This window comes from Gasterosteus aculeatus, chromosome 14, assembly GCF_964276395.1.
Source record: "Gasterosteus aculeatus chromosome 14, fGasAcu3.hap1.1, whole genome shotgun sequence".
Taxonomy (NCBI): domain Eukaryota; kingdom Metazoa; phylum Chordata; class Actinopteri; order Perciformes; family Gasterosteidae; genus Gasterosteus; species Gasterosteus aculeatus.
This window is the reverse complement of record NC_135702.1, coordinates 3,287,126-3,430,399: the sequence shown is the minus strand read 5'-3', so window position 1 is coordinate 3,430,399 and position 143,274 is coordinate 3,287,126. Positions and strand designations below refer to the sequence as shown.

General features: G+C 48.0%; 2 protein-coding genes and 2 long non-coding RNA genes across 10 annotated transcripts in view; 1 reads left to right on the top strand and 3 right to left on the bottom strand.

Annotated features, from left to right (window-relative positions):
• Positions 1–22,049: 22,049 nt before the first annotated feature.
• Positions 22,050–37,824, bottom strand: olfm1b (olfactomedin 1b). Of its 3 annotated transcripts, none has more exons than XM_040197698.2 (6): positions 37,197–37,792; positions 31,484–31,633; positions 30,718–30,873; positions 28,464–28,683; positions 25,366–25,472; positions 22,050–24,202 (listed from the first exon to the last, which is right to left on the bottom strand). In XM_040197698.2, the coding sequence occupies exons 1-6, from the start codon at positions 37,260–37,262 to the stop codon at positions 23,528–23,530; spliced, it is 1,374 nt and encodes a 457-aa protein (XP_040053632.2). In that variant the 5' UTR covers positions 37,263–37,792; the 3' UTR covers positions 22,050–23,527. The 3 variants fall into 3 exon arrangements, with proteins under 3 accessions (XP_040053632.2, XP_040053631.1, XP_077945078.1); XM_040197697.2 differs by lacking the exon at positions 37,197–37,792 and adding an exon at positions 32,825–33,578; XM_078088952.1 differs by lacking the exons at positions 22,050–24,202; positions 25,366–25,472; positions 28,464–28,683 and adding an exon at positions 29,046–29,492 and having other exon boundaries at positions 37,197–37,824.
• Positions 37,825–61,748: 23,924 nt separating this feature from the next.
• On the bottom strand, positions 61,749–117,195 carry col5a1 (procollagen, type V, alpha 1). Of its 5 annotated transcripts, none has more exons than XM_078088949.1 (67): positions 116,398–117,195; positions 105,300–105,467; positions 100,838–101,051; positions 99,523–99,685; positions 92,675–92,806; positions 91,877–91,984; positions 91,306–91,767; positions 90,985–91,171; positions 90,545–90,942; positions 90,396–90,452; positions 89,000–89,041; positions 88,445–88,507; positions 88,239–88,313; positions 86,776–86,868; positions 86,335–86,391; positions 86,144–86,197; positions 85,958–86,011; positions 85,787–85,840; positions 85,627–85,680; positions 85,493–85,546; positions 85,095–85,139; positions 84,468–84,521; positions 83,990–84,034; positions 83,208–83,261; positions 83,078–83,122; positions 82,485–82,538; positions 81,882–81,926; positions 81,639–81,692; positions 80,968–81,012; positions 80,615–80,668; positions 79,003–79,110; positions 78,748–78,801; positions 78,352–78,405; positions 77,719–77,763; positions 77,524–77,577; positions 77,394–77,438; positions 77,248–77,301; positions 77,090–77,143; positions 76,940–76,993; positions 76,334–76,441; positions 76,125–76,214; positions 75,562–75,615; positions 75,201–75,308; positions 74,974–75,081; positions 74,064–74,117; positions 73,862–73,915; positions 73,644–73,751; positions 73,508–73,561; positions 73,314–73,421; positions 71,489–71,542; positions 71,149–71,256; positions 70,960–71,013; positions 70,817–70,870; positions 70,649–70,702; positions 70,510–70,563; positions 70,305–70,412; positions 70,117–70,170; positions 69,980–70,033; positions 69,729–69,836; positions 69,587–69,640; positions 69,452–69,487; positions 69,281–69,334; positions 68,910–69,177; positions 68,246–68,358; positions 66,807–67,004; positions 64,439–64,672; positions 61,749–64,265 (listed from the first exon to the last, which is right to left on the bottom strand). In XM_078088949.1, exons 1-67 carry the CDS (start codon positions 116,495–116,497, stop codon positions 64,119–64,121), a joined length of 6,258 nt encoding a protein of 2,085 aa, XP_077945075.1. In that variant the 5' UTR covers positions 116,498–117,195; the 3' UTR covers positions 61,749–64,118. The 5 variants fall into 5 exon arrangements, with proteins under 5 accessions (XP_077945075.1, XP_077945074.1, XP_077945073.1 ...); XM_078088948.1 differs by having other exon boundaries at positions 90,545–91,171; positions 91,306–91,612; positions 91,649–91,767; XM_078088947.1 differs by having other exon boundaries at positions 90,545–91,171.
• Positions 117,196–130,451: 13,256 nt separating this feature from the next.
• LOC144388312 (uncharacterized) lies at positions 130,452–133,001 on the top strand. The gene is made up of 3 exons (XR_013452640.1): positions 130,452–131,053; positions 131,730–131,911; positions 132,329–133,001. It is a non-coding gene; the product is annotated as an uncharacterized LOC144388312 (long non-coding RNA).
• Positions 133,002–142,268: 9,267 nt separating this feature from the next.
• LOC120831989 (uncharacterized) overlaps positions 142,269–143,274 on the bottom strand; it is a 2,115-nt gene continuing 1,109 nt past the window's right edge. The window contains exon 2 of the long non-coding RNA XR_005714137.2: positions 142,269–142,585. This is a non-coding gene — a long non-coding RNA (uncharacterized LOC120831989). The remainder of the gene's footprint in view (positions 142,586–143,274) is intronic.

Genomic DNA, 143,274 nt, shown 5'->3' with positions numbered 1-143,274 from the left:
TGATTCGTTCCAGCTGCACCCAATCGATCCGTTCCAATAGTCTGTGTGCAATTGGCATCTGTAATTACTGAGTGAGGGGCCTTCCTGCTGCTGTGCTTTTCTATCCGCGTTGAGTCCGTTGGGCGGACGCTAACAGTCGAATGCGCGGACAAAGCAGAATGAAACAACGCTGGACAGCAGCGGGGAAAGAGAGAAAAAGAGACACAGAAGAGGTGGAGCACCGCAAGCAACAAGTGCAGCTCAGTACTGCAAAATATGCTCCAAAAAAAGGGACACAGACAGCAGGATGTAATAATATCAAACCACCTTCTCCTCGTCGTGACTAAAGTCAATGTTGGTGTTTTGGTTTTTAATATTAACTAATTAAAAAAGTTCTTCTGCATGCAGATTCAATTTGAGAAATTCTTTTCAGTCCGGCTGAATTACCTCCAGTTACTTGTGGTGATGCCGCTTAACGATGATCACGCAAAATGAAGGGCGCTAAAACCTGCACCAGGACCCTGGATTATGGTCACAGAACACACTGTTTGAGGTGAACGTGTTGAGGCTTTTCTGAAACCCCGGATGAAGCCGCGTTGAGCCACGTGTTTGTCTACGTCTCGCTACATGTGCACCAGCTCAAGTTCATGTTCCTTCAGAGCTGGTTGTGTTTTTCCTCGCGTCAGGACACCGACACGGCAGCACTGAGCACTGATGCACTGAGCGTAAGTGACAAGCAGCTGCAGTTGTAAACAGCGGCAGTGTAATTAATGTTCTGAGAACAACTACAATAAATCTAACTCTCTGATACACATAAAAAAGAGACTAATTCATAACAATTAAGTCTTATTTGTCATAATTACTATGGAGCCAGCTATGGGAGGAAAACGCGCATGAGGTAATTTACTAATTTAATTTAACATCTGAGAGAGTCTGGTGTGGTCTCACTCCTGGAGTTCATCTGAATTATCTTCATTTAATGTGTCTGTTTTACCCTCTGTGGCCATTCCAACGTACGCGCGTGCCCACCCACATCACACAAGGTGACTACCTACCGATTTATTTTCACACCTTTTAGTTTTAAGTGTTGTTTGGTTTCCCTGCAAATGATGTCTAGCTTGCTGAAGCACGATTAAACACAGTTTGACCTTCATGTACTGTGATTGTACTGCTATTGCAGGCGGATGGGGATGAGACCACTGTGCATCCTGTCGGACTAAAAAAAAAGTTATAGTAGCAATTTTATTTTCTTAAAATGTATTACATGGTCGACTTGTGTCAGATTTGCAACATGGTTTGTGTTCTTCAACATGTATTCTAAATGAATCCGTGCGCCTCTAACTCCCATTTCACATGGTGTTTTACATCAAGTTCATCCGTCATGGTTTTACACGTCATGCGTGCAGTAGATTCCCGCGGTTTTGAAAAATGGCAAAAATACTCAATGAGTAATTAAGGCTGAGTCATCAATCACCTGCATGCAGGTATTTCAGAATGTTGGTGTTGCTGTTGTGGGCTCATATTCTTTTGTCTCAGCTCACACGTTAAGCTTGCAAAGGGCCCATGTGCATGTCGGCGTGTTGGAGTGTTGCCGGTGCAGAGCTCACTCTTAAAATATTGAATGAGTGCTATTCTGCACACCTACATGGGAAGATAACAAGGCTTTAGGGGAGTATCAGGGAAACCGCTGATGCACGAGGTCTGCACAAGATATTCAGTTTCACATGTTGCATTTTGGCGTGCCTGCTTGCAAAAACCCATTTATCATATCCTGCATTTCTGTAGCATCAAACTAAAATACACAGGATTTACAGCCTGGTTTTGCAGTAAACCGGTTTTGTCAGATCAGCTTTTTTTTTGTCCAATCGGAGGAAAAGAAACTACAATCACGCACGCATCTCCTGAGCCCGGGATTTATGTCGATGACATCTTTTTGCTTATTTCACATCGCTTGACTTTAAAATCCACTGTAGAGTTATGGATAACGGCCCTGCTTAGCCTCTTGACCCATGTGCAGTCATCCAGCAGGAGAGAGTGCAGCCGAAAGCCAGATCGGGGGACTGGGGGGGGGGGATACAGGCGGATCATTGCATTGCCTGCAGCACTCGACTGCTTTATGAGCTGCAGGCCGGCTCCTGGCCGCGGAGAGAATGCACCTGCCCCGATTCTTTCAACATAGGCACCTGAATTATGTTGCAGAGGCTCTGGCTCGCCCCACTCTTTGAGTTATTTTATTGCTTTGGTTTCAAAGCGAAGGGAGAAACGCTAATAGTCTGCAAAATAAGCCAAATAAACAAATGCAGCAAAAGCTAAATACTAATAACTAATAACGAAACCAACATGACAACAGAACACAAGGTGGGAACAACAATAAGACAAGTGAATCCGAACGTAGTTCCGATGCTGTGGCTGATTTATAAGTCCATTACGAAAGGCTGTGTTTGGCATCCATCTTTGTTGCTCTGATATGCACGAGCGGATGCTCGGCTAGCCGTGCGCCCTCAATCAGAGCTCGCTGCTGTCGCTCCGTCCACGGAGAGACGTAAAACACTCGAAGGATGTTCGAGGAACAAAGAGGATTTGAACCAAATGCATCAAAGTGGTTGAAGATGGTGGTGCTGCATTAGTTTGTGGCCTGATAGAGCTTATAAATCAAGCGTTAAATAATTCAATTAGATGTGTTCGGCAGCTGTACTAAAGTTGTATCAAAAGAAAAAACGAAGGAAAGCTGAGGGAATATGAAGCGGGAAACACTGACATAAAACTGTTGGGAAGATTCCATGAGGACCCATTATTTTCCTGTAAGAGGAAACTAATGGCCAAGTGTTCATTTACTAATGGACCCTGCTCACACAAAAGCAGAGCGCAGTGGCCAGCCGGCCCCATCTGAAGATGAACCAGATCCCAACGGCGAGCCTCCACTCATAACCCGGGCCTGTTTGATTCCAACGCCACGAAGCAGAGCCTCCCTTGGTGGATCTAACTGCCGGTCCTGGTCCCGAGCTCGCACCAAACACAAGATGCATGCAAGACGCGCTTCCCTATTCACACCCAAATAGTTTGCCGCGTGATTGAACAGTAAGGCGATTGCACGCATGAACATGCCACCATATTGCATGTCGGCCAATGCTAAGGGAGCACTGACTGCACAAAATGACAGCGTATCCGTGTAAAATAACTGGAGGAGTGTGCGTCTCCTCCGAGGCACGAGTTGCCTTGTCAGCCAGGCAAGGTGGTCCGCTGGTACGGTGGGGGTCTCCCGAGGCCTGGTGAACACTGACGGGCCGGCACCTCCAGATGGAAGTGACATCCAACAGCCCTCGCTCCATTTGATTGCTCCCCCAGCTCATCTCTCTCTCTCCTCACGTGGTTTAGTCCACACAACGTGGATCGCCTTGGTGTTGCTTAATGGAGACGGTTTGGCGAGATTGTCAGCGCTTCCCTACACCTCCTCCTCTCATACAACTCCCTTTTATTCCAAAAAATACAGCATTTTACTTCCCTTCCAGTGGCATTGCTGCACTTCACACCCGGGGGAGCGCATATCAAGCCTCGCCTCCCGATCGATCTGTGATAAACACATTCTGTTTCTTCTCAAGCACAAAGTGCCACAATGACACCCTTCAGAGCAAAAATAATTAGAGTTAGAGTTTACCATCCACATACGAGATGTTATTAAAGTTGCTGTTTTGCTTGCAAGAGCATAACACACAAAAAAACGATGCTCATGTTGATGCCGGTCCCAGTTACTCATCTTTTATTCTTCATTTCAGCCGACACGAAGGGGCTCCGCGTTAATTACCAAGCATGTGTATTTAAAGGTTGGCCAAGAAGAGGGAGCCCTCCATCCTCAAAGCCGACTGGAACCTTGGAGTCAGATCAAACGCTCGCGGCTCGCAGACGGTGGAAACACGGCCGTCGCTCGCCAGCATGGCAGCGTTTTCAGATGCTCGCGTAGAATGCGCCCGCCATGTTTGTGTGCTCGCTCAGCCGGGTACGACTGTTTGACAGCTCGCTGAGTATCCTCGGCCGATCTTCCGAGATTTAAAAATGCACTTTCATCAGAGAGAGAGAGAGAGACTCTGGCGTGTTCTGTGCACACGATCCCCAACGTCCTGTCTGCGTGTTTGCAGACACGCTGTGCGCACGTAGCTTCGGTGGGTTTGGGGAGCAGGAGGGCTGCGGCCCTCTTCCAAAGTCTGCGTCCACAAAGCGTTTTGATCCCAGTCCACGGATGTGGGGCTTTGCGTGTTGGCCGTGAGCATCAACGTACACGTGTCCCCCTGACACTTTCAAATCAGGAACACGCACAAACCAGCGACACGCAAAACAGCTGCTGCTTTTAAATACGTGGTGACGGGATTACCGGCAACACTTCAAAAGCCACTTGCAATTAGTTTACAAGGTGCGTGACGCAAACAATACTATTTGCACACGGCGGATTAGCTGCTGTGGCTGTTTACACCCGGGTGTATTAGTGTGGCAGAGACAAGCAACCATGTTTGTGTAGCTAACAATGCGATTTGCACCCTGGTGCTGCGAGCGGTGCATATTGTTCCCAAACCACAGCAGGTCGTTTTCTAGCCAACCAAACTGAGAATAATGAATTATAAAAACTAATTCAAGTGTCTATAATTTAATCGGCCTCCGGCGGTAAAAGAGAGATGGAACCAGAGATGATAGACGTTGACGTACGAAGACGTATAAAACACATGAATATTTCCTCCAGCGGTGCAACAGCCGCTGTAGCTCTTCACATATAATAATACGCCTTGTTTGCCGCCGACTGATTCAACGCGGCCGCAGGGTGACCCTGCTGAGATTGCTTTTTACCTCCCTTTCACGTCTTCGGGGACTTCATGGTGGTAATGCCGCGCGGAAAGCGTAATGCGAGGACCAGAGCGAGGGAGAGAGAGAGAGAGAGAGAGAGAGGAGGAGTGGCGTCGCCTCCCTCGCGGCGCTGATTTCGAACCGAGGCCGGCTGTGAGAGGAAGAGTTCGCCCACCTGATGTGGATTGAAGACCTTTTTTGTTCCACTTCCGTCAGCCTCTCTTTTGTCCCTCTTTGCGTTATTGCTCTCTTTTTGTTCTGTTTTGTTCCGGCCGGCCTCTCCTGAAAGAACGCCCACCCCATGAGCTTGAATGATGTGTGCTCTCATCTACAGAAATAATTAGAAACACACTCCTAATTTGGAGAAATGCTGCAGCGTGAGCCAGGCGGATCTTTTGCTGTTGTCCACACGGGGAGGGGGGGGGGGGGAAGTGAATAAGAAATGTTTGAGATGACATCTTTAGCATTTCACTGGCTGGATTTAATCTTTAGCCCCAAACGTTGCTCTCCCCTTCACTGGCTGTGCGTCAGACGGAGGAAAGAAGAGCGTGAACAGCTGCGAGCGGCTTAAGTGACTGACACGGGGAGAGTGCTGCAGAGCACTAACACTTTGAGGGCGATATTGAGAATGTGGGATGTGTGTGATGAAAGCTAAATTGAAGGCGGCGGGAGTATTGTAGAAGGAAAAAACGACTGAGGAAGATAGAGCAAGAAATAATTAGGCCAACTCTTTTAAATGCACGCCTTTACTGTGTTGTCACTTGTCTCTGCTTGTGGATGTATTTATATGCTTGAGCTTGTGCCTCCTTGTTTTTGTGCTTGTATGCGCATGCATAGCCAAGTAAGCCTGCACATGATTAACGATGAATGCAATCTGTTTTTACCGGGTAAAGTCGCTTAAATATAATACTCTGGAAGATAAATGAGCTATTGTCTCATTTGTGTGCATGACAGGCAACTTAAAATATGGATTAAGGCTTTAAGAGGAATATACAGTCAGATTAGGCTTTATTGTCCACACACAAAGGCAAATGAGGTAATACAGATTATATTTCAAACAATATAAAATAAGAGTTTTATTTCATAAGCTTGTGCAAGATTTTGGTTCCCTTTTGTGCATAATTCATATTCTGTCCAGAAGAAATAAATGATTAGGTTCATGCGTCACCACTGCCAGACAGCACCCATCTGTGCTCCGACGGGTAGCGTTGCATTGGTGAGTGTCGTGTCCGTGTAGGCTGCTGTGTCTGTATTTGTGCAAGAGGGACAAAGCAAGGGACAGCAGGAGGGAACATACTGCCAGTGAGCATGCACAGCTTGAGCATATATATACATAAATATATATATATTTTTTTACAGGCTCCCCATAACAGGGACGACAGTGTGGATGCTGCTGGGTGTTAAGGCGTGTCATTAAAAGTTTCACAGGCGCACTGGATAGCTGTCAGAGCCCGTGCCAATTAGTGCCACTTTAGGTGTCAGTCTGGTAGGCAGAAGAAAGGCGAGGAAGCCGAGCGGGAGCTGAGAGGAGAACCCCGCCGGCTGAGCCTTCCTGCTCGGCTGAGCGTCCTACAAAGCGCCAGGCCCGGTTTCCCGCCGAGAGAAGCCGGAGCCTCTGTCTTTCGTCCGCATGACAAATTCCATTTTTCATTCACGCTGTCTTCCACCTGGTAAGCAACCGGTGTCATCGAAGCAACTTTCGCCGGATCGAAAACATTTTAATTCTCCAGAGCTGCCCTTTTGATGTAGTGTCCCATATTAGCTTTGACAACCTCTTTCAGTTTCCTTGCTCTTGTAAAGGCCCCCTGTGGAGTCGTTGACCTCTGGTTGTGCTGTCGAGTGAAGTTTCGATGGCGCCTCACTATTATGCGCACGCATGCACTTTACAAGTCTTGGGGCGACGTAAAACTACATTTTTACAACAGTGGAAACGGTGCAGAGCGCTAATAAAGGAAGAGGAAGAACGGTAACCTATGAAATGTCCAGGAAAAGGTTTTTTGTACCTTTTTATGGGAAACTAAATGTATTTTGGAGATCAAAAAAAGAAACTAGTGTGATGAAAACTTAAATGAAAACACATGGTACCTTTTTAATCCGTCTTAATCTTTTAAAAGGAAAGATGGGTCACATCACAGAGGGGATTAGTTATGAAGCGAGAGCATTAGTTAACTTTTACAGTAAGAAAATGTTCCTATAAAATCAATTCAGGACACCACAAAACCAAACCCTGAGCAAGGTCATTTAAGACCAATAAAAACATCTTCATCCCTTTTGTTGACATGAGGGCATTGACATTTAATGCAAAATCAATTCGCAGCCAAACACACAGAGGGATTCCCCAGCTATAAAAAGCTCGGCACAAATACACAAGTTCTTCTGCAAGATTAATTCACAGCGACGGAAGAAGATGGAAGAAGATGAAGCAGAATTAGCGCAGGCGAGAAAAGAGAAACGGTGGAGTTGACCGCCGGTCAGGGATTGGGATTGAGAGCCGCCCATCGTTGAACAAGAAGCACAAACACACACACCGAGCGCTGATTCTGCTGCCGTGCGAGATAATTCCACAGCGCTCATTAAACACAGCGTGTGCTGTTGAATGCACGAGTAGTAAACTTCCTCTGGACATGCTGCAGGACTGAAGCACCAGCGGGGTCACTCGCGCTTTGCAGGGCAAACATCAACCTGAGGGCGACCCTGAGTTTAGCAAGCGTACATTACCTTCTGTTAAACGTTTTGGTTATGAATAGTGAGAGTAAAGTCATAGACTCCCAGTCGCTGGTTTCAGGTTCACCAGGTTGTCCGGACATTGTGACTAATGGTCAAAAGTATCTTCTGCCTGTAGCAAACCGACAGTATATGGATCTAAAATATCACTGAATGTGACCTGCAGTCATTACAGATCATCTTGTACAGGATTCCCGTGGTCACACCGAGCAGCACCTGAGGAGAAATTCCATATTTTCATATAAATCAGGCTTGCGATGAATAATATATGTGCATCTCTCTATTTAGCCATCATCAATAGATGTGTTTTGTCTCTTTATTCTATATTGAATAAATCTTCGACTTTCTATGAGCTCAGTCAGTCACGTCACAACCCAGGACCTCTGTTAAATACCCGGATGACACTGAATAATGCATAAACACAAGCGCATTAGCATAAATACGGCTGAAAGTAATTAACTCTGGGCTGTTCAACTTGGAATCCTGCGTTTTGAAAAGGCAAGTGCCCTGTTCATTATTTGTCAATTTGAAAATTACCAGCGCATAAACATGAAATGGAAATGCTCAACATCCTTCATCCGGCTGTAATGGAGTTAGTTTGTCATTCGATGCCCTTGCATTAGACACAATGGGATCGAGCTACTGCCTGTAATAAGGCAGGCTGACCAGGGGACGGGAGGAATAGTTTGACATTTTAAGGGGAATATAACACTTGACCGGCGCTCGAATGAGGAGATCAAATCCACTCAAGACTGTAAATGTGAAGATGAAGACAGCAGGCGGCTTTGTGTAACTGTATAAAAAAGCACCACCAGCTTAATCGCTGATTAAAGTGTTTCTTTAATTAAATGGAACTGCAGGATGTCAGGTTTTGAAAGTTATTATTCTCGGCTGAGGGGCTTTATGTCACGGTGTGGTTTTATTTCCTGTCTTATTTTGTAGTTTTCTGCTTCTTGTCTCCCCGGGTAACTTCACTTCCTGCCTCGTCCTGTCATCCCCTGTAATTGTCTGATTGTTCCACCTGTGTCCAATCACCTGCACCTGGTGTATTTAAGCCGTGTGTCTCTTGTGTCACTTCATTGTCTATTGTCCCGGGTGTTCCTTGTCGTTTGTCCTGCATGTTTCTTGGTCCCTGCCTGTATTTTTGCCCCGGTTCCTTTTCTTTTGTTTTCTAAAAAGTCTGCGTTTGAGTCCTGCCTTCCCACGCATCCCCTGACACTTTAAGGACGTTCTTTGCTCCAGACCACGAAAAAGTCCAGAAGTCCTTTTAAATATTACTTAATTCCGGCCTTTTTCAAGCATATTTCACAAAATGTTCAACTATTCATTTAAATCCAGGACCGTCTGCGTCTCCACAGACTCGGAGAGGGAGGAATAATCTTCATAGTTGCATCGCAACGTAGAGATACATCGACACCAGGGACACGAACCAATTAAATGAAAACAGGTTGACGGTGTTATTGGAGAAGTTTTCCGAGGGCTTTTTTAGAGGGTCCCACTAAAGGAGGTCCCCCTCCTGCTGATGTGAAGCTTTGGTCCAGATCACGGACGGCGGTGTAAAAAAGGTTGAGTGCAATTAAAATGAATGTGTACATTCATTTTTTTTGTCCTTTTTCGATGTTTACTGAAGTATTGACATTCAAACCCATTTAAAAATATCCTCAGTTCATCGACAGCGGTTTTCTGAATATGTGCCTGTGACTCGGCCGGGGGGCGAATTCTGTCGCCCGACATCATTCTTCGAAATAAAGGAAAATCATGTTTTGTATGCACCGTGACATCGATGAAATGCGCACGGCGAGGAGGGATTAAGCGGATCCGCCCGCCAACGAGAAAATGAAATGATCACAGGCGTGGAAATCAAAATACAGAGCACAAATCCTCCAACCCCCCCGAGGCAAATCACACACACACACACCGCAAAGTACTGGCCTGTTGGCTCCCACTTTAATGGTCCACAACCTACCTGGAGCTTGATTTGCTGAGCTGTGAAAGGAACAACACGGGGCCAGAAGAGGCCTTTGTCTCCTGGTCGTCTGCCCCGTTTCAACCTCCTCCTCCCAGAGGCCCGGCAGCCTTCATGACCCTTCACATGCCACGAAACAGCTTCTCCCAAGAGGAATGGCTGCCTGATGTGTGTGTGTGTGGGGGGGTGCATTCAGAGCAGTGATGCCGACGTAAATCCAATCAACAAATGATAGTTATTGTGATCTTTTCCCATGTTTAGGTTCGCGTTAATCATAACAACATAGAGATACACCTAATGTGTGCGACTTCAGAGAGTGAAGCTTCACAGACCCTGGAATCCCTCAACAATGGACCAGGGCCTCTTAAGTGATCACTAATGGAAGCTCCTGTGGGAGGAGACGTTCATGTTCCACGTTTCATCCTGCAATACCACCACTACTGTAAATGGGTAAAACAAGAAAAAAAGGAAAAGAAATGGCATTCCACGCAGGCTTTGGACTCTCCAGGGAATTATGCCGAGGCTGCTGCTAATCCAGATTATATTAGGATTCCCCTCTACCCCCCCTTTCCTAAACGGCGTTAATCCAAAAGAAGCTACGTGTGACACAAGAACATAGCGGGGCAAACGCAATGGTGTCGACAAACCCAGTTTAACGCATCTGAGTAGTTTGACATTTGGAAAAATGCTGTTTCAATCGCATCCCGTGTTCATCCGCGACAGCCGGCGTGGCAACTTGAACCCAATCCGTCCGCGTGCATCAAGCACGCGCTTTCCTGGCAACATCCACTGTGACGACACTGTGAGGTCGGTGCGTCACTTAGAAGGAACTCGTTGTGGTGACGTGAGTGGAAGAGCGGAGGGAAGATGGAAGGTCCGCGTATCTAAAAAGGGCCTGGTAGCCGCATGGCCGCTAACATGAACACCAACGTCACCGGAAAACTAAATATCACAAAGCGCATCAAATATTGATGCTTTACAACAACATCGGCTGCGCGCCATTTCTGAAACATTCAGGGACACACGCACAGGGAGAAGGGCAGAGTCACGGCGGTTCGTCGTTGTCTCCACCTGCACTTTGATTGAGGACTCAAAGTTAACGACGTCCTGTAACCAATGAAACGCAGTGTTTGCGTGGCGTCACAGATCGCTCCGCCCCCTCGCGGCTGCTACAGTGGAGCACAGAGAGGATCGTTGGTTGGCGCGTCGTGATCTTCCACTGGAAAGCTTTTCTCAGCCGCCCGCACCGCCTGCACCCTCCCACCCACCCACCCATCCATCTCTCCCTCCACCAGAATTCTGTTCTGCCACAATCCCCGGTGCCTCCCTCCCTCCCTCCCTCCTCTCCTCTGGGACCAGGCGGCACCTCATATCTGCCTTCAGTCGGGTTTAGCCGAACTCCCACAGCCCGTCGACGCGTCCCGAGTTCAAAGAAGACAAAGGAAGTGCCCCCCCCTCCCTCCCCCTCCTCCCCCTCCACTTCGACTCTCCTAAATCTTTTAATCATGACACTGACAGAAAGTATTTTTTGCCCTTCTCGCTCCCTTGATGTGCCAGTATCAGTGCCCCCCCCCCCCCCCCCCGCCCCCCCTTCCTCTCCCTATTGTAGAGCCTTAATGAGCACGCAGGCGTGATCTGTAAATGATTCAATAACTGGGAGAAGACTCTTTGATTATTTCTCCCTCCCCTTTGTTTTATAATTGAAATAGACTTTTCATCGGCAGAGACTCATTCAAAGGCGTCACATCTTGAGGCTCGTTGCTCGTTGTTCCTGAGACCTGCGTTGTGGCCGGACAATTCTGTTAATTGGGTTTTGAGCTTTGGTCATTTGCTGCGGTCTGTTTTTTTAATCTATAATCCAACTCTACTCTGGAGCTGTAATCCTGTTTTCTTTTTCTAAAGCAGGAATCTAAAGTGTCCAGATGTGTGTCGCGAGGAGTAAAACACACCTGAAAAAGTGTTTAGTCCGAAAATAAAACATGAACGTGCACATGAATCAGTGCAGCCAAATCAACTACTGTTGTTTTTCTAAAGAAATCCGGCGATAATGAACCTTTTCCCGTCATTATGTGATCTGATTTAATGCCGCAGCATGAAGGACACAGTGAACAGAGGGGCGGCTGTGGGGCCTGTCGCCTCCAGCTCTTCATCTGCCTTTGGACCCCCCCACCCTTCTTCATCAGCTATCAAACAGTGCCCTAAATGACTGTTCTGTTTAGCAATCAGCGCTAACCTCCAACCATCAAACTCTGCATTCTAATGTGTTTTCACACCATGAAACATGCAACTTTTACTCTATTGTAATATTTCGGGTGGAAATCTCATAGTCAACTCCACCTGCATGAAGCAACACCCCCCCACCCACCCCCCGTGCTAAAGTTCACCAAATTAATTGACATCTGGAGAGGCTCAGCAGATTCATCCCAACCACCCAGCAGTAACTGTAGACACACACACACACACACACACACACCTCCCCGGAACAAACTACTCCATCATGAGAGGTGTCAGAAGAGGATCAAGAGATGATGAAACAGCTCCATGTGCCGTGTACGACGCTGTGCTTTTGATCAGATCCCCCCTCATCGCTTCCCTCCCTCCCGCTACTTCTCTTCTATTTCTCAGCTGATGTGGGGAGGAAATGTGCCTCCACGAAAATGAAACCAAACAAACAAATGAGATTGGGTGTGTTGACCTCGCTTTGTAATCCCCCCCCCGTGAAATGTGACTGGCGGTGCGGGCGGGCGCAGCGGCAGCGGGCGTTTGGTGTCGAAAAAGAGAGCGTTTTGTTTGCAAGGCAGAAAGAGAAGCGGACTTGACGATGCATCATTCTGGGACGGAGCGGGTGACCTGATTAATGAGCGGATGTGGTGCGATCTCAGAGGGTAAAAGAGATGAAGACGCAGATGTGGTGGGAGGGAGCCAGAGCGCGCTAACAAACGAACCTTTGGATGACGAGCGTCTTCGTTTTCTCTTCTTCTTTCACCTCGTTTCACGCGCATGTTTTCACACGTGTCGCCTCACATGAACATCCACGGCGGCTCACTAAACAACTACCTCGTATTAACATTTAAATAGACATGTCTGCTTCTCTCTTCTATGAATGCTTCCCTGCATTTCAAACGGATTGGTCGTGGACGGGGTGTGTAATGTCAAAGCGCTTTTCAGCCAATTTGCCATCATCACAATCCGTTGCTACGGTAACCAATTTAACATTTATTCATCCCGTTGATTATGAGTAACTAAAGTGCAGCGCCAGGTGTGCAACTCTTCAAGCCACACAAGAGGGAGAATCCCCTTTACCCAAAGAGACAGAGACGTCTTGTTTCCGGACAGAAAGCATGACCTTGTCTCGCCATCGCTCCGTGTTTGTCAGCTGCGCTGTGTATGTATCATTACGCCGTTTCAGGCCCTTGCCCTCAGAAATCTATTCCCCGACGCCGCAGCCGGCAGCAGAGAGAAGCGGCCTGGGGAGGAGGCCCGAGCGCCGCTCGTCTAAAGCGCGCCAGCTCAAGATACTTTGTCTTTCCCAACGTGCAGGGGACTTTTATCGCAACGCGCTGCTCCGCTTCACCATTTGCACAAGTCGATCCGCGTCACGCGAGAAAACCTCTAAATAAATGTCAGCTTAAAATGACCGGCGGCTCTTTGTTGGGCGCTTGCGTTCGGCAGTGCCAGAGATTTAATTGGAAGATGAGATGTAGATTCTGGGATTCACGCGTTTGCAGACAAAGAGGGGCAAAATGAAAGGGAGAAATTAGCCAAAAAAAGGATGGATGAGCCCGATGGTGGAGGAAGAGGTTAAAAAAAAAAGCGACTTTCCTGCTCATTCTGCTTTGTTAGCATCCGAATGGTGCTATTAACTATGCATGTTATAAAGGCAAGAATAATTTAGAATGCATATCCGTGGTCAACAAAGTCACCTGTGGTTTTACTGCAGAGTCGCCTTGCAGGTGTAATTTAGCTAAATCCTCTTGACAGGATGAAACCTGTTTCTCATTATCCTGCAACGGTTCGCAGCCTGATCCAGACGAGGCCATAAAAAGGTGCTGCCAATTTCCCGTTGAGGGTCATTGGAGGTTTTAGAGCAGACTTTGGCTCCCGGCACTGGTGTGCATTGATTCACTTCTTTTTGGGATCAAACCAGTCACTGACTCCAATCTGCCACAAAGCACAAGAGTAAATGTAACTCGCTGGTTATTACAGAACAATAAAAAGATTTAAAAAAAAAACCTTGACAAACAACACACCAAGTTTATTTCCCGTGCGGGTCCTTTGACGGTTCGCTCAGCTTTCACACACCTGGCGGCAGCTCTCTGCGCCCCCGGAGCTTTTCCTTCTTCCCAGAGTCACTGTCGCACTCACTGCAAACACGTTCCAAAAGTCTCCCAAATCATTTTAGATTCGATGCGCATTTCAATCTCCGCTCGGATTGACTGGGAACTCATTCTGTGGAGGAATATGAACCTACACACACACACACACACACACACACACATGGATGCAAAGCCCCTCACACCGCGTCAAACAGCTGTCTTAGCATTTTGTTTTGGCACGTAACGAGCCGTCGGTGTTGACGGTGCGGTTCCATGAGTCGGCGTCTCAGGTAAACCAGCACAGAGGCGGATTCAACCTTGAGTTTTGGATATTCCCAATTTTTTTTTTCGGGAGAGGAAATAACTGACTACCAAAGTGGTGCTAATTAAAAGCCCGTCGCCATGCGTTCCCTCCGTGTGCACAGAGGTCAGCAGCAGTGGCAGCTCTCGGCCCGGGGATCAGGGGGGCGTGTCTCTCAACATGCCTTAATTAAACAGGAATAAAACCTTTTTTGTCTTGTGGCGAATGCTTTTCGCTTTGCTTAGAGACGTTTACGGTTTCTGTGACTAAAAGTGCAATCGACGGCCCGCTTTGCAGCAGTGTTTGAATAGCTGGTGACACCGGCGCCGCTCTCCTCCGTGGAGAACGTAAGCCATCAGATGGCGAGGGAGCTGGAAATCCTCCCGCCGTAATCGCGGACCGAGAACCACAAACCGAAATCATTTCTCGCCAATGGGACATTTGGGATTAACTGAACACAAAGGAGCTTTTCTTTCTCTCCCCTCCACTGTCTCCCGGCCGCGTTTGGCTGGTGTCGCCCAGTTACTCGGGGGCTTTTTTTTGCAGGCCGACGGAGCCACAACTCAGAGACTGACTCTGCTCCGGCGAATTCTGGGGCAAGACGAGTCCCTCCTGGTGTTCTCTTGGAGTTCCGCCTTTCCAAAGAGTCCCGGCCCGGTCAGCCGTGTGGCGCTCGTAGCTCCTCAGCGGCCATTAAAGACGTGCTCTGTCTTCCACAGTTGGCAACGTGTTTGCTGTGCTCGCACTTTGCCATTTTAACAGATGACCACGCAGTGAAAACTTATTTAACCCGGAGCCTTTCTGCCTTGCGTATCCTCTGGAATGTAAAAAAACTCTCTTAACCAATCGACTAAAGGATAATTTATAGAAGAGCTTTTTTTAGAAATTGCCTTTGCTTTCCATTGGGCTGCTTTCGCCGCTATCACCACTGGATGACTCTTCAGGGAATGAAGTAAAGGCAAAGAGAGCAGAAGATCAGCACGCAGCTGCTGCTGTACACAAAACAAGAGGGACGGCTTTGTCGTGTGTATCACACAAGTCACACAGGGATGCACGACACCTGCGGGAGTGAAAATGGGTATTTGCATGGTATTGGATGTTTAGTTGAAGAGGTGACACGTTGTGCTAACTCCATTCATGCTGCAGAAACAAATCAACAATGAACCACCGTCTACCTGATTTATAACCTTTAATCAAATGATTTCAGGAACATTGCGCATGAATTGTGAGCGTCGCTCTCAATCGGAAACGCTCCTGTAATAGTGAACAAAGATGGAGAAGTTGCTTCCCTCTGTCATCATCATCTCGCTCCCGTAACGGTTGGAGTTCACGGGCGACGCTTCAGCAAGTCAGACCTGCTCGATTACTGAGAGGGGAAAAAAAGGTCCTTTCATCAATTAATATAAAAGTGTGATTGAACACTGATTTGGATCCAGCAGCCGGATTGTCGGGCACGACACGTCCGTTCTAATCAGGATAAGGAGACTCATAAAAAATTAAAATCCATACAGACAAAACAATGTTTGGGTTCGCTTCAACATCCAATATTGATAGAGCAAAGTGCAACCGTATCCGCTACAAAATGTGTTTCCCTGGAAACGAGTGCAGTTTAGTTGTATGAGAATGTAATTGTGCAGGAGACGGTTGAGATATGTTGCTTTCAGCAAAATGGCCACTAAAGGAAGAAGGCGGCAGTTAAGAAAATGTGTAAATTGTCTTGGATAATTGGGCACATCTACTAGATACATTAATATTTGATAAGCATTTTACCTGATGTATTTACCAGGGACTTATAGATATACGGAGGTTGGGGGTGAGGTTGTTAAAAATACACACGTGTATTTCTATTTAACGTCAGCTCTTCTTTAATCGAACGCTGCGTACAGCAGAAAACGTTTTGCACGAGGTAAATGTGATTGGATGCGTTTGCCATCACTAAACGAGAGCGTCGAGACGATTTAAGGATTTTTAATTATGCAGGGGTGCTGCTGCAGCCCCGCAGACTTCCCCACACAACACTAATTACAAGCAAGTCCATGGGAGACGGCGCTGCATCCGAGCGTTTGATTTCTCCACCAAAATAAACGGGCTGCTATTGAAATGTATTTACAGCAGCAGCCCACGTGACTGAGCTCTTTATTTAAGGAGCCCAAACCATAGATTTGTCCCAGTGCAAATGAAACGTATAACTGTTGAAGTCAGAGACTTAAGAGCCCTTGCTGACTTGGTGAGCTTCCCTCCCTTCGGCTGAGGCTAATGAAGCCTTTGCTTGCCTCCCCACATATTGCAAATCTTTCATTTTGGGAGACTGATCAGTCCAACTGGTTCGTCTATCTTTGGCCAATCCATATTCTCCTTTCTTTCTTATTGGTATTCATGCGCTTAGCGGTCGTCTCTCTCCTCATTTGTGGCTTCACTCGAACAAGCAGAGCCTTAAGAAAATGTTAGTGTGCTCCCCGTGAACACCTTGTTCGACAAAATGAGAACTAAAATGAAAACTGGCTGAACAGCTGAAGGGGAGGCGTGTTTATCGTCTTGCCGCGAGGCCACTTTAATCAAAATAGCATGTGTTTAACAGCACACGTCAACGGTCTCACATTAATTAATGACACTCTCCATATCAGAATGATCATTGAACACTTAAGTGACTTTCTGCTAAAATAAAGGATGATGGGGGGACTTTCTCATGCTTGATCAGCCTTTCAGACAAGAGATTGGAACTTAATGAAAGGGTGAGGTATGACATTTCATGTCATGTTGTCCGGTTGATGGCATCGGCACTGTCGTCACACACACCAGGGAACGGAGGGCTGTTCAACACTGTGAAGCTCTCTTTATTCCATACACCTCTATATACGATAGGCAGTGACAAAGAGCAATGATTACTTCTGCAGTACATAAATATTTGAACAGCTACACCCAAAAGGATCCCTATATGGGGTGTTTGTGCAGGATTTTGGATATGTTTGATACCACGGAGAGGAAATAGAAGGTGACATCGGAGCGTTTAGGGGGTCTGAAATGAAGGAAGCAGAAACAGCCGGTGCACAGTCGTCAAAATGTGAACCAAATGTAAAATTAACAAAGAAAAAAAGGGGATGGGGGATTGAGAATAAAGAGAGAAACTCTTTGGTAAAGTAAATTCGGTCTAAGAAACAACGTTCCTCTCTACAGGTTGTTCTTCAGATTGCATAATTGGACAACCCATTCCGTTACCACATGTCCTATAAAAGCCGGATGTCCTTTAAAAAGGCCACAGGTCGTCTTATTAGCTCCCTGGGAACCGTACCCCTGCATTTGAATGAGGAGCACCATGACGAGCCTGTCACAGAGGCCACGGTGGGGCGGAACGTGGCCACGGAGATGTAGAAGAAGAAAAGTACAGGGGACACGACGAGAGGACGCAGCGTCTAAGGTAATGTGTGTGTGTGTGTGGGGGGGGGGGAGAGAACAGGTGTGTGTGAGAGAGACAGAGAGAGACAGACAGAGAGAGAGGGAGTCACCGTGGAGGGGGCGATTGGAGCTGTGCTCCCCTGTTGTATGCACCAGATGGTCTTCATTGATTATTCATTGCATGCGATGGATGTCACCGCACACGGCTCTGCTCCATTCTGCTCCCCGCCTCGGTGCACCTGGGGGGCAGAGAGGTGGGGGCGAGGGGAGGGGGGGGCAGAGAGTGCGGATGTTGCAGTGGTTTTGGAAATTGCATCACGGCATCTCACACTGCGTAACACACACATGTGCCTTGCGCGCTCCCGCCGACGTGCAGGCGGTCCGGACTGGGGTGTGAAAGCGATGAATGCTGATTGGTCCGCAGGCATCAGTATTGACCTGCACTGGTTTACGTGTCTGATTTCAGGTTGATTTGAGCATGAATGATGTCGTCAGAAAAGAAAGAGTGACGTTCGTCGTGATTTCGAGGCCAATCCGAGATGTACGCACCAAGCTCATGGATGGCGTCCAACATCGCACGTGCACACAAACTGACAAAAAGGGTTCAGTCAGTAACATTCGGTCGATTTTCTCCCACACAGCCAGGTTCTCTCTCTCTCTCTCTCTCTCTCTCTCTCTCTCTCTCTCTCTCTGCGTGTGATGGGATTCAGCATTGCTCTGTCCCTCCCAATTTGCATTCTCGATGACTGATTCCGCCAGAGACGTTGGCAGAAGGAGCGCCGCGTGGTGTTGACCCGCGCGCCGCCACCCTCACAGCGCAGGTCAGAGACTGCACGTGTGATTGGGGTGGAGAGGTCGCGCGCGTAATTATGCGTCGATGGTGCAAACGGGGCACGTTGCCCGGAGGTATCGATCCGGTCGCGTCAAACGCTGTCCCCCCCCCCCGCGCAGTCTGTCGAGGCTTGAAAGTAATCAGACGGCAGCGCTGCAGAGCAGCGAGATGGATGGACAGCGCACAATGAGTTTCCAAATTGACGACATTTGACAAGAGTTCGGCCTAAGTGAGACATCTCACGTCGGCGTCGCCGGGAAAGTCAGACATCCGGAAAAGGCCCAAAAAGCGGCGCTGCTGGAACGAGCCTCTCCACGGGTCCGTTACCTGGCGGCAGGTGGTGCGTTTCACAAGCCGACGAGTCTCTTTGAGTCTGAAACAAGTTGGGAGTTAAGGTGGTTTGTCAGCGACACTCTTACGTTTCAATTTCCCACAACACGTAGGTCTCGTCCGCTTGGGTTGGCTCCAGGTGAACAGCCGATACTGAATAATTCATCGTTCTGAAGCAGCCTGTCCTCAAATCGTCTGGATTCAGGGATTAGAAATTCCTCTAGGCAATCAGAACCCACGAGTCCCCCACCTCCACCAAGGACTCATCTAAGGGTATTAAAAATCCTGGTCTGATTAGCGTCAGGCAGAGAGACTCTCTCTCAACGTGTTGGCCATGTATAGTATTGGAAACGAGGGTGGCGGCCATGTGACTGGCAGAGGCCTCGTTGCTCTTTCTTTCCCTGTGACGGTTGGCCAGCGCGCCCGATGAGAATACTGGCACGACTAGAACAAGAGTGTGAAATCCCCCGTGTGCACAGATGGCACGCGTTTTGTCACCGCAGCTTGTCGGCAATATACAACCACACATGCATGTGCACAAGAGACACACACTCGAAAAGGTTGACCCTCGGCCCCCCCCCGTTTGTTCCAGAAATGGGTTTTTCCCGAATATAGAACATTTTAATTTTAGGATGTCAATGTGAAAACAGGATTTTGGGATCTCAGTGAAAAAGATCATTGTACTTTTCTCTGTTCAGCATTCTCTCACCCCTGACCGTACAGGTGTGTGTGTGTGTGTGTGTTTCCATCAGTTTAAGTGGCCACAGTGGTGCACAAGAATGTGCCACATTTCAGGTAATCGAGGTAACGAGGAAGTCTCCTTGTACTGTGCTGTTCACCCCTCACAAACAATTATTAAATATGCACATGCATGCGCCGTTGAGATAACAGCACATTAAAGAAAATGCTTTTTGTTACAGAGCAGGTGGTGAATTGCAGCCAAGGACACAGTTGTGAACCAAACCGCACCGAGAAAATCTCCCTTTGCCTTTTTATTGCACCATAATTAAAACGAATAGTCTTTTCTGCTGTTGTTTTTCTCCCTCAGTTATATTCTTTATGGTTTCATTGATTTACCATTGGCTGTTATTCCAAACCACAAAGGGCTTGTAGCGGTTTTAGCTCAGAGATTGTTCCCACCTTCAATGATCATGTGAGTCCTTGGCTTTATTTCTGTTTTGTTCCCCCGACAGTGTGAGGAATCTGAATGCAAAAATTCTTAATGGAATATTAAAGAAGAAGCGTGTTTGAGAAGGCATGTGTCACATTGCATTAAATATAAAGGGCTTCACTTTAATTGCTTGAGTGCAGATCCTGGGAAATGGAAATTGTGTTATTGCTTTTGGTTCTCCTGAAATAAAGGCATTAATCACATTCTTATACAGTATCTTGGATGGAACTTTTGCTCTGTGGTGGATTGCAGAATGTTTCAGCAACTTATGGTCAAAAATGGAACTCAAATAAAACAGTACATTTATTGGAGTGATAATAATAATCCGGAGATGGATTTAATATTGCAGAATTGTCATCTAAATTCTCCGTTTTGCAGAGTGGTCTGACCTTTCAGGGTCAGGTGCTTGGGACCAGCATGGAGGTTGTGATCTGCGATGATTAAAGCTGCGTCTCTGAATAAACCATTCACGTCACACACAATTCTCATGAGCTGAATTTGTTACTGGCAAAACAAAAGCAGCCATTTGCGTGCATATTTGTGGCATAATATGCATGTTGGGAAGCTACCTATCTGTTAAAGCTCAAAAAAATGTCATATACCTGGTAGATCTTTGTAATCGTATAAAAATATGCAATTAATTGTGATTAATCGCATATTAATTGTGATCACTGTTCCCCTGTTCTAGCAACTTATTGTGCCTGGTTAGTGCAGAGCTAACCAGGCAGCTGCACCAACAAACATCATGTAAAGTTGAAGAGCTCTAACTGTCTGGCAGGCAGTCAGAGTTCTCAGGGTCCACAACGCCCAGAGAGAGAAGCGGCCTGAGAGTCATTTTCAAGAGTGAATTGTGTATCATGGTGCCAAACGCCGTGACAACAAACCATCCCATTTCTTATTGACTTTGCAGCAATATATAACGTGGAAACCGCAGCGCTATGCAGCATTCGTGAAACCCTCGTGTTGGCACATGCGCACTAAACTTGTATGAGTGGTTTTGCCCTTGCGGGAATAATGCACCTTACAGCTGGCCAAAGCAAGGTCGACGCTCTGACTGTGTCCTTCCCGACCCTCCGAGTAGTGCTACTGTGGCAGTCATGGCGTTTGGAGGGCGTGCACATCGGTGTAAACCCGATAATTAGCTAAGTGCACTTATTTAAGTCAGCAGTAAACAAGACGGTGGTGCAGGACGTTAAAAATGATGAAATGAAATGCAACGTAGGCGTGTGTGGTGGGGGTGGGTGATGGAGGGGGGGGGGGGGGGGGGGCTTGGGGACCAGAGGGACTGCTGTCAAGCGTCCTGATGCGCCAATCCCAGCTTAAAGATATGTTCAGCTCCCGCCTGACATCTCATCAGCGGCATTCGCTGCGAGACATTCCGCCGGGGCGTGTTTCTCCGTGTCTCCCAAATCTCGAAATTCTTTCTGGGGAGCGGGGAGCAGCCGGTGTTGGCCCGACCACTGGGAGTGAAAATAGAAGCAATCATTTATTCATCGATTGAAACATCAGAGGGCTAAGAGGCGGCGGCGGCGGAGAGGGAGCAACAAAGAGCGGGAAAAGAAGGCTGGCCTGATGAAAAAGATGGCGGAGGTCGGGGTGAAGCGAGATTGCGTGGAGAACAAAGAAGGGGAGGAAAATGTTGAGCGTCCAAAAAGTGCTCAGTTTTGCCTCGATAAAGAGACATCACAACACAGGAGGAAATGTCGATAGAGGGAAACACAAATAGGGTTTAGACAACAGACAACAAATAAGACGAAGGTATCAGCACAGCCGGCGTGTATCTGCAGTTCCTTTGCATTGGATTTCTAATGAACAACCACCATTTTGGCCCAAGTGGCAATAAAGCTAACATGTGCCTCCGTCAGCTACACCAGTAGGCTACGTAAGGCTAGCGGCTAAAGCCAGTGAGCTAAGGAACTGTGCATCTTACTCTGTATGAATTCAACTTGTAATTCACCAGAGGGAGAGGGTGTTATTTCTTCACTCAAGAGATCCGCAGCATCGCTTCAAGACCCCGTTAAACATGTGACACAGCGTCTAAGTGGTCTTAATCGTTTCCCACAACCGGCGAGACCTCGCCGTGCAATCTTAATGAAGGAGTTAACTCAAAAGGGAGGAATTAAGCGGATTAGTTTTGATATAAAATTGATGAACGGCCGTGCACTCGGCACCCGTGCTGTCGCATCTTTAAGGCAACAATCCCAGCGTTAGATTTCTCTGTTTTTATTGACACGAATCATTAACTATCTCATCTCAGATACAACACATGTCCAGCAAAGCGCAAAAAGGGTGAAAAGCTTTTGTCCCCTGCAAGGGAATACATTTAAACAGCATTATCCTCCACTAGCAGTGGGTGGGTGGGGGGGTAACACGGGACGAGGCAGGATTATCCTCTATAAAAAACCCTCTCTCTACTACAGGCGCATGATGTGAATTGAAAATAGGAGGACCAAGTTCCCGGAATACAATACTCAATACATTCTTTTTTTTTTTTTTGTTCCTTTTTTTCAGAGATATGTGAGCTAGATAGAATCATCCCCCGCAGTCCAAATAAACAAACACAGAGAGGCAAAACCGGTGCCAACAGTTACAGTGATACAAGAACATTTGAAAAAATAACATGTTTGCAAGGAAAATGAATTAAAGAGGAACCAAGTGGAGAGAAGCAGGAAAACATGTAAATACGTTTGCAAACCGCAAAGTTATTCTACCTTGTTCCCCACCGTCTCCCTCCCGCCATTCTTTTTTTACGGTATCATAAGCAAAAGACATTCAGAAGAGCGGACCGGAGTGAAAACACTCATGCAAAGAAAGCCTTGTTCACACATAGTCACTAACACGGGGAAATCATGTCAAACAACAGCGCTGCCAACAGTCAGTGCCTTCAGGTCTTTTAGTGGACGTTCTTATTGTTTTTTTGCTGCTTCTCTACGGACATTTTGATTTGCTACTGTTCTTGATAAACACAAAATGACGGGCCTGCAGCCGTCAGGTCCGACGGGTCTTCTGACCAGACTGACCTCCCGCCTTCCCGTGAGTCCACGAGGCCTCGGGGATCCAACAGTTTGCTACCAGCAGTCTTTGTCCGGGGATCCCCGTCGGCCCAGAGGGAAGTTCTGCAGGGAGGGATTCTGCAGAGGAACCGTAGCCGAAGGAATGGGCTTGGATTGATATTCCATAATATGAAAAAAGGCGTGATGATTTCTTTTTTTTGGCATCTGATCTTATTGTTTTAAATCTGATATATTAGTCTACTGTTACAATCGTTTTCTATGTCAAACAATTAAAGAGTTTCATTCCAAAATAAAATACCTCTGATAAAAGCAGGGCAGCTGTTAAAATAATGTCTACCATGGGTAACTATTAGAGTTATATTAAGACCTTTATGTACAAAAAGCATTGGTTTTATTAACAATCATCTTTGATACTGTGATATGAACAGGTAAAGCTTTTCTTTCTGTAACAAACATATCACATTTTGGAATGAAACCCTTCAATTTTATATATATTTTTTCAGTCTCATTAAAAATGCACATTCAATCCATTGTGTGGATGCAGTCTCTCAGTAGAATTTGTCTGATATTATAAATAGAACGATCTCGCCGTACAGGCTTATATATTTTCCTATATAGGGACACCTCTACACAGACAGAATGTATTCACGTTCGTGACCCGCGTTCCGTGGTTACAGCTCCTCTGAGCGGATGACGTGGAACAGGGTGACGTTGTAGAGAACCTGGTGGCCATTGTTCCAGGCGTAGAGGGCTCGGTCGCGCGGGTTGTAGTCCAGCATGGAGATATGCGAGTACTTATTCTGGAAGGCAATGTCGATGTACTCGTAGGTGGAGGAGTTGGTGGAGTAGGCGTAGTACACCTTGGTGCCCCCCGAGTAGCCGTTGGTGACGTAGAGCGTGCCGCAGATCATGAAGGACTCTCCGGCGCTCCTCTTCGGGTGGTTGGTGGTCCAGCTCTTGACGATCTGCAGGGTGTTGGGGTTCAGCTTGCTGAGGACAATGTTGCCGGCGTTCTGGTTGGTGGCGTAGACGGCCCACAGCCCCCCCTCGTCCACCATCAGGTCGATGTCGGAGTGGCCTCCCCAGGCGTAGTGGTACGCGTTGTTGAAGCCGGCGTAGTCCAGCTGCCGGGACTTGCTGATGGAGGAGGTGCGGAAGTCGAACTTGATGATGACGTGGCTCTGGAACTTGTTGAAGTAGATGGAGCCGTTGTAGACCACCTGACCCGTCCCCGACCACGGGTGGGGCAGCCGGTGGGACGTGAAGTTGTCCGACGTCATGAAGTCCTGCATCGACCTGTATTCCCGCACGAAGCGGTTGTTGTGGTAACCATCCATGTACCAGACCTAAACATCCCGGCGAGAGGGGAATAAAAGGTGAATTAGGACCAGACACAGCAGCACCTCGAAGCCAGACACCCCCCACCAACACCACCACCACCACCACCACCCCCACGTGTCGTCGGCAGTGTGCCAAGAACACCTGAATCCTTTAAGCAGATCACAGAATGAAACAAATCCCGCCACTCAACACGCATTCCAATTAAGTCGGACCGGATCCAGATCCGTGACAGCCGCATGGTGTCAAGAACCGCCCCCCCCCCCGCTGGAGTAATGCCCATCGTTCCAGATAAATAAAAGACTTGTCTCAGCCTCCACCCGGCTTCCTGCTGCCCCCCTCCACCCCCCTCCCGAACCAGTGGCTCAAACAGTTCCTTCATCTCAGAGAACGATTGATATCACCGAAGCGGGTCTCCAAGGGTCCGGGACCCAAAAAAAGGTCCACGGTATGGAAACAAAGAGATGAAAAGACATTGCTCAGAACTGTCTCCTCCCGTCAATTTGGTTCATTCTCCGCTTTCCGCTCTTTGACAACGCAGCACATCTCTCATGTGTTCAGTTTAAAATGTGTTAGTTCCAACAAAAAAAGTTGCTTTTACAGTATGCTGATATAATCTCAGTCAGCAGTAAATATCACCCTGGCTGCTGGATAATTTAAAGTACAGTCTGTGTTGTCATTGCATTGAGCCCACAGGAGGGGAAGGGTCCATTTAGACATGTATGGTATGCTGCTGTCCCCCATGTGACGCCTCTTTGCCGCTTTATAATGTTTCTTATGAACACAAAGAGCGTACAGCCGACATATAAACCCTCTTTTTAAAAGCTTCCTGTTAAAACCCCTACAGATTTATCACTGGCATTTTTCCTTTTGTTTTAGTGATGAAAGATTATCAAACCAACAGAAACCAATTCCGTTTTGATCTGCCGAGAACAGGAAAGTGAGTAAACACACCCCTTATTACATAAAAGTTCAGCTTCTCCTGCTCAAGGCACTCTGCTAATATTCTCAATCTCTGCATGAGACATTTTGTTGATCTCATTGAAGAATATAAGAGACAGAGACAATCTGGAAATAATTACTTTTGGTAAAGTCTGATGCAGATCACCTTCTTGTCAATCAACTAATAACTGGTTTTCAGCTTCTCACCCACGCGCGCAGCCGTACATACCCGCGTGTCTCCTTCGGGTGCCAGCGGGTCGGTCATCCAGGAGCCGAACCTGGACCCAGACGTCTTGATGGTGATGGGGTCGCTGATGCCCGTCAGCTTGCCGCACGCTGCAAGGGAAACAGTTGAGATGGGAACATCTAGAGCGACAACCATTTCACAACGGATCCCTTTAATTTACTTCACATCCAAACGCCAGAGAGTCAGACCGAGGGAGTGAAGGCCTTTTTTTTTTTTTCTCCCCGTGTGGCGCTGTGCATGAGGTGCTCATTATTCGGCTCTCACATGCCGATGCCCGTTTTAGTCTCGGTGCGTGGATATGTGAGAAAGCTCTGGGCTCTGCCGCCGCAAGCCGCTCGAGTGTTAATTACTGACGATCAAGGTGTTAATGGGAGTTTGACAAAAAAGCCGAGGCTGGTTTCCGTGTTCCTACCTGCTCAGAACACCGCTGCACCTCATCCATTCGTTATGACAGAGGAGGTTTCCAACAGTGAAAAGGCTTAAAGAGCGGCAACGTGCCGTGTTCTAGCTCCACAGCATATCTACTGTTCTTGATTGTTTTATTTTTTTAAGTCACTCTCACTCTCTTATCGGGTCAGAATTGTTTTCCTCTCATGCTAAAACTATCGCGTGTCTTTGTGTGTTTGGGTCCGTGATTATGTGTGAGCATCACACCTCAGCGGTGGGCCGAGAGACCAACACATGGTCACATAAGCGGTGTTTACTATTTCCAGTGGGGGTTGAGTCCCTTACGTAAGGCTCAGTGGGATTAAGGACGGCGGCAGTACATCGGCCATTGATTTATTCGGTAGCTTCTGTAATCACGGCGTCTATCTTTAGATGCTACTGGGGTTGCAGGCTGCTGGGGAGAACACTGATGGGTCCACGTGGTCGGAGCCGATGGGAAACCTGATGGGAACTGGAGCTTACTATCACAAAAATCCCCATCGCCACATCCAGGATTTGGAACGAACGAACACTTTATTCCTGGAAAAGAGCAATATTTGCTATCACATTTAGTTGTTTGATGCCAAATAAATCGTTTTCTCCGACCACTTGTGTGACTTCTTTGTAGTGAAGTCTCCATATTTCCACATCAGTGCATTAGAAACAACAGCCTAAAGTGCCAAACGCCAATAAAGTGTCACTCTATTATCACTGTATTATAAGAATGAGGGCGAGGGAAAACTAATAAAAATGAGAGACGCATTGATATTTGCAAAGAGAGAAATATTGATCCGGTGGCAGGTGAACTCGGCTATACATTATGCCTCGTAATAGCATTCTCTCCAGAGGAAATGGAGGGTGAGAACAATGGCTGCAAAGCAGGTAGCGGAGGGGGGGGGGGTGTTCATGTGCTGCTGTGACTTTGCAGCTCCATTCATCAGCTTCAGGGTGACGCGGCTGGATTTTCTTTGCCTCAAGCTCTCTGTGCCTCCGTGGCGCCGGGGCACGGCGAGGGGTGATTTATTTATTTGATTATTGTCCCAGCAAGCTGGCGTGTCCCGCTGATCGATGGCCATTGTGTCCCCGCAGCCGCCGGCCTGTTAGTCTCTCCGGCTTGAAGGACAGCTCTGCAGGGACCCCAGTTACTCTCTTTCACTTTCCCGGCTCGCCTTCACTTTATCACCCTCTCTCCTTCGCCCTCACCACCTCCTGTCAATCCCTCCCGGCGCTGTATCTATTATTCACTGCTCAAATTCATCCTGCCTTCTTTACTCACGCTTTTTTTTTTTTTTTTCTCTCACACACCCTCCTGTTAATCTGCAGATGTAATCTCAATAACGAGAGTGCAGCCGGGTGCGTTTGTGTGCGCGAGTGCCTCTGCAATCGTGTGGAGATGAAAGGAAGAGCCACCCTCTGTTCCTCCCCGAGCCAGTTCCTCGCAGGGTGACCTCTGCTTTATCTCGTCTGACCCCTCTCTCACACACACACACACACACACACACACACACGCTGTGGCAGGTGAGGAAAGACATGTGCATCGAGCTGAGTGCAGAGACACGGAGAAGCCTCTCACTCCAGTCCGACGGGTTGTGACAATAAAACAACATGCAACTCATATGTGCATGAATGAAGAGGAGAAATGACTGGAATGGTAACTGGGGGGGGGGGGCAGCTGTCCAAAATGAACAGTAGGTTTTGTAACCAAAAGTTGTTTCCCCCCCCCCAATTCCATTCTGTCATTTTGCACCGTGAATATTTCCAAACGAGGACACAATATACCCGTGATGTGCGGCGTGTAAGTGTCTCTGCTCTTGTAATTTATCATAGTCACTGTAGTGTGGGTGTGAATGTATTAGCACTGTGGGCTGTGACAGAGGTGTGAAGAGACTGAGACGGAGTGAAAACCAAAGATAAGTCTGTGATAGAAACTTCCTCTCAGCACCTCTCTTACTCATCGGTGTTTGTGTGTGTGTGTGTGAGTGTAAAACACCGAATGCCGTCTCTTTCATCACAGGAGGCTGGTTTTGCATATTCTGATGTAACATGTCCAAACAAATAAAGTTAAACTGACTGACGGCATTTAAGATATGTTCATCTATCAACTAATAATGTATTCAATAACATTTTCTTAAGCAGTGGAATAAATATTTATAACAATTTCAAAAACCCGGTGTGTCATCTGTAAGTATGTTCTGCCCAATAAACAGTAAAGAAAGTAATCATATTCCTTTTCTTTGATCGACTGGCTGACCGTCGAAGGAGAAACACGGAGGATATAGAAGTAACCCCGATGCATTCCAGTTCTACGAGTACACGCGTGGCCCTGTAACGGACTTCACAAATCAAACCACTTTGATAATGTAAAAATGCACCAATATGAAAGTCTGTCGGGGGCCGGGGGCCCCATGAAACACAACCATAAAGGCTGGATGGCGATTGCCTTGTGAGTCATGTGTAATGTGCATTTCAACCACACGTAATGTTCCTGTGATGTTCTGGACTGTGTGAATATGCCTGAGGATGTCTCTCTCTGGCCACTCACAACATACTACATGTCAGCGGGGTAGTGGGGGGGGGGAAATGGGAGGGGGGGTGAGTGTTAATGTATGCACGTGTTTCAAGCAAAGTGTGTGCCAACAACTTTCTGGGCCTACCTAATTTTTGCATGCATGCTCGCAGTCTCTCCTCAAGATTTGACACTCTGTTGTGGAGCTCCTCGTAGTCATAGGCCCCCATCTCCTCCTGAAGTTCGCTTAGAACTGACGTCAGATTCTGGACCTCCTCCTTAAACTGCAATACCAATTTGGCATCGGCTTTGTACTCCTCCAACACTGGTATCAACGGTCTAAGCTCCTCCATTTTCGCTTTTATGGCCTGGAAGGATTAGAATAAGCTCGGTTGAGTGTCATGCGCGACAAGAGGACACTGTCCATAAAAGAAAAAGGAAAAAAAAGGGTGGAGAGGGGGGGGGGGGGGGGGGGGGAGGGATGATAATAACACCTGTCTGAACCTGGCTACTCTTAACTCTGTCCTGTCTCTTCCCTGACCCCCTGTTTGTGTCTGCGTTCAGTGTTTGCGTGTGTGAGCGGCTGTGTTTCGTCTGTGCAGGTGTGTGTGTGTGTGTGTGTGTGTGTGTGTGTCTGAGCAAACAAACCCAGGTGACACTCGTCTTACGTCTTGCGGCTCCGTCCCCGGCAGTGACCAGCCGTTAAAAAGCAAGCCCTCGGTACACCGACAACAATTGGGAAAGCTCTTTATTGGTCATCATCGTTTAAAATGCAACATTGTATTAAGGGTTACATGCTTTTACATGTCACACACAACAAAGTGACTCGAATTTTTACGTCTATAGTTTTTACGTGTAGATTTGTTGAGAAACCAAATATGCATAGACAAAAGCCAAAAGAATAACAGCAATCGATAATAATATTGATAATAAATGTATTTACGTTTGAAAAAGAAAGCTTGTAAATGGGGAAACTTTGACAGCAGTAACATGCAGGAAGAGATCAGTGGTGGGTCGGAGTGGGAGAAGGCTGGGGTTTCTTAGTCTTAATGGTGCTAACGGTAAATTAACTGTTTGACGCCCAAATGCTCTCAGTACTGTGGCCCAGTTCAGGGGAATCTGGAATTGACCTGCCTCTTCTTCCCTGTGGCTCTCTTTACATTTCTTAAAGTTAGCCCTGCAAGCAAGAAAATGACAAACTGTTGACAGGGGCTAGAGCTTGCTAACCTAGCTGACAAGACACACAAACAATCGCACACGCAGTTAGTATATGCACTTAAGACAACTTACAGATAATTGCACACTGAATGGGCGGTTGGTGGCATGAGGTGTAGTGAGCATGCAGCGGTGATCCAACACGCGTGTGTTGGCGCGGCGGCGAGGGCGCAGGTAAGAATACAAGTGAAACAGTGGTGTTGAGTGGGGTGAGGCGAAGGGGGCGGGGCTAATGAACCTCAACGTTTTCAACGGTGACGGCAGAAATCTGTTAGCAGTGTTGCTTAAACGTGGCATCGTATTTGTCTTGTTCACTTTTTCTTTACACTTCAGTTTTTGTATGGCTGCTTGTGTTTGGACAACGTTCAGCACTCGAGAGCTTAAAACATCGGTCAATTGTGCAATTATGAAGACGGTTGCTGGATAATTGTCCGCTATTTTGAAAATTGTTTGATCGATAAAGTCATTGTTTGAACGAATCCCTCAATTTCAGTTCATTATTTGAAGAGACATGCCAGGTTTCTCCGTCTTGGACTGTTAGTCAGATAAACAAAGTCATTTGCTAATGTTATCTGGGCTTTAAGATTCTATGACCCAAAATATTCAATCCATATATTGTATGTTTATGGTATTTGTTCTGGTCAGTAAACCTTTTAAAGGGCCCGTGCGTAGGATATTAAAGCGTCTAGCAGGGAGTTCGCAGATTGCACCGGCGGTTGTATGCTAACAGCTAGCCGACACGCCAACGGCCTCAATTAGAGCCGGTGATTGGTTCGTTCTGGGCCGCTACACAAACATGGTTCTGTGAGACAGATTCTGCGAGGAGAACCGGCTCCGCGTGGTTTATTCTAAGATAACGAAAGCACAGCGATTGCATTATCTCGGGTAACTATTCTACTAATACTACATTCCGTTTTCACACACCGGCCCTTTAAGGGAAAAAAAGCCAGGGATTTAGTTTCTACTCTTTGATAATATTAGTTAAACTTGTGTGTCCCATGTGCAGATATCTTGTTGGTAAAATTCTTCCACATTAAAATGGGTTCATAAAGTGAGTTGGAATATAATAATAATTTCTTATTATGTTGTATAATGGTTGGGAACACAAAGTGATGAAATGGGATAAGCGGCGTATGGTGGATGACAGAATGGCGGTTGGGTCAGTGGCTGGAGATCTGGCTCCGTACCTTGTATTGCTTGGCAATATTCTGCTTGTGGTTCTCCTCCACCTGCCTGAACTTGGTCTCCAGACCACGGAGCTGGACCTCCATCTTCTCCACATACTGCAGGTCCCTCTGGGTTCGCTGGTCCAGGACCTGGATGGACTGGGTCATGTTCTGGACCTGAGGTGCCAAATGGATACAAATCGGACCCAGTCATGAAAACCAATCTCGATTTATTACAGTCTAGTTGGAGCAATGAGCATGAGACACCGGGGGAAACGCAGCAGACTGTCAACATGTTGTTTTGGCTCGGCGCTCTCCTTCAGTGACTCACAAACTCTGACACCGGGCCAACTATAGTCAGGGGCCTCAGACACATGGTGGAAGTGTGGAATGCATACTGTTAAGACATTTGCGAAATATCGGTTGACGTGTGTATTTATTTGTCTTGATCGGCTGCATTAACTCTTTATTTAAGTGCTTAAATGTTCCTTTAGTATGAACCTCTATTGGGTTGGGTGGCATCATTAGACGAGTTACCCTGGCCGTGTGCAGCGCAATAGAAACTAATGGGCGTGCAGCGGCCTCCCGTGATGCGCGTTGGGTTCCTGGGGAGCTCATTAGAGCATGGTTCCTATTCTTGTCCAACAGGCAGATCACAAACACAGGTAAGCCCGTGTGTGTGTGTGTCTTTGTGCGTGATGTACTGCCGCTAAAAGGACCAAAGGGTATTGCGTGACTTTGATTGCTACGGTGATGAGTTGCAGAGGAGTTCGGCCCGGTGAATTACCTTCTCGAGCAGCTGCCTCAGTTGTTTGGTGCGGGCGTCCCGTGAACACATGGACTGCTGAGGCGCCACCACAGTGCAGACACACCGCCCCTCGCTATCCTGGGCCGAACTGTACACCTGCCACGATTCCTCCGGGTTCGCCGGCAACACCTGAGGACGAGGCCGTGGACAGAGGAAGGACAGCTCAGAGACGAAGGACGGAGAAAGACGCGAAGGTCCCACGGGAAGAAAAAAAAACCCACGCTGGCGTGTTTCTCTGTGAAATTACAAAGGTCACTTTGCTGCTGTTTGCCCATTAGGAGAACTGCGCCCGCGGGACGCCACAAACCAACAGGCTCCACCCGTTTTGCACCATCACAGCGTGTAAAGCTACGCCGTGCAACGTCAGAAAGAGTTGGCGGGGGGGGGTGTCCCAGAGAATGAGTAAGACTGACTGAGTGACTTTGAGAAAGATGTTTATCACAGCATCAGCGAAAAAAATCAGGGGGGGAGATCTGCTGATTGAGTCAATCAGGGAGAAGGAGTGAAGGAGCAACCATGGCGGCTCCGCTCGCCGCCGAAGGATGTGCTGACGAGACAAAAGGAAAATCAAGCTTCTGCCTCGACATCCTGCTGTGCATCCGTAGGACTACAACTCAACCCCCCCCCCACCAAAAAAAAATATATATGAATAAATACTGGTGTAGGTCACGGGAACAATCTTCTCCTAATCGTAACACAAACGTGCCACGTCCAGGATAACCGAGTAAATATCAAAATATCAGTTCTCTGCTTTTCAAACATCCCTTCATCTAGATGACAGGCAGAACCTCCACTTGAGGAGCGCTCACATCTTCACCTCAGCTCAGAGAAACAAAGAAGCGCTTCATCTCGACTCTATTACAGAACCAGGGCTTTGAACGCCTCGCTCATTCCTGGGAAAAGGAGAAGGGCGACCTCCCCCTCCCTCCCTCCTGCCTCCCCCTCTCCGCCCCGCTGTTTTCAGACAGGGAGGGCGGAGGGGGGGGGGGGGGGGGGGGGGCTGCCTGTACATCACTCATGTCAATCGCTTAATTCCCTACAATGGATCTCTTATTTGTACCAATACAAGGGAAGAAGGAAAAACGGCCGATAACTTCGGGGGGAGGAGGGGGGTTAAACATCAAAACGCGAGAAAATTTCCCACTTTTTCACGCGTCCAGCAGAGCGCATCACTTTGACAGGACTCTCTCTTTTTTTGAACGTTTCAACACAAAGCGGACATATGTTTGACCTTTCAAATGTAATTGCAACATTCATTCAGGAGGAGAAAAAAAAAACTCAAGCAGCTGCAGGAAAAATATGCGAAAGTTGCGCACTTACTCCAATGCTCCGGTCCGGGAACCCTCCCTGCGCCGCCGTGAGCTTGGTGGTATTAAGCCCGACCAGAGAGGGGAGGGTCTGCGACATCCAGTTGGTGATCATCGCCATGGTGCTGAGCACGACGCCGATCTTCAGCAAGGGAACCGACATCCTTGCGCGCGGCTTGGACTTTTATCTATTTATTTTTTTATTTTTATTTTATTTATTTTTTTAAAAGCCGTTTTCATTCTACAGACCCCTGCGGTGAGAAACCAGGTAGGCGAGTCATGTTGCCCAGAGCGGCTTGCTGTTTCACCCGGGACTCCGGCTCGGCGGGTCTTTTTTTGGACATCTCCGACGAAGCGCAGGCGACGAACGGGTCGGACGCGAAAGTGACGAGCTGAACGGAACCGGATCGGCACGGGAAAAGAAAAAAGAACAATTCAATTTTTTTTTTTTAAACTGCAACAAATTGCTCCAGTGGAAAATGAAAAGATGGAAAAACACCCGGCGGGCGGGTTGGAGGGGTCTTCTGGGTAGCTCCTCTGCACGCGCTGTCCCGCACACTGCTGCCTCTCCGGTGCACCGTTACTATTTGGTTCACGCCCGACGGTCCGCCTCCTGCCTCGAGTGCGCTCCGTGATGAAGTGCCACCGACTGCACGCACAGAGGCGGCTACGAGCGGGGCGAGAGGAGGGAGGAGGGAAGGGGGGGGGGGGGGGGAGGGAGGGAGGGAGGTACTACGGATCCATCTGTATCGCCAGACGCAATGATGTCAGCCAACTTTGGGGGGCGTTTGTGGAGAGATGTGAGATGGCGCTCATCACCCCCCCCCCCCCCCTCCCACCCCTTCCACCTCTTCCACCCAATGACAAGAGGCAGTGCAGGTTTGGCAGACAGTGATGCTGAAGGATCATCGTGACATGTCTTTTGTCCAAAGGACCATAAGGAGAGGGGGGCCTCCAGACCTGCTCCGGATGATCGTGCGCGGGGACGCTCGTTCGGGCCAAAACGCGCACGTCACAGCGACGTAAACGGACACACGGTCCACACGAATCGAGGGTTTGACACAATAAAAAATTAAAAAAAAAACGCGCGTGCAGAATGTATTTTTTCGGCAGGTGCGAGAACTCGGGGCTGTTTTTATTATTATTGATGGGTGATCGGATGCATCGAGCTCAGAGGGGGAACGTTTTATTTCATTCGCGGGACTGTGGCGCCCTCTTGCAGCTGCCGAGGGCGTTGCGGAAAATCAAAATCAAAAGCACGACTGATGCAAAAAGAGGTTTTTCCTTAAAATCGACATTTCGTCAATAAAACAAACTTCCCACGACTACATTAGTCACATTTCCATGCAGCGGCTGCACGGTTACTGCTAAGAGTTAAAACACGAGTGCGTTGCTTGAAAGAGTTCGTCGTTCCGTCGTCATCAGGGGCCAAAGGCTCCAGACGGTGGAGCAGCTCTGCTGATACACGAGGTCCCCCGAGCAGCTTGTGTGTCCACAGCTATTTCTGTCAGATAATTCTACTGAATGACAGTCAGAGAAAAGGTGACATTCACTGAATCCCCCCCCCCACCACCACCACCACCACCTATCCCGCCTTTCTTGTCCCTCCTACTTCCCCATGACCTTTGAGGTGAGAGGTCGCAGCATAGTAATGCCGCCACCGCTTTGAAGCCTCGGCGGGGGGTCAGCTCGCACTGCTCTCCCTCGAGGGGGGGGGGTCTCGTGTTGAGATCTTCTCATCACACAGCCCCCCAGGTACGGTTAGTCTTCTAAGCCTCACAGGTGATCCAAAGCTTCGGCCCTCCGTATTTTAACACAGCAGAAGGAGCCACAGGTGCACTGGGGAAAGACACCTGACTCGATGGCATCAATCAATCAATCAATCAATCAATCAACATTTGACAATTTATAGAGCGGCGCCTTGTTTCAAACCACTCATTAGATTCAGCTGGATTGATCTGTAATTCTGTTTACCGGCACATTAAAAACAACACCCGCTCAATGATACGTTATGCGATCTGATATAAAAACCTTGCATGAATATTTGACTCTATCGCATCCTGGAGACGGTGTGGATCACCACATTGACACACTTAGAATCCGATGCTTAAACAGGTGAAGAATCGCATTTCCAACCACAAAATGCACCGTATCTCCACCTACTCCTCGTCTGCCCGCTGCCTCCCTCTCTCCACTTGCTTCACCGACCATACTGAATAATAAATAGCTTCAACCCCAGCTGCCATGCGTATTGCAATTCAGCTTAACTCCGTCTCAGTTCCTCGCATTAAAAAGAACGGAGACGTGTTCGTGAATTGGTGTTTCCATGTACAAGTAAATAAATGATAAACTGTGCATGCATACGAATGTCTAAATCCCGGCGCGCAGATGTTGACCTTTTGCCCCGTGTTTGTTTGCTCTGTGGTATTTGGGTCACCTGGCGCCATCTGTGCTGTCAGGTGACTGCGAAGATGCTTAAGGACGTGGGCGCCGCTGCAGGCGCCGAAACAGATGCCGCTCTCTGGCTGCTTACTATTCTTCTCCGTGAGAACAAATCCTTCGGGGTCGGTCGGGGACGAAGGTGCAACAAAAAAAAAAAAAAAAGGGGCCGGGCGGAATTAAAGAGGGGCGCGAGCCGCTAATCGGGACGACTCGCCACGGGGTCGCCACGGCCAGATGTTGAGGCCACCTCCTCGCCGTCTAGAGTGAGACCTTGTCCCGGTGGTCGTTAGGAGACGCTGTTCAGCGTCTGAGGTCACTGAGTGCCGCTCTCATGAGCAATCCGGCAGGGAAGAAACGTCCCCCTCTGCCTTTCGGTGTCTGGATACACCTCTCACGTCTTGTCTTCAAACAGCGATGAGCTGTGCAGAGGCCCGGCCTTCCCGCCGTGAAGTGCGCCGTGGGCTTCTATAGCTGGGGGGCGGGCCGTATAAATACAGCCCGTCTCTGATGTTTCTGCTCTCCTGGACATGGACTTACCTTCAAACAGACAACACACTCTCAAGGCCACCAGAGATACACTGTCCCCTGTCCACTGTCCACACCCCCCTCCGCTTGACCCCGACCCCTGACTGCCGTCGAACCCAGAGTGGGAGACGCTGTCACTTCCTCCGGCCTCCGTCAATCAGCGCGTACAGCCCCGGCCCCGCGCTGAGGGTCCGCTTCAGGTGACGGGGGGGGCGAACACGTGCGACGCTTCAGTGCAAGGGGAGATGAAGCGGCACCAGTGACGGCTGCGTGTAATTCCACACGAACGCCATTCGTTCTGTGAATAAACGGCCCTCGCGCATCCGCTGGGATCAATATCGCTGGCATATTCGTGTCAAGGTTGTGACATCAATATTCTTCTAGCACATGTTGGGCCTCGCCGGGTTCCAAGCAGCCCAACACGTTTCATGCAGTTTCGTGGCTTGGAGCACATTACGGATGCTGGGGGGGAAAAGCCGATCATTTGTTGATGCCTCCGTGTCGGGTTTGATATTTTTTGTTTTGCAGTCTCCAATTACCAAACACGATTGGATTCACACACGAGAGAGAGCCAAATGAAATGTGACTGTCTGTTCCAGCACGGGCAATTAAATTGTCAAATTCTTCAATCCGCTGGTGGTGGCAGGGCCTGGCGATACATAAATTCGCTCCCCTCCCCATAATGCTGTCCGTGAAGATTTATAAAGGCAACAGCTTAATGCAACTATTATGGCTGCAAAGGGCCTTCCAGAAAGCAGGAAGTAATTACTAGTTCCAGTAAAGGATCACAGAGATGCTTTTTATTGACCGGCGCATTTGTTTACTACTGATGAGCTGGGCGGCTTTACATTGCTAGAAATGCCCCCCCCCCTCCCCAATCCCTCCCCCTTTCACAAAGGCAAGCAGTGAGTCCCACCGTGGTCATTGAGCATGCTCCAAACACCTTCTTTGACACTGCATCTGATTTGTGCCGTTGTGATTTTCAACCACGGGCTCCTGGAGAACAAGCTACATGTTGTACAGAAAGAACCCTGCAATGGATCCATCTGACCATCTGCTAATGAGAAAACTGACAGATCATGCAATAATCTGCACCCCCCCCCCCCACCCCACACACCCCCCCTCTATCAGGCCGATTTGTCATCCCCGTCGGTGGGGGTGACGTGCGAGGCTCTGCTGGATCCGTCCGCGCCCGTCCAACACAATGCATTCACATCATGTAATCCCGGCCGGTAATCTGTTTAAACGCGAGGGGGCTGAGGGGGGGTAGAGGGCTAATTCACGGGGACCCCTTTACGCGAGGTAAACGGCTAATCTCTGCGTGCATCTGAAGCCAATTAACCGCCGGCTTTTTTAAATTTATTTTCTTTAGCTTTTAAATACAGGGGGGGGGGGGGGAACCAAACAATAAAACCTACTTGGGTGAGTTCTGTGCCCATGAAGATGAGGAGAACCAGACTCAGGAGCTTGCTCGCGGGCTGCATCTCTTGCCTCCGGTGTGCGTGGACCAGCCGGTCTCACATGCAGATCGAGTCCCTCCGCGTCCCCCACCCCCTCGCGCGCGGCGGTCCTCTCCTCGCCGGTTCTCGTCTGGCGGTGCGAGGCGCTCGGTTTTTCTCTCCCCCCCCCCCACCCCCACTTCCTCCTCCTCCTCCCCCGGCTCTCTCTTGTCTTTTATTACGGCGATCGGTGCTGGATCCCCTCAGCAGCCCAGCGGCAGACGGCGGCGGATCGGCTGCGCGGAGTCGTCTCTGGGCACGTTCATTTCATACCGGGATGGGTTCGGTGCCTCGAACCGGTCCTCTCTCTCTCTCTCTCTCTCTCTCTCTCTCTCTCTCTCTCTCTCTCTCTCTGTTGTTGTTGTTGTATTATTTGGTTTCTGCGGCGGACTGCGATGGGCATCGGGCGGAAGACGCGCGCACGCTGCCGGACACGAAGCCGTGTCTGTGAAAGTTTACGTCTCCCCGCCTCAAGCCGCCGTGCGAGCTCTCGGTGGAGGGAAGAGGGAGCGAGTGACGGCGCTGTGCGCGCTGCAGAGAGACGGAAGCAGCATCGAGAGGAGAGGGAGATTTGAACTTGGCAAGCATTCAGGAGGGGGGGGGGGGGGGGGGGGGTGTGAACTAGTCGGTCATGCAAACATTACATTACAAACACTACATTAAATCCTCATCCAATTAGTGTTTATTATTATTATTATACTATTAAAGACAGTAGATTAACAAAACAATTAAAAAAAAATGCTAGATCCGTTCTCATGAATTCACACCTATGAAGCTGTACTATCGGTGTGTTGTTCGTGTCACTTTGTCTTTAAGTGTTTTCTGCAGTAATCCCTCCAAAAGGAGATCATTTTCTACCATATATCAAATAAAAACGTGCAAAAGTAATTTTCTCCAGTTGTTAAACCAATGCTAAGTATTTTCTTTTCTGGATCCAACTTTATGCTTCGGAGGGTTTGGAGATGTTAGTTTAACCAAATGTTAAAATCAGTGGTGTAAGTATTGAAGTATTTAGATATTCTGTTAAAGAAGAACACCATAAACACAGTACAATACAGGTCAAATGTATGAATTCATAGCTCTGCCATGTTATTTGCAGCTAAATGTCCCATGAAATGTCTTAGGCGGCATATTTCATTGGATATAATGCACATTATTGACAATTATGGTAATGCATGTGAGCATTGTTGTGATGACTGATGACAACTGATATCGATGCAGTGACAAGTATTGCAATTTGGAAAGCAAAGAAGTGGGGTAGCACACTCAAAATGTTTACCTGAATGGGTTTCTCATTCTCTCAAGTCATTACGACGACTCTTATAGTACTTTGTTGGGTGGTGCAGAATTAGGTTGAATCTCTCTGACCTTCCTGTTAATATCGTTGCACCTTTGGGGACGAGACAAACTTGCGTTTTTTTATCTGAACAAATGCATTGTTTACCCGAAACAAGTGAACAGAAAGGGCCGGCCCCTTAGATCCAGTCGTGTCGTCAGCTTTATGCCTCACGTGGAACACTGATACAAGCGCTCTGTGAGGCCGCTCCGGTACCTCTCTGAATGTCAACAATGGGCTCCTAATCGGGCCGCCTCGCGGGTCGGAGGCCCGTGACTGCCTGAACCACATTACACGCTAATAGCTCAGTGGCCTGTAGATGGACTCTCTGCAGAGATGAATTCTCTCTCTGGTGGCAGTGAGATGCATGAATCAACTCGGCAATGGAACCGATGTGATTCATGTCTGTATTCTCTAATGTGGACGCTCATGAGTGAGCAGAATTGTTTGGCTGGTCGCTGCACCTGCAAACAGCAACAACAACAACAAAAAAAAAAAGGTCGAACCCAGAGGAGGTTTTAGGCTCTAGTGACTCTCCGTGGTAGCGATATGCTTTGTGTTTGCGTCCCCCCCCTCTGATGCTCTCCAGCGGGTTTTGTTGCATAAACGCGTGCACTGGTGCATGTGCGTTTAGCTCACTCACAAGGAGGATCTGATTACGGGGGCAAAGGGAACGGGAACTATGTGAGTAATGACGGTGGAAGGCTGCCCACCGAATAGAGGAACATTTGTTGGTCGGCGGGGGCCCTTCTCTGCGTGGTGGTGCACGGCCCACTCAGCGGACAGCAGGAGACACGTCTCACCGGCTCTTTGGCCCATACTGAAGTTTGTCTCTGTGCATGGAGCCACCACTAAGCACAGCAGTGCTCCCCCCCCCCCCCCCCCCCCCCCATCACCACTGATGAGCCTCTCTGTGGTGATGGGTTATAACAGGAGAAAAGGAAAGGCACGGCGCGCCCCTGTTTGTTTGCCTCGGGGTGTTTCTTGATTTGGAGGCAAGGCACTCGGCTACAGTTAGATTCATGAATAAACTGTGGCGTTTTTTTTTTTACCTTGAGGTTTTTGCAAAAATAAACACGACAGGTTGGGTTCATCCGTGCTCGCTTGTTAGTGATGGGGGGCGATAATGTGTTTCCTCATTTTCTAGTCAACTGCTGCTTTTGCACACAGAGGGTGGCGGTGGTTTACGAGTGAACAAGCGATCAACAAGGGAAACGGCAGCAAAATGTGGCGTAACTGTGATTTGGAAGAATTGTGTGAAAAAAGCCGTCCAAACCGGCAAACTTGCAGCTGGGGACGTTGATTTAATGTGGCCACTCGCATGGATATTCCTCCTCCCAGATGTACTTCCAACCCGTTGAGTTCAAAATGCAAATTGCTGGATTGTCTTGTTTAAATGCAGATGTATTTAAATTGTCTTCATGGCAGGTGCATCGGATGGGACGTCACCGAGTAAAATGCATGAGCTGCTTTAAGTATGATTGTACACAACACACTGTTCCTTTCGCTCTCTTTGCAGAATGTACTTATAAAGATGATATTTGGCACATGTCATGCCAAATGAAAACGCTTAACCCTCCAAAAACTATTTTGGTTTGAGAGAGTTCTTTTAACAATTGAGTGATTTTCTTCTCCCAGTTTGTCAAGAGTGTAGAGTGTGTGAGAGTGTGTGTGTGTGTGTGTGTGTGTGTGTGTGTGTGTGTTTGTGTGAAAGAGCTCCAGTTTAAATTTAGTCCCCAGTAGAATGTGTGTCTTTCCTCTCAGGCAAGCTGCCATTACTTCCCCCTTTCATCACTTTCTCCCCCTCTGCTCTCTGCGGAGTCGATGCTAAAGATGGCCATCAAAGATGCGCTTCATTCGTCTGTTGTAGCTCAGCAACGCTCCCTTCACTGCGGAACCGGTCTGTGCGGGTCCGGGACCTTGATCGGTTCTGCACTTAAAGGAAGAGCTCCTTGAGTTAACAGCCCACTGTGTGTTGATCTCGATTTGGTATAAAATGCATTGGATGTAGTCATTCAGCCCTCAGACCTTGTGAGGACAAAATGCCCCTGTGTTGAACAGAAAGAGACGGAGGAGGAGGAGGAGGAGGAAGGAGACGAAGAAATGGGGAAAAAGAAGCAGTGTGCAAGAGGGCACTGAGGATGAAAGCATCTTTCTCCATATCTATCTTGACAAATGGCTTACCAGTACTCTTAGTACTCTTGTTTGTCAGTGATGGAAGAGAGCAAACAATTAAGACCTGAATAGAACCAACACCTTTTAAAAGATGGATATATCCAGCAGATGAAGATACATATTCTGACATAATTGAGACACATTGCAGATTTCTGCAAGTGTGGTAAAATGAATCTTTTTTTTTTTTAAATCTTCATCCAGATCCCTGTGAAATCCAAATAGGCAGATTCCAGAAGTTAAACATGGTTTTCGGTCGGGTGTAATATACAGACAGCCATCGAGCGTGACACATCAGCTCAGATGATTGCTCTGCGTGATTGTGCACCAGCTGAGGGATGTTAGACCGTGTTTATAGCATCAGGTGCTCTCAGCGAGGCAAACACCGGCGCCGCGCTGCCGGTTGGTCGATTTATCGGGATGACGTCAAAGACATTACAACGGCCAGTAGGACCACTGCATCCAAAAATCCCTAAAGCTTAATGGAATCACAGTTTGGAAACGACAAATTAGATCATTAACATCTAACGTCCACGGCCTGACTCTTCTTCTTTAATGATGAAATAATGTCTCGCTAAATGCGGAGGAAAGAACACTGAACCGTTCAAGTTATTTCAGGAAAAATCGACAATTCGCTAAAGCCCGTTCCCCGAGCGGAAACCTTCCGATCAAAGTCGATCTCCCCATAAAGCAGCGCACATTGAGGCACAAGATCTTAGGGAGCAGTTTTGTAGTTTTTGGGGGTTTTAAAATGATTGTGAAGATTTTATTGAATAGTGAGTGACAGCAAATAGCAGGCCAGCAAGCTAATGTGACCCAACACAGCGTCTTTGTCACATGTTAGAACAATAACGAACGGAGCAAACGTGTAACTAAGTAGTCAGTCACGTTAATCAGTATGAATGAGTTAAAAAGTCTGTAGCAAATACGGCAAGAAGCATATGTGCACGTGAGAGAAAAGGAGACCCTGTGGGGAGGGTGGTGCACCGACATTTCAACTAAAACTTTAAATAAAGGAGAGAGGGTAGAATATGAGCCAGCATCAAGTACACCACCACCACCACCACCACCACCCACAACAACCTCATCAAATAAACACTGCTGTGTTTAAAAAGACAACTAAAAAAAGGTTTCTTGTGATCTTGAAATGTTACATTTCACACTTCACTTGCTCCACCTGTACACTGAACCTGCTACACAGTGAGGCTGGTTCTGCCTCCTCCTGCCCCTGAATGCATCTTTTGTAGCGCCGCAGGTATTTAGGCAGAAAGTGGAGAGATCACAGTGCTGTAGGTCGCGGGGGTGGTGAAGCCTGGAGGCCGGGCCCTCAGGCCCCGCCTCTGATTCACGGACTAAGCTCTGTGAGTCACAACAATAGAACAACATCCTTTTATTGGCGTTGACAAAAATGCACGTCATGTGTGGCCATTCGGCCCCAAAAATGCACCCAATCTTGCAATGTGTCTTCCTAATCCCCATTTCCTCCCACCGTGTCCGATCGGCTGCTGCAACCCTCTATTTAAGCCACGGTTTGTGCATATCTCCCTTCATCTCTTAATCATCCGTTCCATTTATTTCTTTGTTCACTCCTCCCAGCGCTCTGTGCCCAGATATTATCGTCCCCACTCAGGCTGTGCGGTCTCCATCCGTATTTGCCCGCCCCTCAATAGGCTACAGTGCCGTATGTGTGTGTTGTTGCTGGGGGGGGGGGGGGGGGGGGGGCGCTCATGTCAGCGAACAACCGCTATGGTTCTGTTTCGTGTGTGTGTGTGTGTTTTATTGACATGCCTCTGCTTCAAAACCCCTGAAGGGACCGCTCCACCGTCGATAACCCTGCTTCATAATGCATCAGCCGCTCACAAAACTGACCAGAGGTTATGTGGGTCATGCCGTGGCGACGCTGGGGGACGTGCACGGAGGGACACTGGCAGACAAATGGGAGACAGGGAGAGGCTTAACAGATTGAAGGCCATCAAGGACCATACGGAAAAATGAACAACGACTATTGTCGGAGGAAATGCCGCAGGAGACTGACTGATGGACGAGCAAAACAAGAGACGGGGGGAGATGAAGCGGAGGAGGAGGACGGGTCGTATTTCTGTCATGCGGCGCCGTCCTTTGTTTGCTCATCACATGCGGTATCTCTGCATGGTCCTTGTATTCATGTCAGAGATAATTATAGGAGGACGCCGCCAGTTGCCAGATCAGTAGATAGCGGACGGGAGCTGCATCTAAGCGCGGCGTCTCTTCCCCCTACTGGGTTGCCAGATTTGCGAATGTCTTTTATGACGCTGCATGAGCTCGCAGCCATGCCTCACCTTCTGCGTGTCCTCGAAGAATAGCGTCACTGGGCTTCAGATTTCTTCACCGTGTTTGTCTTGAAGGTCAATGCAGTGGAGTTTAATCAGATCAGTCTCTCAGAAGAGGGTGAAGAGCAAAACAGACAACTGGAAAGACGTATAAACAAGTAAAGAACCTCCAACTTGACTTACGGAACCTATCAGGAACCTTTGTTGTGTTTCTTTCAGTTAGATAACACAAAAGGTCCAGTTATTTTATTGCAGTAAGTGACAGTATAACATTAAGTTCATATGAAAGAAACGTAATAGATACTTTTGTCATTTAATTGGCACATATCAACTCAGGATTTAAAAGTCTGACTCAAGGGGATTTTATATCCCGTCATGCTCGGTTTCTGTTCATGCCTCCCAATTAAAGAGTATTTTATCATATTATAGTGTATTACCACTCAAATTAGCATCAAATGGTGTTTAAAGTGCCACATGGCATTCATCTCTCAGCATTTGGATATCGCCTATTGAAGCCATATTAAATGCTATTAAAAAAATCTATGTGGGTAATTTGAATCTTCTGTTGCTATAAAACACTATTATCTTTCAAATATTATTCTGGTAAGATAATTAATGCGCATTGGGTCTATATGTTTTCTTGTTTTATAAAGTGCTGAATTAAATTGAAAAATATGTAACTACATTTACACCATTACTGATCTTCTGTGTTTCAGTTTTCCTGACAGCCGAGGCTTTGAGACGGCAGCACCAGGAGGGAAGAGGAGGACGACGAAGAACCGGAACGTGAAGAACCACCAGCAGCAGCAACTACCACCTCTGAAAATGCATTCCAGTTTGCGACATATTTAAAAGGAGACCCTGCAAAGCCCTCTGTCGCAAGCATCCGGCTCGGCTTACATCACCCGAAAGACTTATGCTGCGCCGGATCAGCGTAAAGCCTGACAAGATGTCCCGGGTGATTTGCGAGGAGAACCTCCAGAGGTACTAGGAGCTGGCAGAAGGAGAGATACCCGAGGCCTCTGGGTAAGCCCGCCCTCCCCTCAGAAAGTGATGTATGTCCCTCTCCAAGGTGCTGAAGTGCGTCCTGCTCCGAGAGCGACCGCAGGTGAAGCCCGTGGCTTCAGCTCCGCTGCGGTTACTCCTCTGCATTTTTTGCCGACGAATACTCGCCCGGACTGGAGTCCTCACTCATATGAGGTTAAACAGAGGATGTTTCTGATAGTGTCTCAACGGATACCGTCGTAATCTCCCTGGGTGTGTGAATGTGCCGGGGTTTGAGGTGTGGTCACCAGGCCAAGCCCCCCGGTTTGATTTGGCACTGCTTGCAAGATCTTTAATAGTTGAACTATGAATTAATTCATGACAGTAAGTGAAATGTTTCCACAACACTGTACAATATATGAGGCGTGCATTTATCTTTATTGGAGCTGCAGCAAAACACTATCTCACAAGTTATTAATGTCAGAAAATTGGATGTGAGAGTCCGCTGTGAAACGGCTTCAGACATAAATTGTTCAATTAAACATCACCAGTGAAATTGGTTGTACAGCAACGCGGGGCCGCAAAAAAATTGAACGCCGAGATGAATAGACAAGAAAAGTGACTTAGTATTCAAAGTCGGTTCCAAGAGAGACTTGCCCAAGCTGTTTGCAGTGATTTATGGGGCTGAATATGTCTGATTTGTTCTTGAGTGCACAAACTGCCCTCTCAGTTTAACAGTGATTTGAATGCGTCTCGGGGTTCCAACATGGACGTTATACGCCAGCACCGGGGAGTTCAGTCAAACACTATTCCAAAGCCCATCAAAGGGAGCGTTGAGATTATAGTGATTTATTTGCTACTCTGAGACATCAGAGTGTGAGTGTTACAACATCAAAGAGGCAAACTGCAATTTCCATTGGCCGGAACTGTGGCACGCCGTGACAAACGAAAGAAATAAAATAAAATAAAAAACACTCTGTGGAGGTAAGGAAGAAGGTCCATGAATCAGAGTAAAAAGAAATCTTCAGTGTGTTGTGGGAGAATCATCCTTCTAAGATCCAAGAAGATCTACAAACAGATTCCTATAGTCAGGCTGTTTTAGACAGATGTCAGTTGTACTTTCAGGGGGATTCTACTGTGTTTGCTGAGTGTTTGAGGTATATAATCTTCCCCTTATATTTAGATTTTGTCCACTTCTGCGTTTATTTTATGAAGTTCTGACACCCGGGTATTTTCCCTATTTTTTTTTGTTCCTCTCTCTCTCTCCCCCTCTCTCTCTCACACACACACACACACATATTTTTTGTCTTTTCATGCCGTATCTGTAGGACCCGGGCGGAGGGAGGAATTCATCATCCTAATGTGCCGCGGATAAGCGCTTGTTAAAAACCCCACACTGCGTTTTCTCGATATTCGTCATGGTTGTAAGAATTTTGCCTCAGGTGCCGAAGGCAGCTTGTGAAGCCGGTCAAAGAGCATCATTGAAAAGAGAAAAATCCAGCAATATGTGGTGGATCTCCCAGATATGAAAGAGATGGCAATTGCCGAATACCTTGTTTGGATGAAGGAGAAGTCCAACACATATCGTCTAACAACCAGGAAATACCATGCAGAGATTTTTCTTTAAAAAATAAAAATAAAACATTTATATTAAAACGTAATTAATTGCCAGTGAAAATAACACCAGTATTGTCAAGCTACTATGAGAATATGGTTTCATTCACTTCATGGTCGGCACCTAATTGGTCCCCGTAAGGAAGGCCGGTCCCCTCAATGGGAGTGTGTAAACGGATTTATGTCCCCGCAACATAGGTAAAACAAGCCCTCACACACACACACTGTCTGAATATGATTTCTTTTGACTTGTTTATCACCTTAGTGCCACACACAAACAGAGAGACACACCTATGTGCATAAAAAATGAAATGAGTTTGCTTGGCTTCTATGAATGATAATGATGCCATTCAACTGTTTGCTTTGCTGATGCCCCCCCCCCCCCCCGGGCAGAAGGGTCCCCTGGGTTTGTGTGACTGCCATTGAAGCATCAAAGCCAAGTAAATGTCAACTATGGAGATAAAAAAAAACCTCTTGCTTCCAAAAAGCTGCCTGATGGGTTTGTTTTTGTTTTAATAGCATCCATTAAAAGTATAATCATGAAATAGATGTCGAAATCCTCCGTTGAGTGGTGACCTCGTTTTCATTAAAAGGTCTTTGAAATGATGTTGTTTCAAACAATAAAGTTCCGCAAAAGCATTTTTCTATAGGTGTAGTTATTACTTAGTTGGCAAAATTCTTCTCCTCCATCCGAGCACAAGATTATTAGAAATGTGAGTCAGCAGAAGCAGAGAGTCCACCACAAAGGGACAATTTAAAAAGCCGCTGTTAATGAATTCTGAATTGCATCTAGATGTGCTGCGGTTACCAGGTTCTCAAAATGAATTAATCCAAAGGCTTTTTTTCAACAAGTTGTCCCCAGACAAAAGAAAACCATTTAAATTATATTTCTGAAGCAATAACCTTTCATGAATGCAAACAGTTCCCTGTCTCATTTTCTCTTAATCGTTGTGTTTCGTTGTCAATTATCGGCCCTGGGGTGTCAGTACGCTGCCACGCTAATAAAGCAAAATGTCAACATGCTGTTTCATCGATTTCATATGAACATCACGGCAGTTGTGACCTGATCTCATGCGGGGCCATACCGAGCACACTCCTATCGGAATGGCTGAGCCCTTGTTAGCCTACCCATCATTCAGCATCCCCGGATTAATGCTCATACGTGTCCACATGCTCATGATCAGTTCGAGGCTAAAATCAATGTGGAGCTCGCTCTCCCAGCTCTGCCTCCCTAAATATTGTGCCCTGCAGGGAAAAGAGATCAATGACCAAACCAGAGGAAGATGTGTGATCCAATTGCACCTGTGCAGCAGCGATCATCCATCTCACTAGTTGGCATTAACCCCTTCAGAAAATGTCACACTGAGGCTGTGATGGCGAGATAGACCCGAGTGCTTCAGACACGATCATTCTTATCCTCCCTTCCCCCACTCCTGCAGGCAGCCACGCTAATGCAGCTGTCGCCTCCAAAGATTTGCCAAGACGCTGGCCAGCAAACGAGCTGTTGATGTTTAATAATGCTGTGTGTTTTTTATTTACAGCGCATGCATGCTGGAGATGTGGCTGTAAAAGTGTTCGTTTTCATTGCACATTCCAGCATTGTTTAGGCAATATTCTGCAATTTGCAGTAACTGATGGCATGCTAATAACATTGGAAATACATCTGAAGGAACAACAGCGGCTTTCAGCACCAATTTGTTGCATTAAGAGTGTAAAATTGCACGCTGAGCAAATAAAAGGTATTTGTTGAGTACACATTGATTTGCTTGCACAATTCATAGTTTTTTTGTGCAGTCAATTGGCATATCCTACATGATTATTCAGTTGGCACTCTGTGGCAAAGTGAATCATTGGATTGCACAATGCTTTCTAGGTCAGCGCTACTTAGAACTAGGAGGGGTTGTCTGCAAAAAATAAAATAAAAAATGAATTCAGCATCAACGCAGTATGTCAGCCAGCAGATACACTCTCATCTAGCTCGAGGGGTCAAACTGTAACCATCACTCTATAAAGTCACTGCCGCAATGTATTATTTTAGGAGGCTGCCCGTGAACGGTGTAAATCAACACAACCCTGCGGAGATACCTTTGACAAGACATATATATTTTTGGCATTATACAGGAGGAAGTTATGGGTCTCTTGCTAACATCTTCATATATCAGGGCTGTCTGCGAACCGAGTGCCGGCCTGAGTCAGATTTGTGTTGACAGATCCACATCGCGGTGGAGTGTGCTGATGTGCAGCTGGCTGTAAACAGATGCCTTTATTATATGTTGCTCCAGCTGGAATGTGAGGAAATGAACTAAAGTTGATTTTCGCCGAAGACATTCACGTCCCCGTGATTGTTTGCTCGATGCGTTGGAGGACCAGCGGAATTGACTTGTCCGGATAAAACCCAACCCTAACTTCAAGCCCAAAGTAGGCGATATTAAACTCTGAATGACACCATTTGATCAAAAAGGCAAGGAAAGGAAATTATCCGTGTGACGGTGGCGGCGCTGAAGACTCATTGTGAAACAGGATGTCTGATGTAATTTGAACAAGTGTCTGCAAGGCTTCATCAGGGTTTCGCTCTGTGTTCTATTTGGTTGAAATATCGTTAGAAAAGACATTGTGTTTGCAAGCAAATTTGAAACCCTGATGTAGAACAGAGATTCCATCCAAACATCATTAGGTCGCCCCCCCATCCCTCCCTCCCTCCCAGTCCCCCATCTATTTTAGGAGAAGCCAAGCAGTGGCTATGAATGAGTAATTTGCATCACATTGGGCATCATTAGAAGCCCTTAGAAATTTGTATTTGTTTTTTTGTCTTTCTCCTAAACTCTGCAGGGAGGATGAGATAAAATAACTCCTAAAATTAAGGAAATTCTGAAGCTTTTATTTTTACTGTATAATAATATTGTTAAAGGCACATCCACTGCTTTTAACTGACAGTTAGTTGAGCTCAACCCCTCTCAGCTACTTCCTCCCAACAGGAACAGGAAGGGGTAATTGAACATCCTGCCTGCTTTTTCTCAAGTTAATATAATCGAGGCAATTAAATTTGCGGCTGCTGGTCCATCGATGCCAGTAACCATTTATACAGACGGTTCTATGTCTCCCAGCTAGCTTGCGGACCAGTAAGAAGACACCGCACATTTGACTTACATCATACGAAAGGTCAAGGAAAAAAAGGCATTGGAGGCCTTTTTACGGAATGTTGAGTTGTTGAGCCTCAGCAAGAGGTCCAACACCTTCCTCCAGAGGATGGAGCGTCCGTGGGAGGAGGAGATGAGGATTTGCCCGCAGAGAGAGTGGACCGTTAAGCTTCATCGTCTGCTAATGCTGCTCTCGGCTGGAAAACTGAAGACTCAGTTTGCACAGAATGCTGCCTGGCATTGATACGCCTGTGATCTGGAAGACACTGCTGTAGTTATGTGTGTCGGCGCAGGGGATGATGGGTCGACACCACCCTTCGGGCCCGTCTGGCTCTCTCACCAATTCTATTTGAAAAAAGAAAAGCAAGAGAGTTGTGTCAGTCTTCCGTGGGGAGAAATTTCAACAGTGATGATGCAAAAATTCCAGTTCTGGTTTATTGGAAGCACCTGTTGGCCGGCCGGTCGGTCCGTATTTCCTGTGACTTTCCGTAAGGGATAAAAGTCACCGGTGGCGCTTTTATTGCAAAGCATGCCGAGCCAATTAGAGATCACTCCCCTCATAGCGCTATAAATGTTTATAACCCCTGACAGGCGGGGCTTCCTGAAGTAAATGGACCTTTATTTGGTCTCCGAGAGAGAGAGAGACGCTTGAGTTACACCTTCCTTTTCATCACTCTACTTTCTATTCTCTGGGTTCAGCAAAGTATCATCACAACAGCAGCTTCACGTAGCAGTCGCTTTGATATGTAACAGCCAAAGAAGGGAATCATAAAAACGATTTGAAATGCCCAAAACCATATCCATGCCGTTCGTACAAAGATAAAACCATATTGAGATGTTTTCCCCGTTCGATACCCGCATCTCTTTTACTCTCGTTGTGTGCAGCATTGTAGTATTACAGCATCATTACCATCCCGGCACCCTGAGAAATATAAAACCTTCCCCCGCTTGCTTGCCTTTTATATTGTGAGAGGAAAGGACAACAATGATGTCCAACCACACAGAGGAAGGGTGAGGAGCGGCGGAAAATCACAGCGAGTGATGGAATATATTAGCCGAGTGAAAGAAAATTGGTGGTTGGTGTGAGAGAAAGAGTCAGATAGCGAAGGCAAACAAAGAGTCAGAGGGAACGGGAGACCATGCAGTGCAAGAGGAAAGAGGAGATTTAAATTCAGGACAGCAATAGACGTCCCCCGAGGGACAAAATAGGGCATCCAGACAAAGTGGAGGTGGATGGAGTGACTGTGCCAGGTTTGGAGGTGACAGGATTGGATGCTGTCAAAGGGACCATCTTTCTAGGTTTGCCTCCTTTATTCACAAAAAGTACACACACACACACACACACACACACACACACAAATAGTGCCACCCTCATAGAATGCTGAGAAAACGATGCAATCGAGTGGGAAATGGTGTAAAGACCAAACAACAGCCTCCTCCTCATCAGCAGGTTGTAAGGATTACTATCATTTTAAAAGTTTTAATTTCAATCTATGCCAAGAACGTTTTTTTTTTACAATACATTTGACTTCTCTTCCTCTTTGGGGGGAAAAAACAGCGACATGACGTTTGACATTCATCGGCCATGTTAACCAGTTGTTACTTTGGTCGTCTGACAAATGCTAATTACCCGTGTGCTGTGTTTCCATCGTGCAAATAGATTAGATTGTGATGAATGCAGTTTTAAAAGGATAGCGCTTTGTCAGCCTGAGGGTTTTTGATTTCATTTCATTGTCTCCAACAACGAGAAATTTCACATATTCCTCTGCCCAAACCCCCCCACCTCCCCCACCCAAAAAAAAAAGGATTCCGATCTAAGTTCACTGTGACGGACGGATTATCTATAACGAGCCATTTAGAATTCATCTCTAAGTTAATGAGGTTTTCTCGAGAGCCGAAATGAAACCACTGTCTGGAAAACAAACGGCTGCCTGGAAGGAATGAAATCAATCGAGAAACTTCTGGTACGGTTTAAAAAACAAAAACCCTCGGCAGCATTGTGATTCGCGATGAATGGTGCATACGAATCTGCCACTATGGACTGTCATTTAGTTAAAAATTAAAATGCAACCCATTGGGAGTCTGGCACCATCTCTTTTCATTTTCCCTTCTTGTGTTGTTGTTTCTCTAATTAGAAGGGGGATTAGATGGGGGGGGGGGGGGGGGTAACGTGTTATCAACAGCTTCTGTCCGACCAGGCCTTTATTAGCTCTGTTCATCACGGGGAGACGGATCTTGGTGGATTAACACTGAGAAACCGGGGGAGCTTTACGAAGGGTGCAGCTAATACCGACTGCACAAATGGTCCAAAAAGCTCTTTTCGCATCCTCACGTCATGAGGAAATAAGTGGCCCGCCGACGGGGGCCGTGACTCAGCGCCGGCCGCCGTGACCAGCACCCCCCCGCCCGACCCCCCCGACAGCTGTTATGGCAAAGCCCCATGATCCAATGTCTCATGTTCAGTCACACAGGTGTCGCACAGATACTTTGATCCTCGTGAAACATTGAGTTTCTTGGCCACGCGCCCGAGGGAACACTGAGATGATGATGATGATGCTGCTGCTCTGCCTCTGCCTCTTCCTCTCCCGTGTTCGTGCCATCGTGCTGCAACTCCGCCATCTGTCCGAGCTGAGAATCAGGTGCTGGATGCTCTGCGACTCGGCCAATTCCCCCCCTCCCCCCCCCCCCGCTCGCTTCCTCCCTCTGAGGGCAGTTTATGCCTAAATGAGCCCAAGTCACAAGGATCCTGGCAGCGAGCCTTACAGGTCCAATTTGCATCCTGGAACTAAGGAGTGTGTCACAGTGAAAATACTGAGCCCTTCCACTGTCACTACTGAACCAAAACTAATGCAACTTGCTTTCATTTTAGAGCATTTCCCACAGCACAGGAAAAGGACTCAAGCAGCTCTTGGCCCGTTGCGTAGTTGACACAACGCTATCAGTGTCAGAGCCGGGGGGGTGAAGGGGGGCCTGATCGTCTTGCATCACTCTCTTATTCCTCCCTCATGAGTCGCAGCCCCGTCCTGTACTGGACACTTGCAGTGTTTTTTCGCGGCACAACATCATTAATAATGCACCGACTGAGAGAGCCGCGTGGGCCGCGGGACGAAAGCTATTTCCGTGCCAAAGTAAATACACGAGACATTTTTCTTTAATTTACAGCAACAACAAAAAAACATGGCGACCGCACAGCCGTTAGCCACGCCCCCCCCTTCCTCCGACGATTGGTTTGCTCCCACGCCGCGTCCGACGACGGAAGGAATGATGAATGAACCCGACGTTCCCTCAGACATTGGCGACACCGTGAAGGCCGTCTGGCCTTTTTCACAAGCGTAACGTCGATGCAAATTCATGGCTGTGGCGCTGAATCACGCCCCCACAGCACGCTGCTCAGTCAGTTACTGCCCCCCCCCCCCCTCCCACATACATGAGACCATGTTGGAGGCTACGGCTCCGGGAGCCAGTTGTCATGTCACACCGTTCCGCTCCGTTGTAATGAGTGATACCACACCTCTCTCCGCGGATCCGTCGCAATATATATGACATCACACGGCCTCCTCTCGTTCCCTCCGGATTCAATTCCCTCCCAGTGAAAAGCCCCCCCCCCCCCCCCCCCAAAGATCGGACGGCTGTGCAGCCAACTCCGACAGGCCTGTGAAAGTCATTCCGCCCCCTTCGACTTCCCGTTGACTTTGGTGTTAAATCAGTGGATTCCAGCACATCAGGAGCTGTTGAAATAATCGAGGAGAAGAAGCCGACTAGAGAAAGAGGAGGAAACAGGAAGTGGACATAGCGATGCCGTGTTCAGTAACGAGTCACCAATGACCCGATGATCACATGAAGATTGGTAAGAAGGAGCTTTCACAGCAGCATGGATTTTTGAGATGTCTCAGAGCAAGTTTTTGGAAAGTATGCAGATCATGTTGTTGATGTAACCATGTGTGATGAAACCATCAATACCGCTCATAGGCACTTAATGTCAGAACAACGATGAGCTTAAATGATGTCTTTCCAACCCAAAATGTCCACACGAGACAGGCTGTGACATCATTCCTTAGACTAACTATCGCTGGAGTATCGCTGGACCTTTCCCTCACATGTGCAAGGAGGGAAAAAAACGTTCACAACCATCGATCACATTTGTACACTGGATGTTTGGCGCAAACGGACCTCGTAATCGACCGCCGTGATGTCTGGGAGTCCGCCCGCGAATTCTCACGGTCACGGCCTTCACTCTCGCAGCTCAAACTGGGTTCAATTCCATCCTGTCAGCAGTTGCACCACAGCGAAGGGCCGTAGCTACCGGGCTCCTGCAGCAGACGTGGCTCCCATAATGATGCACCCCCCCCGTACTGCTGCAGGGTTCCGCTCTCGTCGAAGCTAATAGACGATCGCGGGGTGCAGCACGGACCCGACAGCCAGGAATAGACGTGACGCTAAGCTGCGTATCAGGACCACTGTGTGAACCCCTAGCGGGTCGTTCCCAGACAGGTGCAATCCTGCTAATTGCCGTTGCCTTTCACAGCGAAGTCGAGTGTGTTTCCAGGCATCCGGGGTGCAGGTTCACATTATTGTTCCCAAGTTGTCTTCCAAACTGGGCCACACCGTAATTAGCAATTCAGAGTCCTCGGAGGCGACGCATCACACCTTGACTTGTTCCAGAAAACTTGTAAATCCACGCTGCACCTTCGGTGAAAACGACCCCATTCACATCCTCGCGTGTCTCGGTGGCGACTGCCTGCGGTTAGTGAGACATCACACAGCCAGTCAGAGCTGCTTTCTGCGCGAAAACCCTCGTCGCACAACGGCACAACGGCAAGTCTGCGCTGGCGCCCAGTAGCATCCACGCGTCGGACGGGCACGGCTGCAGCATCGCTCGCAAAATCTCCTCAACCGAACAGCATTTGACAGCAACAAATGTTATGGAGGAGGGGGGGAGGCACGAAGAAGCGTCTGGATTTCGGCGATAGTCTACTATTCTGGTCGAGAACGTCCCTAATTCAATGCCGTGGGTTTGAATTAGAAAAGAGGAAAAGTACATGCTCATGAGACCCCTTATAACTCATGAAAAGTTGCCGACGTGAATGTGTGTGAGTGTGTATTTTAGAGCAGAATGGAGAAATATATCTTCTTGATTTATCATTAATGGAGTTCATTCACTAGTGGAAATGACGGATACGCATATGTGCACGAGAGTAAGAGCAGCAGACTGAACTGAAAAGGGAATAAAAATGAAAGCAAATCCATTTATTGCAGAGAAGTAAAGAATCCGAAATGGACCGTTAATGAGGCGCTTTTGTCTTATTTCCATCTCCACTCAGCGGGCTGATATCCGCCACGTCTGGCATATGACATCTAAAGGACGGATGGACGCTCCGTTACCTCAAAGCGCCTCTCAGGTGTTTGTCTTTCTCATCGCCGTTCATAGCGAAGATCTAAGCACGAGATTCCTTCACCACAATGAAACACTATACTGTCTGTTGCCTTCCCCGCCTGAAGATATAGAGGCTTGAATATGAAGAAAAAAAACGGATTAAACAGCTTGTCACGACATACTGTTGTCTTGGTAAACGTAATACATCATGTTGAACAGCCTGTGCACTTCTCCCTCCACCATATTGTGTTCTCGCGTTCCTTGAATGCTTGATCTGAGTTCTTCTGTCACTCATCAAACAGTAAGTCTACAGCACAAAACGTCGCATTGTGAAACTTCCACAGCTGCGTGACTTCTAATCTTTCACCTCTGTCATCCTCAGTTTTCTATGCCGCAACGCCACGAGGATTTTTGTTTTTTTTTGTAGGAGGTTCAAGCGTCCGATTGGGATGTCTCCTGACATCCTTCTTCCAGAGGTTCTCCAGGCGTGTCCAACGGTAACGAGGGGCCCGGGGCATCGGGCCTGAGGACATCCTGGAGCTGTAGGACGTGTGGCCCGCAACAGACCAGAATAGCAACCACAATCAGAACATCCAGCATGACAGCCGTGGCAGACGCTCGCCAGTCCGCCTGTACTAATTGGCCGGCTTACATGCTGTTATTTCCACCTCTGTATAAAAAGCCTATTTTTTCTCTGGGTTTCGCCGAAAGCCTTTAGGGGAACAGGAAGTCACAAGCTGGAGCAGAAGTCGATGGCGGTCGGCGTAAAACGGGTCCCCCATAGAAGCGGCATAGCTACAATCACAGGAACGTCACCTGTTGATGATGATTGACAGTGTAAGAATACCTGAGGGTGGATTATTCCGTTACAAGATAATGCCCAGTGATGCCGGCCGGCGCTGCCGCCATTAAAGATGCGTCAGCCAGGTTTGTTTGATCCGGCTGGGATTTGATGGTGAAACGTCTTTGTTGTACTTGTGGCGGGAGGTCCTCGGCATCTCCACATCCAGCTGTGATATTGTATTTGCTGTGTTGTTGTAATGGAGAGCACATGTAACCGGAGTTAATGCATAAGCATAAAAAGAGAATAAAGCTTTAGATTCTGATGAGTCACATTCAAACAAGTCTGCTGTCATCCAAGCAAAGGTTTTTCACCAATGGATTCAGTATTTCATTAGTTTGAAACCGTTTTGAGAACCCTAAATAAATTACACCTTTTGATAGTGTTGACATTATACATTTCGATGCAAAATAAAGGCGAATATAATCCCAAAAGTATCCATAATATAACCTAGCCTGCCATTCTACTACAATATGAATATCTCAATATGCTAAACAACCGTAATTATTTAAACCCTCGCCTGTTGCAGTCATCGACCGCCTTTATGCCATTCCTCGGATATGAGAGGTCCCTTCCCTTCGCTCTCAATATCTATTGATTTTCTCTTCATGGATCTCAACAACAGGTTGTATGGGGCACTCTGCGTGTGTTATTGTGAAGGTACAGGCAGCTTCCATTATGTTTAAGGGATGTCAACACGGTTTATAAGGGAAGAGGGTCTGCTGCCGCCTGCTGTAAAAGAAGTACAATAAAATAGTGAAAATGTTCTTGCGGAAGGTCCGTCTAATGCGTTCACTGTGTTGAACTGAAGACGGTTGCGGCGCGGGCTACTGCTGTTGCCAGGGGAAACGCCCGATGACAGCGGCGATCAGTGTCAACCTGATAGCATTAAATAAATGATTCTCCCATCAGTCACAAAGAGCTCGGCCCAGTCCTACGGATGTCATTCCCAGTATCAGAAGAACAAGAACATAAAACTTTAGTTGACGGTGTGTTGCTCTTTAAAATCATGAGTTGGTTATTTTGGGTACACTCAACTTATAATCAATGATATTAAAGATACAATGTTTTTAACAAAAGGGTCACACAGCTGGAACATAGAAAACCAAGCTCATGTATTTAGTAAATCTGAATGTAATGGATTTATTGGAAAGGATATTAATCACACATGAACTCGTCCTGATACGACGTGCCACAATTCTCTGAGAAACTTAACTGTAATTTAAATGAAATAAAAACCCTAAGCATTAAAAAAAGGTAGTTATTAATGTATGTTAATTTCGTTTACATTATGCTTTAATGAACATAATAATGTAGTATAACAGACGTGGCTGTAATAAGTATATTAGCTTTGCAAAACACAATTATCATTGTATTTTTATTCATATGTATTTTTGAGATACTCATTGTTCTGAAACCGTGATTGTCGATGTTTTTATTGAATGGCATCATAACAAAAACGCTATGTTGTTGGCCGCGTTACCATGAACAGAAACCAATTAGGTTGCAGTTTTCTATTTTCGGAGCAAACAAAAGGCCTCGGACAAACGTTGTTGAACTGCTCTAAGACAAATAACCTCATTAAAACGAGATGGTTCTCATACGAAAGGCTGGAGATCGGTCTTGCTTAGCCGACTACATAAAGAGGCTCCTTCAGGCCCAAAATGCTTCACTGGTTTGACTCTCCTTGGCATCACAGCCTGATGTTTAATCAGAGGAGGCTTTTTGACCTGCTGGGAAGGTGTTGTTGATGAAATGACAGTGATGAATTACCTCCATGCGCTGTGACCCCAGGTGGTACATTCACACATCCGTAATTCAATATTCCCTTCTTTTTTGTTTTTTTAAATGATGTCTTTTTTTTGCCCAGGATGCATTGAAGGTGGATGAATCCAGGTGACTCTAATCAATAAAAAAAATCAACTTTTGGCAAGTTGGATACCCTTGGGTTTTTCAAATGTTAAAAACAGCAAAAGAAAAGTTATCACAAGGGCTCAGGGACAAAATACAAGGATTGGCGACTTCAGCTGGATGTACGCGCACGCCCACGCGGAATGATAAACCCCGCGTCGTAGAAACAGTATTACAAATCATTTAAACGGCCGCACGTACGACACGGACTGAAGTGTCTCAGGCACTGGATGCAGTCAAGGCCGGTCCAAGGAGCCGACCGGTGGCTGTTTTAGAGTCTATTAGGGTCAGTGTCTCAGTCTGCAGAGCTACAGAGGAGGGGCCTCGGTCCTCGCTTTGTATTTTGATATATAGAACACAAAGCCGGGGGGTTTCAAGGGGAAGCATAAACAAGTCTCTCTGCACTAATTCATGCAAACGTTTTAGTCAAGAAACTGGATTGTATATTTCGTCATTGCAGAAATGATTTAATGCCAAATAAAAGCAAAGGGGAGCAAAGAGAGATCGCGCTGTCGATAGCTTCCGCCAGCGTCATGAAATATTCAGTTGAGTTGCACTGAAATCATTTTATCACCTGATCCTGTTAAACAAATGCTGATGGTGAGCTGAGAGCTGAGGATTCCCACCCGAGAAGAACGACGGAAATGTTTGTATGTTTGCATATCTTTCCTCACGTAAATGCTATGTTTTTTTGCAATATATCTAAAAGGGGATATTTCATGATCACGTTTCAGGTAAATTACTTTAATGTTATTTTTACTCATTCTGTGTGTCTGCATATTCACCCTCTGTTCGAAAGGCTGTTTTTTTTTGCATCATTCTGTTTAAGAGCCTTTCCTGAAAAAAGCCCAATCTACTGGGAAAGGTTTCTGATAAAAATAGGGTGTGAATTTGCCAAAGGTAGGTTTCCCGTAGTGATTGGAAGTACTCGATGCAGGGCGGTATATTCCAACGAGCCTGTATGTGACGTAAGAACGGTCTGAATAGCTCGTTGAATCACAGGTTGCAGAAGTACAACGCTGAAAGAATCTGATCGTGTCTTATTTCCCGGTTTGAAAGTCAGTAGGCACTTTAGATACAAAAACGTATGTCAATGATAACTGAAAAAGTAAAAAAAAAAAATCCATTAAATATCCCCTTCAGTACACATTAAGCAAACAAAAACATGAATTTGCAAATTGTTAATATTTTCTAATAATGGCTAATTAGTCACGCGCATTCTCCTTGAACCAATGCAACATAATCCCAACCAAACCCGGATTAAAAAATGCATTACATTTCACACCACTGTAAACAACTCACAGCTCCAATGATGAACTCGTTAAAGAAATAATGAGTCCGAAATGTTTGCGAAAAACTGTGTCAGGAGTGTTTGGCTGAATCCTTGAAATACTAAAGCAACCACACAGCTCAGTGCGCACACGAATGATTAACAAGTGCACTGTAGGTTGTATTCATCAGCAAAGACGTGCACCATCTGTCAGGAGAGGAGAGGAAAAGGAACGCGACAGCCGAAAGAAGATTATTAAGAAGTTGTTTGTTGACCGACAACAGCAGATAAAAATCTCCCAATTGAAAGTGTGAGTGAACTTTAATGGTGTCTGTGCTCATCCACCTAACGTCTTCCATTTATAATGTCTTCAGTCTCTAAATGTCAAACCATCGAAGAGATCCATCTTCCACGGCATCTTTCTCCGTGCACACCGGAGAGAACAACACGCTGCACCTTCACCTCCATCACAGTTAAATCAGCGGGAACATTTCGTCCAGATTCAAAAGGGAATTCACACCAGTCGTTGTGCATGATATTTTATAACTGGGATTTGCACTTGTTCTTCATGCTTGTTTGTTTTGAGACAATAATACAGTCATGTTTACAATGTTTACAGCAGTAGCTCATCAAGCGAGAATACCATTTATATTCAATATCTAATATATAAATTTACTATCAGACTTCCCCCTAAAGGCCTGTTTGAAAGGACCTAAATCTAAAAATCTCCAATCTTAGTTTTTGTTCCGGTGGCTGCTGGTCGGTACAGATCGGACGTGTGTGGAATGACACCTCAGATGTACCGCAGTGGCGTTGTGGCAGCACATGCCATAACTTTGGAAATTGGCATGTTTCATTTCTCCGACACCAGGCTGGACTAATATTCTCGTCCTTGTTTGTCTCTCTTGAAGGACGTCGAGGGGGGGAAAAAAAAAAAAAAGCTGCTCTCACACTGTGTCCATGAAAGGTAATTAATGGTGTTAACGTGGGCCCGTCCTTGGCTGCTGGTTCTAGGACCTTTGGAAGTGGTTCTTCCCGGGTGCGGTTCGCACTTGTGTCATTTCGACAAACACTAAAAGGCCTGAAAGTGAGATAGCCTTTGATAGGAAGGTCCTTCCACCTTGTTAGTGGGTCTCTACCAGCACTAAATTGGCCATTACAGTTGGACGGAGACCGTTCCCGTAGTTCTAGGACCTTAGCAGAGTGCTCCCCTTTAATAATTTAGGGCCATAGAACCCCAATGGGTCTCCATCACCCCCCCGCCCTCCCCCCATCTCACTGCACATCTCTGGGACCACCAGAGAGAGGATGAGAGGCCTCCAGCTTCAAAGCTCCTGGAAATAGAACAGAGCTACTGTATGTGAGTGAAGGGATGGGGTGCTGGGGGGGGGGGTGCAAGGCCATATGCTCTTCCTTCTGGCCGTGAAACAAGTGGATCTATTTAAATGAGTGTGCTTAAAGTTTTACGTGAGCGGGACAAAGCTTCTCCCGCTGAGAGAGGGTTCAAAGTCGTATCTTCAACCTTTTTAACCCAAAATGCATAACAGCGATGCGATGACACATGCGTCATACGACACTGAAACACAGCATGTGGTAGTTTTATATACAGTGCCGGTCAAAAGTGTGTTTGTGTTCTTTAATTTGTATAAACTTCTAACCTTGAAGATTTGAACGCGTGAGACGCCTGAGACTCTTCTGAGGAACTGGGTGTGAGAACAACAGCTGTTTGTGACAAAAGCTGGAAATAAACGACAAAAAAAAGCAGAGGACAACATGATTAATTCATTCTCCGTGATGATATCTGCTGACACTTATTTGAATATCTTTCTAAATATGAAAACAAACTCATGGGTTATTTACCTGCATTTCCACTGGGAAAACATCACCGGCTGTGTGTGATGCATTTACACATCAAACATCTCCCCTGCAGTTTCTCTGCTTTTCCTTTTTTTGTCCCCCCTGGTCTCGGAGGACAGTATTATCGTGTGATCATTAGCTCTTTTAATCTCTAAGTGTAAAATTCCTTACCTTTCTTATATATGCCACGTGAACGATTGCACGCTTGTAGAACCAAGTAAACAGACCGGCCACAGATAATAATGGATTTTTAATATTTTTACATTTGGAGCATTTATAAACATAAATCACATTCAGAAATCTGGCGTCTGCAGCCTCTGCACAGCACCTGTCGACACTCAGCTGCAGAGACCTTCTCCGCTCTGCATCGGCGGGTACAGTCCTTGATTGACACCTGCCCGACCCCCCCCCCCCCCCCCCCCCGCCGGCCTATTTTTGTGGATTTTTGCTGCAGATTGCACTGCTCTGGTGGCCGCGGCCCATAATCACACAACAAGAACCAACATGTTGAAGCGCAGCCACTTATCAGACCCAAAGTCCATCAGCGTGGAGAAGCCTGTAACTGATGAGGCAACAGGACGGCCCCTGTGTTTGCAACACTATCTCGTTCTCCGCTGTCTGATTCGTATAGAAGTAGGTCGGCGGCGCCGGAGCTCGGCTATGAATGGGCTCTGTAAGCCAAAGGTCTACCGGTTTGCTGCTGTGTGAACTGTGAGAAGGAGGAGATGCGGTGTCCTCATCGTCGGGCAGCTCCGTCTCGGCTCGCACACCGTTTGCTCCACCATAAATCCCCGAGAGAGCGTCACGTTTTCTCCATTTGACCCCAAGTGACCTCTCCGCGGTCATCGCACTGGGATGCTGCTGTGGTCCTTTGACACGTCGCTCGTTGCCATAATTGGAAGGAGCTGTATCATTTATTTTTGGGCTTTTTTTCCCCGTCCTCAGCGCACTTTGATGCCCCACTTATCAGCCCTGCATCGCGAGCAGTTCTGTGCCTGATAAGGAATTTGCTTTCTGCTTTACTCAGTAGAATCCGCGCATTCTGATCACCCTGAATCCGTCCTGTAAACACGGCATTAAATATTGATCATCACGCTCAACAACTTTTTTTTTCGGTTTCTTTTGCTGTGCTAAGCTTAACGTGCACTTTTTCCCACTAATCAGACATTCGAAGTGCTGCAAGTCATCAGCACCAAATATTACACATTTCTGAATGAGGGAGTTAAAATAAGAATAGGTTTATTTTAATGATCGCTGAGAAAGGTTATGGAGAAATGCATAACGCTGCAAGAGTCTTGATGCAGCTTCCACGGCGGCAGTGGTGCTCTGCAAGCCGGTTCTCGGGGCCGGTTCTCGGGGCCGGTTCTCGGGGCCGGTTCTTCGGCCGGAGAAGAGTCGACGGGAGGGGAAGCCGCACGTCCCGATCACGAGGCCGCAGCCCCGCGGCTGTTTGACACGACCAACCGCCCACGAGGCTGAGTTCTGTAGCCTTACCTGTCATTCATCTAGCAAACCTCACAAGCACAGCTGTATCTTAAAACAGATGTTGCCAAACGCTTCGCGAAAGGCTCCAGTAACAAGAAATGTGGTGAATATATCACTTTTTTTTAACAAAACCTTTCGTTGTCCTGTGTGCATGTAAAGAGGGGGCCTCTTACACTTAAACTATGGTATCATTTAATGTTTATTTTTTTATTTTAAATAATACAATAAATATACTACAAACGAACATTGGCTTTGGTAAGTTACAAGTTCATCATTTTCTCTCCACTTCACAATTGTGGACATGACCCTTTATTCATCATTGAAGAACCGATGTATCCCGATCAATAACACGTGGGCTGGATATCATAACACGAGAAAAAAACTTTACAATTTCATGCATACAAATAGGTTTTAATGCTTCAAAAGACATACAAGAGTGGATGGCCACAGTAAACTTGAATTTATTGACATAAAAACCAATATAACTTCTATCCTCTTATCCTTACACAGGTTTGACAAGACCGTGAAAACAAATAAACAGACAAACAAACGGAAATCTACAAACTGAAATGAAAGGAAACGATGGCAGAATCACTGCTGGTTCTGGAAATTTACAAAATTGTTTCTCGTATTTATTGAGAGGAAAGTGTTAAATTTTGGGTGTACTGCATCCCAATGACAAATAAAGCCAAAGATCTACAAGCATAATGAGTTATCTTAACATAACTGGTTCAAGTCATTTGAAGATTTTAAAAAAAAAGGAAACAAAACAAACCTATTTATGAAGGGCGGAAAAAAAAGTCTGTGGTAGATACTAGTGGTCATAAGCAAAGAGAGTGCATAGTTTGAACAAAGAGCATAATTACAAAGGGCAAAAAAGTAGACCAACAAGCATTGTTTGCACTCATATCTGGCCAATTTAGTCACCTGCTTCTACTGTTGTTAAACCGAGAAGAGTATCAAGTTGTTTCCCATAAAGAAATAAAAAATAATACGATTTTAAGCCACCACGGCCCTTAAAGCTAAATATATACCTGAAAACCTTTTGGTGGGAGAGTTTATGGTTTCAGTTCACCAAACAAAACTTTGGGCCGTGTCCCTTTTTTTTTCCCCGCTTCGGCCCGATGACAACACGTCCGCTCGTCAAATCCATCAGTGTGATGTGGCACAGACGGGGACACACCTTAGTCTCCTCTGTGTGGTCCGCCCCCCCCCCCGCCCCACCCCCCTGCCGCGCCGCGCCGACCTCTGAGTGGACGCGGGGAGAAGTGGCACGCAAACATGAAAAACCATATAACGTTTTTTTTTTTAAATACGGATGCAGCAAAGATCCACCTGCGTCGGGCGTTGGGGGGGGGGGGGGGGCTGCTGGTGATGGAATATTACCACCTCGGGTTTCCTTTCATTCGAACCACACAAAAAAAAGGAAAAATACATAGCACCACAGAAGAGAGGAAATAGCACCTAGGTTTTGACTTCTTTGTGTTTTCATTCAAATGTGACGTCCCCCATTGCTCAGTCAGATATGACTGTTTATTAAGTTAATGATTTCACCACCGAGCCGTGTGTTCCCGCTAAAGCGCCACAAAAGGAGGAATGTTTGTTTGTTACGCAAATCAAACTGTCACATAATATCACAGAGCTTGCTTTCCGCTTTTATTTCCATTCTGCTCTTAAATTACAACAAGGTGTGCTCCACAACTGAACCAAGACAGGACTTCCAAATGGGTTTCTTCTCTTTTGTTTTGTCTTTTGTTTTTCAATTTACAAGATGAATTCCCTCACTTTCGATATAATCCCACAATTCAGATGTCATCCCCCGTATCCACCGTCTCCTACTTCGCAATGAATTGAGTCACATGCATGTTTTGAATCCAGAAGCAAAAAAACATTACCAGGAAGAAAAAAAAAAAAAAAAAAGAAATATACAGAATGTACTTACAAACATAAAAATTATTTATATATATTTATATATATATGGTCCGTTCCTAGGGAATAGGGGAGAGAATTATGCACAAACAAAGCTCCCGAGGCCGTTGAGCAAACAGTGGAAGAAGCCGGAAGGGGAGATGAGGGAAGACATGAGATCAGAACTTGAGAAAAGAAAGAGAGCCAAATCAAATCGGTGTGAAGGAGCCGCGGCTGCGGCTCTCAGGGTCGCCTTCGTTGTTTTAAAGTCTAAATCGGGTGTGATGACACGGGGCTAGCGTTGGGTGTGCGTCAGGTGTGCGTCAGGTGTGTGTGTGTGTGTGTGTGTGTGTGTGTGTGATCTGACATCCGGTTTCAAAACTTGCATGTGATGGAGAAGGCACGCTGAGGTTTCAAGGTTATTTTGTATTCCTCTCGAATTTCACCGCATTCTCAACTTGATTTTATTTGACTCACACTCTTTGCTTTATGGAAACAAGTTGTTGTTGTTGTTTTTTTTTTACAAATAGAAGTGTCCGTTTTTTTCTTTTTCAATTGTTTTTTTTTTTTTTTTTTTTTTTCATTTTCTGAGAAAACAAATACTATGCTTTTTTTTTTTCCTCCATCTGTTCGGTAAACAGTCTTAGCCGAGGAAACAGACCGGGCCCACTTCGAATCCAAACTTCTGCGTGGAGCCGCCAAAGTCGTTGAACATGATGTCCACAAACGGCACCTGCTCCACCTTCGGCGTGTTGATCTCCAGTACCGTCTTTTCGTAACCCTTTTTCAACTGTCGGGGAGAAGAAGAAAAAAACCCAGCAGAAAGAAAAAAGAAACATCAGGAATCATTAAACGGCAAAATACGTCCGACACACAAGGATTTTGACATTGCGCCGGTCGGTGCACGACATCGCACAGGAAAAAAAGGCCGAGGGCTTTTTTTTGAGGAAGACAAACACTCACCGCGCAGCCGTCCGCCACCGCGCGGATGTAGGGGTTGTTGTCGTAGGACATCTCCTCGTCGTTGGAGCCCAGGAAGCGGATGGCCTTGTCGTGGTTGTCCTGGTCCTGGTCGTGCCAGGCCACCGACTGGTAGCAGTTGTACGTGATGTTCTGTCGGGCCGCCGCGCTCAGCAGCCGCATGAAGGTCATCTGGACCACGCTGACGGGGTTTCCCTCGGCGTCCACGTAGGAGAGCTGCAAAGGGGGGGGAGACACAGCGGGTGTAACAGCAGGAGGAGGGATCGGGTCAAATGTCTTCGTCGTGTCTTTGGGTCGCTCGGGAGCTGTTGAGGACGTGGTTTATATTGACAGCAGTGCTGGTCAATATGCTCTAATACAGAGAGCTTTGTTTGATTTTTAATTTAAGGGTAAAGTTGGTGATATTCTGCATACCTCTTATTTTTAACAAATCCCACCAAAATACCAAAATACTCACAATGCTCTGACTTACCGACCCAGTTTGTTTCATTCATTCCCATTGAAGACGCTATTGATTGCAAATATACTTCAACAAATAGAGATTTCCTTTAACACTATACGTTTTTATAAATATTTGAATACACTATTGAGTAATACAACAGAATGGTGTTTAAAGGATTGGATTAAAACATTGCCTCTATTCATTGTAATTCCATTGCAATGAAAGAACACAGTAGCCGGTGGATCCGTGTGGCTTACTGGCGTTGTTGCAGTATGTTCGTTTCATTGCAAGCTTTGGTCTTTTTGTGTGGATTTGTTGAATAAAACGTTGAATATTACCCAGTAATGTGCAAATGTATGCAAATGCCTCCAGGGTGAAGATGAGCATGGAACAATGTCCATACTTCCTAACCAATCAGGTGATGATACGCTTCCTTGATGGGAAAGAAGCGCGCAGAATATTTGTTTCTAATGCCTGGAAGCTGTACTGATGCTCAATGCTCACTTTGGAAAAATCTGCCAAAGTACTAAAAATAAGCATAACTAAACATCTAATTTAAATGTTGATCTTGTAATTATGTAAAATATATATCCAATATGAGCATGTACATGGAAATGTAATTATCCCTAATAGGAAATGTGTTGCAGTAATGATATGTTAATAGCCTGCTGATTAACCTATAATTAACCTCTATTTCCCATTTTTTCCTTTTCATTCAGATATATTCCATTAAGCTGATTATTACAGCGCCATGTAATCCTCCTGGCTGACAAGACGGCAGCTTTGGATTTGTGCTGCAGTTTACCGTGGCGACTGCCTACATACCAACCGTCGAGCATCCGTCAGATCCACCTAGTCGCCTGGTCTGTGAGACGCGCGGGACTTGCTGAGGGGACGGCGCGTGCAGCATCCACACCATGCAGCAAGGCCGGCAAACCGTCTGTGAGTCTCTGGAAGTGGTCTTTCACGACCTTTCGTTCTCCTCCACGCCGTCCGAAGCCACGCACGCACGAGCAGAAACCACGCGCATGCACACATGCACGAACCCCCGAGAGCGCCGACGCTCGAGCTGCGCCGTCGGCAGGGGGAGCCGACTTGTCTTTCCCACTTACGTGCGTGCGGAATTTATGTGCGCTAATCGATCACGAGACTTGATATCGGCGTCTGACTTGGATCCGCGACGCTGAGCGTCGGCGCCGCGGCTCGTCCTCGGAGCGGCCCGGGCGGATCCATCCCACCGTCGACAGCAAAAAACATTACCTCTTTATCATCGCTGCCGCAAGTCAACGGTGACCGAGTACCCAGAAGCCCCTGGGTGGTGACTGAGTGCCTGACCTGCTCCTCTCAGAGCTCCTCCGCCGGATCTAAGTGGCGTTTAAGGGAGATACTGCGAATGGGAGTGCAGCTGGGCGGCTGCAGCAGAGAGGGACTGATGTTTATGGTTCCCCCCCCTCGTGGAGGATAAATTACCCGCTGAGGCGGGAAGTTGTTGAGATGCAGTGTGTAAGGGGCGGGAGGTGTTAAGTGATATATTAACTCCCTTTTCCAGATTATTTAAGAAGCTGGATGTTGTTATCTGGAGCCGTTGGGAGCGTTGAGGCACACAGTCACCAGGAGATGCTCTGTGGATGTAGCAGAGGTGTGGAGCGGAGCAGCGGTGCATCGTTTGCTCCATCAGACGTCGTGCTCCACAAACCTCGGCCCCCCCCATCGCCTCGCGAGAGCATCGCCGCGGCTGTCGTTGGGCCGAAAGGGGAGTGCGGGCCCGTGCGGGAAGATCATGCGCGGCGAACAAAGTCACGGTCTAACAGGGCGTGAAGATGACGAAACCAGAACCATGCAGAGCCCCCCGGCGCACAGAGTCCCGGCCTGAGCCAGGAGCCTGTGACCGCGGGCCGGGCCACTTACCACAGAACCTCTCTTGTAGTGACTATACCATGTGCCTGGCGAGTCTTTGGGCCATTTTGCCATTTTGCTCTGTAAAATATAAGAGGCGTTCAGGGAAGGGAAAAGGACTTGTGTGTGAGTGTGGCTTACCAGTTTACCACGTTTGAATTCACTGAACCATGAGCCGGGATTCTCCTTTGCCCAGGATGTGAGCCTGGCCTGGTGGGGGGGGTGGGGTCGACACAGGAGGCAAAAACAGCAGTGTTAAAGAAAGGCAAACAGAAAATCCTCCTCCTTCTGTTTGTCCGCGGAGGAGTCGCCGGGACCCGAAGCCGTAACCGGACCCCCGGTCCAGGGAATAAGGGTTTTTAGTAAGCCATTATGCCGTTTTGTACGGTACAAACTGTGGCTGGCAGCTCATTGCTGCTGAAAAATGCATGAGTACACAGTGATTAATTAAGCAATGATTGCCTGCAAGGAGCTCCTCTCCGCCGGCCTCTGTCCCTGCTGTTCAGTGTTAGTGCAGCGCAGCCACGGTGCACTAACTTTGTGACGCCATTGAAAGCTGCGAATGGGCGAACAGGGCAAAGCTCTAATGATCATCGGCTATGACAGTGATGAACTTCTCAATTAGATGGCGGGGTTTGATATCAATAGCTTGATAGGTAAATGAATGATGAGCGCGAGGGGACTCGCACATTATTAGGTGACCTTCAGCTGTTTTCACTGCAATAGGCTGAACCGAGGAGAAAATGTGCGTTCTCTCTGCGATTTTCCTCCTTTTTTTTTTTTTTTAGCAAATCCTGAGTCGGTGTCTGGCTTTGTGGCGATTGTGCACAGTGCGTGGACGGCGTGCAACTGTGCGCTCTCACAGTAGCGCTCGCCCATCTTCACACACGTGGGTGCGTTCGTTCGTCTCCACGCGGGGACTGACAGCAGCGGCTTCTCTCTCAGCACGTCTATAAAAAGTCTGCTTCATTATTCTGAGCTTAAGTAAACCCCCCTCCTCTGAGGCCGGGTGAGTGGGATCATTAAAGTGGCTGTGGCGCCGTGCTATTACACAACCCTGACTTGTCAAACACAGCTTTTCCAGTGTTGCACCACTCTGCTGCTCCTCCACGCTCTGATGCATTATGAAGTGAAAATGTTCCACAATGTGTCCGTCAGCTGCCAAAAGGAGCTTACGCGTCCTCAACGGCATGCGGTCCCAAAAAGACGGCGCTGAAGCGGCAGAATGGGAGGGCGAACGCGTGGGCCGGACCGAGGGAGTTGTTGGACTGCGGTTACCGGAACACCGAGGTTCTGGCTCATTTTGTGCCAAGACGTGAGGAGAGAAGACATTTCTGCGTCAACCAGGTTTACAAAAACTGGAGAGTGAGAAGAGTCAAATGGTTTTGCTGGATGGCGGCAGCGTGTGCGCGTGTGTGTGCGTGCGTGTGCGTACACGTGGTCGGACTTACCCCTTCTGACTTCTTATCTGGGAAGATGCAGCTCTCTCCACCTGCTGTGAAGTTGCAGTAAACCTTGAAGGAGTCCCGAGAGCATCCCTGGTTCGGATCGATCCAGTAGTCACCTGGAGAGATGGAGATGAAGATGGGGTGGTATTTGTGAGGGAAGTTCTCAGTGCTCCGTGCGCCACATGTCTCCACAATCTGTCGTTATTGTCCCTACAATCTTATTTTGGAGTCCCCGCTGTCTTTCTTTAATCAACATAATTACAGCACATTCTATTAAGTGGAGCATTAAAAGTGTTTGAGCGATTTAAGCAAACTTCCACTTGTGACTCCTGCCGTTTGACAGAAGCATCATCCAGTGGTTGAATATCATACGGGAATAGAGATACAAGTGATATTTAAACAATTAGTGCTGAGCTGCTGAAACTGACATTTAATGATAATGAATATGGGATTTTCCGCAACTAATACTTATTATTATTATTCTATATTATTGTTTGGTCAAAACAGATTACCCTTAAATCCTGATACTCTGCTAATTGTCCCATGAGCGAAAGACATGCGGCTCAATCTTCACAATTAATTTAACTATAAAAGCATCTTCCGAATATACAGTAAATACGATTTCAGCGCGCGCCTCCATTTTAAGACGTTGCCCCGATATACGAACCGTCGGGGAAGTCGGGGTGGCAGAGCTGCAGGTCTTTGCAGGTGCGGGCGGGGTTGTTCTGCGTGCCCAGCGGGTGCTTCATCTGCTCGATCTCCAGCTTGAGGGAGTTGAGCGAGCCAAAGATTTCCTCCATGCCGTCGTCGTAGTCCTTGTAGTTGGCGTCCGCGCCGGCGTCGTCCGACATCTGGCTGGCATCGATGTTCCTGCGAGTTCTGCCCTTCATGGAATTCATCATGGGGAGCGGGTGGATGACATCGCCGGGGGGGCCCTGTTATGGGGAGATTATAGGGACAAACGGGCCAGCCGGGGGGATGAGGAGGGAGATCATGTGAAGGTGGGAGACGAAATGGTCGCGAGAGCCTGTCACTTACAGGGGGCCCCGGGGGTCCGGTGGTACCGGTCTCTCCCTTCGGTCCAGTTTGACCCTGTGGAGGACAAATCAACAATGATGCTGGAGCTTGAACTCCAAATGATTTCATGAGTCGTGATCGATGCTTGTCACTGTTTTCCCGATGGGACGCGGCGTTCGGAAAGACGCTTACCGACGACCCTTTGGCTCCTTTGGGACCAGCGGGACCCTAAGACACAAACATGGGCCGGCGATCAATATTGGCTCAGGCGTGACACACTAATGCGTTACACACATGCAGCAGTACAAGACATTTGACGGGTCTTACGGGTAATCCGGGAGGACCAAGGGGACCAAGTGGCCCTGAAGGACCTGAAATACCCTAAAGGAGAAAATGTGAACGTGAGTCCATAACTGCAGGGTTCTTTTCAACACAAGAAGTATTGCTTTTCACTGACTGGTTTACTTACATTGTCTCCTTTGGAACCGTGTGATCCCGGCGGACCAGGAAGACCTCTGTCACCCTTTTCTCCCTGTTCACCGGGAGGCCCGATGAGACCAATGAGACCCGGATGGCCCTGAGGATGGAGAACAAAACAGTCCATGATACAACATCACAAAGATGATCACAAACATAATCCGTATCCTTTCTCTGGCTCACTTCTCTTATCGTTATAGCAAGGCTTTGATAACTTTGATAAGTCTTGCGAGGGTGACTCACCTTTTCTCCTTTGACGCCAGAGTCTCCTTTCATGCCGGGTAATCCGGGAGGACCCTGTGAGACGGGGGGACACAGAGAGCGATAACCGTTGGATGAAGGTTTAGATCGGACTACGGGGAGGATTCACTTCTACTCACCATCGGTCCGGGTGGTCCATCTGGGCCCGGGGAACCAGGAAGACCTTGCTCTCCCTGAATGGAAATACAAATTGCACAGTGTATCTTTCCCCCCGTTTGATAAGAAAACACACGTTTCCATAAATAGTGCAGCTCCTTTATATTCAGTTTGCGTGTAACAGAACCACACAACATTGAGATGTACTTACAACTGGGCCAGGGATGCCCCTGAGGCCTTCAGAACCGGGCTTGCCAGGTGATCCTTGGGGACCAACAGGACCTGTTTTTCCTTGGGCACCTTCCAAGCCGGTCTCTCCCTTTCACACAAAATCAGGATGTACACAAACCAATTAGATTCTCGCTCATTTGTTGGCGACTTCACGTTGTTGCTGTGCAATTTCTTAAATGCATTACCTTGTTTCCCTTCTCTCCTTGTCTTCCCTCGGGTCCTGAGACTCCAGGGGGGCCCTATTTAAAAAAAAAAAGAATATTGTGCAACAAAAAGGACCTTGAACATGGAGGTTGTGACGAGCACAGGAGACACAGCACTCACTCTCTTCCCAGGTGGTCCGGAGGGACCCGACTCTCCGGTGGGTCCAGGAGAACCCTAATTTGAATTTGAACAAAGAGTCGTTTTGTGATTGAAATAGTCTTAAAAAAAAGCAATGTATTCTTTGCAGAGGAAAGAGTTTTAGTTAAGCAATTGGAACACAACACTTACAGCTTGACCAGCCTCTCCATCGTCTCCCTTGTCACCGGCGGGACCGTCTAACCCCTGCATGAGAAGAGTCTCAGTCACGCTGCATCAAAAACACAGTGTAAAGGACAGAGTCTGCACAATTCAACAGCTCGTGTTGTACGTACAGCGGGACCGGGCTCTCCAGGGGGACCAGGGTCACCGGGGAAACCACTTGGACCCTGAGAATTAGTAAAAAATGGGAGCATTTTGAGCTAAAGGTCACAATGGTCTTCCTTTGTGGGTGGTAAGGTCACTGTTGAAGGTGCATTGATGTATAAAATGAAATGTATTATCGAAGGTGGAGAAAGACTTACTGGGCTGCCTTTGGGACCGTCATCTCCAGGGGGACCTTTAGGGCCAGGAGGTCCAGCTGTACCAGCCGGACCGGACTCTCCCTTTTCTCCTCGTTCTCCTCTAGGACCCTAATGTATTACACAGTGTGTTAGTGGTTCTCATTCTGAGGTCCTCAGATATTTAAGTGGCAAATGACGATGCCACATTTCAAGGTAATATCTTTAACAGCCACATATTTCTTTTTGTCACAGATATGACAAGCCTGATGAGCATAAAATTGGTTGAATTGAAATTGGTTCCTTCATCTGTTGCTGATACTTATCCATGATAACGTGGAGGAAAGAAAACTGGATCACTTACTGGTGGGCCGAGTTCTCCCTGAAGACCTGGCTCTCCTGTTTCACCAGAATCTCCCTGATGAGAGAAGGAGGGGATGAGGGGGGGGGGTTGAAGGTTGAGAGACACACACACACACACATATAAGTGATTTGTTGGTCCAACGTGGTTCTAAAAATCCCATCGTTTACAGCAGCACCTCACTGTCGCGGTGCCCTTGTCACCCAAATGGGAATAGAAAGAGATGACACAAGAGGTTTCAATCCATCAAGAGCAGGCAGATTGGGTGGCTGGAGCACCGGGGGTGGGTGGGGGGTGAGGTGGGGTGGGGGGGCGAGGGGTGCTGACCTCACTGTTCTCACTGGAAGCTGCCCATACATCTTGTCCTCTTACGCCTGCCTTGTTGGGATAGTTGCTCCGTTGACTCACCTACCCTCCCGTTACTCACTGTCACGCGAGCCCTCGGGCCTCCAGTGCACGCGCACTCCGCCGCACCTGTTTAAGCAACGACTAGCGGCCCGTGCCACATTTTGGGGGGGGGGCGGTCAGGCAATCGATAGTACGGTGAAAAGCTGAGCAGAGATGTGTTGGGATAAGCATATCCGGGTCCTCTCGAGCATGAACAACAGCTCTGCATTGCGAACATCAGCTGATCCTCCAAATTAGCGCGTGGCCGCCTTCCAAGCCCTCTGTTGTGGCTGTCGGGAAATCCACTCTTGCCGCGTTTCAAAGCTTGACTGATCCTTCTTGTACTGGAAGTCTCGGTCTTCACGCAACAACGCATCTCAGAAGCTCCTTACGGCGGCCGGCTAACGTTGCCCGGGGGGGAATGTGCAGACGGGGGCAACCGAGAGCGTGAAAGACAGCTGCTCTTCACAGATATACGAGGGATGTGAGGGAGAAAAAAAAAGAAGAACTTGAGCTCAGACACTTGCCAGCTCCCTGTGCCGACCAATAGAATGCCAGGTCAGCTAGAAGAGCGGTGTTTGTATGCACCGGAGAAGGACAGTCTATCCTCAGAGGGCATTACAGAAAGAGCAAAAGGTGATTCTATTGAGTGAACTGAGATAAAAGTTTAAAAAAAAAAAAATCACACCATCACTACCCAGAGAAAGTGATGAGAAAGCATCACGGCACTGCAGTCCAGCTGCTGCCAAAGCTGCCTGAGTCTTTTCATAATGAACCGGCAGGAACAAAAGGGAGCCAGGGCTGATTTTATGGGAGCTGCTTTTTAATAATGCATTCATCACACGTTGTCTTTGAGTATTAATTCATCATCTTTCCACCCAGCAGTAGTAGTGTCGGGGCTGGCAGCATGTCCGTCACATTTGCCGCGCATCTGTCACTCTGCGGCAGAAAGAGTCCCGTTTAAATGGTGTCGTATAAAAAAGGGGCCAGAATATTAATGGCCTGAAAGAATCATTCGCAGCCTCAAACAAACGCCCCCCCCCCGCCTCGAAGCTGCCGCTTCCAAAGTGTTCTAATAACCGTTCACCCGCACGAGAACAGCAACCCGTGGTTCTTCTATGTTACAATAAAACACTTGTGGGAGGGGGGGGCTTGTTTGTTGTCTACCTGTCTGGAAAATGAACCTGTAGTCAAACAATTGTCATCTCGAGGCGCGGAACCCCGTGTCAATCGGAGCGGAACCTCAGGAAGGAAAATACTTTTCCAAGAAAACATGTAGCACATTAAAATAAGAAAATTGATGAAGATGTCTATTTACTTAACTGCTTGCGGAAAAGATATAAGTAGCAAATTAAAAATGGCATTAAATAGTTTACACCAACTAAAGAAGTTGCGGGTTTATTACATAAACATGTAAACCTCCTTTGTACCACACTTTTACCTTTTCTCCAACAGAACCCGGGTTTCCGATACCGCCAGGAGGTCCCTGAGGGCCATCGGCTCCCGGGGGTCCTGACGGGCCTCTGGGACCAGGGGGGCCGGGGGGACCCTGCACAGAAGAGAGGATGCAGCGTAATAAGTCAATAATAACTTCTGACGCAGGAAGACAAGCGTGAATGTCTTCTACGTGCTTACCATTTGACCAACGTCGCCGGTTTCACCTTTCTCTCCAGGCGGTCCGGGCAAGCCCTGTGGGAGGGTTCAGCCATTATCGACTCTGTGTTTCACCAATGACAATATGAGACCACGCTTGTTCTGTGGCCGTCCGCACCTGCAGCCCGACTGGACCTGGAGGTCCCGGGAATCCCCTTGACCCTTCATCTCCCTTCTGGCCGAACAGGCCCTGCTGACCTCTGGGACCGGGCTCTCCATCTGCGCCCTGCACAAGAGCACGTGGGTGTCAAGCAAGGAGATACAAAGCTCAGCGGTTGGTGTGATCGAGGCGTTGAATGATGTGAACATCCAGTTCAGATCATACTAGATACTTACAGCAGGACCGGGTGCTCCAACAGGCCCTTGAGGGCCGGTGGGACCAGGTGGACCCTGCAGAGGAGAAGGAACACAGTGAAGGGACAATCAACTCAAATCTGTCAAAACCCACAAATATACAGTAAAAGTGGATAAGACTCAAAGCCTCCAGTGGTATAATGATGAACAAAACAATGTGGTCCTGATTACAACGAAGACTTACGTGCTCTCCTTTGTCACCCTTGCCTCCTTTCTGGCCCGACTCTCCAAGCTCTCCCTGCGGAACCAAATGATCGCAGCGTGAAACGAAGGGGGAAGACAAACATGGGCCAATGAATAATATCACATCTCCATCTCAACACACAATGAAACCTACACTCGACTACATCACAACTTGTCCTTGGGAGATTTTTCTGTGGATATTTCAATCGCATCTCTCCCACGGAGAAGGGCTGAGTCGTAGGTGCAACCAGCAGTCAAAACAGAATGGATCATTGGTCCTGTAGCGTCATGTTTGCACCAGCGTTCCCAGAGTGAAGAACAATGCCGCATTCTTGCAAAGCCTCCACATGGTGTGGGTGTTTGGAGAAATAATGTTAATATCAGTCCAAACCCAGAGGCCTCTGCTTTTGGTTTTGAGTCAGACTAAAGCTCGTGGTGAGGCAGTGGGCGAGTCGCTCCCCTCCCTGTGGACGGGACTTATAATGAGAAAGAGAGTAAACATTAGCTAGTCAGATCCATTTTATCTGCATGGCAAACGCCCTCGGTTCTCTCTGCGTCCGTCGGCGCTTTGGTGCAGCGGCGCTTAGCAACCGAGGCCTCCTTCAAACAATTACTGACCTCCCGGTAACTATGTGGTGGATATTCAAGCAAACGTTTTTAAAAGGGGGACGATGAATCGGCACTTTCACACATTCCCCCATAGCCAGAAAATTCCTTCCCCTCCTCTGTCAACAACACGTTTGCCTTTTAAAGATCTGTTGGTCGATACAAACTCTGTCAGACAAATTCCCCCCGGAGCGTCTAAGGTCACAGGGAAAACGACCAGAGGATATCTGGCTTAGATTTCTGCTGCACAGTTCACTGTCTTATTTTTTTTCTACGTGGGTGGCAAAAGGAGACAAGCAACCCACCTTGTCTCCGTCCTCCCCAGGTGGTCCAGGAGGTCCTCCAGGTCCTGGCAGACCCACAGGTCCCTGAATACCGTCTCTTCCAGCTGGGCCTTGAGGTCCTTTCTCTCCCTGAAATATATATTTTTTCAGAATTTAGCCGTGCTAAATGTGTGTTATTGCCACAGAGATATATCTTTTTTTTTTTTTTACAGAACGTCGCAGCAATGTGTATGATGGGATGCTCTTACCGGTCCACCTTTCTCTCCAGAAGGACCCGGGGGTCCCTGGGGGCCAGGACGCCCGGGGAGACCTGTAGGTCCGGCTGAGCCAGCAGGACCGCGCTCACCAGGAGAACCCTACAGCACATAATATCAGAGAAATCATTATCATTATATTATATACTATAAATCATTAGATTATAAGATCAGTCACGTCTACCAAATAGGTCAGACCTCCCTTATGCAAGTCTGCAACACTGTGCATACAATTATATCATGTCAGAGCATGGAACACACCAGGGTGGCAACTTTGCCGTGAAGACAATTCCACGAGATGGAGACAAGATGTGTGAGGTGAGACCGAGACAATGAGAGCGAGAATTGTACTCACAGCAGGGCCAGGTGGTCCGTGAGGTCCTTCGCTCCCTTTCAAGCCGTGAGCCCCCTGCAGAGCAGAAGAGAATGAAGGCTTGGGAAAACAAACACATCTGTTGGGGGAGCACATGCTGGACTCCCTCAGACAGGCCCAGCGTGACATGGAATACCTCCTATAGCCCCCAAAGTGGAGGCTGAGAGCAGTTCTTGAGTAAAACTGCTGCAAGCATCATTTATATTACACAGGAACAGGTGTGCTTATGCATCATTTTGTTTAACCTAAAACCTTTCTGCAATTAAATCCTATCTAACAAGTCCGCAGCAAGAAAATAGTGTGAATTGCATAACAAGCACAACACTGTTAAATTAGAAAAGAGCAAAAGATTTAAAAAATAAACAGCCCGGAGCACACAGAGTTCTCTCGTAATGCCCACTCAGGGACGTGATATCATGTCTGCTTCTTGAAGTTAACAAAGTCTTACAGCGATTTAATAGTCCAGGACTATTATGCAATAACCGAGCTGTGAGAGACTTTGAATTTGTGAGACGCTATTGTACGGAGCAGAAGGGAATACCAACCACGGGGCCAGGAAGACCTCTCTCTCCCGCGAATCCTCTTGGGCCCGGAGGGCCATCCTTACCTGCCGGGCCAGCAGGACCTGGGTCACCCTGGAGATCAAGAGCACAATGCCATTCATTTAGTAGACGCAGCGTGAGGTGGTCGTGATCGCATGAGCAAAATGACGTACATCTTCCTACAGAATGCATGTTTTTAAAGAGAGGTTCACCTTGGCTCCTTCTTTCCCTGTAGCTCCTGGAAGACCCTGCTCACCAGGCGGGCCCGGGGGTCCAGGGTGACCTCGATCCCCCATTGGTCCAGTCTCGCCGTTTGATCCCTGCAATTTGAAAAGAAAGACCAATTCAGTCCCAGAAAACCGCACTTATGAAACCAGGTTGCAGAGGAGGTGTGAAGAAGACAAACTACGGAGGATGACTGTGAGCGAAATCAGCAACTCAATACCAAAAACGTCTTACGATTTCTCCATCTATTATGAAACGCGGCGCGGTGAAGCCAAGCATTTGCTGCGTAGGAGGTCTACTAGTCATTCAGGTCACATACAGCTCCATTATCATCAATGTTCTGGCATTATCGGCACGGCCGGGAGGGGAAGTCTGCTAAACGCTTATGCATAATGGGGAAATGTAACATGCTAATATGTGAGAGGATAAACAACACTTATGTCATGGTGGTGATGTATAGGTATTGGTGCATGCAGGTGAGTTTAAGTATTTAAACATGTTGAGATGCATATTTATTGTTCTACAGAACCTTATATGAGACCATACAGTGTACCTGTGAGGGAGCCCCATAGCAGGAAGCGCCAGTGACTCACCTGAGGTCCAACCACGCCGGGAGGGCCAGGGGGGCCGGTCTTGCCTTGGAATCCCTGTTTATTAAAGAAGAAAAAAACAGATTTACATCATCGCACGACTGACTCGGTGGAATAAAGATGAAGAGCTGAGGAATCATCTCGTTTGCTCACAGTCTCTCCTCTCTGTCCGGGATGTCCAGGCAGTCCGTCTTTCCCTGAAGGTCCCTGAGGAACACAAACAGTCCTATGAATGTGAGGGCAAAAGAAGGACAAAGGACAAGGCAGGACGGGTTCGTATTCACGGTTGTGTGTTTTTGGCTGTGACTCACAGGAGGTCCCTTTGGTCCAGGGAAACCCGTTGGTCCCTGAGGCCCTGGCAGACCCTGAAATCCACAACGAGTGATTCCCTGGTCAATATTCCATTTACGTTTGACATATTATGCGCATTAAATGACAGACACGTGATGGTACATACCCTCTCCCCGGGCGGTCCTGGCGGGCCGTCATTTCCTGAGGTACCCTAAAGAGAGAACGTAGGGAGTAAGTGGTGAACTCGCACCGCAAAGCACGCAAGAAAGCGGCGGGCGGTGAAATATTTGTGGCACCTTTGGTCCGGCTTTTCCCGTCGGTCCTCTCGGTCCCCTCTCTCCTCGAGGGCCCTGCAGAAAAAGACAAAGGTGTTGGAAGACGTGGGATCAACGCGGGTTCCCCCTCATGCAAGCCGAGGAGGAACTTCCACCCCCTTCAAGTGCCAAGCTGGCCATCTGCACACGAGCGCGAGTCTGCTGAGTAAGACTAACCGTCGGTCCCCTCTGTCCGCGTGGGCCGGCCTTCCCCGCTGTTCCCTGTGGACACGGAGGACAAACGCACACAGTGATCAAAGCAGGTCATCTTGTAGCATTCATTTGGACATTCACATGTATTCTTACTTACATCAGATTAATAATAATGCCTGATGTGAGAATTGTAATTAGTATTACAATGGCTTCATACGGTTTTAATTAGAAAAGCAATTATATCTTGTTTCAGAAAAGAGTGCACTGGAACTACAAAATGATCCCTTTCTGTCCGAGAGTTTCATAAACCATCACAAATATTTAGTGAGGACGAAAAGCTGTGTGTGCCTTTGCTCCGCTCGTGGTGGCGAACCATTACTCTCGCTAATGGCCCGTCCCTTAAACAAAGGAAATGAAACATGGCTCGGCTGCCGCAGAGCGATAAACATCGCTTTTTGGTGGTTTCCAATGAGTTGTGTAAGTTGTAAAGAAGAAGGAATGTAATTGTCTCTCTGTCCTTGGTGAAAAATCTTTATTTTAGAGGCAAGCAACTTCCTCTACTTTGATAAATGCAGAGCTTGAACAGCAGCCCCCTCGGTGGTATTGATCCAGCCCGTGTAGGAATGAGGAGAATAATAAGAAGCCTCACTGACTTACCCGAGTTCCTTTCTCTCCATTGGCGCCTGGGAAACCTTGGAAACCTTGAGATCCCTGTGTGAGAGCGAGAGCGTAATTAATCGCTTGAGGGACGCACCTTACATACAACATCCCACGTTTATTTCCCTCGGATATCCCCGCGACATTAAACGCAACACGTGAGCCGCAGATTAAAAGCGGCGTTTCATTGTTTGTCACGTGAAGAGCTGAGAGCTGACACCAAAAGGCATTTTCAAAGCCCCCCGGCTCTCTGATCAGAGAGCTTCGAGCGTGCGTGCGCGTCAGGCCGCGGCTACGCCAAAGGATTAGTCATCAGAAGTTCAGCAAAGCACACCGCCGTGCAAATGTGAGGATTGTGACAATAATGACTCCGGAGCGATGCAAGTGCGCCGTTACCTTGGGGCCTTGTCTCCCGGGGTATCCTGGCAACCCGGGCACGCCGAGTTTGCCCTGCCAACGAGAAAAGCAAAATTAGATAATATAATTCTAAAACAACTACTCAAGTCTCTTGTTTGTGCCTTTAAGTAAAAGACCCGTGAGAGGCCGCGTCCTCTAGAGAAGACCAATAATGTCAGAGGTCAGTTCAACAGCACCGAGTGTTTAGAATGACTTTACTTTCAAACTGGAGACATTAACTAACTGTTACCTCACCTTCTCACCGCTTGTTCCCAGAGGGCCGGCGTCTCCCGGGAGCCCCGAGCGACCCTTTGGTCCCTCGGGACCGTCCTCTCCTCTGGGTCCTGCAGGTCCAAGCTCTCCCTGGAAAGCACATGGGACGTACACGCTGTCGCTTATTTGCACGTACTTTAACATAAACTACAGAAGAATGAATGAAATGAACAGCAGCAAAGCCAAATCATAGTAACGCCCTTTTCTTTTTGTTTATTTTAATACTTAAATCATTAAAATGCAGTTCCGCTTCGCTAAATTATTGGCCACCAGTCGCAAATTATCAATGTGCAATAACATCTGATGTTTGCTGCAGGTTCATTATGTTCAATATCGCCTCTGGATGTTTATCGCCCCGAAACCTAAACTGTGGTTCCTGATTATTCGATCATAAATATATAATGTGATAGAAACATACAACGGGGGGAAGTCATTCGATACACGTGCAGGTTTTATCATTTCAGAACATTTTCATTTGTGCCGCAGCTCTTTCTCCTGTAAAGCAAACGACTCCGCCCCCTCCGGGTGACTCGCGGCGCCCTTTAAAAAGCGTTGCGGGAGCACCAGTTGCAGAAACAATCAAGTAAAGCTATTGTCCCATAGCCGGCCGCCCCTCGGAGCAGTAAGCGACCCTATTATTGCTTTTCTCGGCCAGCGCGCTCCCTCCCCTCCCACCACCACCACCCACTCCCTCCCCGGGACGCCGGCTAAATGACGGAGTACAAACCCGCTCTGACAAGCAGGAGACGCAGTGGTGTGTGAGAGGTTTCTGCTCAAAGGGCCGACTCCGGCGCACATAAAACGCCGTCAAGCAAAGCGTACTTGACTCGTACTTGCAAGCTCATCAAAGACAACACTTTGAATTAAGCACTCGCACAGACTCCTTGTCTCTTTTTTTTTTTTTTTTTTTTTTCTCCTTCAAAAAACGAGGTGATTTGGATTCCGCCCCATGTGCGACTCCTCCAGGCGCGGAGGGCCTCCTCAAAGCCTTTTGCCTTCTGCGGATCTGATACGTCTCCAGAGGAGGAGGGGCCGCGGCCCCCGTGGGCCCCTTCTCGGGTTTGAAGGGGGTTTAGAGTGCCATTGATTTCTCCTTCCTTTCTGTATCCAGCTACGGGCAGCGCGGTGAGGGATGTTTGAAGTACAGGTTACAGCGAGTTATGTTTCTCGCCGTAAAAAAAAAAAAAAAAAAACTCCACTGCCTGACATCGTAATTCCCCCTGTGCAGTTTGCAGAAGTGAAACGGTTTCCCGGGCAAAACCTGCCAAACTTCTCCCTTCAAGTCGCCGACCCGGAAAGTGACAAGAGGGCCGAGAAGAGGGATTAGCTGGGCTGGCAGCTGGCTTTAGGAGCAACACCTCATGTTTGCTCGTTGCCCAGAAATGCCCCACCGCGGCGGTCACACAGGCTCCGGCCAGGAGGGGCCGACGTCTCAGGACGTGGCTGGTGATTTCGCTCGGTTTCAGGTAAAGGTCGCGCCCCCCCCCTCCTCCCCCCCAACAGCGGACGTAACACTTCGTCTCATTAGTTTGACTCCTTTGAAATGCGTTTCGAACGTGGGAGGTGTGATGGACTCATGCTGCTGAAGCCTTACCCTGTCGCCCTTGAGACCCATGTCTCCCTTGAAGCCGGGGAAGCCATCTTCTCCCTGGCGAGAGAATAAAGGAGGCGAGGAGGTGAGGATGCAGTGAAGAAGAGCCAACGGAATAATACAGATGTTGAGACTATTTGTATGGAATTAATATCCAAACGCACACTAGAAGGCAAGCACACACACGCAGACACACAGATGCAGAGTCTTGGCAAGATCCCCTGTTGCCATAGAAACTCTTGATCATTTTTCTTCCCTCTTCCGTACCAGCTTCAGTTAAACAGGATTTCATTGAGATCTTCATTAGCATGAGACACACTGACAGTTTCTCTGCAAATAAGTCCGAGGCCTCTTACCTTTTCGCCCTTGTGTCCTTTAAGACCGCGCACGCCGTCCGCTCCCTGGGACGCAAGAACAGACGGACGTTACAGGCCGGCGGGGGTGTGAGCTGTGATGCAGCTGACTGTCAGTCCTTTGGTTCAACCTTTCTTCAAAGGTGGCGGAACCAGGGGGTCGTGGAGGGTGCACACTGCAATGGCTTCATTGAAACTAAACCAAAAATCCCTCCCCCCCGCCCCATGAAACTGGGGGGCTTTTAGCCAGCGGTCAAACCCCTTTGCGTGATCCCCTCTCTCAGTGGAAGCCTAAAGGATTCCATCAGTCACGCCCTCTCGCCACCATTTTATTTGAATGGATTTCGCTCGGCAGCTAAGGAAGGGATGTGTGCCGTGAGCCGGGATCAGACCGAATAAAAGCCTCACGTGAGCAGAGAGATGAAAGATGTGAGAAGATGACTTGACTATCTCAATCTATGCACGACTGGAATCGTTCTCATGTTTTACGGGAGGAAAGCTGAGGCTATTCTATTCTGTTCCCTATGATGAAGCTTTTATTTGAACTTTTTAACAAAATTTACAAAGACAATTTGTTAGAAAAGCCTTGGAAATAATAACACTTTAACAATACAACAAATATTAGCCCATAATAGTTACGGAGGGGATGTATTAGTGGTGGACGATCGTCTCACCTTCACGCCTCGGGGTCCAGGGTAACCAATGGGCCCTTGAGGGCCAGCGGGGCCCTGGGGAGACACACGGCGAGCACACAATTAGGAAACAGGCACAGTGCTAATGTTATCTAGATGTATGCAAAATGTGTTATGCAAATGTGTGTGAACTATGACAAAGGGAGGGAAAAAGAACATAGAAAAGCATGAATAAATTAAGAGAAAATACTCATGCGATCTCCAAAAGTGAGAGATAAACCTTACCAAGTGTCCTTTCTCTCCGGAAGGTCCCTCCTTTCCGGGGTGACCCTGTGAATAATTAAGAGAAACATTATTGAATCTTATTTCAGGCTAATTACGTCTATAAATACTACAACGCCCACTATAACTGAGGGATTGAGTTGTTAACTATGTGAGGCTGAATCATTGTGAAAAATCGCAATAAAGGCTTTAAATCATTAATCTCATTTGGGATTTTTTTTTGCCCTAAAGCACCGGTGTTATACAGACGTTACCGGCTACTACTGGGCTCCAAAAACCAGGACTTCACAAAACATTACACGGACTGATGATGATGCAAAAATGGAAAAGGAGCTCTGCAAAGCGCCCCGGTGCTTTCTTTGTGATGTGAGAGACAAAGGAGAAGGAAATGGATGCCAGGGAGGACAGAGGTGAGGGGCAAGGAAGGACCATTGAGGGTACTGCGCTGGATGGAGGAGGCAACACGTGGATGAAATAAAAACATCCATTCCTAAACCACAGAGGCTGAAAGGACCAGGAGGCCTTGCAGAGTGCGTCCGCTCTCTAATTCCCCCTTAAACTAGAGATTTGATGGGAGCAGTTCGTTTGTGGCACGTGTGAACTCACCGGTGGACCATCAGCTCCCGGCATTCCTGGCAAGCCCGGCTTCCCCGTAGGACCCTGGGTAGAGGACAGGACGTTAGGACAGCTAGGAAGTCACTGAGTGATACAACGCATAGCAATCCGGGGGTTGGAGGTGTCTTAAGAATCATGCCAATAGCTCCGGGCTAACGTGGGCATGCTAACACTGCGCTCACTTCTTCATCTCTTTCTCATTTCATTGTGTTTTCTTTCACTAAATACTGCAGCATTCTGGTGCTTAATTTATATTATTCAATCTCACGTCATTCAAATCGTGAGCTGGATACCCTGCGTGTAAACAGGCAAATGTGATTAAGCTGAAATTTGATTAACATTGATCAGGATTAAAGTCTGCAGCAGGCACTGTTTGTGTGCTGTGATGTGGATGCACGTGTGATAAGAGCAACTCGGCTTTCAGCTCATGCAAATAAAGGAGACAATTTCCTGCCATTTTACAGATTTCTGGTCTGCGTTTATTTGACGCTTCATCGAGCTGGCAGCTCTTGCTTTTCCTGTGGGGTTGCAGAACCGACCTGTCACATGGTTATAGTAGCACGGGGGGTCTTGTGATGTCTTACCTTGTCTCCTGGCGGCCCGATGGCTCCTTGGGGCCCTGCAAGTCCCTGCGGAGAGAATAGAAAATGCTCAGAACAATTTATTTGATGGATGAGAGAAAATCAAATGACAGACAACCTGTTCATCACTGACCTGGGTACCCGGGTTGCCTTGCTGCCCGGGAGGTCCCGGCTCTCCTTGAGGTCCCTGTAGAAAATCAAAAGGTAATTTTAGAAATCTCATTATAAATATTTTAAATAATTTAGCTGACTAAAAGCAGCTTCATAAAGGGAAGACAGATTTGCTTCTCCATAAGGTCCATTAAACACAAAATGCATTTATACCCAAACAGAAAAAAGAACAATATCTTGCTTTCAGTCTGACACCTGCTCTGCTAATGACAGGAGATGCTGAACCACAAACACACATAACACAATCCATTACGTGGCCCGGGTCCAGTCAAAGCGGCTGGTCTTTCCTTTCTACCTGGCTGGAACATTTTCAACGGAACAGACCGGCAGGTATTCTGTCATTAGGGCCGGGGGGGGCGGTGGAACGGGGCGGGGGGGTGAGTGGACCTAAATGCAGCCGGTCTATCCTTCATCATCGGTTCAGTATCCTGCGATCGTAATTGTGCGTGTTTTTGTGCGTGTAAGGGGGAGGAGTGGTGCTTAACCCATGTGGTGAGGACATAAATCACTTCACACACTGTGGGGACTCGCCTTTTATTTCAGGACAAAATGGGGACGCTCTAACGTCCCCGAGACATAAAATAAGGTTAGGGGAGCAGGTGTGGTTAGAGTTAGTACACGCTTTCATGATCTGAATCATTGCAATGTTCCCAAAAGTCGTGAAAACACCACTGCGTGTGTTTGTTTTGGGTTTTTTTTTTATTCCAGCATATTGGCCTTTGAATCGATTCCAGCTTCACTTACTATGTTTCCTTTGGGTCCAGAGTGGCCATCCATCCCGGTTACGCCCTACAGCAGTGGGGATGAACACAACGTTTAGCACAAATAATGTCCGGCGCTTCTGAAATAGACTACAAAGGTTAGTATTTTGGTGATACTTTTAGCTGGCTTTGCGACGGTATGATTTATTTATTTTATGTGGTAAATCTACTTCCTGCACGGTGCAAAATAAGCTGTTTGATTGATGCACAATGTCCGCCTTGAATTAAATCATTTGAAACAGTATTAACATTCAATTTCAGCTGTAGACATTTGTCTGAAGCGCTGAAGTTTAACTCAATAACGTGCGCTGCTGTTTGTGTATGCTGTCTGGAATACATTGAGTTATTTCCCTGTTGGTGTTGTTTGCAGGGGATTTTCTTTTATGAGATGGCAAAAAAAAAACTTCTAAACTGTGAATCTATTGCCCATGGAAAGGTGGGAGGAGGGCGAGGGGACTTACAGGGGGTCCTGGAGGTCCCTGAGGTCCTTTTGGTCCAAGCAAACCACGGGGCCCCTACAGAGGAAAAGCAAACAGGGGGGAAATGAGATTGGGAGGGATCTCACACCTGTGAAAGGCTTGATGAATTATTAAACACTCGGGCTTCAAAATTATACTTGTGGAAACGACGTGACGCCCCAAACGTCCTTGAGGATGTTCTACAAAGTCTGATAGTGATGGAAAGGTTTGTTTTCCACTACCCATTAATTCCCCGCGGCTCTGCCTGTCGAGCGTCGCTTTATATTCCCGCGCTTCGCCCTAATAGCTACCGTTGCCTATCGAGACCCGGTGAATGCAAACCGACGCAGCACACCCTGGTGGACAAAGCGAGCAACAGCAGCAGCTATCGAGGGCTTTTCTGTTGCCTCCTCGTCCCTTTCCGTCTCCTCCTGCAGGGGGAATATCCTGAGATGGAGTGGGAGGCTTTTTTCCTAACAAGCTTGATGTGAGCCGCCGGCGTTTCCCAGCTGCAGAGCTCCTCTTGCACATGACGAAACATCAGCGGATAAAATGACGAGTCAAGCGAAGGCCCCCCCCTCAGCTCCCTCAAACTCAAAACCTTGAATGGGAATACACGGGATCACTCACTGATTCACCGGGAAGTCCCCTGGGTCCGATCTCCCCGTCGTCTCCCTGGGAAAGAGAGAGATGAGGGGTAAGAGTTTGCAACAGGGGGAGAGCGGAGGGGTGTGTGCATGTGTGCGCTGGGAGAGAGACAACGGGAAGGCACCGCAGAAAGAGGGGGTCGGGTAATGAGGAGGGTGATTACAGGCCGATAAAAGGTACCGGTGATTATACAAAAATGAGAATAAGTGGAAAATTCCAGAGCCGGCGAACTGAGATTTGGGTAAAAAGGGCAAAATATGAGACTTCCTGCAGGATTCCACCAACGACTGAAGAACATCAGACACGAGAGCGCACAAGCTGCCTCTTTGAAATGAGAATAGAGAAAAGCAGAGGCGTGAAGTTGTGAGTCTTTCTGTTACCCTTTCTCCATCCTCTCCGGGACTGCCAGGAGGTCCGGACGGGCCCGATTCACCCTAAAGCCACAAACATTTAGATTCAACAGCGGGAACGCATCGAAACGAATGCACACACGTAATAACACGACATCACTCACTCGGTGTCCTTTTTCACCGGGAAGTCCGGAGAGTCCATCGAACCCCCGGTCCCCCTGCAGAACAATGAAAAACGCGGTTCAGGCTCCCGAACGCACCACTTTTCAGATCGGTACTAAGAGACACTTTAAAATTGCATTGTGAAGGCGGTGGGCGGGGTACCTTGGGTCCAGACTGCCCCGGCATGCCCCGGGCCCCGTCGGCTCCGGAGCGACCCTGTGAAGACGCCGAGAGTCACGCAACATGTCTGCCAAAACGGTCTCTGTGAGTGAACCACCAGGGACCGGAACGTGCCTTAAATTTGAGACACGCGTCAGTTCAAGTTACACGTACCCGTCTGCCAGGCTTTCCGGGGGGTCCCGAGCTGCCCAAAGGTCCACGTGGTCCCTGAAACAAAAGCACATGATTAAACTCAGAAGCATTTCTTTGTTTTATGCATCTTGGGAATGTCATACATGCACAGTAAACGTTGCAAATCATTACAGCTGTTGATTTTTTTTTTACACCCATATCTCGTACCTGAGGACCTGCCTCTCCAGACTCTCCCTTCAGTCCCGATCCACCGGGAGGACCCTGAGAGGAAAGAAAAGCACGATGAACTAATACACACTCTTAACTCAGCTACACACTGTTTGTGTAATAACTGTTACGTCATATTTCCATAGATCTTCAGCGTGTGTGTGTGTGTGTGTGTGTTGTAAAAAGCATACCAGAGGGCCGGATCGTCCAGTCAAACCCATCGGCCCTGTGGGGCCGCGCATGGCCAGCTGAAAGAGGACAGTCGGCATCAAGTAAAAAGGATGAAAAATGATGTATACGCATGTGTTGAAGGGTGTATAACATTGAGAGCGGCTGTACATGTAACCGTATCTGATTAAACGTCACATGGATTTATCCATTCGCATTTGCGTGTGTGCTGTGTGTGAATTATGCCCGCTTGTGACCATGGCGGGGAGATAAAATAAAAACAATAAAATAAAGAAAATAAATGATGACAAAACAAGAGCACGCATATCACAATGAAGATAGAACAGAAAACATACGCATGCAGAAAGGGAAATAAATCAAATAAATGAAGAAGCAAAAAAAAAAAAAAAAAAAACATGAGCACAGTATTGACTGCTGCGGCGTGTTGACGTGTGAAGCGGTACCCTGGCCTGCTGCATGATGGCTTGCATCTGGGCCTCCTGCGCTGATACAGCAGGTCCCTTCTGACCAGAGTCGCCTCCAGCGCTGAATCTGAACTGTGGAGGGAATCACAGGCTGGTGTCACTGGGCTGCACCGGCGAACGCAACAGCCGAGAAAGATGGGAAACGACCATTGCAGCGACGTGGACGTCTCATCTGAATCTACTCCCGGACGATGTCTATTTAAATGTCTTCCCGAACCCTAAAAACCCTGCAGCGGACGTTGAGCTAAGCGTCCGCCTCCAGCTGTCAGGCCGGCCCCATCACACGGCGCACCGTGAGTTCTACTGGCATCTGCTGGTGATACTCCGGCATTGCACCACAGGGCGGCGGCGCAACGCAGGTCTGATCGGGCCGAGCGCCTCGGCCTCTCTGGGCCCGCGTTGCACAGGCTGGTTCGCAGATGCAGCACAGCTTGAAGATCCCTGCGCCGGAATGCACCGTCGCAGGAATGTTGCTGCCACGCAGCAAACACATAAACAGCCGATTATGAACATCGGGGATGAGTCAGAGCCGCTGCGGCTCACCAACAATAAAACAGATAAATACAGAACTTTTTGCGTGCCAATCTCACATTTTCTTCTACTGACGCAATTTGCTGAGTTTGATTAAATATTGGCCCTTCTCTTTACAATCTTAGTCACAATGAAATACATGCAGCTTTTTTTTGTTTTTTTTGTGCCTGCCTGCCTCTCTGTGCCGTTCGGTCTGTCTTTAATTCTTCCTTCCCTTTTATCCCCTTTCTCTCTCTCTCTCTCTCTCTCTCTCTCTCTCTCTCTCTCTCTAATAAGCATTTCTTCTCCCACATTCCTCTGCATCATCGAACCTTGAACAAAATGTTCCGCTTACATTCAATTGTCGAGAAGCGAATGCCAGCGAGAAAAGCAAAGCTGTGGGAGCTGCATGATACACACGGGGCACAGTAAAATAAAGAGCAGATGCATCACTAGTCTCTGGATCGTTTTGAGCCAACACACAGTGTTGGTGAACGCACTTCAACCCTGTCATGTCGAACAACAATGCGTGTTTCCCATTAGCCCAGGAGCTCGGGGATCAAGTCGCATTTCCACTGCTGGGACATCTAAAATGTTGGCGAAGCCACGGGGCTTTAGTTAAAACTACGTCGGGAGGGAAAGCTGTTAAATGTTCAGATTCCACGTGTCAAAACAACGGCGCTGGAAGTGACGGAGAAGGGCGCCGCGATGCTGAACGTACCACGGGGGGCCGCTAAAGCACCGATTCACAGTACTAGATATTTGCGAGAGACGGCCCCCCCGTATCGAAAGTGGTTTCAAAGGAAACCCCCTTCGCTCCGCTACGCTGTAAACCACATGTGAGTGTTTGAGATAACACACAGACACACACACACACACACACACTCCTGCTTCATTTGATCTCCTATTTCAGACAGACGTAATTCACTTACAGGTAGCATCAGCACAGTTCCAGGGCTTCCTGGCATTCCGTCAGCACCGGGAAGACCAGAGCGACCCGGGAGACCCTTCCGTGGAAAACAACACACACACACACACACACACACACACACACACACACAGGGACAGAAATGAGGTCAGTTTCTGTTTTCTAAAGAAATTAGAAACTCTGAGTGATACGAATCATTTTTAAACACACCCTCTCTCCAGAATCTCCTGGACTGCCTGGTGGGCCGGAAGAACCTGGGGGTCCGGGGAGACCCTACGGTCGGCAAAAAAAACGTTTATGATACATATCATACATTATGCATCACAAAGAGACTCGCCTTTATCTGGCAAAGCGGCCACACACGGGGGGGAAAGGAATGCATGAGGCAACACGGGGCGGCTTGATGAGTTTAAATGCAGAGCGAGGCGCTTTTTATGTGTCTATAGTGTAAAGCTTGGATGGCTGGTCTCTGTGGGACTCCATCCGCAGGGCGTCAAGAGCAACGGTGTCTGAAACATTCGTCCTAGAGAAATAATTGACTTCTTGAACATCTGGGAAAGTCCTTATCTCTTTGGGGGAAAGCGTTTTTTTTTTTTTTTTAAAGCAAAGCAATGAACATTGAATTTTCCAATTCCACGCACACAAAGACTGGCTGCCACCGACCATAGTTGGCTTTTATATATAGAACAGTGATTACGCAGAAGAAGAAAAACACATTAGAAAAAGACACACACAAGGGAGGAGGTGCGGAAGGAAAAGACTTACTGTTGGCCCTTCAGGCCCAGGCGGACCCTCCACCAACATCCCCTGAAACACACAAGCACAAATATCCTCCGTCACCACAAGACTCCCACGGCCACAAATATCAGCGGCCTGAAGGGGGGTGAGCGTACACGAGTGCGTGTCCCGACACACCTGCCTATCAAGTTTCACTCCTGAAGTCCCTGCTGACTTAATGTGCATTCCCGTCTGTCATTTCAGCTGTGCTTGCAATTCATTTATGGAGAGAAGCAGTGTGAGTGTCTGCAGAGCCAGACAGGCGAATCCTTTATTAATTTAAACTGTCTGATCAAATATGTTCTCATGCATGCGACGGGAATCCAGTTTCAACGTGCCTCTATGCTTGGGTGTATTTCTATAACAAAGCCTTTCAAGTTATTTCTAACCGTTTATTCCCACAGCTAAAAACGACTCACACACGCATTGTTGCAGCTGTTTGGGCCCGTTGTGTTTGTTGCTCTTGTGGTAACATTCAAAAAGTCAAAAACACAGACTAACACGCACTATCATAACTCATTTGGAGCCTGTGGTGTTTGCCATCAAATGCTGAGATGAACTCTCTCGACGTTTTTCACCGTAAAATCACTGCGATTGATTCCCCGGAAAACGGGAAGAGCTGCTAGACGCGGGGGAGAGTGAGTGTGTGCGTGTGCGCGCGTGTGTGTGTGTGTGTGTTACTGGTACTTTAGTGGTTTACAAGAAGACGAGTCACACTGGGCGGTGACGTGTGCACAAATTCCCTCAAACTTACACAAGCGGCCGTCCTAGTAACACACACACACACACACACACACTCACACACACACATAAACATGCAGACTATCAGTCACGGAGCGATGTATACTTAGTGGAGCTCAGTGACATTTGTTTGAAGAGAAACAGCTGTAGCTGTGTGAGGGATGTAAATTCCGCCCGCGTGTGCCTTAGCAAGCAGGCCCAAAGGAGTCGTCCTCACCTGTGAGCGCTGTGGGAGTGCCTGAATAAAGGTTGGGTGCATTCACCCTCTTTTGCTTTTAAAAAAGGGATTTTTTTTTTTTTAGGAAGGGCGTTCCTGCTCCCCTTTTGTTCATTTTGTATCCCTCCCCATCCTCCCACTCGGCCTGTGTTTACACACTTCCCACAGTGTGTTCAGAGATTACTGACAATGCCTGCACGTCCGCTCTCCAAATGTTTGGCTGTTAGGTTCCGGCCCGCCAGAAGGATGCTGCGAGAAAAAGGCCCCCCTGGAATGTCTGAGGCATCTCATTCGCGAGTGAGAGGCCGATTGTGTTTGGATGTGGATCATACATATGTAGCGGCAAATGTAAACACGCGCGCGCACACCAGAGCGCGCCGCCTACATCTGTTGCTGGAGTACGCTGTGGAAGTGAGTGATACTCACAGGCTCAATAACAGCAGGCTCTCCCTTCTGTCCCTTCTCGCCACGAGCTCCGTTGACCTGCGCACCCAGAGCAGAGACGGAATCAGCCATCGCCGTCGTCATGACACCCTCGGCTTCTCTGCCGCTGTGTGCTGCCACCACTACTTCACCTGTTCATAGCGCTGATCGGTCTCGGCAGGCAGGACTTTGACGTCTTTGTCGCCGTAATCTCCATAGGAGTCGTAGAGGTCGAGGTCGCTGTAGTCGGTGAGGTCCTCCTCCTTGAACCCGTCTTCCAGGTCCGAGTAGTCGCCGTCGCCCTCCACGCCCTGGCCCTGTCCGGTGGCGACGGAGCCCGCCGCTCCGGCTCCGGCGCCGGCGCTGGCCGCTCCGCCTCCGGAGACGGAACCACCTCCTGCTGACGCAGAGCCCCCTCCGGCAGAGCCGCCCCCGATGGTGATGGTGGAACTGCTGCTGCTGCCTCCACCTCCGAGGTGGACTGTGCTGCTGCTGCTGCTGCTGCTGCCTCCTCCTCCGCCACCGCTGACATGAACGGAACTGCTGCTGCCTCCTCCGCCTCCGAGGTGGATCGTACTGCTGCTGCTGCTGCCGCCGCCGCCTCCGAGGTGGATCGTGCTGCTGCTGCTGCCGCCGCCTCCGCCCCCGCTGACGCTGACCGAACTGCTGCCTCCTCCGCCTCCGATGTGGACCGTGCTGCTGCTGCCGCCGCCCGCACCAGCGTTGTATTTGTCCTCCAAGTCATAATCGTACCCTTCGCCGTAGTCGTAGGAACCTCCCTATAATAACCCAATAATGAGGTTTCAGTCAACATGAGGACGGGCCCGAAGGAGGCCCTGCTCACGTGGTCACGGGCAGGACTCGCACACAGTCTGCAACAAAGTAAAGAACAGGCGTGTCAACGTCAACGTACCGATGTCAAGTTGGTGGTGACGGTCATGGAAGATCCTCCTCCGCCGGTGGTGACCGTTCTCTGGAGTTCGATCCCTGTGCCCAGATCAATCTTCCCGCCGGCCCCCAGGCCCAGGTCCACCTCGCCCGCGGAGCCGCTGATGGTGATGTGGCGGGAGTCGTCGCTTTTGGGCGACGGCGTGGTCTCGTCGTAGAAGTTGTCGTAGTAGCCGTAGCTGTCGTCGGGGCCGGTCTCCTCTCCGTAGGCGTCTCCGCCGCCGGTGCCCGAGGAGCTGCTGGAGGAGCTGCTGGAGGAGCTGCTGGAGGAGCTGCTGGATGAGCTGCTGGATGAGGAGCTGGAGGACGAGCCGGAGGACGAGCCGGAGGACGAGCCGGATGAGCTGGTTAACACTTTGCCGCCGATGGCGCCGGAGCCCCTCACAACCTCCTCCCATGTGGTATCGGCGCTGTCTGCATCAGTCACCTGTAAGGCGTGGACAACACGGTTTACCTTTCTTGCGTTGGCGTGCCTGTAATTGTACAGCTACACGACGCATATTATATGTATATATATATGTATACATGTGGACTACCTTGGGTTCTTCTGTGGCGGTCTCGGCAACAGATGTTGAATCCAAAACCTTGGCGTCCACGTCCTCATAGTAAGGGTATTCATAATAGTAGCTGTCCTCCTCTGTGTTCTAAAGGGGTAAAGCACGACACTCAGTGTGACTGAGGGGGTAAAAAATGCGTGATATATGTGCGACAGGCCGGCCATCGATCAGCGGCGCGCAGGAATGCTTTCCACTCGCCCGAGAGCTCGCGCTGCACCTCCCTGTTTCAACTTGTTACCGGGGAATGACAAATGACTCCTCCACCGCTTCCCGAATGGGACTGACCCACATCTTTAGCGAAACAACAGGTCGTGTTTTTGTGCAGCAGGCGTACCGACAGGCCTTCGGGGGGGAAAGGGGAGAGAGGAAGGACTTCTCCTACACACCTTTAATCAGCGTGCCGGTATGGGGCAGGGGAAGCAGGCTCAGGCATGACTCCTCAACATTATCAACTAACTGCAGGGCCCGATGACCCCGGCTCTTCCCACTCAGCACTTTACTCTGGCAGAGTGCGGTTCCCCCTGCATTAGCCGAGAGGCTCTATTCAGCACAGCATCCACCCGAGATCTGATTTAAGCATTAAAGGCAATTAGAGATTAAGAGGAATGGACTTCCCTGAGTGAGGTCGGCCACGAGAACGCCCTCGCGCGTGTTTTACAATGTTTCTGCAACGCACCAGAATGACCTGGTAATGGGCATCGCGCTGCCCCCCCCCCTTCGTGTGCGTGCGACTGCACAGTGAGCTCCGCGCTTAAAAGACGGGGTCTCTGTACTCACGTATTCATCCGTGTTGGGGTCCTGGTTCTGAGGCTGGTCGGGCACGGGCACTTCACAATCAGGGCTGTAGTGCTCACAGTAGTCATAGGCGGCACGGTGGTCTCCTACAATCATTAGCTGCTGGATGTCTCCCTGGAAACCACAAGAGGCAAGAAGTCATTAGAATGGAGGCCAATCAAACAAAGAGAGATGAGGGGGAACATCTGCATGCATTATTATCACATGCGGAACAGGCGGTCCTGAAACTAGGTCATGTTGAGCTGATCCCGTAAGGCGAATGGATCCACCGGCGAACGTGAGCAGACCTGCAACCATTTGCCGCGGAGAGGTTTGCGCATATTGCGCTCATGTTGAGGTGAAGCGGGGTGGAACGGTGGCAGAAGTGAGAGATTTAAAAGGAAGAGAGAGAGAGAGAGAACGAGAGGGAAACGTGAAAAGGCTCAGAAGGATCCCCGGGCTGCAGGGGGAGCCGGGTGTGTGTTTCTTAGCCGTAGTTTATCGATCCAAACGTGTCCTAATCAAATGCAGTGACGCCATTCAACATCCATCAGACGTCAACTTAGCTGAGAGAAATATATTTTCGATCTTGGACGCAACAGTGTTTTCTGAAAAATCCCCCTCAATAAAAAAAACCTTCCAGCTGAATTTCCCCATGGATGGATTTCATTTCTGGTCCAACCAGTGACAGCTCAACGAGGAGCATCGCCCCCCCCCCCCCCCCCCCCACTGCAACACCCGAACACAACGCACAAAAAAAATCCCCGTCTCTCGTCTTTTAATAACTCTTGCGAAACCCTCTTGATGGCTCATCCTATCAGTGGGGTTTGTGGTGGATGCAAGAAAGCTGATCCCGAAACCCTCCCAGAACCACGAGCTGGTCCAAACGGCACAAAATGGGGCTGTGTTGGGAGCCTTTAATTGGTCTTATCCTGGCAGGACTGTTTGTAACAGCTGCGCTCAAAGGGGACGATGGGAATTCAGTGTTTGAAATGAGGTCACATTCAATTCAAGGCGTAAGCGCCCGGCGACAAACACACACAACTGCCCGTCAGTCTGCGGCGTCGCAGCCGTTTCCCTGTTCACCTTCTATTCCCCTTCCCCCCCCCGACTCCTTTTCTCCATCTTCAAGGATCAGTGTCACGGTAGATCCCGACCGCGAGAGGTTTGACGGTGATTGCGCCGGGATGAGAGCGAGGAGAAGAAGCTTGGTTGGGGAACTGGCGGAGGGCCTGAGTTGAGACGTGCTCGCTGGCGTTGGACCGTCCGGCAACAACGGTTCCAGGCGTCTGAAGTTTTATTCTGCTGAGGGTTTTGGGCTATAAAAAGGGGAAGTCAGGCTCTGAGCGCCGCACGGAACAAAACGCAGATGGACGGGCAAAGAAACATCAGAGACAACAAAAAATCCCCCTGGAAGGAAATTCTAGCAGAAAGAAGAAAAAAAAAATGCCGAGCAGCCAACTTTCTTAGTGGAAAACTGAATACTTTACATTTCCCTCAATGCAGCTTCCATGTAAAATCAGACGTGTATCAGTCATGACGCCGACTTTCTGCTATAAACTCCCAAAACCGATGCATGGTATCCCTGATAACATCAGCCGAGACGTCTCTCTCCTCCCGTGGACCGGCCTACACCTTCACAGTAAAACCAGTGTCAACATCTGGACCCGCTTCAGCTGGTTCTGATTTCCTCGTCTTCCAACCTCAGCTGCTCTCTTCACCGCACGTCACTCAACAGATTACGGGGCCCAACTTTATATAAGCTGCTGTTTAATAGATGCAGGCAAGCAGTGAACATCCCCACGTGCTGCACTCCGGTGGGACGCTAATGCCAACTTCATCAACTCCCCTTCAGCACGTGAGCAGTAAACTCGGCCCCGGCAGCGCATTTGGGGAGGACATATTTGCATGAACATGCGGGCGACTCGTCACTCGTTTGGATGACAGGAAATCGCACCGCAACAACGCTACTTGCTCAGTCAGGGATTCTGAATTCGATAACAGCGATTACTTCACCCAGACAGCGACAGACCGAAATATATGTCACACGGTTGACACATGGCAACATAGGAACACCCAAACGGAGCACTCCAAACAGCGGGAAGGAAACCTGGAATTATACGATCGCACACAAAACCCCCCCGGGGGGGGGGGAGGCGTGGAAGCCGTGCAATCAGCTTTCACACTCGAGAGGGAACGGCGACGTTTTTCACCGCCGCAGCACCACGTGACACATCACCGAGGTGCTTACGGCGGTAAGTTTCAGACAATAACAGGGTTACTGCCGTCAGCATCTCCCGGGACTCGGCTGAAATATGACTCCTCTCTCCGGCGGGGAAAAGGCCATTGGCCGTGGCTGTGGGCAGCAGTCAGTCCCACTTTGCATGCTTTGTCCTCAAGGAACTGTTGAAGACGCTTGCATGCGGACGCTGAACCGGCAACCCAAATCCTGATCCTGCAGTCTTCAGGACTACAGCAGCGGAACAAAGGCCGATCAGTAACACTTAGAAGCATCGACCTTCTCTTTTTCTCTGTATTTTATTTACTCAAATCTCACATCAACATCCCCCCCCCCCCATACTGGATGTTCTGGATGCGTCCAGGTGGTGGCAGGAGAGTGCTCCATCTGAACCTGACCCACAATCATGCAGGGTGGACCGAGGTCATGCTGATCCCTCTGGCACGGTGTCCAAAACAACTTCAGGCCGAAGTGGGGTCGGTTATTGCAACTACAAGCGTTACAGCATCCATGTATATCTTACTTACAGTATACACACAAAATGTATGCAGGAGGCATTTGGAGCCCGACGAACACTCGTTTTGATTAGTGAGGCCCCCCAAATAGACTAATCAATGCTCATTATTTCTCCAAATCCCCTGGGACACTTTCCAATGGCCTTTGGCACAACAGCTTCCCGGAGGAAAGAGTCTAGTTGTTGTTGTTTTTCTTGATTAAATGTCACCGAATAAAACACGGACTGGAGGGGGGCGCGCGGAGCAGTGTAAGACTCTGGGAGGTCCGAGCTGCATTTAAGGGGGGGAGAGCTGCTTTCCCGACATATTTACACAGTCACCGCCGAGCGGCGAGCCAGGCCCCGGCCCCTCTGCCAGCCCGCACCGACACACACAGCCCCAGCGCCTGGGCGAGCTCCGATCCCACCACCGCAGCCAAACAAGGCGTCGCAGGGGGTTAGCCCGCCGCGCAGAGGCCATTAATCAGCATGGACACACACACACACATGCACACGTATGATGCATTCCGGTACATGCAGAAAAAAGCTGGTTTAAAAAGGCACATATGCCTCCAGAGAACTTTCACTCCAATAAATCTCCAGAACCAAACCTTTAGCAGACATAAAGGTTGTTGTTGTTTTTTTTACCCACAAACCCTTTCCCCTCCAGGCTGCAGCTCAATCTGTACAGTCGGAGCAGCTGCCAAGAGCAACAGGCCCGTCTGCCACCCCACTTATCCACCGCACAGCACCTCCAGTCCCTCACCTCCTCGCCCCCGTCCTGCTCTCCTGGATCCCATCTGGGCCTCTTCGTCACGGCCCCCGGCCTCCCCTCGGTATAAGATTTTAATTCCATACCACATTCACATTTCCTGCTCGTTCGGGGCGGCGGGAAACCGGAGCGGGCTCACCTCGCCTAGCAGACGTAGATCCTGAGCGTTTGGCTGAAAGTCTACACGAGAGAAGTGCTGAGGCGACACTCCGGGGGGGCTCGCCGACACAGCGGAGGAATAACAGAGGGAATAACGGGGGCGAAAGACAAACATCTGACATGAGTTAGGGAAATTTTCTTAATTACCATGGTGGAAACTTCATCTTCCCCCCGGGATGCTACTGAAGTCTGCGCCCCATTCCTGGGACAGAAGCGCGTGTTCTGACGGTGACGCTGGACTTTAACCGTGGACAAGACAACGCATACAAACGCGTGAAGGGATTTCACATTACAGAACTGGCTGTGGACAAAGTGGTTTGAAATTCTAGTAACAAAGGACAATAGAGCAAAGAGAAGAGCTGTGTAAATATCATAAATCTGGGCTCTTTAACCCCAAGTGGGAAAATGGGCTAATTTATCCCAGGCTGGACTCTCGGCCCTGGACAAAAAGAAATATGTTTGTGCAAAAAAGTGTTCGACAATACTGTCAAGAGCCAATATGTGGCTCGGACTGTGGACAGGGAGATACGAGGGATCCTAAAAAAAAAAGAGTCAACTTTAAAGTTTCTAGAGAAGCTTTGCTAGAGCCATTTGCACGTAACACACCATGAATAACAGGAGCCTTGTCACGGACCAGAAACATCATTCAGACCAATTTTACTACTATCCCGGACAGCGGGCCAAGAAGAGGCTTAACATCTGCTGTAAAGGAAGCCATGTCAAATCTACAGTATAAAAAATGTTAATTTAGAACAGCCTCTATACATCGAGGCTTCAAAGTGACACATGAGCTGTAAATAACGGCCGATGAGTTAGATGGAGGGAACTTGAACACAAGTCAAGGGGTAAAGATGAGGACACGGGATGTGTACAAATATCAAAGCTCTCGACAAGCAGCCAGAGCGCCTCCCTACTACTTTTCCCTGGCTCTGGTTGCACCGCGTCAGCCGCCCGCCAACCGCCAACTCTTATCGCACTGCCTTTATCTCCCCCCCCCCACTCTGTCCATCTTTGATCCTTTATTCCATCATTTCTTTACCTAAACCCTCCGCTTCTGAAGCACATCCCGCTTTTCCGACCCCCTCCCCCCCTCCCATCTCCACCGACCGATCACCACATGCACCACATCACCCCCCTCCCTCTCGTTCAGACCGGCGGTCTGGGACAGCCTATCAGCGGATACCAAGGAAACCTCTGGATGAGGTCATGCGGTGCACGGTCGGCGTTCCAACACTGACATCAGCGGGAAGAGAGCTCCTCATTCTTTCCAGAGTGTGACTCAAAAGGGTTTTTTGGCTGCGCCGGGCCGAAGCCGCCGCTCCCCACTCCTCTCCATCCCGAACATCTTGTTCTCCGGATCTGGGCTCCTCTGACCCGGCTCTCCGGTGTCTAGAGAGACTAGATCATGCGTGCCTTCAACATCCATGACCCCCACAGTCCAGAAGGAAGACAACTAAGTCACTAAAAGTCATTAGCTGGTCTGTTGAAGAGTCTTGGTCCTTCATGAATGATAACCGAGCAGTAATCACTGTCTCATTGGCAACGGATGAGCGTCCCTTTATGCAGGCCAAAGGCCATGCCTTCACTCGCACTCGCCACAGAGCTCTTGCTTCTTCTAAATAACACTGTGGTACTTGCAGAGAGTAGGCGCTTTCTCTGTGGCCACCATCACCATGTCAGGAACCAAACCACAAACCACCTCTGCATACAGTCGTAAAAGCAAAGCGCCAGGCTACTACACTAATCAGTGTAAACTTAAACATTGCATTCACTCCCTTACGCCTTTTTATATAAATACGTTTTGATTTTATGATTTATTTTTTTAATAAAAAAAAAACATAGATTTTCTCTTTTTCTATAGGGAAATTCTTTCTATGCATTCGTCCTGAGGACGCGTGGAAATCTTTTGGGGCTTTTTTATTTTCTTTGTGTCGCTCTCCGTGCTCTTGATGGTAACTGACTCCGGCGAAAGTCAACACGGGATCAGACTAAACTACAGAGGGGAGAAGGGAGTCAGAGGAGGAAAGGAGCGCGGCCTGAGCGTAATTTGGAAAATATGTGGCATATTTTCCATTTTCTGCACGCACTGGAGCCTGTCCTGTCTCCCAACTGGCGGACGCACGGCGGGAGGGCTTCAAACATCTCACACACACACACACACACACACACACACACACTATCTGGCTTCCCACGGTAACCAGTGGACCCTGATAGCTGGTTGAATTGCCCCCCCACATCACTTCAATCTAAAGACCAGCGGGCAATGATGAGATTTCAGCTGTACATTACATTTGTGCAGAATAAATGCAGTCATCCGGTTGGTAGATTAAGGAATTTACTAGTGCACATTAGCCTGCTGTGTTTATACCGGGCAACAATATCCAAAGAATTGTATGTAAAGCATGTGTTGCTTCACTCGTTACTCATCTTTTACCAACTTTTGGGGATTGTGGGGGACGGAGTGACGTCATATTTCGTTCTTTTCGTCTGCTCTCCCTGAGCAGCAGTAAAGGTTAAAGGTCGGCTGGCTCAGCATCAGTCACATCAGTCAACCTCTGCTACTAATTATTATTGAGGGCCTCGGCGTCACAGACTAATCCCCCTTTAAACAAGCACAACTCTGCCGGGACAAAGACAACGCTTATTCCTTGTGCCTTGTGCGCTCGCTGTGCGCCGTAGTGTGTTTGTGCGTGCATGTTCCTGACAGGGGTCACGGCGAGGGGCCACAAATATCCACACAAAAGCTTGTTTAAGGAAACTGTACCAGCTAACTCACATTCTGCACACTGAGGAAAAAGCAAAGTAACAGAAACCCCAAAAAAGCTTCCTGTCTCTTGTCAGAATTAACGGCCGTCCTTCATCTCCGGCCACAAAGCGTTTACACGCATGGAAAGAAAAAAGGCAGGAAGAAGAGAATTCTGCATTCTAATGACAAAAACCCGTCGCCACTCGTCAAAAACCTCTGTAAACAAGAAAACGTTCAAGCCAATTTAGAGAAAGAATGCAACAATGAAACCAGAAACATAACTTTTAGAGTTGGACCGTGTTTTAACTGCATAGAAGCCACATGAGAGGTTTGACCAGCAAAAGAATTTCAGTTATAAAGAGAACAAAAGAGAAAAATACCATTTACGTAGATTGTCTTAACATAGTATTTTATGATTATAAAACATGTAGATTACGCCCACCTCAAAGACTTCTTCATCCAGTATCCTGGTTCCAAATACTACAATTCCCTTGGTATCGATGATGGGGTGAGGGCTTCGCAGCAGCTTCTGGCTGGCCTTCTTTTTACAGTCCAGAATGAGGGTGATGGTCTGCTTGTGCACACTGATTGCCACTCGATGCCATCTGCAAGGGAGAGTGGAGTCAATTCACACACTTAGTGGGTTACGTGCTGCCCGCGGGGACACGCTGCTAACGTCGATTTCTCTCGATTCTCTCTAGAACGATTCGGTCTCGATTCAGAAAAGTTAATAATCAGAATTAATCTCGCGCGAGATATTTGCTCGCTTGCAGGAGCGTGAACTTCCTCGCTCGCGAAGTTAGTCTCTGCTCGCGCTCGAAGGTGTTTTCTACGCGCTCGCTGTTTTTCTTTTTGACAGTGAGGGGGCGGAGCCAGTCACCATGGTCTCTACACCTGATTGGTTACAAACCCCGTCTTTGGATTGGCTGGAGTGATGCATCCACACAACTATAGAAGCCCATTTCCGCACTAATGTAAGGGGATAAAAAGATAAAACATGTCGAAAAACAAACGCCCCCCTTCGGTGATCGTAGTGGACCGTAGATGAAAACCAGCTACAACCATCATTTACCATCATTACCGGCACATTAAGAGCACTGCGTCCAGCTCGCAGACCGGTCCGTCAGTCTGAATCTGAATATCTAATAACTTTATTGAACTATGGAGGAACCTGCGCATATATTACCTCATTATTTCCATTTTCCAAAAAGTCGATCCGTATTGAAAGTTGGCAAGATATTCACAGATTTGGACTTTTTTCCGGTATTTTACAAATACGGACCGGTCTGAGACGAAGAGCATTTTTTTCTTCATTTAAAAGAAAAATGAATCTGTTTAATATTTATTTTTACATAAGCTACTTCATATTGTGTTGAAATGCAAGCTGCATTGGTTCTTGCATTGTTGATAGAAAATCATATTTGTGACAAAGATTTTTTTTTCTCTTATAAAAAATTAGAGAAGATAATTTATCTGTTGATTTTCTTTAATTATGAAATAAAGTAGGAAGTGATTAGCAACCTCTGAGTAGCAAACTCAGCATCGATAATCGTTTTATCAGTTTAGAATCGATAATCGGTTTAGAATCGAATCGTTGACCTCTGAATCGGAATCGAATCGTGAGGTGCCAAGAGATTCCCACCCCTACTAACGTCCCTTTCTTGTGTCGGACGCCTCAAATTCGAACACGTCCCCGTCACGCGTTTCCGAAATCCCGCACCGTGCGCGCGTGTCTCTGTGCGGACGGGTGCACCTACTTTCCGTCCGCCAGGTTGACTCCTCTGAAGAGGGGGTAGTCCTCGGGGCCGGGCCGGCCCGTGTGGTCCTCGTACAGGAACACCGGAGAGCGGCCCACCTCCAGGCCCAGCTGCTGGATGCCCTGCTCGTTGTACAGGGACAACAGGAAGGACTGGCTGCCCTTGTTCGGCTTCACCGTGGCCAGGATGGAAAAGTCCTCCGGGAACACGTCGCCTGGCAGAACCGACAGAGGCAAATCGTTCATCATCACCATAGAGCACATTAAATACCGTGTATTGGTTGTTATTTTAGGAGACCGGCTGAGACAGATTGGAAGAATTGGGAAGGTGAGATTTGCGCCAACAGTTTGTGGAGTTGGCGCTTTAGCAGGATAGGATGCATCTGAGAGGAATAGCTGTTAGAAGAGGCCCGTCAGAGGTGCAAAGTAGAGATTTTCCAGCAAAGCACAGGATGAGAAGCTTAATGACAAGAGCATGTGATCCTGGGGGACTTTGTCGAACTGCCCTTCAAACCCCTCCTGTTCCGCTCTCCTCTCCTCCCACAGCCGATGGGTCTAACAGACGTCGAAATGGGTTCGGAGATGAAGAAATACGAGAGTTTAAGACATGGAAAGTAGGGAAATACCAATCATATTTTGGTATTCACGGACGTTAAAAAAAGAGCGTCAACAAAAGAGGTGTTTGCTTCCAGCTGTTCCACTGTGCAACATGAACTGGTTCCTCCATTTTGCTGGAGTGCGCGGCACATCTGCCACGCAGATTCCCCTCCATGGGGAAAGGCGACAGCTTCTTCCTGCCAGGGGAAGATCATTCGAGGCCGTCGGGTCTTGCGAGTTTGAGAAAAAAAGGCCATTCTTACTTTGCGTAGAGAGAAACCTGGCTATCTGAAACACGTTTACCACAAGCAAAGAAATCACTTGGCAGGTTGGTCTTGCAGACACCCCCCCCCCCCCGTCCCGTTACTCTGCCCCGAGTTTCTCAGAACCGGCGAAGAGAAGCAGACGTCAAATCGGAGGGACGGGCCGAAGCGCGGCAGTGGGGGCAAAAGAACCTCGAGAGACGGAGGGAAATAAGAAAGAAAAATAAAAAAGCCCCATCATGCATTTACTCCATCCTCTCTTTTTGCCTTCCTGCCCCCTTCCTCCCTTTTTGCGTGATTCCTCCTTTTGGTTCATGGCAGGCGTCAGATGGCATCATGCGGAGAGGGCGCATGCCTCGGCGCTGCGCTCCCTCAGGAATGCGGCTTGGCACCGCGTGAGAAAGATTGCTTCAATGGACAGGATGCTTCGGACAGGACGGCGAAAGGCGGAGGAGAGGCGGAGACTGACAACCCTTCAAACGCCGCCGGGTGGAGTTTTGTGACAGCAACATTTGGATGTTAGGGAATAAAAGTGGTATGATGCAAAAGAGGGCAATGGGAAAAGAAAGCAGATTCATGCAGGAAGAGCTATTCCGGGATCCCGGTGTTCCTATTCCACCAATTGTTCTCGTTACGTTAGTATGTTTTTCTTCTCTTAGCTAATTAGAAATGTATGAGAAACTTTGTCCAACACAAGTGTAACTTTTAATACATGCTTGAATATCAGAAACATGTGAGTTTAAGAAAGACCATTATTCCAAAGATGCCAATTAGAAGTATAAAGAAAACCTTGTTTGCAAGGTGTGAGTTCAACGTCTGAATTGTTTACAAGCTTTTTTTTAAATTCCCATGCTGACGCAATGGAAAATACCATGTTTAAGATTATTTAACGGGTCGGCCGAGGTTCTTCTTCCTTCAGCCTTTTCTTCGTGGCGTCTCTCCAGTGCTTGGCTACGTGCCAGAGTGTTAACACCTGCCCTTTTATATTCAGCTCAGAGGGCGTCACAGAACCATCAAGAGCAGATTAGGAATGGCGCATCTGGAGCTGGCTTCTCATGAGGGAACATGAGGGAACGCCGGCTCAGGACGGGCTGCTCTGTGTGGAGGTCAGGGGGTTCGGCCGCGGGCGGAGAGGGGGACGCCGCGCCACCGAAGAGGAGGGCGTGCGATGAGCAAAGTAATGGACTCGGGAGCACTCGGGTCTGAAATTTAGAATAAAACCTGCCTCTAAAACTGAAGCGAAGTAGCATTCACGCGGCCAGGTTTCTCATTTGAGCGTTGGTGTTTACCGTGTCCCTCCCTGCGATTACCCCGAGGATTCAGATGCCACGGCGGAACCTCCCTCGGAGAAGAAGGAAAATAAAGAAGAGAATAAAAGGGCCCCTCTCTTGTCTCAGAGAGGTGTCATTGGAAGTTAGGGAGTGTTTACAACCCCCGTCTCCAATTCTACGTTCAGGGCATTTGACATCTACACCCCAATTCTTCTTCTTCATCGACCAAACCTCCCACGAGAATGCAAAGAAAGCGGGAGAAGGGGCCGGAGCTCTGGCAGCATTCTGACCGATCGCCTCCACTAAAGTGTCCTGCAATCGGTCATTCAGTCACCGCTGTGTCCATTTCCCTCCCCGTGCATTAGACGTCTGTGCCTGTTGGTGTGCAAAGGGAAACAGACGAGCGAGGGTGAAGGAGATGAAGACGGATGCGCGTGTCTTTCAAGTTTGTCGAGTTCACGGCACAAAATAACGTTGCATGTTTTAATTTGGAATAGTGTTAAGATTTGTTTTTCGCTGGGCTTTAAAACTACCGTCCCTACTTTCCAAATCATGCGCGTAATCTTCACCGCTGCGATTAATGCGTCACCCACAGAGCGGAAAACACACAGAAATCACTTGAGGTCCCGCGGATACAGAGAGAGTCGCAGACTACTGAGACGTGGAGGAAGTGTGTGGGATAAAAGTTAAAGAGGGTTTTCCTCACTGCCGTCACATCATAAAGGTAACACAGGACTCTTCTGTTTTCTGTGCCTCGGTGGGTTCAAATGAATCATCCCCTCCACATGTTTGCCTAATGATCGCATGTCTGCACTTGCTCTTATTTTCCAACACATCATCCCAGCCTGTCTGCAGCTACGGGGTCACGGGCTGCAGGGCTCTCAATCAGAGCCACGCGGCATTACAACTAAACCTGCACGTCCGCCTGCCTTTTTGTTTTCTACGTTTATCAGACGATAAACGGACGATCATAATGGAGCCGAATGGCGCCTCCGGTAAAAGGTTTTCAAACGAGCTCCCCTCTGAAACACATTAGCCGTACGAGAGAGGGACCACGTGAAAAATGCATTGACGTCTAGTTACCCCGTTTGCACCTTAAGACGGTGCGCGGCGCCTGGCGTGAACTCCTCCGAGCTGCTTTGTTTCACGCAGACTGTTATTTTGGACGATGCAGAGTTGCACGTATGATTACAGCGTGTGTGTGTGTGTCTAAACTGAGACTCGCATGGGGCTCTGCCGACATGCAGCTTCAAAGCGAGGGGTATTTGTTTGGTTGGAGAGCACGTTGGGCCAGGCGGGCCACATGAGCCTCGCGGCTCTTGCTCTAAGCCCCCAGAGAAGAGCCGCGACGTGGATCAAAGGGCCGCCGTCCCAATCCGAGCTCCGTGGAGGTTTCGCTCGCGGGGGAAGAGGTTTTCGCTTTTTGCTTTCTTTGGAAATCCAATCACAATAATTTCAGAAGTCGGTTGTCCCGGTTTAGCATTTTCTGCGCTGTAGATTAAGACGGAAAAAAGGGAGCCCGGCGCGTCTCGCGGGACCACGTTTAAGTGAAACACAAAGAAAGGAATCGCAGCGAGGCAGCGGCGGTCTCGGAAAAATGATAGGGGGAAAATAGAGAAGGGCTCGAGGGAAAATTAAAAAAAAAAAAAAAGGAATGAGAGAGAGAAGAAGGGGAAGAGAGGGAGGGGAGACAGAGGAAAGAACTACTGCAGCACACCATAAAGCAGTAACCCAAAGCCACGTAAGCACAATAGAAGCAGGCAGAAGTGGAACCCCAGACTTCCCTCCCCTCTTCCACCCCGATTTTAACTGTTTTTCCTCTGCCACATTAAATATTACAGGGCTGGATTTGTCATGTGCAGGCTAATCTTCCCTTTTTAAATTCCCTAAATTTGCTCCCGGACATTTAAATGCTGTGCCGAGTGTGACTCGGTGTGCTCTCACTCATTTACACGTACGCGAGCATGCTTTCTAACGCGAGCTATCAGGGGAGAGAGGGCAGGAACATCAGGCGTACCTGGCCCGAGACGACGCAAATAATCACGTTACAGAAGCCCATAAAACTGCCGCCTGGAGGGGAAGGACGCAAACAGGATCGGCGGGAGCAGATATTGCTTTCTGCCACATCCAGGCGTTATAATCAGAGTTTACTCTGAGGCGGGATAAAAGGTCGTGAAGCAGACCAGCTGGCAGTGCAACCTCTGAGGGAAGTAAAGTAAGAAAAAGTCAAAATAACCTCTCGTGATCAATGATGATCCTGGTTGGTTTGAAGTCGGGAGGAGAAAAAGTATAAAGAGAGAACAGGAAGGCGCGTGTTGAGTGAGGGGCTCACCTGGATACAGCTGTTTGGTGGGGGCGCTCAGCTGGGCGTCTTTGGATACTCTGTAAGCCACATCGGGTCCTCGTGTTGACCTCCGGTGTGAGCAGAAACCTGTCGTTTTTATAACACCCTCAGGTAAACTGGGAAAATCTAAAATCTTCAAGAGGTCTGCTGGTTCCACTGCGGGGAGGAGAGAGAGACACAGAGAGAAAACATATTCAGTTATTGGGTTAAAATAGCACTTAAATCGCCTGCTACGTTGCATATATGAAAGCCCAGATTCTTTGTCGATATGATGCTTCTATTTTCTGTCTTTTGCTGACTCAAAAGCTTTAGTTACTGTGCAGCAGCTCCAACTGTTGTGGTTCAGATGAGGGTTTTTTTTTATGAGCTAAACAAAGATGAGCCCGTTTATAGATGACCGTGATCATGGGTTACGGAGTAAGGCCTCTCCTTCCATCCAGTCCTCCGCGCTGCTAAACCTACCATTGCCTCCCCTACGGGCCGCAACCATGCAATTAGCACACATCCAGGCCGGTCGCCCTGGCTGTAACCGGGCCACCACAGGCGCACACTGGGTCAGAACCATGTGACATGGGGTTTGACCCACCCGGACCGCACCGCCGGCCAGCCAAAAGCCACCCGGGGACGAGCAGCTGCTCCTGCAGCCGGGGGTTCGCCGCGCAACGAGCTACGCGACGGAGCCCATCGGCCTCCGGCCTCGTCTCCCCCAGAGCGGGACAATGGGGTCATGTCCGTGGGGACACGTGAGGAATGGGAGCCGTCAGGGTGTTTTTAGAGGAGGGCAAACACTGAAGCGAGGGACCAAATCAAACAGAGGATTTTATAGCACGGGAGTTTAAGGAGCAACAGACAAAAGCACGCCGGACGCATTTTTGAGTTTGAAAGCCGACCCCTCGGCACAAGAATAACACATGGACATTAGACACACACGCTGGTACAGACGTCCCAGTGTCGGGCCAGAGAGACCACACACAGCCTTCAGAGGGGGAAAAGGGAGGAAAAAAAGGTTCAATAGCTCCATCCGTCTGAGAGTGAAATGGATGCTGGGAGAGGCGGAGAGGCGGAGCGAGAGTGTCGGCCCACTCTGCCTCGCTCTGCAGCGAACCTCCAGCTGGATGCCATTACGCTTGGCTCATGTGCAGCAGATCAATTTGACGAAAAAAAAAAAAGAGTCTACATTCTTAAACAAAGGTCTCCATTTAAGAACCCGCTGGCTTGGCGTGTTTGTCCACAGCTGTACAGTGGCGGAGTGGGGAGAAAAGAAGGAACGAAACCACTTCCTCCTCATCGACTGAAGGCCGACTGCGTGTTTCCACGTTGTCTCATCATCAACAGGACCGTCTAAAGCCGTAGCGCAAACCTCCAGTGTGTTACATTTATAAAACTCCGTTATCAGTCCGGGGTAAAGGCCCCGCTCTTCCTGTCCTCGCACTTGTTTTTCTGCACACAGATCGCAGCCTTTGAGCGCGTCTCGTGGACGTCTTCATTGGTCCTCCTGGAAAGCGCATACCGCAAGATGACGGGGCCTCTGAGCAGGTGAAGGGTCCCCACAAGGAGACATCATCATCATCCTCATCATCATCAGTCATCAGCTCGTAATGAAGGCGGACAGAAACCCCCCCGCCGGCCAGAAAGCGTTACGTCGCTCGCAACGAGGTGATGATGGAGGCTCCTTTAATGAGCTCCAAACGGACGGGAAATGTAGTTGTGTTACGAATGCTAAAAATAATCCGTTATGAATTATGAATGGGTTCTACAGCGTTATCAATTATTAAGTGGGAGGCTGAGGGAGCCGATCAGAGGCTGTTACCGCGGTTGCTTGGCAACTGAGGCTTTCGGGGGAAGTTAGTGGCAAGAATAAACTCCTTAAAAGTTGAGTAAAAGATGTGAGACGGTAGAGCACAGTTGCAAAACACGCAGGAAAGAGCGCATGTAGTTAATTACACTCAGAATGTAGACTGTAATTTAATGACAAATATATAAACCTACTGAGGCAACTGCTAAAAAACGGTAGCAATAAGTTGGTCTTCAACTATATAGAATAGCATTAGTCCTTAATATGTAATATGTACATAATTAGCATCACAATGCCAGATATTAAGCATCAGAAGGTCCTGCTAGAGCTTTCAGTGTCAGTAAGCAGGCAGTTATGGTCTCTCTGTCGCCCATATGAGAGACAGAACGTTTTTTTATTTAATACACTTTGGCTTCGGCCGACCAATAAGCAAAGCTCGTTGCCCGTTGCCCAGAAACCCACAAATGTTCCCTGTTAACAAAAAAAAAAGAGTCTGCCTTTACACTACAGTAATTCTCCCTGACCTGCCAACAGCCAGCAGCCCTTTATTCCCTTGGGAAATAAAACAATCACTCACTGGCGAACGCCCATACAGCGCGGAAAAAGCTTTAATTGTCCAACGATCAAGCTCGTCGGCGTGTCAGCATGTGGAGTTAGTCGGCGATTATGAGACGAACCAGCAGCTGCGTCCAGCCCAGTCTCTCTCCCTTTCACACAGTCTCCGTATTTCCTTACATGGACGCGACCTTTGATCGGCCCCGCTGCTGAGGACGCTGATGGCGCACACCTCACATCACATCGTAACAGTCACAAATCGCCCCGCCGCAAAGCACGCCGGCTATCGTTTTAGGGAAAAGGCGCTCGCGGCGCCGTTCTAGTCTGAACAAATTAACATGGGCGGCAGAGTTATTAGTTATTCTGAACGAGCCACAGACATTTCATCGCTTTAGAGACGACAACAGCGTGCGGATCGCGATAAATGATTCAAATGATTTGGGCGCCAGCGGCCTACATTCATAGAGCGTCACAACAATGCGGCTGTCACAATAACAACGCCGCAGTAAAAGTCAGCTCTGCACCACGGGGAGAGAAGGAAGGGGGGGGGGGTGTCAGGAGCATCCAGTCGGTGCTGACTGTGTCCCAGCCCCTCGCTGAGGACTAATCTACCCCGACACAAACTAATCCCGTGGCGACCCGACGCCTTTTTTTGGGAAAGAACCGATCGTCGTTCCTAATAACCTCCTTCCCTTTCCTCCCTCCTATCAGAGCCCTCCGCTCTCTCATTTCCTCACTCCGACCAAATCATTTCCCCTAATGCGAAATCTGTTGCATTCATTTCTCCTCGATCCCGTGACGGATGTAGAAAGCGGCGGCGGCGGCGGGGGCCTCTTCGGGGGTCACCTGGAGGTGAGCCAGGTGGAGAGGGCCAATTAGCGGCTTACAGGAAAGGAGGCATATTATATCTCGGTCGAGACGCCGACAGCTGAATAAAAAGACCTATCGCAAACCCATCTGAGATCAGCGAGTGTCCTTTCCAATGAAAAGCATCGACTCGCCCGATACAGAGAGAACTTTCAGGCCCTGCGCTGGATTTACCCTCCGTCTTTCACGCGTCCTCACACACCCTCACTGCTGGATTTGTGTCCGTGTTTGCCCACTTAGCGAGAGGCAGATCCCTCGAGAGACCCTCCGGCCGCCAAAAATACCACAGACCCTCCGACCGCAGACCCTCACATCCGGGAGGTTGGTTACACAGAAACTGTTTACGTGACCGGCTCCCGTGCACTTTCGCTCTCTGTCGCTTTCACTAATTTCCTGCAACAGAAGCAACAACGTGAGCACAGTGCACGCTTCAGGGCCCGGCGTCCCTCCGTCGCCTCCCACGTTAGCCGTGCGTTAGCCGTGCGTTAGCTCCGGGGGACTCACTGGACGACGTCCCGCCAGCCGCCGTTGTCCTCCAGTAGATGCATTCAAAACACAATGTGGGGTACCGGAAGATGAGAACATTGAGGATGGACGAATGAGGAGCGCTTGGCTTTGTCCTCAACCTTTTACGTGGGTTGTTTTGTCGCAATGAAACAACTAATTCGTAAAAGTATGAGTAGTGCGCGCGCGAATCTTTTTCACAATGGGGGGGCGAAACTAACTCTTTTAAAACCGACTGCTGGAGAGAAGAAGTGTGGCCCGGCGCCGTCCTCCTCTTCTCTAAACAATCAGCTCGAGAGCCAGATTCATAACCCCGCCGCCGGCTCGGTGCCAAAACCTGTGGTGGATCCCTCTCCGCTGTCCTCTCCATCCACACATCCTGCGGACAGCACTAGTGGGACTCCAGACGGCACCATTTCATTTGACAGGAGGACGGGTGCCGGACCAGTGAATTAGGACTTTTTCATGGGTGGTGGGGGGGGGGGGGGGGGGGGGGCGGATTAACATTCTTCCTTCCTCGTCCTCCAGCCCTTCCTGAAGTGAGGCCTGACTCTCCAGGCGCATGCTTGACCTGGCGCTGAGGACAAGGAGTAATTAGCAGCCAGAAAGAGGATCCTGCTTCTCCTCAGCGCTGCCGAAAAACAGGAATGCCCAATAAGAGGCCACCGACTCCCGGAGGGCATCACAGACAGGGAGGGTGTGAGATTATTAGTATTTCTTTATTTCACCTGATTCGGTTATGAAACTTAAACTGAGGCCAAGTGTTGAGACCTTAAGGCATCTCTTACAAAATATTAAAAGTACCAAGATATCAGGTGCAAGAATTCAATATATTGTCATAACCGACCAAAAATGAAAGACACTCGACGCTCGTTGACCTGAAGTTGTTGCCCACTTTCATGTGACCAGACCTGGAAATCATCCTGCAGGCATTACGCTCGCTAGATTGAACACATTACACACAGCGCGTGGACACACACACACACACACACAACCAGTGCAGCTTCCAGTCAGCAAAGATGCAAAGCCTCGTCATCCTGCAAAACGTGCGCCCCGCAACGAGAATCAAACTCAGTGCAAAAAAGGATTATTAACTCATTCCTCCTCTTAAACCACTACTAGTTAATTACTGAGTACCGGCTCGGTTCATTGGCTCTGCTTTGCACTTTTGCCTGTTTTTCTGCAAAAGCAGAACCGCTCCGTTAAGTGACAAATGATTCGCTGCGGCACAAAAAGGCAACTGAGGACAGTGTTCACAGCGGCATGAGCCCAGCGAAGTGACCAAAACGTGCCAGCGGCCGTTTGCGCGTCGCTTTATCAGCCGGAGTTTTTCCAGGACACCGAAAAACCAGGAAACGAGAAAGAAATGTGAGTCAAGACAGAGCAGAAGAATCTGCTCATTTAGTTGTGCACATCTACCCCGACGTAACCCACAGCCGTACTGACTCACACACACACACACACACACACACACACACACACACGGGCCTGAAAGATGATCCAGAGAACAGAGAGTTTTTTTTTAGCAGAGCTTCTCTCGTGTACTCGGTGTCTTTGCCAGACTCTTATGGCCTTAACAGGGAGAACACCAGATGGTTTACTTCACCGTCTCCAAGCTGCGGCGGCGGAGAGGATGAACGTCTGTCTGCCGTCCGCCGCAGACTAAGATGGAAAAACTGACTGACGGTTTCCAGGGTGCCGCCTCTGAGCGCTGATTTCGCAGTGGAGTTCTGCTTCGCGTGTGTGACCTTCATCGCCGTCTTCTCATCTGTCTTTCTTTAAATTCACCCCTCTGTGGTTTTGTCGACTGTCGCAGCAGCTTCCTCCAGTTTTCTTACCTCATTAGCAACTTTATTTCTCTCTGCCTTCTTTATCTTTAGCTCATTCTGTCTCTCCCAAAGCAGATATGGTTCTGATGGATGACTGCTGAGAAATGCATGATAACATACTGTAGGTCCCTGCAGCACTGACTTACTATTTCCTCTCATCATTATTATTATTCCACCCCCCCCCCGCCAACACAGAGACACAATACAGCTGGATCTAATACATATCTTTTAATTATTTATTTTAAAGTAGCCCCCTTTTCAACACTTCACTGAGCTGAGGAGCGATGGGAATCAATCCAAACGTGCACATCGTCATCATCATTGGCGAAATGTTTTCACCAAGTCCACGTGATCGATAGACGGATAGCAAAGAGCAACGCGAATAGATGACGGCGCAACACTTTTTAACGGAAAGTAAAACAATCAAACTCCAAATTTAGATCTTGCAACACCTCTGATGATGTTTAACTAGAATATTGCTGCATGCTGACAATGGGAGACGAAAAGGACGGAAAATGTGGTGCGGAAAGATTGACCACACAAATGTAAAAAATCAATGAATCCATCCCTGTTCTATTTGTGACGGTGAAACAATATGTGGATTCCAACTGGAACGTGTTAACATGCTTCAATGTTTTTAGTTATTTCTCACTAAGCTGAATGTCTCTTTCTACAATATGAGACCTTCATGTTCAGTGGTGCTTGAATTGATATGATTGTTTAACTAGATCGGGTATTGTGGTCCACAAAAATATGTTTTACTGACGTTCATTCACAGTGTTCATTCTGTTGACCGAAAACTCAATCCAGATAGCATCGCATTTTGGACTAAACCAATTTACTGTTGCAAATTGGGACGACGTGACTCATTTGTAAGCAACAGCAGCGTTGCTGTCAGCGCGAGCTGGTGTCTGCGGTGAAAATCAAACTAATTATTTACAAAGTACTGCTGAATAATCACGAACCGGAGGACTCGATGCTCATTTCCTCCCCCTGTAAAGTAAAAATAGAAAACATCTGAGAAAACGGAGGTTTCTGGAGTGACCACAAACTATTGTATTTCCCAAAGTAGGGAAAGAAATGCTTACTCTCAGTATTCCTGCTTAGGCTGCGGCTGAGTTTGGGCTGGGTGGGGTGGGGGGGTGGGGGGTGGGGGTGATGGGGTTGGAAAGGATGAGTCATGCATTGCTTTCCATGCTCAATGAGTATAATACCCCACTACAGAGAAAAGCACTGTTTCCCAGCTGCAACAAAGCATGCTGGTAAAAATGAGTGGGAGTTGCATCATGAAGTAGCAGATCCAACTTTTGCACTGAAGTGTTTCAAACCAGTTAGTTTACACTAGTAACGGTTACACTAGTTGGTGTTGACTAAACTCCATTTTGTTCCCCTTTTCTCTGTCGGGGAACGAATGATCCATCTTTTGCTCGTGTTTTTCCAGCAGTTTTCTAGCTTTGTGCAGGCAGCACCTAAAGAGAAAAAACATCTGTATCTGGCTTTAAATCAAGCACGCTGTGTCGTGGGCACACGGGACCATTGAGCAATTATTTGACCCTTAATTGGCCTGGAAAGTAAAAGATGATACACAGCCCAGGATACGGCAAATAATGCACTGTTTGTGCAGCACAAAGGATCTCCTTAACTCTGTCACAGGGTTAGGAACTTGCCCTGCATATTATGTTTTATCTCCCGTGTTTTTTATCAGGCATGCGAGCTGATTTACAGTCCTTCCCTCAAAGCCTGCATTTACAGACTGAAGTGACTCATGCAGTCGCAGGGTCACTGGCTTTCTCCTCAGTCCAGCCAACTCAGATTCCGTCCTCAGCGCCATGGCAGTGGGCGCACACAAGAAGCCACTTTTTCTCACCGCCACTTATCTGATTGAGTAGGACGTGACCTCAGGATCGCCACTTAAGGTCGAGTTAATTAACGGCGTACTGAGACTCCGCGGAGAACTGCAAGTACGTTTACATGATTGCTGATGGGAGCGAGTGACGTCAGTGTCTCGAGCGGCACGGCTGCCATGCAGACAGGTAATAGTTCTGAGGCACAGCTGTGTTTTCGACAAACACATGCGTGCAACTGTATGTTCTCCATTAGTTCCAGAATGACATTCAAAAAGAATGACCTTAATTCCGCGGAATCCTCCAGACATTTTTTTTTTTTTAAACCACATGAGAAGTTATGCAACGTGTTCCATTTTGCATGGATTCAATCACCTATGCAGCCTTTTTTAATTTGCCTCATGAATAACTTCACACAGTGACAGCAACACATTATTTACTTATCCATATGAATTTCTTTAGAAGAAGGGAGTTATGATAAAACAGCTGCAGGCCAGCTGTTTTCCAAACCTAACCCTTTTATACAGTTGCAAAAGTAACCTTTTAATGTTGGATGAAATGCTGCTATTAGAACACAGCGAAAAGGCTGCAGATGATTGACCGTATTCGATTAGGAATGTCCTCTAAAATACCAGCACAGAATGGTGTATTTTCTATTTGAAATGCAACAGAATATATTTTTTTTCCTGGTACCCTTTTTTTCTACCAAGAATGGGAAGAAAACATCTGGAAAACATTTCTTCTGGGTTTCTGGAGGGCTTAGCAGACGGCACAATGGAACTCATCAGATCCAGATGCGAAGGCGCATAGTAAAACAGCAAAGCCCTCGTCTGTATATTCCTTTCAAATACACATATGGATGAAACAAATGCCAGCTCCTACTATATATAAATCACAGTTATTGAATCGTAACCATATTTACTTATTCCTTAGCATATCCGCTGCTGCTTCTAATACTTCTCTCTATTAGCATTAGTAGCTTTGGCCAAAATCCATCCTTGCTTTCATTCGCACAAGGTATTCAAAGAATGTTATTTCAGTATTTTTGATGACCAACGTGCTCTGCACCGGTCGGTTCTGGAACTGCAGGCATCTTTGTTACAGAAGAAAAAAAAACTTTGGGTTAATTAATGACAACAAACCCCGGCGCAAAGACTCGGAAACTGAGTTTCTACGACTTATGAAAAGAGGTCATTGAAAAAGCAGCTCAGCAGAAACACAAAGAAGGTAGATCTGGTCCACAGCAGGTATGTCCGATCATTAAACTCCAAAACATCTGAGGTCCCACACTGGGAGGCCATGGTATCTATTACCCTTGAGTGGATGTTATTCAGTCGAGCATCTGGAGACATCAACTCGCATAAACAAGCAAGACAAAGCACCTCTTTCTGTTTAAATTGCATCTCAGGCTGAAGATGCTAATGGGATTGTCTAGTCCATGGAGATGGAAAACATGATGGTTACGACACAGCAACTGACAGAATCCAAGATTTAGAAGGAGAACCTACTAGAACAAGGATCTGCGCATCTTCAACAGCAAGAATTCCTTTCTTCAGGCAATGAAACTGTAAACCTGACAGCAGCCGCAATCCCCAAGTCTTGACCTTCACCTTCGAACTCTGACCCCTCTTCTCATTCCTGACCTCGATGTGTAACAGGACCTTCTGTTAATACCACTCGTCGCCTCGGTTGAAAGTGAGGTCTCCTGATTAATGCAGAGGAGAGATGGACTCCCTAAAGACGGGGGATCATTACTTCACTCGGACTCATCCTCAAGCGAAGGTCGCTGTTAACTTCAAACGATTCGCCAGTGTGCAAAAAAGAGAATGTACAGCAACACTAATGAGCTAAACTACGGCGGACTGCAGATTTATATGTAATTTAATTACACCCTTACAACCTGGAGCTACAGCTGAACTGATATGTCTACGCTAATATAATCAGAAGGCAGCTTAATTCCATGAAAAAGCTCAGGTAAAACATCCGCGGCTTGTTGGCCGCGTGCTAAATTAGCAACTCGCTAGCTGGTTAGTGCAAAGTGGAGGTTTTTATTGATTTGTTTGTCTTTGTGTGGAGTGTTGGTGTAAAAAGGTTTGGTGACACATTGAACAGCTTAAGTGTTCAGTCTGATCTGCTGCCACCAGGTGGTGAAAAAAGCTCCATGAACTATCAAATCTGGGGAAGCTCACGTTTGGCTATTTTGCTAAATTACCTCCTTATTTTACAAAATACGATCAGAAATGATATTGTGTTTTTCAGATTTCATTGCAGAACTGGTTAATGTTCATACTGGACTTAAAAGAGAAGATGAATATATTCAAGTTGGAGAACATTTACTAGTTGCATGGTAGGACAATAAGTCAGAATTATGAGCTTATTAAGTCCAGCGCACAGCATCAAAATCAATTCAGCCCCAATTTCTATAATTTCCCAACGAAAACCACAGTCCAACTCCTCCTCTGTCATTAAAAAGGGCCGAGATATGGATCCAACTGTTATAAAGTGACCTAAGTTGTGCTCAGCTAACAATCATTATTTATAGGCAACATGGAAATAAACCGGCCGCAGTAAATCCTTTATATGTTCTACAGGACAGCCCACGTGGGCTCGTAAAGCCACTCCAGCTGCATCTGCTCTTCATTAGAATCATTTGAACAATCACTTCCGACGGCGTCCACTGAAGCGGTCTCAAATTGAGCCTCTGGCGCGGTCGAGCGCGACATCACGTTCGCCGCCCGTCGGCCCAATCTCAGACGCTTTCCAACCGTCCCGAAGCGGCCCACCTGTTCCCCCCTCGAAGCCCCCCGTGTCAGACAGCAGACCACCAACCACGCCAGGCAGCCTTTAGGTGCTAATAATACACGCAGGCCAGGGCCCGGGCCCCAATAGCACGGCACTGCGTGACCTCTGGACCCCCCCTCCCCGAGGGACACAACAGCTCCACGCTGAAGGGTCTAATGATAACACAGCCTCACGAAACACACCGGGCTCGACTGACACTGTCGTATCGCCTCACTTCTGGGCCACGTCTAAGTCGCCCAGGAGGACGAGGAGGAGTATGAGGAGGAGGAGTGCAGGGCCCTGTGGTTCTGATGTCAAAGTCTCCAAGGCGGCTCCACCCTGCCACTTCGGATGGGCTGCAGCCCCTCCCCGCTTACGGAAAGCACGCTCGTACCTCTCAGGAGCTCAGAAAGAGACAGAGATTGAGCCCTTTTGAAACTCTGTTGGTCTGCTTTTCAGAAAAGTTGCAGCTTAGTAATAAGTCTGTAAAAGAGAAATCGGATCTTCTTGTTCAAGGGACATCTGAAAAAAACGTTGTCTTTGGAATTGAGGGACATACTGTGCAGTTAACCCTTTCACCATCTTATGCATGTAAACCTGGGCTTTTTTGTTGTTGTTGTTGCAAAAACCTTCTGCACAACTTCACTGCTGCAGAGCATCAGTTCCTCAGACACAATACGTGTCGCAAAGGGAAACTTTCTTCAGCCTTTTCATACACTGACAAAGTCCCCATAGTTTTTCAAAACCGACCAAGATGAATATATTAAAAGGGCACAAAGATGAGTTTGGGAGGAGGGGCGGGCATCACAGTGATCCGCGAAGAAGAGGGACCCCTCCAACACCACCCACCCTAAAAAAAAAAAATAGCGCAGTTCCAGAGCGCACCCGCAGATCCCACAGCTGCATCTTACCTGAACTTGCTTGCGATGCGACAAAAAGCAGAATCACCGCAAGAGTGATTTGCGCGTCCCTTATCCTCCGCTTAACTTTCCATCTTATACGGGTATCCATGACCGCCGTACACGTCCACGGCCAGTGGACTCAGCTTCTCTCAAACTTTGGGGCAACTAATTCGACTCGCAGCGGCGTCCGGTCAGGACGAATACTGGGGAGAAAACAACAAAAAAAGACCCCCAAAAAAAGGTCCCAGAGAAAAAAGGGGAGGGGGTTGGGGGGGGGGGGGGATTGTGTCGTTATGTCTCAGCCATAAGGTTTGTTTGTGTGGCGTGCGTTCCTCCAGCTGGTCGGCGGATGTGCGCCCGTCTCTCCTCGCTGCGTCTGTGGACCCGTCCTGCACCGCCGCGCCTCCGTTCACAAGTGGCGTCCTCCCTCCGGGTCGTCGCGTAGGGGCCCCCTTCAAGTCCAACGGGGCAACACACACACACACACACACAGGGAGAGAGAGAGAGAGAGAGAGCAACAAAAAAAAAGGAAAAGTTACCCTCCCTCCTCCCCATCCCCAGCCTCCTCCTCTCCTCCCCTCTGTCACTCCCTTTGCGGACAGGAGACCCGGGCAAATCAGAGGGGGCCGCGCGCCGGGGGCGGCCCTGTTATTGGCCGCGGGTGCGGAGGGAAAGTTGCGGGGCGAAAGTTTTCACGCCTACAATTGTTGCGTCCCGAACGCTTTCGTTTGCTTCTTTTCACTGTTTGCAGAGCGCAGAGTCCCAGCTGCTCCTGCGCAAACCAGCTTCACATGCGCAGTTTGGTCTACTTGTGATTCTCCAAGCTGGACCTCATGGTGACATGTGGTGACAACAGGTGGGCTCCACGTAAATCATTCTGAACCCCCCCCCCCCCCACACATATTAGAGCTGGGCCGATGATCTGTTGGACATTGCTGACCAATTAGTGAAGACATACTAAGATTGTGTATTTATTTGTGAACATACGCGTGTATGTATTCCATGTTTTATTATCTGTCTGCCTTTCCCATTTTTAACTATATCTCTATTATTCCAGTCAACCCCAAACCGGGGAACTCACACACCCACAGAGGCCCGAACCCCCCCTGCGACTTTTTGCGAGGTTCACAAAGAGGGCTGAGTGGCTGTCGAACGGATCAGATCAGCCAGATCATTTCCACAACCACCAACATACCCTGAACAGTGGCAGCCGTCTGCGCAGTAAAAGTTGCCTTTAGCGCAATAAACAAGCAGCACAATGTTAAGGCCACGTCTCGATTGCGTTGTGCCAAGTTCGACCATCTCCCTTGACTTTATTTGGTAAGTCAGCAGCGTTCCTTGTTAAAAATGACCGACCGTCATGGGGAAAATGTGACCGAGTCACAGAAGAGAGCCACTACGACGTCAGACGAGCAGCAGCACTGACAGACGGAGAATAATAAAAAGCCCGTGACTGCAGCCTGGTCGGATGTCATCGGAACAAGCTGCAGCTGTTTGTGCGGTGTGATCACGTCGGAGCATCTCAACCTTCCGCCTTCGTCGCAGGTTCACCTCGGGCAACCCCTGTTACCATGTGTTTGTAGCCGGGTTTTCTGAAAAGGCGTTAAGTGTTTGGTCCGGTTGCGTCACATGAAGAGCCTCGATCTGAGATATTTACATCATGAGTGCACGCGCCTCTCTGCAGTGACCGCTGTGCTCTATAATGGTTACTTGGTCAGATAAATGGTTGAAATTATGGCCTGAGCCCCGTATTTAGCGTGGCTTTATACCTACACCACACTAATCTCAAAACTCTGTAACTGCTCCTTTACAAGTCTTCCCTTTGCTCCCTTAAACTGCCTTCTAACCAGAAACATGGGGTTTCATCTGAGGCTGGACCAGTGGTGGTTACGTCTCATTTGAGGACTTTCAGACAGAACGTTCTCACATAAAATACGAGATTGCTGATTGATCAGAGCCTTTCTCTCTTGTCGGGCTGGAAATTAAAGCCAGAGAGAACCTCATTAAATCCTCGTTATATAGTTATTGTCTTCCATTTGTTGAAGAAACACCCATTAGACTCATCTGAGCGATCCAGTTTTCTCAGTTTGAAGCAGAAATTTGTTTCTGGGCTACTTAATCTCGCTGTAACGTAGGTGTTCAGATCAATGGAGTTCACAGAAATTAAAAAAGGTTGAACACAAAGAAATGTGTTGGTACATCTGCAACTTGCTGCGTGGTTGTGTCCATGTTCTGCCTTGCTTTGCAGATCTCTGGCCAGGTGGTTGAAGTCGGCCGTTGACCTTGAGGGTTGCAGGCAGGAAGTTTTTGCAAATCTATGGTGAATAAAACACTTCTTAGCATGGCAGAACGTGTGAACGTAAACATCTGGACGCCAAAAGAAAGAGCACTCGGGGCCTTTGTTGTGATTTTTAATTGTATTTATTTCTTTACAAATACATATGGTTTTACTTTCCGCAAGTTCAATTACACATTCAAACCTTGCAATTCCCTAAAGCCTTGTATGACTCTTTCAACGATTTCCCAAACACGTCAAAACATACAGCAGCTCTCCAGAGTTGTGATGGAGATGAATTACAGAATGAAGTTGGTTCCGTGGTTCCAATTTAATGACTTGAGATTGTAGAGGAGCGAGAAGGGAGGGAAGTCAAAGGCAGCGAAACAAAAAGCACAGATCGATCGTGGATCCCTGAGCATCTCCTGGTCAAACGGAGATTTGTAGTAAAAAGAGGTCTTAGAATTGAGCGCAGAAAGGGGCCAACCTGCAAACTGACTCTTTTTTTGTCACAATATCGGTACTTTGAACATACAGTACGAGTCCAAACGTGTAGACACATTTTCTCATTTAATTTAAAAACGTGTACCCAAACTCATGACTGGTACTGCATGTAAAACCATCAATAATGAGTGTTTCCAATCAAACGACGTCGGAGCGCGTTGTGACCTTTAAAGCAATAAAATGGGCCCTCGCTGCCGCCTCCGTCAGAGGGACGCTGGTGAGGTGGTGCGGTGATGCACCACACTTTCCATTCCACAATGTGTGAACCTCCTGAAACACACTGCGGGTGAAACTTTGCAGCGTTAAGAGAGCTGAGTGTTAAGTCTACGAGGGAAGTACAAATATATGTCGGCCGGGAAGATATACACCTGGAATAATGACAGAGTAATGTCTGTCATCAGAAAACACACGCGGGCCTCACCTGTCTGCTCACGCTCACAGACGCAGCTCGTCCACATGTGCCGTCGGAAAAAAAGGATTTGCCCGCACAGATTTCCTCGCCCACAAATACGCCGGCCAAAAAGTATTGACGCCAGGCATTAATCCATCCCCGGGGTGTTAGTTGAGGCGCAGGGAGCAACGGCCCAAACGTGAACTGTCACTCACTCGCAGAGGCAGCGTGCTTTTGTAAGACGGCATCAGCGAGTCGGGTTTATAACTCGTGTGGCAAACTGTGGTGTTCTCAGTCATCCAGTGACCCTCCTCCCGCTTTGGCCGCACAGAACTGGACCCGACTTTGCAGAACATCTTCCGACAGCCCAGAAAGTCTTCTGAGAAATCGTCAGATTTTCATTGTCTATAATATATCCCCCCCTTCTCCTCCAAATGGGACCCTGTGCCATGTAGCATTACATTAGACAATTCAACCAACACATCCCCCCCCAGTGAGGGGGTGGATTTGCATGCATTTGTAAATAGATCAATTGCTTGAATCCTTTTTTTCCTCGTAGCAGACTTTGTCCTTCTAAACATCAGCGGTATTGTTTTATGAATTCTGAGGAACTTGGGAGCCGAGTATTGTTTGTGCTGCACTACAACACCCTCGTTGGTTCAGCAGCGTTTATCGACACGCGATGTACCAACAATCTTTGTCGGTGTTACCGATGGTACAGTGGTGAATGAAATAGGAATAATTATCTTTGGAATCTTTTTTCATTTTATCAGTTTTGATGACGTTATTGGACTTTGATCAAAGTTTCGATGTGTCAGTGACGTTGTAAAGAGTGAATGAGAACCAGTGAGCAAGAAGTCAGAGAGTTTCCCAAAGTGAAAAGTTATCAAACTAAGGAGATGGTGAGAGTCTACATGCTTTCTTCTCCTTGGGGGGGGGGGGCAAACACAAATTACACTACACTCATTCTACTGGCTTTGATGTAGACGTTAATTAAACGAGGGTTTTAAAGTGTCATGAATGCGCTGCTGTGAAGTGTGTTGTGTCTTAACCGGCTAAATTACACTGTTACAACAATGTAAAGAGGCCCCTCACACATAACTGCAAAGGTTCGCCCACATAACAAACACGCCTATAAAACGGTGGAGAGCATTTAGAACGAGAAGAATCTATTTCTTTTCTTTGTTGTCGCGCCTCTGTGGAAGAGACCCGAAACGTACATCGTCGTCGCCTGCCGTCTACGGGATTAATTAACCGCGTCTCGTTCCCCCCCCGGCTCCGCCCTGGCGGCCGTTTGTAGTGGTGGCTGTAATTGCGGAAGCCAACTTTGTGCCCGTGTGCTTTGACAAGACCCGCTCTTCACGCTCTCGCCTCTCTCGCTCACCGCGCCTCGTCGCGCCGCTGTGCCAACGGCCCGCTGAGTTTGAAATGTTCATTTGTCGATCGCAAAGCAGTGCCCCCGACATACACACAGCATCGCACACAACATGGCCGTCCCAGCGCGGCGTTGGTTCACAGGCGCTCCACATTCTCCGCTTGCAGGATGCAGAAATTGTGAGAGAATTGTAAGAGAAACAGCTTAGGGTCAGGGTCATCATTTGTGGGGGCCGGCCGCCTCCTTTTACAAGCCACCGGCCATTGTGTGGGCGACACACACGGTTTTTAGGGTCCCCCCCCCCCACGCTGGCCCCCCTCAATTTCATTGAGTGAAATGAAGAAAAAACTTGGCAGCACCAACTGACCCGATGAACACAACATATTCACGTTTTTGCCGACATGGACTTTCAGCCCCTGAGACGCCCTCGAATGGAGCCAGCGTGGACCGCCGCGTCATGGTTGAGTCTGCACGGCCTGCATGTGGACCACGCGGACTCGGGCAGGCGCCACTGCGGTGGGGGTTTGGCTGCTCGTTTGGGCAAGTCATATAAAAGAGTAGAGGAACAAGGAAAAATAAATCAATCCATCCACAATAAACCATGAGTTTAGTTTTAAAAGGTCTCCTACATAATTCAGCTTGCGTGTTTTATTAGTCCGAGCTTTTATATTTGAAACCCGTTTTGGTTGCGAATGAAGGGAGATCTATTACACGCTTGTGTGGTCCACCACCATTTGTCACGACCCAGCGCGAGGCTGGACGAAGGAGGAGATGCCACACGTGGGCTGCGACTAAAAAAAGGCGGAGAAGATAAATGAGTGTAATGATAAACTAAAAATAACAAAACCAAAGAAAGGAAATAGGAAGCTTCTTCTTTATGTCACAGCATTTCAGAATGAGGTCTTTGGAATCAAACTTCTTCTTCTATTTCCGTGCACAGATGGTTGTGCACCTACACAGACGAAAAACACGCCCCCATAATTCTGTTGGTGTGTTTCAAAGATGATGACACGAGTTTCCATCGGTTGGATCTGAGCTTAGATAAATATTATAAGAGCGCACAATTCGTGTGCAGATGTGGAAGTGTTCAGCAGCCGTTAGCTGAAAACATCAGATTCAACCATAAAAGCACGAATAACCACACACACACACACATATACACGTTGGTGGATGCAGCAGTATCTCCATTCCACACACACACACACACACACTCTTGACACGTTGTCATGAACTCGCCAGCTGCCAGTTGTCAATTGAGTGCTAATCCCCAATTGGCAGTGCATGTGGCATGTTTGCGCTGCCTGCAGCCCGGGCTGCAGGATGGAATGTTACTTCATCATTAAACACTCACATGGAACATTTCATGCTCATCTTCAGGTTCACGCTTGTGTCGTATGTGTCCACTGGAACACGTTTAAATGCTTGTATGTTTAAGCAGAACTCAGCCATTGATGTCATGCAGCCTCTGTCTTTTTCACTGCATTTTATATTTGTTCTCCACTAAAGTTGTTTAACCGCCTGCAAGTTTCACATCTTTGCAACTATAGTTGTGGCTCCTCATTTATTTTATAATCACGTTGTGTTTCCTGCTGCCAGAACGCAATGTAAACTATTTACAATTCACAGTGAATGAGGTCTTCTCGAGAGGGAAACTCAAAAAACGTCTTTATTCAGTGAACAGAAAATATGGAGAAAACATGAAGGAGCTCCAAGAGCGAGAATTGGTGGAACCACAGCACATAAAATCGACTGTCATCCCCATCAGGAGGTGCGGAGATCGGTAAGCGAGTAGCTACTCATGCATATTGCTGCAACTGTGTTTCATGCTGCTCACACATCACAGAAGGCTCATGGACCTCTAACGGTTGCATTAGACAAACATTATCATAACACCATACAAGTCACCTGTCAGCAGAGACCTGGGGAATCCATCTGCATGTATAAATGAGAGCATGGAAAGGCACGCCGGATCCGTACACAGACATATAATAATAATAATAATATTCATTATATTCCACAGAGGGCCTCTTAGTTTTTTTTTCCTCACACATTAAAAACAGCCGTGGTAATAAAGCTTATGTTAAGAATGTGCACAACGATCTCCGTGTGCACACACGTTCACATACATATTGCAATGAAATGATGATCCATCATATCTGCTGATTTCTCCTTCGGTTGTTCTCCATAATTATAAGAAATCACCTTCCTGTGTTTTTCCCCGCTGCTACTGTATGTATTTGGTATTTCTTAACACGTGTCAGCAAAGGTTCGAGATAAAAAATGAATAAAACTAGTTTGCACCCATTTGGATGGACTTGAACCAATAGAATCGATGGGATGTATTTTGGCGCCGCCTGCACAACTCAGAAAACCACTCTGTGCACGAGCTCGGCCTCACATGTGGCGCGCAGTCCGCGTTCTTGCGCTCGCGGCGGTCCGGCTGCTCTCTGTCCCTCGACTTGGAGAGCCGATGTGATGAATTAAACATCAGCCGCACGCTGTGATGATTAAGAGACAGCAGGATATGCTAATCGCAGAGCTGAACAGTGGAGGTGGAGCGCGGGTCTGTTCGGGGTGGAGTTCGGGCACAGAGCGAAATGCACACACACACACACACACAGTGGAGATGTTGAAACGTTAGCGATGTCAATTGAGGTAAGAAGGGGTCGTCCCGAAGTCTGGATCAGATCTTCTCATTGTATCTCAGCTTTAACTGGGGTTTTGTTGTAGCTTTGATGATTTATTTTCTTGGTCTTCTGGGAGACCTTCTTCCCAGATGGCCCGCCAGATGAAAAAGCAGAAGCAATTAAAATCCCTCATGAATGCTGTATTGGTGAGAAAACGTTTGAGGAAGACACATTTTGTGGGAAAATCGGACTCACGTGGAAGGTTGGAGCGGCGCTAATAAGCAACGTTTCTCAACAACTCGATATCTGTGATGTAAATTTGGAAATCCTGAATATGAAAATGTCGTTGTTGTATTTTTTTGAATATTTAGGGTTGCAGGGTGTTCCTGCAACCCTAAATATTCAAAAAAATACAACAACGACATTTTTAAAGTGTATCACTTGGTCTGGAATTTGGTCTTGTGTCGTCCTTAGAGGGGGAATCTTAAATAACGTGATCCACTGACTGCAGCGCCACAAGAGAGTCAAAAGACTTGATTATCCACTTATGTATCTCAACATGCTAGAGGAACACACGCAACATTTAGAACATACATGATGATTGCATGAGGATGTATCTCCTTGACTTTGGGGCGAAGCCGGGTGCAAATTGGGTAAAAGGTCTGTCTTTGTTAGAGTTCAACCTTTTTACTGAAAAGTTTCATCATATTTTCTTTGGATGAAGCATCATGGGATACTCGGGAAATGGAAACCGCGAGTGTGCTGAGTCAACCCCTCTGCGGTCATCTTTTCTACCCTTGACTGGTCCTGATGCCACTGGCTCAGTGAAGAAAACCAATCTGAGGGTTTGGATTCAAACTTTTGCAGAAACAAAGCAGCCCACTCTTTAACCAACGTTTTGTAACTTTTGTCGTCTTTCTCGCCCAGAAAAAGATCTTTGACTTTTTTTCCCTTTTATCATAAGATTAATTTCTAGAAAAAAGACACAAAGGTCACGGAGATCAAGGGGCCGATGGACCGCGGCCTTCCCCTCATCCTGATCCCCCCCTCCGCCCCCAGATCTGCCCAGCAGATGTTACGACACAGAAAAAGGACCCACCCTTGTGAAGTTAATGGGCCTTTCTGGATTCCAGGAGCACCCGGCTCAGACATTCAAACTATTTCCCCACGGTGTTTTAACCCTCAGGGACGAATCCTTCCCACCTCAGTCTTCCTTACTGCTGGCTCAGACAACCCAGTGTTAATCGTATGCATGGGCGAGCGTGTTAGAGTGAAGCCTTTAACAGCCAGGGGGAGTTGAAATCGGCTAGGAACTACACGCCTGATGCACTTAGAGGCTCCGTGCAGAAAGAGTCATTTATGGGTCTCACGCATGTTTATACAAGCGTCCCCGCTCCTTTGTGCAGCATGCACAAACATATACAATGCATACATACACAACCGTTCCATAGCTCATAATTTCCCTGGTAATCTTCCTGCTCGGCGCTCTTTAATATACTTTCCATCTAAAGGGATCATCGAGTTTGGAAGCTCTCCAGTGGAAAATCTGAACACTGCAACCGGTGCCAAAGTGCTCGTTGGCTTTGATAAACACCACGTCTGGAAAGGGGACTCGCTGAGGAGTGGTGGCTTCTTCTTGTTAATTCATTGCTTTATTATGTTTGAAAATCCCCCCCCCCACACAAAAAAAAATCACTGATCAGGTGAAGAGCGACACGAGGCACAATTTGGGCATTCATGACCGGGCCGTTCCTGCCACTCCTTGGGTTGGCTGTCATCTCATGGCTGCCACTTACCACTTCTCTCCGTAAGATCATAGAGGCGGGAGCCGTTACCATGTAATGGTCTGCAGTGGAAATCCAGATGTCTGCCGGTGAAGGCATACACTTTGGAAAAAAGATAGAGGAGGAGAGAGTTTTGGAGGGGGTGGGTTGGGGGGGAGTCTACACTCGACGAACACGGGGAGATGTGAAGAAGTGGGAAAGCCCGTGTGGTTTCCGAGTCCTTTAGCACCTTTCAGCGTCAGAAATCCCCGCGGGCCGCCTGCTTCATGCGGCCGATGACACACTCACAAACCCAGACCGCCAGGCTCTGGGTGAACAGAAATGTCTGTGCAGACTACAACGGGCTGGCACGGGATCAGCTCATCTACTCCACAGGCGAGGCGGACGGTGCACGTTGAGCCGCCGACGGGCGCACAATGGAGACAAAACCAAGTTCTGCTCCGTGTAACCTTGATTCAGTCCAGTGCTCCCATTCAGACCTCGTGTCCGGTGACTGGAACCGAGGGAGAGAGGAGACGGAGGCGTGGAGGGGGGAATTGGCACGTCCCAACGTAACGTCCCGGTCATAAATGATCCCCATGACTGAAGTTACAACTTCTACCCCTGATAGTTAGAAAGGCATTAAACAAAGAGTCGCAGTGGCACATATTTGGATATTTGGCCATGTCAGCAGTGTAAGAGTAGTCATGTTAATGGGCGTTAATGTTCTGCCGTTTGTCACCAGGACAAAAAAAAAATTCCTGCACCACTGTGAGTTTGACGTTTGAGGTTTTGAGTGTAACTGTGAACTAAGGAGTACGGATCAGGTTAAAATGGAAACGTCTTATTGTCGTTTTGAAACCACTGACAAATTAACAAACACGCATCAGGCCGTAGCTGCTTGGAATCCACATGGTAGCAATCCAGCCCAAGAAGCACAGCCTGTCTGAGCTAATAGCTCGGCTGTCCTGAGGCGTGTGAGCACCGAAAAGAGTTCAAAAAACAGCCACGAAGGGGGGGACACATGGACGGGGGGGGGGAGAAAAAACAAACCTGTGATTGGTGGAACCGGCCAAAAATGAAGGCGAGGGGAAGTGGATGGTGCGATAGGAAGAGCGTGTCTGGACTCTTCCCGGCCTGCCTGAGCTGCGCTCTTTGAAGTGCGTGCTTGCGACGCGTGTGCGCGGCGCTCCGACGAGACTCGCTCCAGATCTCCTCTTTTCAGACCATCATCTCGGGGGTTTATGGACTTTGTGCCCACTGGTTTTCTCTTCCTTTCCCCATTCATATTCTTTCTCTGATCTCTTCCGTGTGCCCCCCCCCTTCCCCTTCTCTTCTTCTTCTTCCCCTGCCTTCTATCACACGCCATTTTCCATCCTCTGTGCCGCACCGGCCTCCACCACGTTCCAAGCAGATGTCAGATGCGTGTGCGCGTGTGATACGGGAATCACACCCGGGTTTTCTCATAGACTTTCTGTCTGATCTCCCCGTAGGCCCGTTTACTCCAACGTCGCTCTTCCTCTCAAAACAACACGTGGCAGGACATCGCAACTCTTCTTTACGCGCAAAAGGCTGCGGAAAGGGAACATTTAAAGAAGAGGAGGCCGGCGGGACGGACAAGGGTAGAGGCCGAGAGACGACTGCCTCCAGAGGCTAATCCCTATCCAAGGTGCGCAGGTTTTTGTCGAAAATCTGTTTGTATAAGGAAGGAAGATCGGTTCAAATAACCTCGTCCCATCAGACATCAACCAGTGTGACGTGTACGTGTACAAAGTAAGCTCAGCTCCGACGTCCCGCACGCCAAGACGTTCGCGAGGGATTTCAAACAACATAAAATCCAAACGCTTGAGGGTAAACAGGAGAAACAACATAAATGGTCCTTGTGGTGCTCCCAACCCACTTTTGCAGACACACACCTGCACACTTACAGCTGGTAAGTGGTGCAAGGAAAACCATGTACTTCCTGGGAATTGTGTGGACATTCTTCTCTGGAATCAGCTTGACCTCAAGGAACCGCTTTGGCAAGCGGGTCGAAAAAAGACGGGGAGGCGCAAAGTGAGAAGTATACTATTGAGACTGCGAGCCGCCAGGCACGCAGGGACCCTGCAGCAAACCCTGGCATTGATTGCGACCATGTGCACCCCTGGTGGAGCAGATCCGTCCGCAGGATAAGGCATCAGTTGGTGTTCTCTCGATGGGAACAATAGCGCTGATTTGAAAATGCCCTCGACTTATTTGTGAGCGGTGACGGAGCCAAAGTCTGGAGCTGAGGCAGATGGAAGCAGCGGGAGATGGAGCTCGGGTGAATCAATAAAGGCATCATGATAAAGTCATCGGGAACAGCGAGGAATTACAGAACGATGGCCAACTGACTTGTTCTTCTTTTCCTGGTCCAATGTTTGTATTCTGAAAACCACATGTCTGCATCGCGTCCTCCTAACCGCCGACTTTTGAGACTCTTTTTAATCGGACCGCTTTTCAGTGTAAGGGTTTCTTAACGTGAATCTGAATCAAAACAGCACGTAACTTATCTAGAGACGAGAGGTGCATTTCTTTTGACATTTTTCACAACTCAAGCTTCTGTCCCAACAAAGTCCACCATAGATTTTTTTTTACCATTTATACGAATGAATCATGCACCATGAGTCATAGAATTGATATTGGCCTGAATAGCGGAAAATACATTTTAATCAATTCTCGTACATTGTGAAAAACAGCTTCTAAATGCTGCTGTCTATTTGTCTGACTCACAGTGCTGTGGTCAGTCTGGACTTAAATCCCCTTATGGTCATGACTGCTACTTAATAATGCCCTTTTACAGACGGAGGACTCGGTGTTCTCACAGGGCCGCCGGGCCAGCTGCTGCTAACCGCTTTAAGAACATCTTTGACTTCCCGATAGCATGCCAGTGCTACGCTAGTCAAACAGCGTTTACCTTTTACGTTGCACGGGCCTGTATTTGCCTTTTTTGCCAATGCGGCGGGACGTATGTAACTAACTATAGCGGGTTTGCCACATAATGACTCTTGACAGGTCAGCTCCGGTTTATTTAGGGTGGTCTACATGTACATTCAAAGCGCCAGCTAAATTTAAAGTGTGTTGACACCGAACACACACACACAACCCCGCTCACCTTTTACTGTGCGTCTCTTTAGATATACGGGCACACACACACACACACACACACACAAACGCACACAGAAATGCTCGGCATGTTTATAGCCTGTGAACTTTTAGGGCACAGACAAATGCTCTTTGTGCTTATGCGTTCGTGTAAACATCTGCATTTGCACACTCGTGCTAAAGTGTGACAGTATAAACTCATTAGCAGGAGAATTTTTCCTTCTGCCGCTCATACGCATTCGGTCCCACGCGCGGTTTGTTTGACAGGCGCATCTGCCGCGAGTGGATGTCTCAAGGTATTTCCTTTTCTGTGCCTGTGGGCTATTCGAAACACTAAAGGACGTCGAGGATGTGCCTCCTCAGTGTAAAAGATCGGCTGCTGCTAGTTATCACTAGAGGTCAGATGAGATCCGGTGAGGTTGCGTAGCATGAGAGGCCACCTTCACTTGACCGCCGCTCATTCTCATGCTAACCAGGATCAGAAGACTCGCTGGCAGCGACGGACTTTAGCGTCTTCTCGCTCAATGTTTGGGTTTTACAGCCGCTGTACATCAATCTACCTACACGTGTGTCTCATCTACCGGCCGGGTAAATAAACTCTCATGCTGAAGTTGACTTAAGTCAATACGCCGGCGTAGCAATCAGGGCGGTTTTTTTTTTTCCTCTTCTGCATTTCATGCCGTAATTACCACCTGGGCCCGACGTAACTGTTAAACCAGGAAGGACCCCGCGGCGCAGCTGTCGGACCCCAAAGATGACCTCACGGGGGCGACGTCACAGCGGCCGCCTCGGTGAGCCCCTCCGCTCTCCGCTACTGCTACGCGCAGACAGCTACAGGGCCGTCCCGCCCGCCGTGACATCACCGCGCCGCCCTCGCCCTCGCATCCCGCCGTCGATGGGTGACGGCCATGTGTGACACCCCCCCATGCATGTTAAGGTCGTGCTCAGTTAACCGTCTGCTCAGAGGGGGGGGGGGTCAGCTGTCGCTACCTAAAGCAGGAGAGGAGATGGTAATCTGAGGCAACGCTGTCATTGTTCAGTGAGAGCAAGGAGAAGGCAATGGGGAGGGAGGAGGTGGGAGGAGGTGGGAGTCGGGGGGAGGAGGCGGGACGGGGCGGGGCTCTCCAGCCACGACTGGAAAACTTAAGTAACACAGATCCGCTTGAAGAAGGTGGAGCTCATTGTTGGAACAGCAGTTTTGGGAGTATTACTCCGCCCCCCCTTCTCTCTCTCCCCCCCCCTCTGCTCACAAAGATACTGTTTTCCTATATTTTTTCACCGCAGCCTATCGTGTAATAGTAGAAACATATGCGCGCTGGTGCGCTGACATGTGCGCAGGCCTTGGGTCCACAGGGAGGGTGAGGGAGCCACGGTGCACGGGAAAAAAACACCATTACTTCCTCCCCTCCTCGTCTTTTTCTCTCCCCCCTTTGCCTCCAGCTCCCTTTTGGGTTGTTCTTTTGGATTGCATCGTCCACGTTGCCCTCCCCGGTTCCACATGTCACCAAACCTTCTGATCTCGACTTAAGCTTCTGTCTCATTCTGTTTGGTGATTTTCCTTTTAAAGGCCCCCCCCACCCAACCCCCCTTTGCTTCCTCCCGCTCTCCCGTCTCCCCTTTTCTTTTCCCTCCTCACGTTTGTTTGTGTGCGCCGTAACAAGAACTCGCGGAGACCGAACCCTGTTTGTGATGAGAACAAAAGTTGTGTGACAGCTGAGCATTCGCCTTGGCTCGCGCTTTTCAGCAAATTCCATCCCGCCCTTTTGCATCACTCGCTGCTCCAGTCTGCCCGACGTTCTCACAGCTCCCACGTTTTCTGTTTCCATCACTTTTTTTTCTCCTTCCTCCACTCCCTCCCTCCCTCCTCCTCCCCCTTTCTTTCTCCTCTCAACTCTCCCCTCTTTTCTTTCCCAATACTTTATAACGCCGTCATTCCGGCTGCCGCCTCCCCACTTCTCTCACCTCTCTTTCTGTAAGATGGTCTTAAACTCCCCGCCTCCCTCTCCTCTGGTTCTGATGCCACTTCTGTCGTCCCTCCCCCCCCGTGTCCCACGCCCGGCATGACTTAAACCAATCAGGGAGAAGTGCGGCGAGACTATAACTCTAATTATGGGCACGTATATACGTTTGTAATAAGGATATATGGGATTGTGTCTATTGGATCAGACACATAAAAAGACAAAGGGATCTTGGACCAGTGACGATCCCAGTTGGGTCTGACATCACCGGATGGGGGCTCGTTTTTCCTGCCTCGTGAATGTATACTTCTAGCTGGGTGGGTGTTTAGTAAAAAGGGAGGATCGCTCTACTCACTGGGACGAGAAACAGACGTGCCCTCCACTCGGTCCAGGGGGGGGGGGGAATGTAAACAGCAGTATTTTACAAGATCGTGGTTTTCTCAAGACGTCCACGCAATGAAGTCGAACACGTTGGTAATAATTCCAACATCAAATATGGGGTAGAGACATAATAAGTTCTACGGATGAGGACTGTAGTCGCCAGAATCACCTGGATTCAAATCCAGGTCACGGCCCTGCAGACGCTCTGCAATGCACGTTGTGAAGCAGCGGTCGGAGTGAGCAGATGTGGTCGGAGTGCTGCCTTCTGGTAGGTTACACTCAATTTGGGTGTCGGGTGATATGAAATTAAACTTGACTTATGAAAACACTTGGCGTGCCAAGAACATTTCTCTTTAGCTGCTTCTGCCCACAGTTTAAAAAGAAGTAGAAGTCGCGAGCGAATGGATTTCGGGTATCGGGCGTCCTTCCGTTTCTTCCACTGGATATTTACATACCTGAGCTCTTCCTGCTTCATCTCGCTCTGCGCAAGCGAAGCCTCAGCTCGGGTCTTTTATATTAGTCTCGCCTTACTGTCCTGACCTTCTTCTTCCTCTCCACCAAAGGCTACGATGCAAAATCACATGTAACGGAGACCTTTTGCAAACCGAGGCTTTCTCTTGTGGAACCAATCCGCACTTTGTCTCCAGGGGTTAATGGGTTAATGGACTATATTGTATAACACTTTTCTTCCGACCACTCAAAGCGCTTTTATACTTCATGTCATTATTCCACCGTTCACACACTAATGGCGGGGGCCGCCCATTAGGCCCAATTAACATGCATAGATTCAACCTCAGAGCCCCTAATTGAAGGACGACCCTGTTCTACTTTCTATTTGAAACATTGAAATCAAGCTTCCTTTTAAAGGCTGTGTTCTTTCAACGGACTACTGTGAGGGGGGGTCGGTCGGCTTGGATCATCTTACAATCTCTCCTTGTCCACAGCCGACTGCAAAGCCAGTACCACCTTCGATAAATCCCTTACACGACCGATGCGGATGACCTCGTCTCAAGACTCATCGCCGATTTCCTCCTCTGTGGAGATGTTCACAGCCTATTTTATCCCCAGCTGCTCCACTAGCCCTGCTATGGCCCTTCAGCTCCTTTTAATATGCAGCATGGAACAAGTGAGTCAACTGCAAGTTTTAGCATCATGCTTTTTACTTAAAATCCCGTCAACATGGAAATGAGTTTTGTTCCTAATTGACGCCACTGGCTAACTGACGTGAGGTGATTGGCATCTCTTGCGCACGCTTCCTCAGTCTGAGGTTCTCCCGAGCTCCAGGTCTTTAGCGCCACATAACGAGCATGAGTATTTATCTACAGAAAACCGAAGCGAAGCCAAACAATACGACGTCATTAAGTCTCTTCAAGTGAAATACGTGGGCTCACCGTCCAAGAAAAGGGAGGTTTGCCCGTTGCTTGTTGTAAAGAATGAAGAGCGATAGTGGAGACCCTAACAATCCCTCCACACTGATGGTCAATTTGTGTCACGTTCACTGTTCACGAGGAAATTCTAATCATTTCTGTTTACTGCACTTCAGATCGGCAAAGCACAAATGCCTCTTTACGGGATTCGACCGTCAGATGGAGCCAGAAAGGAATTCACGAGGGAGGAGCTGGGCTCGGACGTGCAGCCAATCACATACGACTGCAGCACAAGCGACACGCCCCCAAATATTATGTATTATATGACCAATATTGATGGTCATATCAGACTGGACGAGGGGACTTTTTTGTAAAATAATATACAATTCATTCTTTACTTCAGCTTCACCTTGTGTATTGCTTACTACTTCAATTAAATTCTTTATCATTTTTAAACTCGAGCCAGTTGACTTTTTATGATTCTCGTCTCAGAAGCGCGGAACAGTAGTGATCCTCCTTTAAAGTGTCAAAGCTAAGAAAAGCTGCATACTGGATACGTAAAGAAATGCATGTTCAAAAAAGAAGACCAATTAGAAATAAACGGCATAGTGGCGACGGAGGGTGCCTCTGTAGGACAGGAAGCTAGTGGAGCGCAGGGCCGAGCAGCTCAGGGATCTGAGAAACCTTGTTTACAGAATCCGCCGTCTGCTAAAGACATCAGAACCCTGGGCTCGCATCCATCGACACCTCCAGGAGCCATCATGCATAATCTCACTCATAGCAACTCAGTTTAAACTCCTACAGGCATGAGATTATTATTTTACCAAAATAAGTATATGACCCTCACACACACTGTTGAGTACAACAAATAAGAGTTATGGTTTTGGAATAAATGAGTCTTGCAGATAACGGAAAAATGAGTCCAGACTGTAATTTAATGACCCAATGGGCTTGTGGAGAGAGTGCTGACGTGAACGTCTTGCCTGGAAAGAGATGCTTTGCAGCTGAGTCATCCCCCGGCAGCGGCTGCCATATCCTGGGCAGGCTGGGCCCCTCTGACCCCTCCCTGGTTCTCCCCCAGGCGTCCTCCTCTCTGCCTCTGATCTACGCCACGTTTCCAGAGGTCCTCCTAGCTGATGCGCTGGACACCACCAATCCTGAGGGGTCATGCCAAACCACGACGAGGAGTTGGTGCCCTAGTGGGCAGACGGCTGCTCTCTGGGGAGATGATGGATTACGGAGAAGGAAGACGGGTACCGGTGTGTTCTCCATAAACTGCCACCAGCAGGGCCGGAGAGGCCTGATGCCTACACGTGTGTGTAACTGCACACACACACACACACGTTACACCCCGGGCTGGTTGGGTGGGCCTGTTGTTTACTGACACAACAGGAAACATCATGGTTGACAACATTTCAGCATTTGGATTGTTTGTTTCTGTGTCTCTTTTATCTTTTTTTTTTCTTCATCCTTAAAGGGGCGGATCATCCAAATTACAAATAAAGCAGATAGTTTGTACTTCTTAGAGGATTGTGATATTATTTTTAAGTCAACGTGTCTTTTGAACAACACGCTCTGGAAGCAACCCTCTAATGCCTGAGAGATTATTTAAAACATTGGAAGGCAGACGTCTTTCCATCTCCAAGTTCTCCAGTCGGGATCCTTTCTTTGGCCAAAGTGTGGTGAAAACTCTCCATTACGTGCTGTCAACAAACCCGACACAAACACCTCAACCAACAACGAGTCGATTCTATTACCGAGTATTTATTTGCATTGACTTTAAATAAGTGACCCCCTTGTAATTTTTGTTTTTTGGCTTTGCCGCTTTTTCCTTTTTTCCTTTTTCTGCAACCAGAAATGACACAAGACGTTATAAGACATTAATGGCCGACGCAGGAGGTAACATGGACAACCGAGCGACGCTGTTGTTGCAATCGCAAGCTGTAGCCGCACCCCTTGACATTGATCTGCTGCCCCGATGGAAGACAGAAACTGTCTTTTGGCCAATTTATTTTGACGGGCCACATTTGACTTTTCACTTTATTTTGACCTTTTATCAAAGCCAAGCTTTGAATGCTAACTACCTCCTGGCTCACAGATAGCACTAAGAACCTCGTGGCAGGATGGTAAATACGTTTATTTCCCGAAGAATCACAATAAGAATGAGCTTTATTTGGCATTTATGCTGATGCATTGACACCAGTAACCAGAGTCAAGTAAGGTAGGTCAGCAATGAGCTGACTCAGCCCATCTGGCTGCCATTCCTCTTTTTTATTACTGTCTTGTTGCTATCAGAAACTAATGCTGCGGTAGAATGCTCCCTGATTCTTTGCGCCTTTTCTGTCTAAAATTCAAGGTTAAATGCATATTTCACATTTTTTCTCTCTTTTCCTGCCCCCCCCCCTCCCTCTTTCCTCCTCCCTGTCTTTTTCTTTTGCCATTCAATACCTTTTCCACCTTCCTGCAGTCTTCGTTCCTCGCCTCCCCATCCGCCATGTGTGAATGTGAGGGGGGGGGGGGCTGCTTGTAGGAAGTTTTTTTCCCCCCTCTATGTTAACGTGTTCACCGGCTGGAGAGCACATTCTTTCCACCTCTGTCGGCCTCGCGGGTCAAGCAGAACCATACCACCTCCTCCTCCTCTTCCTCCTCCTCCTCCTCCTCCTCCTCTCCTCCTCTGTCTTATACACTGATCTGCCTGCTAAGCTGCAGGAGGGGAGCCTCAAAGGGGAGGTGGGAGTGTGTGGGGGGGGGGGTTGGGAAAGATTTTTTGGGTTGAATCACACTTTCCAGCGGTTTCCCCCTCCTGTGTTTTTCAGGTGCTCTCACTGCAAAAGAGGAAAAGTCTTTAAATATAAACATATGTGGCGAACCAGTAACGTGAGTGTTTCCATTCCAGACACTTGATTTATGTCCACCAGCTAAAATACAAGACACCGGGATGAAGAGGCTGGGGGTGGGAAAGATGAATGTGGTCAGAATGGAAAGGCCGAGGATGGAGAACGCTCCCTTTCAAGTCAACGCTCCGAAAACACGCGTCCTTTTCGGTCACTTCCAACAGAGAGTAACACATGGTGGCAAAATCAGGGTTCAACTCCTTTCACAGCCGAGCAGCCATTAGGATGAGATCTGGAGAGTGTTCAGCGTCCCCGTCGTTGTGCATGTTCAAACATCTGCGCGGTGCGCGCAAGCCAGTTAGTCCGCTCGGTCAGAAGTTGGATACCTCGTTGTGAACACACGCCACAAGCTGCAGAATCAGAAGCGCCACGAGGCCGCGGATGGAGACCTACTGTACGGCGTTAATCAAGCGCAGTGCTACAGGAGAGGCTCACGGGGGGGTTTCTTAGGGAGACAACTCCCTCATTATGGGTTTCAACAATCCATCACTGCACACAAATCAACGATATGGAGCCAACACACTGACTAATACGACAACAGCTGCCGCGGAGAAACGCGGAGAGGAAAATCTGGAGCCTAACCAGGGGGGAGTGGGGAAGGGAACAGCCTCTTGTTCAGCGGCCCATTCTACATGCTCGGGGCTCGGTTCGGATTAGGCCAAGCAGGTCGTGAATCTGTGACGTGGCCACACAGTGAGCTCAGCAAGCGCAACGTTTTCCACCTGACGTCCACCTGGAAGAGCTTATCGAGAACAAACACGCAAAGAGATGATTTAAGTTGATGTACGGCGGTTTCCCAGACTCTGAGGAGCCAAGGTTGCCGAACCAAACGTCCGTAGGTGATGGAGGGGCCTTTTTTGGAGGGGGGAGGGGAGGTTAAAGGGTGACGGACTTGAAGTGCAGTCTCGTGCAGCTCACCAGCACCAGCGGGTAATGAGAAAGCGCCGAGTTCCTGCCTCTGCTTTTTTATCTCGGGCACGAGAGAGCGAGCGCGCCGCCTCCCTTTGCGCCCACTCGAGCAAAACACACACTTCATCATCCGCTGTAATGACACGTGCGAGTTGAATGACAAAGTTAGACAAGTGACCCGTGATTGCGGGACGACGAGACAACTGAAACAGTAGTTCTCCTCTAAGGGTGTGTGTTGCCCGTGCTTTTGTTTGTTTTCAAAAAGAAATCAAATCCAACGGAAAAGCCTCAACAAAAGTGGCACAAAACGTCGGTTCAGATGTCTCCGAGTTGAGAGGTGCCACAGATTTGCGGGGGAGTAGCTATAGAAAAGAAAAACAAAAGTCACTGAAACACAGGAGACCGGTGATTTTATAAAACTTTGGCTGCCTACAGGATTCTGTTCCCTCCACACGTCTGTTGATGATAATTGCTGCCATCTGTATTTCTGTGTCAAAGAGGGCACCAGACAGAAGTGGTTGGGAAATGTGGCCCAGAATCATGCGTCTACTGTTAAAACATCCATCTATTATCTTTCTTACTCAGATTTCATATACTGAAAACTGAAAAACGTTTATATACGTACATTTGTACATTTATATAAAATCTTAATCACCCCTTAATCATTCTCTGGCATTCTAATAAAGGAATACTGATCCCAGCTCCGGGTGTGTATATATATGAGGGATATTGCTTGCATATTGAAATTAACAGTATATCGCTGTATTTCCCTCTTGCTGAAAGGCTCCTTTGGGTGTCGACCTTTGCACCCACTGACCACAGTGGATCCCACGATCCAAGGTTCACACCCGGTCACACATCGATGGCAGAGCTTCCGGGAGCACGTTGGTGTTGAGTTTCATGCCCACAGACAATGTCGCCTTGTTACACCAGTAAAGAAATTACATAAATTCCACTTCTATGCTGATGACACTCAAATGTACAAATGTAGTGCTAATATACATTAGCCTACTGAGGAGTAGTTTACAAACCTAATTTATTACACATATGCAGGTTTCATTAGCTTTCAGATCATCACCCCAGTTCTTAAATAGTTTGGTGTACTTTTAGTTCAATTAAGCTGAACCAAAGATTTTGTAGATTATTGTTTTTAAACTGCCGCACCTCTTCAGACTGTCATATAATCATGACTGAGTACCTTTCTTTCCTTCTCTTTGATCCGGGGGTTCTGTCATTGGCCCCCTCGCCCGTGAAGGTCCTTCACACCCAGAGGTCATTTAAGGTCATTACTCGACCCTCAGCAACGGTAAGTCTGCACACGTTCTCCTTCCATCAACCGGAAAATGCAGTTTTTTACAACTCACCTCGACATGTGAATGCCGTGGACCATTGCAAGGAGCAATGGGGCGGGAGGGGGGGGGGGGGCTGGCGTGGCTTGTGTTGTTTGATTGAAGGCAGCTTGTTGTTCTTCGTTTCCATGATGTTTTGAGGACAAATGAAGGAAGGCGGACTTACGACAGCAGCTGGGAATTATTTGTGTTCTTGGTCTTGGCTGATATTCTCAGAGATGATCTAGATGATTTTAGATGATTGAACTCACAGCTGTGTGTATATTTTGCTGGCCATTGGGCGAGTTTCTTTTTAGATGGTCATGGCACTGTCATCTTGAAGATATTATTGGTTGAATCAATTTTTTTTTTAAAAGCACAATAACAAATCTAAACTGGTTCCCTGTGTGAGGATATTGTAGCCCTCAATGCGAGTAAATTGCGACTTGCAACCCTCCATGTGAAATGTTCCAGACGAGCAGCATGAGGAACCCTGCCCAAGCGCAGCATGACAAAACGGTGTAAAGCCTCTGCAGGAGCCAAACTCTGACACTAGTGTTGTAAAGCCCACAACACTGCCTGAAGAATAATATATTGGCCTAATATATCCCATAACATGGAAAATATGAGAAAGTTTTAGATCTCAAATGTGAGTTATTGCAAAAAGCCCGATTTCACATTTCAGGACCATATGAAACCTAATTTCTGACGTCTGTGCACTGAAACAACATAGTGGAACAAGGCTCAGCGCTCCTGGAGGAAGGATATTAGTTGCTAACACTTACTGATTACCACGTTGAATTAATGTCTTTTAAAGCCGAACTTATTTATTTCTTGGCATCTGGTGGCGACGTGCTGGTCATGGTCTCCTTGGGGAATCCCTCAACATAGGAAAGGAATTTATCACCCTGTGAGTCAGACCTTTTTCCACTTTTCCAAGCTGACGAAAGGATAACCCACCGGGGGTGGAGGCCTTGTTCAGGCTGTTGGATGAGGGTGAGCGTTGGCTCATAACCCCCCCACCCCAACCACCCGACTTAAAAAAAAAAAAATAATCTTCCAGCCTCTTTCCTCTGCTCCCCCAAATGAGACATCCGTGACCAATCGGGGGAGATGATGCTCGCGGAAAAAGAGCGCAACTGTGCCACATTGTAGACGAGTTGGGTCATGATGGTCGGTGGTAATGGTACCCCACGCGAGACAGGAAGCGGGGTGGGGGGGTAGGGGAGGGGGGCTGCGGTCCGCTGCGGTCCGCGGGCCCCGCTGGAGACGCCGACGTCACAGGCCGCTGTGGCCCGGATCGCTGGGTCGGTTTTCGAGAGGAGGAAACGCCTCCGTCACCTCGGTGACCTGCGTATGTCCAACGTGTTCTGCCCGCCTGCTTCCTCCTCTCATTTACCGGCCTCCCGTTTCATGTTCGGTCTTGCGAAAGCGCATTTGAAAGTTGCAGCTTTGCCTTTAATGTCAACAGGACTTTCTCTCTTCCCTTCCTAAAAACTGGGCCCAAAACCAGACAATAGCAGGGCAATGAATGAAAAATGATGGATGGGCCAGAAAATGTGATAGTTTTGAGTCAGTTTGATAGAGAGGGCAGAAGTTGAGAGATCATAATATGCTCAATGAGCCGTTTTTGGTTTGCCTGTTTGCAGTATGGACACAAACATCTGGCAAACAGCTTTCTCCACATCCCCTTCCACCATTAACCCTCCTCTTTTCCCCCATTTCCTTCTTTCATAATCCCACATCTCTACTTCTCCGTATGAATGTCGAGTAGGCGTGTACTCCACTTGGTATCGCTTGCCGTTGTATTTGCCTTTAGAGAAACAGATTTGTATGATCCTTGTGAAATGCAGCCTGTGAACAGTATACATCAGGAAATGATTAATGTAACTCTTTTTTAAGCCGTTTTTACAATAACTGTCATAAAAGGCTACACTTTTCATCAATACAGAATGAGTAAAGTGTCGCCCTCCGGTGGTGGGAATGAGAAGGAAGGAAAATGGTTGCCAGATATTTTGTCTTTCTGGCCACAAAAGAGAACAAAAAAAATCAAGACTATAAATATAAGATGGATCAATATACCTGTTGGCGTCACACTTAATTTTCTTAAATCTGAGAAAATCAACCTGGATATTAATTAAAATTTAAAACTAAAAAAAGTATTTCCTTGAGGAAAACATTCAAATAAAGCCAAGAAACCGGGTTTGGCTTCAGGTTGCTGCACAAAGGCGGCGACTTAGAACGCTGTCAGAACAAAGGCCGTGTTTACACAGTTTGGTTATACATTGCATCTTTGTCTATGTTCTGATAAACAATCTTTTCCCTTCTTTTCTTTTGCTCTTCCCCCTCTTTGCTCCATACTGCTGATGTGTCACCAGCCCCCCTATTCTTCTGCAGCTCCCTCTTCTCTCACACACACACTCGCTCTAGCGTTTCCAGATGTGCGCAGGAATGATGTCATGGCAGACCGGAGGCATTGGACTTCTGGTCCTTTTCTCTTTCTTTTTTTTTTTTTTCCCCTCCAGAAAACATCCATCGCAGACGAGGGGGCAAGAGGCGGAAGAGCCAAGCGTTGATAAGTTCCCAGACCTTAATATCGCTCTCTGATAAGTTGAGTGTCTCGGTTTTTCTGAGTCACAACCTGTCTTTGAACTCCCACCTGGGTTATCCTCCGCCTCACCCCTGCAGCTGCTGGAAAAGTGTGTCCACGTGTGCGTTTCATCATGGTTGTGCGCGGACCACCAATGGTACCCGAACATCCCAGCACACGTGTTCGTCAGCATTCTGCAGATGGGGCTCTGTGCAAAAAGGAGGTTAGCTGCCAATGACTCAGGGAGCAGGAGGAGAGGCGGAGTCGGCGAGTGTTGTGGCGGTTGCTAGGCGACGGCAGTGTAAATAAATTGTAAGAGACGGAGAAGAAAGGAGGCCATGTAAACTGTGGCCGGCCACATGAGGTCTGTCTGAGATCTCTGGGGGGAACAGAGGGATGACTGGGGGGGGGGGGGGTGACGGGAGCTGTCCCTGACCGTGTTGCACACCCCAGCTGGACTGGAATTTGGGCCTCAGTCACCAGCTGCAGTGAAAATCTGCACTCTCGCAAGAGCTGCCGTCCGGTTGGAGTGAGAAAACTACGGAAACAAAAAACAGGAATCGTTGTCCGCGACAACGGAGGTCGACGAACGTTGTAGTTCAGCTCATCTTCAAAGTAACTGGATCTGATACTATCATGAGCATCAAAAAGAAACACTTTGTGTGTGTGTTCATACTCTACGTATCCTGTGTTCTACTTGTGCAGGTTGGCATGGGAAGAAAGATCACAGTCAAGTCAAGTTGTGAAAAATGAATAAACACACTTGAATGAAGGACGACATGGATTCTGTGTAACGCGCAAAGGGTTGGATTGTGTTGTCAAAGCCACATTAGAATCCCGCCCCCCTTACAGTAGCTGCTAAAGAAACACAATGTTCCCTAAAAGGGTGTCGACGTGCAGCAAAAACAAAAGGAGCGAGAGTTTCGATGATCCATCAGATGAACTTCACATGAATACCAACGTGGTTCCTTTCGATCTGTTTAACGCACACACACAGATACATTCGGGTTGGCATTCTTACCCAAAGTCAGTGTACGACAGCGTCAGACGCTGCTACGTCGTGTTGAATCAGCCACAGGTTTTTCTTATAAAACATCCATGATGGCTGCACGTCCCGTTTGCTGGGCTCTGATTTTCCCCCCCGTTGGATGTCTTCATAACCCGTCTTTGATATTACTGTTACGATGTAGCGTTGTCACGTGACTCTTCTCTGAGGAGTAGAGCGATTTAGCGGCTAATCGCTGACTTTAATCAGATTACCTGACTATAGCCATGCAGCTCAAGTCCCCGGGCCACCCGCACACCACACAGGCCCGGTTTGGACCCGACACTTTTCTGTTTTTTTTTGTTTTACACAATATACTTAGTGAGGACACACGGCTCCGAGCGAATGATCCAACCAGGAGACGGACGAGCGCATTTGATCCTCTGTTGTGATTATAAATTAAACCAAATCTTTATTCCCACCTCAATCCAAATCCCCTTTCTGTTTGTCTCCGTCGGGTGGTTTCGCCACAAAAGGCGGCGTGACGGATCTCCCTGCTGAGGTTAATCCGTCCTGATCTGTGTGGCACCCTTGGGTGCTCTGTTCCCCTCATGATCAAATGAATGTTTTGGTCTTCAATTGATTTAAAACCGTAATCTCCGAATATCCCTCACGGCTGCTGTATCGTCCACATTTTTTGAGGGATTGAAAACAGCAAAAAAAAATAATAATAATCTCACTGCCGGCTTTATTTTCCTGTGATAGTGAATCCTAGCAACGGCCCAAACGCGTCACTGAAGTTGAAACCTGGTGGAGACAGCCTGAGAACGTCTACGTCATCGGGCTCAGTGCGGGTCACTCGCAAGCAGCGAGCCTCATAAAAGTGATTAATAAGAGATTATTGAGACCGTTTTAAATCTCTCCAAACTTCCTCAAGTAGTCCGTCCTGCTCCGTTTAATAATAAAGCATTTCTGTATTTTTTCACAGGGAAAAAAAAAGCTGCTCAAATAAAGAAGCCAGTCATTTGGGGTCTGACGGTTTTAAAAGACGAGGCCAATATCAATAGTTCACATATTAACTTTTTCCAACAGGCCGGGAACCTGGTGGAATATTTTGTTGCACTTTTCTGAAAAACCCCCTTCAATCAAAAACATTTGTTTTACTCGTATTGCACTCAATTAAACTGTTGTCATATTTCATCTTGAATCACATTGACCGCAGCATTATGGTCATATAATAGCGACAGCGAGAGCTAATAGCGGAATGTTTTCATGCCATAAACGCTGTGGATCGACAACCTTTTGAACTCTGCAATAGAAATGATCCGTGTGCTCCCTTTGGTTTTTGCTCATTCTGATGTCCTTTCAGATAATATTTTTTCAGAACATGAATAGATGCACAGAGAAAAATCACATTTTTACAATCCCGTAGAAGCCTTTATTTTAGATGGAAAAAAGTAAGAGACATTTTTGTTATTAGGGTTTAAGTGAAAAATACAAAGTTTAGGATATGGTTGCCCCGTATGGGGGTGAAGAAGAAGAAGGGAACCGCTGAGGGACGCTGCCGGCTGGCGAGGTGGAACACGAGTTGGATGTTTATTGTAACGCCGCCGGTGACACGCTTCTGCAGACTGAGACAGGAGCGAAACACCTTCATGTTTCCAACATGGTGGAGTGATCCCACAATGCCGCCGCGTCGCGAGCCAGAGACGTCGCACTGGAGGATTCTAGAGGAAACCAAAACACAAATCAGTTTTGTTTTTTTCTCCTATTGAAGAGGAAACATGTAATCCTCAGGATCTCCCCAGAAAGTGCTTGTGTTGGATTCTGCCGCTATGCAACTGTCAAAGAAGAAGTATGGACCAGGCCTGCAGTGCTTAGTGAGGAAGTCCGCATTTATCTTTTGATCAAATCAAGATTAGCTCTCGTATTATCGCGTTTGTAAAGGTATCATCTCCAGGGGAACATCTGGATAGAAAACTCCCACATGGTCAACGAGGCGAAGATGTGCGAGTTGGACCAAACATCACTATGAACGGTTGTATTAGTAAAGTCACAGCATGCCTGCGAAGACCATTCTGTGACATTTTAACCACACAGAAAACACTAAAGCGCAACTAACAACCTTTATGATGACTGATCCACGTCGGGGGCCCGGAAAGCAATTACCGATGATTAATATCACCCGAGCTTTTCCTGCTGCGACGTGACAACGTGTCCGACGAGGCACAAGTGTGCTGAAAGATGAGCTTCCAGGTTCCTGCTAAAGGTATTTTGATTAATTCATTTGACTTTGAAGTTGCACTAATGCGCTTTTTTACTGAATAGAGCTTGAAGGTATCATGTGACCGACCCAATGCGTAAGTCAGCCTTCGTTATGAAGCCGACCCGATGGCTGTTTCCAATACTGGCGTTG

Coding starts and splice junctions, on each gene's coding strand:
- olfm1b (XM_040197697.2), bottom strand. CDS start 32,974: ATGTCGGTTCCCTTGCTGAAGATCGGCGTCGTGCTCAGCACCATGGCG. Junction 31,634..32,824: donor TCCCGGACCGGAGCATTGGA/GTAAGTGCGCAA, acceptor CCTCGTCCTCAG/GTGTTGCCGGCGAACCCGGA. Junction 24,203..25,365: donor CACCCGAAGGAGACACGCGG/GTATGTACGGCT, acceptor CGGGATGTTTAG/GTCTGGTACATGGATGGTTA.
- col5a1 (XM_078088947.1), bottom strand. CDS start 116,497: ATGGATACCCGTATAAGATGGAAAGTTAAGCGGAGGATAAGGGACGCG. Junction 83,262..83,989: donor CTGGACCCAAAGGAAACATA/GTAAGTGAAGCT, acceptor GATTTTCTACAG/GGACCTCAAGGAGAGCCGGG. Junction 70,171..70,304: donor GGGGCATCCCTGGCCCAGTT/GTAAGTACATCT, acceptor ATTTCCATTCAG/GGAGAGCAAGGTCTTCCTGG.